Here is a 144,179-nt window from a genome sequence, read left to right on the forward strand (position 1 = left end):
AAGCACTTTTTTTGTCTCCCTCAATAAAGCTTGCTTTTCACTTGAAACTTGTTCAAATATGTCTGAAATGCATGCAATTGTTGTTTAAAACTAAAAAAATCCTACATTTCATTGTTTTAGACAGTTTTCATCGCGTTGTAATTTTTGCCTGGAAAACTCATATTACAGCCTGAAAAGCATGAAAACAGGATCAGAGGTCAAATCTAAGCAATTTTCTGTCTCCCTCAATAAAGCTTGCTTTTACTTGAAACTTGTTCAAATATGTTTAAAATGCATGCAATTGTTGTTTAAAACAAAAAGAATGATGCATTTCTTTGTTTTAGACAGTTTCTATCACTTTGTGATTTTGGCCTGGAAAACTCATATTACAGCCTGAAAAGCATGAAAACAGCATCAGAGTTCAAATCTAAGCACTTTTCTGACTCCCTCAATAAAGCTTGCTTTTTACTTGAAACTTGTTCAAATATGTCTGAAATGCATGCAATTGTTGTTTGAAACAAAAAGAATGATGCGTTTTCTTGTTTTAGACAGTATTCATCACTTTGTGATTTTGGCCTGGAAAACTCATATTACAGCCTGAAAAGCATGAAAACAGCATCAGAGTTCAAATCTAAGCACTTTTCTGACTCCCTCAATAAAGCTTGCTTTTTACTTGAAACTTGTTCAAATATGTCTGAAATGCATGCAATTGTTGTTTGAAACAAAAAGAATGATGCGTTTTCTTGTTTTAGACAGTATTCATCACTTTGTGATTTTGGCCTGGAAAACTCATATTACAGCCTGAAAAGCATGAAAACAGCATCAGAGGTCAAATCTAAGCACTTTTTTGTCTCCCTCAATAAAGCTTGCTTTTCACTTGAAACTGGTTAAAATATGTCTGAAATGCATGCAATTGTTGTTTAAAACAAAAAGAATCATACATTCCATTGTTTTAGACAGTTTTTATCACGTTGTAAATTTGGCCTGGAAAACTCATATTACAGCCTGAGGAGCAAGAATACTGCTTCAGAGGTCAAATCTAAGCACTTTTCTGACTCCCTCAATAAAGCTTGCTTTTCACTTGAAACTTGTTCAAGTATGTTTAAAATGATTGCAATTGTTGTTTAAAACAAAAAAGAATGATGCATTTGATTGTTTTAGACAGTTTTTATTACTTTGTAATTTTGGCCTGGAAAACTCATATTACAGCCTGAGAAGAAAGAAAACAGCATCAGAGGTCAAATCTAAGCACTTTTCTGTCTCCCTCAATAAAGCTTGCTTTTCACTTGAAAATATGTCTGAAATGCATGCAATTGTTGTTTAAAACAAAAAGAATCATACATTTAATTGTTTTAGACTGTTTTTATCACATTGTAAACTTGGCCTGGAAAACTCATATTACAGCCTGAAAAGCATGAAAACAGCATCAGAGGTCAAATCTAAGCACTTTTCTGTCTCCCTCAATAAAGCTTGCTTTTCACTTGAAACTTGTTAAAATATGTCTGAAATGCATGCAATTGTTGTTTAAAACAAAAAGAATCATACATTTCATTGTTTTAGACTGTTTTTATCACATTGTAAACTTGGCCTGGAAAACTCATATTACAGCCTGAAAAGCATGAAAACAGCATCAGAGGTCAAATCTATGCCCTTTTCTGTCTCCCTCAATAAAGCCTGCTTTTTACTTGAAACTTGTTCAAATATGTCTGAAATGCATGCAATTGTTTTTTAAAACAAAAAAGAATGATGCATTTCATTGTTTTAGACAGTTTCTATCACTTTGTGATTTTGGCCTGGAAAACTCATATTATAGCCTGAAAAGCATGAAAACAGCATCAGATGTCAAATCTAAGCACTTTTCTGTCTCCCTCAATAAAGCTTGCTTTTCACTTGAAACTTGTTCAAATAAGTCTGAAATGCATGCAATTGTTGTTTGAAACAAAAAGAATAATGCGTTTCATTGTTTTAGACAGTTTTCATCGCGTTGTAATTTTTGCCTGGAAAACTCATATTACAGCCTGAAAAGCATGAAAACAGGATCAGAGGTCAAATCTAAGCAATTTTCTGTCTCCCTCAATAAAGCTTGCTTTTCACTTGAAACTTGTTCAAATATGTTTAAAATGCATGCAATTGTTGTTTAAAACAAAAAGAATAATGCATTTCTTTGTTTTAGACAGTTTCTATCACTTTGTGATTTTGGCCTGGAAAACTCATATTACAGCCTGAAAAGCATGAAAACAGCATCAGAGTTCAAATCTAAGCATTTTTTTGTCTCCCTCAAAATAGCTTACTTTTCTCTTGAAACTTGTGAAAACATGTTTAAAATGCATGCAATTGTTGTTTAAAACAAAAAGAATGATGCATTTAATTGTTTTAGACAGTTTTTATCACTTTGTAATTTTGGCCTGGAAAACTCATATTACAGCCTGAAAAGCATGAAAACACTATTAGAGATCAAATCTAAGCAATTTTCTGTCTCCCTCAATAAAGCTTGCTTTTCACTTGAAACTTGTTCAAATATGTTTAAAATGCATGCAATTGTTGTTTAAAACAAAAAGAATGATGCATTTCATTGTTTTAGACAGTTTTTACTACTTTGTAATTTTGGCCTGGAAAACTCATATTACAGCCTGAGAAGCAAGAAAACAGCGTCAGAGGTCAAATCTAAGCAATTTTCTGTCTCCCTCAATAAAGCTTGCTTTTCACTTGAAACTTGTTAAAATATGTCTGAAATGCATGCAATTGTTGTTCGAAACAAAAAGAATGATGCATTTCTTTGTTTTAGACAGTTTTTATCACTTTGTAATTATCGCCTGGAAAACTCATATTACAGCCTGAGGAGCAAGAATACTGCTTCAGAGGTCAAATCTAAGCACTTTTCTGACTCCCTCAATAAAGCTTGCTTTTCACTTGAAACTTGTTCAAGTATGTTTAAAATGCATGCAATTGTTGTTTAAAACAAAAAAGAATGATGCATTTCATTGTTTTAGACAGTTTTTATTACTTTGTAATTTTGGCCTGGAAAACTCATATTACAGCCTGAGAAGAAAGAAAACAGCATCAGAGGTCAAATCTAAGCACTTTTCTGTCTCCCTCAATAAAGCTTGCTTTTCACTTGAAACTTGTTAAAATATGTCTGAAATGCATGCAATTGTTGTTTAAAACAAAAAGAATCATACATTTCATTGTTTTAGACTGTTTTTATCACATTGTAAACTTGGCCTGGAAAACTCATATTACAGCCTGAAAAGCATGAAAACAGCATCAGAGGTCAAATCTATGCCCTTTTCTGTCTCCCTCAATAAAGCCTGCTTTTTACTTGAAACTTGTTCAAATATGTCTGAAATGCATGCAATTGTTTTTTAAAACAAAAAAGAATGATGCATTTCATTGTTTTAGACAGTTTCTATCACTTTGTGATTTTGGCCTGGAAAACTCATATTATAGCCTGAAAAGCATGAAAACAGCATCAGATGTCAAATCTAAGCACTTTTCTGTCTCCCTCAATAAAGCTTGCTTTTCACTTGAAACTTGTTCAAATAAGTCTGAAATGCATGCAATTGTTGTTTGAAACAAAAATAATAATGCGTTTCATTGTTTTAGACAGTATTCATTACTTTGTGATTTTGGCCTGGAAAACTCATATTACAGCCTGAAAAGCATGAAAACAGCATCAGAGGTCAAATCTAAGCACTTTTTTTGTCTCCCTCAATAAAGCTTGCTTTTCACTTGAAACTTGTTCAAATATGTCTGAAATGCATGCAATTGTTGTTTAAAACTAAAAAAATCCTACATTTCATTGTTTTAGACAGTTTTCATCGCGTTGTAATTTTTGCCTGGAAAACTCATATTACAGCCTGAAAAGCATGAAAACAGGATCAGAGGTCAAATCTAAGCAATTTTCTGTCTCCCTCAATAAAGCTTGCTTTTCACTTGAAACTTGTTCAAATATGTTTAAAATGCATGCAATTGTTGTTTAAAACAAAAAGAATGATGCATTTCTTTGTTTTAGACAGTTTCTATCACTTTGTGATTTTGGCCTGGAAAACTCATATTACAGCCTGAAAAGCATGAAAACAGCATCAGAGTTCAAATCTAAGCACTTTTCTGACTCCCTCAATAAAGCTTGCTTTTTACTTGAAACTTGTTCAAATATGTCTGAAATGCATGCAATTGTTGTTTGAAACAAAAAGAATGATGCGTTTTCTTGTTTTAGACAGTATTCATCACTTTGTGATTTTGGCCTGGAAAACTCATATTACAGCCTGAAAAGCATGAAAACAGCATCAGAGGTCAAATCAAAGCACTTTTTTGTCTCCCTCAATAAAGCTTGCTTTTCACTTGAAACTGGTTAAAATATGTCTGAAATGCATGCAATTGTTTTTTTAAAACAAAAAGAATCATACATTCCATTGTTTTAGACAGTTTTTATCACGTTGTAAATTTGGCCTGGAAAACTCATATTACAGCCTGAGGAGCAAGAATACTGCTTCAGAGGTCAAATCTAAGCACTTTTCTGACTCCCTCAATAAAGCTTGCTTTTCACTTGAAACTTGTTCAAGTATGTTTAAAATGATTGCAATTGTTGTTTAAAACAAAAAAGAATGATGCATTTGATTGTTTTAGACAGTTTTTATTACTTTGTAATTTTGGCCTGGAAAACTCATATTACAGCCTGAGAAGAAAGAAAACAGCATCAGAGGTCAAATCTAAGCACTTTTCTGTCTCCCTCAATAAAGCTTGCTTTTCACTTGAAAATATGTCTGAAATGCATGCAATTGTTGTTTAAAACAAAAAGAATCATACATTTAATTGTTTTAGACTGTTTTTATCACATTGTAAACTTGGCCTGGAAAACTCATATTACAGCCTGAAAAGCATGAAAACAGCATCAGAGGTCAAATCTATGCCCTTTTCTGTCTCCCTCAATAAAGCCTGCTTTTTACTTGAAACTTGTTCAAATATGTCTGAAATGCATGCAATTGTTTTTTAAAACAAAAAAGAATGATGCATTTCATTGTTTTAGACAGTTTCTATCACTTTGTGATTTTGACCTGGAAAACTCATATTACAGCCTGAAAAGCATGAAAACAGCATCAGAGGTCAAATCTAAGCATTTTTCTGTCTCCCTCAATAAAGCTTGCTTTTCACTTGAAACTTGTTAAAATATGTCTGAAATGCATGCAATTGTTGTTTAAAACAAAAAGAATCATATATTTTTTTTGTTTTAGACTGTTTTTATCACGTTGTAAACTTGGCCTGGAAAACTCATATTACAGCCTGAAAAGCATGAAAACAGCATCAGAGTTCAAATCTAAGCATTTTTCTGTCTCCCTCAATAAAGCTTGCTTTTTACTTGAAACTTGTTTCAAGAGTTCACACTTAGCTGATGATTAATTATAAGCTTGTTTGGCATGCTGTCCCGGGAGAGAGCCCTGAGCTCATAAGATCCTCGAGCCCGGGGCTCCCTCCCGTTGCAAGGCGAGAAGGGAGTTTGAGCTCAGGTAGATCTCGAGAACTCCCCCGCTGTAATAACCAATGAACAGCCAGTGATTGCTCTTGAGAGATAACCATTTACTAGGAGCATGTCTATAGTGCCGGTTTGGATTAGTCAATTAACTTATGTTGCATGTTTTTTGGACGGTGGGAGGAAACCGGGAAACCCGGGGGAAACCCACGTGAGCACGGGGAGAAAATGCAAACTCCGCACAGAAATGTCTGCTGGTTTGGTAAAGCCTAGAACCAGAGACATTCTTGCTGTGAGGCAACAGTGCTAAGCACTGGGCCACCGTGTCACCCATCTAGGAAGGAGGAGGAGTAGGGGTGGATGGGGGGATTCTTCAAAACGAAGATAGCGGTGGTACATAACCCAGGGTATTTGTAGTAGCTTAGGAGTCGTCTGATTGGTGCATTGAGAATTGGATAATGCGGATCCAGCCGCTAGCAATCATAAGCACGTGATCCTCTCGAAACTTGTTTATAACTAAACTTCACTTCAAGAGTTCACACTTAGCTGATGATTAATTATAAGCTTGTTTGGCATGCTGTCCCGGGAGAGAGCCCTGAGCTCATAAGATCCTCGAGCCCGGGGCTCCCTCCCGTTGCAAGGCGAGAAGGGAGTTTGAGCTCAGGTAGATCTCGAGAACTCCCCAAAATGCCATATATAGCTCGGGACAGCAGCCGCGTATTTAAGAACCCCCCAAAATGCAGATGTAACAATGCCATATCCGGCTGCTGGATATATTGATATTTTAGGAAGAGAGGCTCCTGCGGGAGCAGAGGAAAGTAGACTCCTGCGTGAGTCCAAGCGGAGGCGTGGGAAGGGCTGGATTGACTCCTGAGGGAGTCAAGCTTGGATACACTCCTGCGGGAGTGAGAGCTGGGGTGGGCAGGCTCCTGCGGGAGTGGGGAAAGGTATTGGGCGGTGAAGACTCCTGCATGAGATGGTGTGTGGTGGGCCAGGGGGGGCATGAACTCCTGCGGGAGTTGAGGCTCGTTTTAGTCACTCCTGCGGGAGTTAGAGCTGGGGATTGAGGACCTAAGCGGAAGTAAAAAGTAGCGGAATCAATGCTGAAAGAAAACAGTTAGCGGAGAAAATTTGCCGCAGGAAAGGAGGAAATTATTGGGGGAATTGACAGATAAGGAGATAAGGGAGGAGATAAAAGAAGCGGTAGAAAGGTAGCAAAAGCACTCAACGCTGTAAGGAAGTAGAGAAAGGGCAAATAATTGCCAGGCGGAGGATCTCGACGCCGGAAAGAAGAAAAGGAGAGTATAAATGTAAAATATATATACATATATGTGAATATATATATATATAAAATTGATAAGCAAGGGCCAGAGAAGGGCAGTGATTGACTCCTGCGGGAGTCGAAGCTCGGGGCGACCCCTGCGGGGGTCAGAGCTGATGTGGAGGCATTTCTCCTGCTTGTAGTCTAGGGAGGGAGGGGGTGGTGGAGACTACTGTAGGGAGGTGGCCGGGGCGAGACTCCTGCGGGAGTCGAAGCTCGTTTTAGTGACTCCTGCGGGAGTTAGAGCTGAGGATTGAGGGCCTAAGGGAAGAGAAAGAGTAGCGAAGTAATTCGCTGAAAAGAGATGGATAAAAAGAGGGTGGCGGAGGATCTCGACGCCGGAAGGAAGCAAAGGAGAAGGGATGTACCTGCATGCGTGCACATGCACGCACACACATTCGCACACACACATGCCGCGAATGCACACACATATACCTGCTCGTACGTGTGTGCATACCATTCCTAAAGGCTGGGGGGCGGTGATGACTCCTGCGGGAGTCGAAGCTCGGAGCAACCCCTGCGGGGGTTAGAGCCATGGGGGGGTGGGGTTCCAGTAAGAGTGGGGAGAAAGGAGGGGGCAGGGATGCTCCTACTGGAGGTGTGACTGTGAAGGGGTGGCCAGGGATGGGCTTGAAGTGACTCCTGCGGGAGTCGAAGCTCGGGTTAGACCCCTGCGGGGGTCAGAGCTGTTGGGTGGGATGGCAAAGCATAGCAAAGCTTGGAAACAGAAAGGTAGGTATGTACATACAGGTACATATGCACATGCACATCACATGCATGCGTGCACACACGGCACACACAAATGCACATGCGTGCATACCGTGCATACATGACACACACATGCACATACACAAGTATGCGCATGAATACACGCATACATAACACATACATACACATACGCAAACCCATACATGTATACATAAGCACACACACACACGTACACATATACATGTACGCATATATGCATGCATATACATATATACACACACGCGTACATACACATATACACCCACACGCACATACACATAGATCCATGTACACACATACGCACGCATACAGAGGGTCATGCTCGAGCCCTTGTTCTGGAGTATTGTGTTAGCTGGTTAGGGCCAGCTGGGTTTCCTTGAGGTGTGAGCTCAGGCAGAGCGTCACTGCTGCGGCAGTGGAGCAGAGGGAAAAAGAAGCTCAGCGGAGCTTCTCTGCTGTTGCAGAGGTGCAGTGGAAGTCGGTATTGGAAGGCAAGTACTCTTCCGTGGAGGCAATTTAACTGCTGTGGCAGTGCTGGGGAGTGTGTCAGTAGTGGTATGTTAGATGCAGGTGTATGTGAGCTCAGGCAGAGCGTCACTGCTGCGGCAGTGGTGAGGAGGGGAAAGTAAGCTCTGCGGAGCTTCTCTGCTGTTGCAAATGTGTCGTGGAAATCAAAATTGGAAGGCAAGTGCACTTCCGCAGAGGCGTTTTAACTGATGTTGTAGCGCTGGGGAGTGTATTGGTAGTGAATGGCTAAATGGAGATGTGTGTGAGCTCAGGTGGAGCGTCACTGCTGCAACAGTGGTGGAGAGGGAGAATAAGGCTCGGCAGAGCGTCTCCTCTGTTGCGGGGGTGCAGTGGTATTCAATATTGAAGTGTTATGAGTGCTCCTGCAGGAATGTTAAATGCTGTCAATAGTGATGTGTACAGATGAGAGTAAATGGGGCTCAGCTAGAGCGTCACCGCAGTTACTGGTTGCTATGGGTGAGTGTAGCTCAGCGGGGTGCCTCTGCGGTTGCAGAGGTGCAGTGGTGGCCAGTATTGGAGTTATGAGTGTTCCTACTGGAATGTAAATACTGTCCGTAGTGATATGTAGAGATGAAGGAAAATAAGGGCTTAGCTAGAGCTTCACTACAGTTGCGGTGGTGCTATGGGTAAGTGCAGCTCGGCAGAGCATCTATGCTACTGAAGAGGTGCAGTGGGTCAATATGGAGGTCATGTGCGCACCCGTAGAAGCATTGCTGCTGTATGAGTACGTGGGAGTGTCACGATAGTGGTATTGGAAATTAAGGTGTATGTGAGCTTGTTTAGAGCGTCTCTGCTGCAGCAATTGAAACTCTGGGTGCTCCCAAAATGGGTGTGAGCTGTGGTGAATGGGAGTGAATAGGAGTATGGAATAGCTCAAGTTTGGAGGGAAAGTTAAAGGAAGTAAAAAGTGGGAAGGGCAGTGAAGGAGCGCCTATGTTAGTAGGAGGGAATAGGGGGAAAAGGCATAGTCGTGCTTATACCTAGAAATGCGTGTGGGTGGAATTCAGCTGGAGAGGATCAGCTGGGCTTCCCTGAGGGGGTATTGCTCTACTGTTGTGTAAGAATGCTTGGAGGGTTTGGAATGGGTGTGTGGGGGAGGGGATATCGAGGAAGTATCCAGAACGTCCTTTATGAAATTGAGCTATTTGCTTTGCTTAATAAAGAAACATGGAGTTTCTTCATCCAGCAAAGTTAGATCAGATGTGGTGAGGTGGATTTTGGGATTGACGTTTGATGTTAGTTCAGAACATCTTAAAACTAAAAGGGGCAAGTGGGAATATGGCATCGTGGTGTGGGCTGGGTTAGTGAAAATGTATCCTTTGCTTGGAATGTGAATGTATTTGGAATGAATGTGGATTGTAATAGGTTGGATGAGGGTCAGCTTCTAGGGCCGGCAGTCATGATCTCTGAAACGAGAAACCAAAGACAATCAGAAATGAAATCTTTACAACATGATACATGTACGCCAGACATAATAATTTGTTTTAGCTGATATCCATGCGAGGCATCTTAATAAGGGCATGGGTAACTGTGAATTCAAGCGCCTTTGTTAATGCATGGTATGATAGCCTCGTTGACATGAAGTGCAAGGATGGTAGGGGTGGTCATTCGTCCCCCCACGGGATGGCAGATGGATTGAGAGCTGGATTGGGGTGTGGCTTGTCTGGTGGTTCTGGAAGTACTTCTTGAAGACAGATACCTCTTGAAGATCTACTGTCAGAAATATCCTCCTCCTACTTATTAAGCATGGAGTTGTTCCTTTGCCATTTCAGATTCAACTGAATTGTTATTATGACCTTGCATGTCACTTTGTGTATGGACCATAGACTGTAAAATATATGGACGTAGCATCCGTGACGTCACCCATAGGTTTCTGAAGAGCGCAAAAGAAGCTACAAGTGGGTGCGGCCAACCGTCGCCATTTGTTTGTGCGTCATCGCACCCACGGCGGGATACCAAACAAGGGCAAAGAGGCGGAGAGTGAGCGGAGCTACAGACACTTGCTGGCACTTTGCTTAGACCTGGCAGACAGACTTTACTTTGGGAGAAACACTTAATACTTTATTACCTGCAACTCGTTGTGTTCTGACCGCATGTGCTTGGCTGTACACTATATCAGTAAAGTGTTTAGACATTTAAAAACACTGTTGTAATACATTGAGCCACGAAGCATTGTTCTAATGACGTTTTCTACAGGAGGAAAACGCGAATTACTTCCAAACACTTCAGATATAGTGTGTGTTAGTAAATGCCAGACTATTGATGAACTCCAGCATAACACAGTATGATAACGCTTCAGATGACTGATCTAGAGCCTACAGCTAATCCATCTGTCACATTCTGGAGTGCTTTACAGCTCTAAAGAACATTATAAATGATAAATGAACTTAAATAAAACACACACATTTATAGAGATGGTGTATAAGTATGTAACTTTACTCACATGGGAAACGGAGGCCACATTAATGGTTTGTGAGCACAATTAAGTGCACACAGCATCCCATATCTGATAATTGTAAGAATAAGTCCAAAAGGCAGCTGACTGTGTAAAGCCACATAAAACAAAACAAAAATACGATGAATATGCCGAGATCAGTGGCTAATCTGCCGGATTCAGCTGAGGTGAAGTGACAGCGACCAGCGAGACCTAGCTGTCACTCAAGTGGCCATGCCCTTAATTATGCAAACTTAATATAAAGGAAATGGATGAGTTATAAAAGATTCACCCCCCTCGCAGTTGTCATGGAGGGTAATAAAAGCCAAATCGTTCTTTGTACCAGGCTGCAACAATGTTTTTTTTTTTTTTTTGTAAAGTTGGCCATTCTAACAGTGGGCTCAACTGCAATTTGCTCTATTATGGATCCGGGACTAGCGGAATTGATGAATTGCAGTTTTAGTTACTTCCGTATTGGCTTCCCGAGGGAGAGCGGGAGGTTGCCGCTTGGTATGGACATATGAATCACATTACGATTTAACTTCTGTGCTAGATGTGTTGAATTTAAATGATTGGGTAAAAATTTATTAAATTTTTTTTTTTTTTTTTTATATAAATATAATCAACTGCCAACATCAGACTCTGAACTATAAGGTCACCACTTAGAAGAACTGTGAATGGAATGTTGTTATAGGCTTTACTTTAATCCATTAACATTAAGTTTGGAATCTCAATGCTATTAAATCACGAGCCTATAATTCACAAGGTGTTGTAGCCGAGTTCATTCATAAATTGTCAAAGAGGGCGGGACCATCTCGAGTTGGGAGCTCATTGGATGGTGACAAGTCTTCTTTTAGCTATTGGCTCAATGAGGTGTCAATCAAAAGATCGGCGGCCATTTTGTTGACCAGAATACTAGAGTTAATGTGTAGGAGACGCAGCTGCGCTCCGTGACTAGATTGGATGATGACAGCGCATTCTGTCATGTTTCTCTACGCACGAACATGCCGCGGACCAAAGCTTAGGGACTAGATTGTCTGGATCTTTGCAGTCGAATTACTTGGAATGTTATGGATCAGTGGACGGGCAGGAGGCTGGAAAGGTGAGTTATTGGTTGAAATTTCTCTAGTCATGCGAGTCTTGTCTTTCAAAAGCTTTATAGATGTTTAGTCTTTGTTGGGAAGTAGTTATTTTATTTTATTTTATTTTTTTTTGCGAGGCTTCCCCTTAAAGCATGCGATATACGTTACTGCAGGTGCACCGCTAGGAGAGCAGTGAGTTATTATTGCCATGGCGTAATCGCTGGCGTCTTGAGAGTTGAGCAGAGTTCGTGGACGGTGATCAAGTTTGACTGTGATCTTGCTGGAGAATTGGTTTGAAGACACAGCGGATGCGTTGTGTGAGGCACTTGAAGTGGAAGGTTTTGATGTTGTTGTTGGAGTATAGTTGGAGATGTAGTCGTTTTGAAGTAGTTGTTGTTGTAGCCAGTAGCAGTAGCCGTAGCCGTAGCCGTAGCAGTTGAAGTTGAAGTTGAAGTTGAAGTTGATTCGGAGCAGAGCTGTCTTCAAAACAAAGATAGCGGTGGTATGTAAACCAGGGTATTTGTTGTAGCTTAGAAGTCGTCTGATTGGTGCATTGAGAATTGGATAATGCGGATCCAGCCGCTAGCAATCATAAGCACGTGATCCTCTCGAAACTTGTTTATAACTAAACTTCACTTAAAATGCATGCAGTTGTTGTTTAAAACAATAAGAATAATGCATTTCATTGTTTTAGACAGTATTCATCACTTTGTGATTTTGGCATGGAAAACTCATATTACAGCCTGAAAAGCATGAAAACAGCATCAGAGGTCAAATCTAAGCAATTTTCTGTCTCCCTCAATAAAGCTTGATTTTCACTTGAAACTTGTTCAAATATGTCTGAAATGCATGCAATTGTTGTTTAAAACAAAAAGAATGATGCATTTCATTGTTTTATACAGTTTCTATCACTTTGTGATGTTTGCCTAGAAAACTCACTATACAGCCTAAAAAGCATATATCTTATAAGTTTTCCAGGCCAAAATCACAAAGTGATAGAAACTGTCTAAGACAATGAAATGCATCATTCTTTTTGTTTTACACAACAATTGCATGCATTTCAGGCATATTTGAACAAGTTTCAATGAAAAGCAATCTTTATTGAGGGAGACAGAAAAATGCTTAGATTTGACCTCTGATGCTGTTTTCATGCTCTTCAGGCTGTAATATAAGTTTTCCAGGCCAAAATCACAAAGTGATTGAAACTGTCTCTAGTTGTCTAACTGTCTATAGACATATGAATATCATATCATATCACGTTGTAATTTCGGCCTGGAAAACTCATATTACATTTTGCATGCAATTGTTGTTTAAAACAAAAAGAATCACACATTTTATTGTTTTAGACTGTTTTTATCACGTTGTAAATTTGGCCTGGAAAACTCATATTACAGCCTGAAAAGCATGAAAACAGCATCAGAGTTCAAATCTAAGCACTTTTCTGTCTCCCTCAATAAAGCTTGCTTTTCATTTAAAACTTGTTCAAATATGTTTGACATGCATGCAATTGTTGTTTAAAACAAAAAGAATGATGCATTTCATTGTTTTATACAGTTTCTATCACTTTGTGATGTTGGCCTAGAAAACTCACTATACAGCCTAAAAAGCATGAAAACAGCATCAGAGGTCAAATCTAAGCACTTTTCTGTCTCCCTCAATAAAGCTTGATTTTCACTTGAAACTTGTTAAAATATGTTTGACATGCATGCAATTGTTGTGTAAAACAAAATGAATCATACATTTCATTGTTTTAGACTGTTTTCATCACTTTGTGATTTTGGCCTGGAAAACTCATATTACAGACCGAAAAGCATGAAAACAGCATCAGAGGTCAAATCTAAGCACTTTTTTGTCTCCCTCAATAAAGCTTGCTTTTCACTTGAAACTTGTTCAAATACGTCTGAAATGCATGCAATTGTTGTGTAAAACAAAATGAATCATACATTTCATTGTTTTAGACAGTTTTTATCACGTTGTAATTTTGGCCTGCAAAACTCATATTACAGCCTGAAAAGCATAAAAACAGCATCAGAGTTCAAATATAAGCACTTTTCTTTCTCCCTCAATAAACCTTGCTTTTCACTTGAAACTTGTTCAAGTATGTTTAATATGCATGCAATTGTTGTTTAAAACAAAAAATCATACATTTCATAGTTTTAGACTGTTTTTATCACATTGAAATTTTGGCCTGGAAAACTCATATTACAGCCTGAAAAGCATGAAAACAGCATCAGAGGTCAAATCTAAGCACTTTTCTTTCTCCCTCAATAAAGCTTGCTTTTCACTTGAAACTTGTTCAATTACGTTTAATATGCATGCAATTATTGTTTAAAACAAAAAATCATACATTTCATTGTTTTAGACAGTTTTTATCACATTGTAATTTTGGCCTGGAAAACTCATATTACAGCCTGAAGAGCATGAAAACAGCATCAGAGGTCAAATCTAAGCACTTTTCTGTCTCCCTCAATAAAGCTTGCTTTTCACTTGAAACTTGTTCAATTATGTCTGAAATGCATGCAATTGTTGTTTAAAACAAAAAGAATGATGCATTTAATTGTTTTAAACAGTTTTTATCACTTTGTGATTTTGGCCTGGAAAACTGATATTACAGCCTGAAAATCTTGAAAACAGCATCAGAGGTCAAATCTAAGCAATTTTCTGTCTCCCTCAATAAAGCTTGCTTTTCACTTGAAACTTGTTCAAATATGTTTAAAATGCATGCAATTGTTGTTTAAAACAAAAAGAATGATGCATTTCATTGTTTTATACAGTTTCTATCACTTTGTGATTTTGGCCTGGAAAACTCATATTACAGCCTGAAAAGCATGAAAACAGCATCAGAGGTCAAATCTAAGCACTTTTCTGTCTCCCTCAATAAAGCTTGCTTTTCACTTGAAACGTGTTTAAATATGTTTAAAATGCATGCAATTGTTGTTTAAAACAAAAAGAATGATGCATTTCATTGTTTTATACAGTTTCTATCATTTTAGGATTTTGGCCTGGAAAACTCATATTACAGCCTGAAAAGAATGAATACAACATCAGAGTTCAAATCTAAGCACTTTTCTGTCTCCCTCAACAGAGCTTGCTTTTCACTTGAAACTTGTTCAAATATGTCTGAAATGCATGCAATTGTTGTTTGAAACAAAAAGAATGATGCATTTCATTGTTTTAGACAGTATTCATCACTTTGTGATTTTGGCCTGGAAAACTCATATTACAGCCTGAAAAGCATGAAAACAGCATCAGAGGTCAAATCTAAGCAATTTTCTGTCTCCCTCAATAAAGCTTGCTTTTCACTTGAAACTTGTTCAAATATGTTTAAAATGCATGCAATTGTTGTTTATAACAAAAAGAATGATGCATTTCATTGTTTTATACAGTTTCTATCACTTTGTGATGTTGGCCTAGAAAACTCACTATACAGCCTGAAAAGCATGAAAACAGCATCAGAGGTCAAATCTAAGCACTTTTCTGTCTCCCTCAATAAAGCTTGCTTTTCACTTGAAACTTGTTCAAATATGTTTGACATGCATGCAATTGTTGTTTAAAACAAAAAGAATGATGCATTTCATTGTTTTAGACTGTTTTCATCACTGTGATTTTGGCCTGGAAAACTCATATTACAGACTGAAAAGCATGAAAACAGCATCAGAGGTCAAATCTAAGCACTTTTCTGTCTCCCTCAATAAAGCTTGCTTTTCACTTGAAACTTGTTCAAATATGTCTGAAATGCATGCAATTGTTGTTTAAAACAAAAAGAATCATAGCATTTCATTGTTTTAGACAGTTTTTATCACGTTGTGATTTTGGCCTGGAAAACTCATATTACAGCCTGAAAAGCATGAAAACAGCATCAGAGGTCAAAACTAAGCACTTTTCTGTCTCCCTCAACAAAGCTTGCTTTTCACTTGAAACTTGTTCAAATATGTTTAAATGCATGCAATTGTTGTTTAAAACAAAAAGAATCGATGCATTTCATTGTTTTAGACCGTTTTATCACGTTGTAATTTTGGCCTGGAAAACTCATATTACAGCCTGAAAAGCATGAAAACAGCATCAGAGGTCAAATCTAAGCACTTTTCTGTCTCCCTCAATAAAGCTTGCTTTTCATCTGAAACTTGTTCAAATATGTTTAAATGCATGCAATTGTTGTTTAAAACAAAAAGAATGATGCATTTCATTGTTTTATACAGTTTCTATCACTTTGTGATTTTGGCCTGGAAAACTCATATTACAGCCTGAAAAGCACGAAAACAGCATCAGAGGTCAAATCTAAGCAATTTTCTGTCTCCCTCAATAAAGCTTGCTTTTCACTTGAAACTTGTTCAAATATGTCTGAATTGCATGCAATTGTTGTTTAAAACAAAAAGAATCATACATTTCATTGTTTTAGACTGTTTTTATCATGTTGTAAGTTTGGCCTGGAAAACTCATATTACAGCCTGAAAAGCATGAAAACAGCATCAGAGGTCAAATCTAAGCAATTTTCTGTCTCCCTCAATAAAGCTTGCTTTTCACTTGAAACTTGTTCAAATATGTTTAAAATGCATGCAATTGTTGTTTAAAACAAAAAGAATGATGCATTTCATTGTTTTATACAGTTTCTATCACTTTGTGATGTTGGCCTAGAAAACTCACTATACAGCCTGAAAAGCATGAAAACAGCATCAGAGGTGAAATCTAAGCACTTTTCTGTCTCCCTCAATAAAGATTGCTTTTCACTTGAAACTTGTTCAAATATGTTTGACATGCATGCAATTGTTGTCTAAAACAAAAATGAATCATACATTTTATTGTTTTAGACAGTTTTTATCACGTTGTAATTTTGGCCTGGAAAACTCATATTACAGCCTGAAAAGCATGAAAACAGCATCAGAGGTCAAAACTAAGCAATTTTCTGTCTCCCTCAATACAGCTTGCTTTTCATCTGAAAAGTGTTCAAATATGTTTAAAATACATGTAATTGTTGTTTAAAACAAAAAGAATGATGCATTTCATTGTTTTATACAGTTTCTATCACTTTGTGATTTTGGCCTGGAAAACTCATATTACAGCCTGAAAAGCACGAAAACAGCATCAGAGGTCAAATCTAAGCAATTTTCTGTCTCCCTCAATAAAGCTTGCTTTTTACTTGAAACTTGTTCAAATATGTCTGAAATGCCTACAATTGTTGTTTAAAACAAAAAGAATCATACATTCCATTGTTTTAGACTGTTTTTATCATGTTGTAAATTTTGGCCTGGAAAACTCATATTACAGCCTGAAAAGCATGAAAACAGCATCAGAGGTCAAAACTAAGCAATTTTCTGTGTCCCTCAATAAAGCTTGCTTTTCATCTGAAACGTGTTCAAATATGTTTAAAATGCATGTAATTGTTGTTTAAAACAAAAAGAATGATGCATTTCATTGTTTTATACAGTTTCTATCACTTTGTGATTTTGGCCTGGAAAACTCATATTACAGACTGAAAAGCATGAAAACAGCATCAGAGGTCAAATCTAAGCACTTTTTTGTCCCGCTCAATAAAGCTTGCTTTTCACTTGAAACTTGTTCAAATATGTCTGAAATGCATGCAATTGTTGTGTAAAACAAAATGAATCATACATTTTATTGTTTTAGACAGTTTTTATCACGTTGTAATTTTGGCCTGGAAAACTCATATTACATCCTGAAAAGCATGAAAACAGCATCAGAGGTCAAAACTAAGCAATTTTCTGTCTCCCTCAATAAAGCTTGCTTTTCATCTGAAACGTGTTCAAATATGTTTAAAATACATGTAATTGTTGTTTAAAACAAAAAGAACGATGCATTTCATTGTTTTAGACAGTTTTTATCACGTTGTAATTTTGGCCTGGAAAACTCATATTACAGACTGAAAAGCATGAAAACAGCATCAGAGGTCAAAACTAAGCAATTTTCTGCATCACTCAATAAAGCTTGCTTTTCATCTGAAACGTGTTCAAATATGTGTAAAATACATGTAATTGTTGTTTAAAACAAAAAGAATGATGCATTTCATTGTTTTATACAGTTTCTATCACTTTGTGATTTTGGCCTGGAAAACTCATATTACAGCCTGAAAAGCACGAAAACAGCATCAGAGGTCAAATCTAAGCAATTTTCTGTCTCCCTCAATAAAGCTTGCTTTTTACTTGAAACTTGTTCAAATATGTCTGAATTGCATACAATTGTTGTTTAAAACAAAAAGAATCATACATTCCATTGTTTTAGACTGTTTTTATCATGTTGTAAATTTGGCCTGGAAAACTCATATTAAAGCCTGAAAAGCATGAAAACAGCATCAGAGGTCAAATCTAAGCAATTTTCTGTCTCCCTCAATAAAGCTTGCTTTTCACTTGAAACTTGTTCAAATATGTTTAAAATGCATGCAATTGTTGTTTAAAACAAAAAGAATGATGCATTTCATTGTTTTATACAGTTTCTATCACTTTGTGATGTTGGCCTAGAAAACTCACTATACAGCCTGAAAAGCATGAAAACAGCATCAGAGGTCAAATCTAAGCACTTTTCTGTCTCCCTCAATAAAGATTGCTTTTCACTTGAAACTTGTTCAAATATGTTTGACATGCATGCAATTGTTGTGTAAAACAAAATGAATCATACATTTTATTGTTTTAGACAGTTTTTATCACGTTGTAATTTTGGCCTGGAAAACTCATATTACAGCCTGAAAAGCATGAAAACAGCATCAGAGGTCAAAACTAAGCAATTTTCTGTCTCCCTCAATACAGCTTGCTTTTCATCTGAAAAGTGTTCAAATATGTTTAAAATACATGTAATTGTTGTTTAAAACAAAAAGAATGATGCATTTCATTGTTTTATACAGTTTCTATCACTTTGTGATTTTGGCCTGGAAAACTCATATTACAGCCTGAAAAGCACGAAAACAGCATCAGAGGTCAAATCTAAGCAATTTTCTGTCTCCCTCAATAAAGCTTGCTTTTTACTTGAAACTTGTTCAAATATGTCTGAAATGCCTACAATTGTTGTTTAAAACAAAAAGAATCATACATTCCATTGTTTTAGACTGTTTTTTATCATGTTGTAAATTTTGGCCTGGAAAACTCATATTACAGCCTGAAAAGCATGAAAACAGCATCAGAGGTCAAAACTAAGCAATTTTCTGTCTTCCTAAATAAAGCTTGCTTTTTATCTGAAACGTGTTCAAATATGTTTAAAATGCATGTAATTGTTGTTTAAAACAAAAAGAATGATGCATTTCATTGTTTTATACAGTTTCTATCACTTTGTGATTTTGGCCTGGAAAACTCATATTACAGCCTGAAGAGCATGAAAACAGCATCAGAGGTCAAATCTAAGCACTTTTCTGTCTCCCTCAACAAAGCTTGCTTTTCACTTGAAACTTGTTCAATTATGTCTGAAATGCATGCAATTGTTGTTTGAAACAAAAAGAATGATGCATTTAATTGTTTTAAACAGTTTTTATCACTTTGTGATTTTGGCCTGGAAAACTGATATTACAGCCTGAAAATCTTCAAAACAGCATCAGAGGTCAAATCTAAGCACTTTTCTGTCTCCCTCAATAAAGATTGCTTTTCACTTGAAACTTGTTCAAATATGTTTGACATGCATGCAATTGTTGTTTAAAACAAAAAGAATGATGCATTTCATTGTTTTAGACTGTTTTCACCACTGTGATTTTGGCCTGGAAAACTCATATTACAGACTGAAAAGCATGAAAACAGCATCAGAGGTCAAATCTAAGCACTTTTTTGTCCCCCTCAATAAAGCTTGCTTTTCACTTGAAACTTGTTCAAATATGTCTGAAATGCATGCAATTGTTGTGTAAAACAAAATGAATCATACATTTTATTGTTTTAGACAGTTTTTATCACGTTGTAAATTTGGCCTGGAAAACTCATATTACAGCCTGAAAAGCATGAAAACAGCATCAGAGGTCAAAACTAAGCAATTTTCTGTCTCCCTCAATAAAGCTTGCTTTTCATCTGAAACGTGTTCAAATATGTTTAAAATACATGTAATTGTTGTTTAAAAAAAAAGAATGATGCATTTCATTGTTTTATACAGTTTCTATCACTTTGTGATTTTGGCCTGGAAAACTCATATTACAGCCTGAAAAGCACGAAAACAGCATCAGAGGTCAAATCTAAACAATTTTCTGTCTCCCTCAATAAAGCTTGCTTTTTACTTGAAACTTGTTTAAATATGTCTGAATTGCATACAATTGTTGTTTAAAACAAAAAGAATCATACATTCCATTGTTTTAGACTGTTTTTATCATGTTGTAAATTTGGCCTGGAAAACTCATATTACAGCCTGAAAAGCATGAAAACAGCATCAGAGGTCAAATCTAAGCAATTTTCTGTCTCCCTCAATAAAGCTTGCTTTTCACTTGAAACTTGTTCAAATATGTTTAAAATGCATGCAATTGTTGTTTAAAACAAAAAGAATGATGCATTTCATTGTTTTATACAGTTTCTATCACTTTGTGATGTTGGCCTAGAAAACTCACTATAAAGCCTGAAAAGCATGAAAACAGCATCAGAGGTCAAATCTAAGCACTTTTCTGTCTCCCTCAATAAAGATTGCTTTTCACTTGAAACTTGTTCAAACATGTTTGACATGCATGCAATTGTTGTTTAAAACAAAAAGAATGATGCATTTCATTGTTTTAGACTGTTTTCATCACTGTGATTTTGGCCTGGAAAGCTCATATTACAGCCTGAAAAGCACGAAAACAGCATCAGAGGTCAAATCTAAGCAATTTTCTGTCTCCCTCAATAAAGCTTGCTTTTTACTTGAAACTTGTTCAAATATGTCTGAATTGCATACAATTGTTGTTTAAAACAAAAAGAATCATACATTCTATTGTTTTAGACTGTTTTTATCATGTTGTAAATTTGGCCTGGAAAACTCATATTACAGCCTGAAAAGCATGAAAACAGCATCAGAGGTCAAATCTAAGCAATTTTCTGTCTCCCTCAATAAAGCTTGCTTTTCACTTGAAACTTGTTCAAATATGTTTAAAATGCATGCAATTGTTGTTTAAAACAAAAAGAATGATGCATTTCATTGTTTTATACAGTTTCTATCACTTTGTGATGTTGGCCTAGAAAACTCACTATAAAGCCTGAAAAGCATGAAAACAGCATCAGAGGTCAAATCTAAGCACTTTTCTGTCTCCCTCAATAAAGCTTGCTTTTCACTTGAAACTTGTTCAAATATGTTTGACATGCATGCAATTGTTGTTTAAAACAAAAAGAATGATGCATTTCATTGTTTTAGACATGTTTCATCACTTTGTGATTTTGGCCTGGAAAACTCATATTACAGCCTGAAAAGCATGAAAACAGCATCAGAGGTCAAATCTAAGCACTTTTTTGTCTCCCTCAATAAAGCTTGCTTTTCACTTGAAACTTGTTCAAATATGTCTGAAATGCATGCAATTGTTGTGTAAAACAAAATGAATCATACATTTTATTGTTTTAGACAGTTTTTATCACGTTGTAATTTTGGCCTGGAAAACTCATATTACAGCCTGAAAAGCATGAAAACAGCATCAGAGGTCAAATCTAAGCAATTTTCTGTCTCCCTCAATAAAGCTTGCTTTTCATCTGAAACGTGTTCAAATATGTTTAAAATGCATGCAATTGTTGTTTAAAACAAAAAGAATGATGCATTTCATTGTTTTATACAGTTTCTATCACTTTGTGATTTTGGCCTGGAAAACTCATATTACAGCCTGAAAAGCACGAAAACAGCATCAGAGATCAAATCTAAGCAATTTTCTGTCTCCCTCAATAAAGCTTGCTTTTCACTTGAAACTTGTTCAAATATGTCTGAATTGCATATGTAAGGATGGCTATATCTCTCTATAATATTAAACCCTGAAAACGGTTATGTAGCTCCACACGAGACAAGACCACGAGAATGGTCAAGCACTAAAACAATAAACTTTCTAATCTGAGAAGAAGATCAGCTAGGAAACCAGTTGTTCGGGTTGTCTCGATCATGCATCCTGAGCCCTGGAGTTTACTGTCTGAAAACTGCTGTGAAATTCTCTAAAGATCAGACCACGAGAACTAACATGCTGTAAAACAATAAACTTTATAATCTTCAGAGAGGATCTCGAGAAAGCCATCTGGACAGTTGACCCATCACCTATCCTCAGGCCCTCTTACCCTCCCCAGTTATACGGCCTGGGTCATTAAAAAGGTTACTCAGGAATGACCAGATTTCAAGCTTCTATGGTGAAATGATATAAGATGTATATTTGCAGTATTTGTGAATTTTAACTTGTCATGCTTAGTGTCATTTTAAATGTTTCTGTGTGATTGGTAAAGTGGTCTTAATTTCTTTGATAAGATCTTTGCCAGATGCTCCACTCCAGGGAAAATGGTCTTTGTATCAACTCATGACCAGGCAAGAGGCTTGGTGACGCTTTTATTGTCTTGAATTTATGATGATTTGAGTATTTAGGCAAAGGGTGCAGAAGTGTCTGGGGGATTCTGTAGGCAGGATACCCCATTGCAGTTTGTGAGTCTCTGAGCTCTGCATCAGGACTTATATGCTGCAATGTATTTCTACACGGTCAGGTATTAATCTCTAACTTAAATGTATCTTCAAATAATTGATGTTGTACAATCTTGATTGGCTTATTTTGTTTAGTTATGTGAATTGGAATGGAAAATCTTTGCCTGACAAATAAATGTAAAATTCTTGTTTAACTCTAATATCTCCTGAAATCATTTAAATCTAGTAGATTGTTTAGGCTGATGTTTCCGCAGCCTACGACCAGGATTTGTCATACATTCAGGATCAATGGATGGAGCATGGGCACAGCATTAGAGACCTGATGATTTCTGACAATCACTGACTTAGTATAATATAAATTAGGGGGCTAAACCAAACTTCCTTTAAATATGAGCAAGCATGGGGCGGCCAATTATTGCTTAAAGGAAGTAGCTTTCAGTTATATTCTTTGACTAAGCTAAATTAAACTTTTCTTTAAGTATGTGCAAGCATGGGGCAGCCTATTATTACTTAAAGGAAATTAGCTTATCGGCTAAGACTCGGAACTGGCGAGGATGTGTCCGTGAGCAGATGTAACTGGCCAGCATACTGACTCTAAGCGACTTCGGGTAAATGATGAACCATTACTTGAGAATAAGGATTTATTAGGTTAATCAATCTAAATTAGACCGAATCACAACCTATAAGGTGATCAGCATGAATTAGATAAATCTATTATTATAAATTATAAATTGGAGTCAGATTAAAATTCGGAGTTGGAAACAAATTAAAATAAATCTTAATGAATAAAAATATTTCTTTTCACATGTGCTGAAAGGCTTACATGCATTTAACCTTCACCCATGCTGTTAGTTCCGTCATAGGAAAATAGATGGGCCCTTACAAATACAATTGTTGTTTAAAACAAAAAGAATCATACATTCCATTGTTTTAGACTGTTTTTATCATGTTGTAAATTTGGCCTGGAAAACTCATATTACAGCCTGAAAAGCATGAAAACAGCATCAGAGGTCAAATCTAAGCATTTTTCTGTCTCCCTCAATAAAGCTTGCTTTTCACTTGAAACTTGTTCAAATATGTCTGAAATGCATGCAATTGTTGTGTAAAACAAAATGAATCATATATTTTATTGTTTTAGACAGTTTTTATCACGTTGTAATTTTGGCCTGGAAAACTCATATTACAACCTGAAAAGCATGAAAACAGCATCAGAGGTCAAAACTAAGCAATTTTCTGTCTCCCTCAATAAAGCTTGCTTTTCATCTGAAACGTGTTCAAATATGTTTAAAATACATGTAATTGTTGTTTAAAACAAAAAGAATGATGCATTTCATTGTTTTATACAGTTTCTAACACTTTGTGATTTTGGCCTGGAAAACGCATATTACAGCCTGAAAAGCACGAAAACAGCATCAGAGGTGCATGCAATTGTTGTGTAAAACAAAATGAACCATACATTTTATTGTTTTAGACAGTTTTTATCACGTTGTAATTTTGGCCTGGAAAACTCATATTACAGCCTGAAAAGCATGAAAACAGCATCAGAGGTCAAATCTAAGCAATTTTCTGTCTCCCTCAATAAAGCTTGCTTTTCACTTGAAACTTGTTCAAATATGTTTAAAATGCATGCAATTGTTGTTTAAAACAAAAAAGAATGATGCATTTCATTGTTTTATACAGTTTCTATCACTTTGTGATTTTGGCCTGGAAAACTCATATTACAGCCTGAAAAGCATGAAAACAGCATCAGAGGTCAAATCTAAGCACTTTTCTGTCTCCCTCAATAAAGCTTGCTTTTCACTTGAAACGTGTTCAAATATGTCTGAAATGCATGCAATTGTTGTTTAAAACAAAAAGAATGATGCATTTCATTGTTTTATACAGTTTCTATCACTTTGTGATTTTGGCCTGGAAAACTCATATTACAGCCTGAAAAGCATGAAAACAGCATCAGAGGTCAAATCTAAGCAATTTTCTGTCTCCCTCAATAAAGCTTGCTTTTCACTTGAAACTTGTTCAAATATGTCTGAAATGCATGCAATTGTTGTTTAAAACAAAAAGAATCATACATTCCATTGTTTTAGACTGTTTTTATCACTGTTGTAAGTTTGGCCTGGAAAACTCATATTACAGCCTGAAAAGCATGAAAACAGCATCAGAGGTCAAATCTAAGCAATTTTCTGTCTCCCTCAATAAAGCTTGCTTTTCACTTGAAACTTGTTCAAATATGTTTAAAATGCATGCAATTGTTGTTTAAAACAAAAAGAATGATGCATTTCATTGTTTTATACAGTTTCTATCACTTTGTGATGTTGGCCTAGAAAACTCACTATACAGCCTGAAAAGCATGAAAACAGCATCAGAGGTCAAATCTAAGCACTTTTCTGTCTCCCTCAATAAAGCTTGCTTTTCACTTGAAACTTGTTCAAATATGTTTGACATGCATGCAATTGTTGTTTAAAACAAAAAGAATGATGCATTTCATTGTTTTAGACTGTTTTCATCACTTTGTGATTTTGGCCTGGAAAACTCATATTACAGCCTGAAAAGCATGAAAACAGCATCAGAGGTCAAATCTAAGCAATTTTCTGTCTCCCTCAATAAAGCTTGCTTTTCACTTGAAACTTGTTCAAATATGTTTAAAATGCATGCAGTTGTTGTTTAAAACAACAAGAATGTTGCACTTCATTGTTTTATACAGTTTCTATCACTTTGTGATTTTGGCCTGGAAAACTCATATTACAGCCTGAAAAGCATGAAAACAGCATCAGAGGTCAAATCTAAGCACTTTTCTGTCTCCCTCAACAAAGCTTGCTTTTCACTTGAAACTTGTTCAATTATGTCTGAAATGCATGCAATTGTTGTTTGAAACAAAAAGAATGATGCATTTCATTGTTTTAGACAGTTTCTATCACTTTGTGATTTTGGCCTGGAAAACTCATATTACAGCCTGAAAAGCACGAAAACAGCATCAGAGGTCAAATCTAAGCAATTTTCTGTCTCCCTCAATAAAGCTTGCTTTTCACTTGAAACTTGTTCAAATATGTCTGAAATGCATGCAATTGTTGTTTAAAACAAAAAGAATCATACATTCCATTGTTTTAGACTGTTTTTATCACGTTGTAATTTTGGCCTGGAAAACTCATATTACAGCCTGAAAAGCATGAAAACAGCATCAGAGGTCAAATCTAAGCACTTTTCTGTCTCCCTCAATAAAGCTTGCTTTTCACTTGAAACGTGTTCAAATATGTTTAAAATGCATGCAATTGTTGTTTAAAACAAAAAGAATGATGCATTTCATTGTTTTATACAGTTTCTATCACTTTGTGATTTTGGCCTGGAAAACTCATATTACAGCCTGAAAAGCATGAAAACAGCATCAGAGGTCAAATCTAAGCAATTTTCTGTCTCCCTCAATAAAGCTTGCTTTTCACTTGAAACTTGTTCAAATATGTTTAAAATGCATGCAATTGTTGTTTAAAACAAAAAGAATGATGCATTTCATTGTTTTATACAGTTTCTATCACTTTGTGATTTTGGCCTGGAAAACTCATATTACAGCCTGAAAAGCATGAAAACAGCATCAGAGGTCAAATCTAAGCACTTTTCTGTTTCCCTCAATAAAGATTGCTTTTCACTTGAAACTTGTTCAAATATGTTTGACATGCATGCAATTGTTGTTTAAAACAAAAAGAATGATGCATTTAATTGTTTTAGACTGTTTTCATCACTGTGATTTTGGCCTGGAAAACTCATATTACAGACTGAAAAGCATGAAAACAGCATCAGAGGTCAAATCTAAGCACTTTTTTGTCTCCCTCAATAAAGCTTGCTTTTCACTTGAAACTTGTTCAAATATGTCTGAAATGCATGCAATTGTTGTGTAAAACAAAATGAATCATACATTTTATTGTTTTAGACAGTTTTATCACGTTGTAATTTTGGCCTGGAAAACTCCTATTACAGCCTGAAAAGCATGAAAACAGCATCAGAGGTCAAAACTAAGCAATTTTCTGTCTCCCTCAATAAAGCTTGCTTTTCATCTGAAACGTGTTCAAATATGTTTAAAATGTATGTAATTGTTGTTTAAAACAAAAAAGAATGATGCATTTCATTGTTTTATACAGTTTCTATCACTTTGTGATTTTGGCCTGGAAAACTCATATTACAGCCTGAAGAGCATGAAAACAGCATCAGAGGTCAAATCTAAGCACTTTTCTGTCTCCCTCGACAAAGCTTGCTTTTCACTTGAAACTTGTTCAAATATGTTTAAAATGCATGCAATTGTTGTTTAAAACAAAAAGAATGATGCATTTCACTGTTTTATACAGTTTCTATCACTTTGTGATGTTGGCCTAGAAAACTCACTATACAGCCTGAAAAGCATGAAAACAGCATCAGAGGTCAAATCTAAGCAATTTTCTGTCTCCCTCAATAAAGCTTGCTTTTCACTTGAAACGTGTTCAAATATGTTTAATTGTTGTTTAAAACAAAAAGAATGATGCATTTCATTGTTTTATACAGTTTCTATCACTTTGTGATTTTGGCCTGGAAAACTCATATTACAGCCTGAAAAGCACGAAAACAGCATCAGAGGTCAAATCTAAGCAATTTTCTGTCTCCTTCAATAAAGCTTGCTCTTCACTTGAAACTTGTTCAAATATGTCTGAAATGCATGCAATTGTTGTTTAAAACAAAAAGAATCATACATTCCATTGTTTTAGACTGTTTTTATCATGTTGTAAATTTGGCCTGGAAAACTCATATTACAGCCTGAAAAGCATGAAAACAGCATCAGAGGTCAAATCTAAGCACTTTTCTGTCTCCCTTAATAAAGCTTGCTTTTCACTTGAAACTTGTTCAAATATGTTTGACATGCATGCAATTGTTGTTTAAAACAAAAAGAATGATGCATTTCATTGTTTTAGACTGTTTTCATCACTTTGTGATTTTGGCCTGGAAAACTCATATTACAGCCTGAAAAGCATGAAAACAGCATCAGAGGTCAAATCTAAGCAATTTTCTGTCTCCCTCAATAAAGCTTGCTTTTCACTTGAAACTTGTTCAAATATGTTTAAAATGCATGCAGTTGTTGTTTAAAACAATAAGAATGTTGCATTTCATTGTTTTATACAGTTTCTATCACTTTGTGATTTTGGCCTGGAAAACTCATATTACAGCCTGAAGAGCATGAAAACAGCATCAGAGGTCAAATCTAAGCACTTTTCTGTCTCCCTCAACAAAGCTTGCTTTTCACTTGAAACTTGTTCAATTATGTCTGAAATGCATGCAATTGTTGTTTGAAACAAAAAGAATGATGCATTTAATTGTTTTAAACAGTTTTTATCACTTTGTGATTTTGGCCTGGAAAACTGATATTACAGCCTGAAAAGCATGAAAACAGCATCAGAGGTCAAATCTAAGCAATTTTCTGTCTCCCTCAATAAAGCTTGCTTTTCACTTGAAACTTGTTCAAATATGTCTGAAATGCATGCAATTGTTGTTTAAAACAAAAAGAATCATACATTCCATTGTTTTAGACTGTTTTATCACTGTTGTAATTTGGCCTGGAAAACTCATATTACAGCCTGAAAAGCATGAAAACAGCATCAGAGGTCAAATCTAAGCAATTTTCTGTCTCCCTCAATAAAGCTTGCTTTTCACTTGAAACTTGTTCAAATATGTTTAAAATGCATGCAATTGTTGTTTAAAACAAAAAGAATGATGCATTTCATTGTTTTATACAGTTTCTATCACTTTGTGATGTTGGCCTAGAAAACTCACTATACAGCCTGAAAAGCATGAAAACAGCATCAGAGGTCAAATCTAAGCACTTTTCTGTCTCCCTCAATAAAGCTTGCTTTTCACTTGAAACTTGTTCAAATATGTTTGACATGCATGCAATTGTTGTTTAAAACAAAAAGAATGATGCATTTCATTGTTTTAGACTGTTTTCATCACTTTGTGATTTTGGCCTGGAAAACTCATATTACAGCCTGAAAGGCATGAAAACAGCATCAGAGGTCAAATCTAAGCAATTTTCTGTCTCCCTCAATAAAGCTTGCTTTTCACTTGAAACTTGTTCAAATATGTTTAAAATGCATGCAGTTGTTGTTTAAAACAAAAAGAATGATGCATTTCATTGTTTTATACAGTTTCTATCACTTTGTGATTTTGGCCTGGAAAACTCATATTACAGCCTGAAGAGCATGAAAACAGCATCAGAGGTCAAATCTAAGCACTTTTCTGTCTCCCTCAACAAAGCTTGCTTTTCACTTGAAACTTGTTCAATTATGTCTGAAATGCATGCAATTGTTGTTTGAAACAAAAAGAATGATGCATTTAATTGTATTAAACAGTTTTTATTACTTTGTGATTTTGGCCTGGAAAACTGATATTACAGCCTAAAAAGCACGAAAACAGCATCAGAGGTCAAATCTAAGCAATTTTCTGTCTCCCTCAATAAAGCTTGCTTTTCACTTGAAACTTGTTCAAATATGTCTGAAATGCATGCAATTGTTGTTTAAAACAAAAAGAATCATACATTCCATTGTTTTAGACTGTTTTTATCATGTTGTAAATTTGGCCTGGAAAACTCATATTACATGCTTTTCAAAGCATGAAATGCATTTCATTGTTTTATACAGTTTCTATCACTTTGTGATGTTGGCCTAGAAAACTCACTATACAGCCTGAAAAGCATGAAAACAGCATCAGAGGTCAAATCTAAGCACTTTTCTGTCTCCCTCAATAAAGCTTGCTTTTCACTTGAAACTTTTTCAAATATGTTTGACATGCATGCAATTGTTGTTTAAAACAAAAAGAATGATGCATTTCATTGTTTTAGACTGTTTTCATCACTTTGTGATTTTGGCCTGGAAAACTCATATTACAGCCTGAAAAGCATGAAAACAGCATCAGAGGTCAAATCTAAGCAATTTTCTGTCTCCCTCAATAAAGCTTGCTTTTCACTTGAAACTTGTTCAAATATGTTTAAAATGCATGCAATTGTTGTTTAAAACAAAAAGAATGATGCATTTCATTGTTTTATACAGTTTCTATCACTTTGTGATTTTGGCCTGGAAAACTCATATTACAGCCTGAAAAGCATGAAAACAGCATCAGAGGTCAAATCTAAGCACTTTTCTGTCTCCCTCAATAAAGCTTGCTTTTCACTTGAAACTTGTTCAAATATGTTTGACATGCATGCAATTGTTGTTTAAAACAAAAAGAATGATGCATTTCATTGTTTTAGACTGTTTCTATCACTTTGTGATTTTGGTCTGGAAAACTCATATTACAGCCTGAAAAGCACGAAAACAGCATCAGAGGTCAAATCTAAGCAATTTCTCTGTCTCCCTCAATAAAGCTTGCTTTTCACTTGAAAACGTGTTCAAATATGTTTAAAATGCATGCAAGTTGTTGTTTAAACAAAAGAATGATTGCATTTCATTGTTTATACAGTTTCTATCACTTTGTGATTTTGGCCTGGAAAACTCATATTACAGCCTGAAAGAGCATGAAAACAGCATCAGAGGTCAATCTAAGCACTTTTCTGTCTCCCTCAATAAGCTTGCTTTTACTTGAAACTTGTTCAATATGTCTGAAATGCATGCAATTGTTGTTTGAAACAAAAGTGATGAAAACAGTCTAAAACAATGAAATGCATCATTCTTTTTGTTTTAAACAACAATTGCATGCATGTCAAACATATTTAAACAAGTTTCAAGTGAAAAGCAAGCTTTATTGAGGGAGACAGAAAAAGCTTGCTTTTCACTTGAAACTTGTTCAAATATGTCTGAAATGCATGCAATTGTTGTTTAAAACAAAAAGAATCATACATTCCATTGTTTTAGACTGTTTTTATCATGTTGTAAATTTGGCCTGGAAAACTCATATTACAGCCTGAAAAGCATGAAAACAGCATCAGAGGTCAAATCTAAGCACTTTTCTGTCTCCCTCAATAAAGATTGCTTTTCACTTAAAACTTGTTCAAATATGTCTGAAATGCATGCAATTGTTGTGTAAAACAAAATGAATCATACATTTTATTGTTTTAGACAGTTTTTATCACGTTGTAATTTTGGCCTGGAAAACTCCTATTACAGCCTGAAAAGCATGAAAACAGCATCAGAGGTCAAATCTAAGCACTTTTCTGTCTCCCTCAATAAAGCTTGCTTTTCACTTGAAACTTGTTCAAATATGTTTGAAATGCATGCAATTGTTGTTTAAAACAAAAAGAATGATGCATTTCATTGTTTTAGACAGTTTCTATCACTTTGTGATTTTGGCCTGGAAAACTCATATTACAGCCTGAAAAGCATGAAAACAGCATCAGAGGTCAAATCTAAGCACTTTTCTGTCTCCCTCAATAAAGCTTGCTTTTCACTTGAAACTTGTTCAAATATGTCTGAAATGCATGCAATTGTTGTTTAAAACAAAAAGAATGATGCATTTCATTGTTTTAGACAGTTTTTATCACTTTGTGATTTTGGCCTGGAAAACTCATATTACAGCCTGAAAAGCATGAAAACAGCATCAGAGGTCAAATCTAAGCACTTTTCTGTCTCCCTCAATAAAGCTTGCTTTTCACTTGAAACTTGTTCAAATATGTCTGAAATGCATGCAATTGTTGTTAAAACAAAAAGAATGATGCATTTCATTGTTTTAGACAGTTTTATCACTTTGTGATTTTGGCCTGGAAAACTCATATTACAGCCTGAAAAGCATGAAAACAGCATCAGAGGTCAAATCTAAGCACTTTTCTGTCTCCCTCAATAAAGCTTGCTTTTCACTTGAAACTTGTTCAAATATGTCTGAAATGCATGCAATTGTTGTTTAAAACAAAAAGAATCATACATTTCATTGTTTTAGACAGTTTTTATCACGTTGTGAATTTGGCCTGGAAAACTCATATTACAGCCTGAAAGCATGAAAACAGCATCAGAGGTCAAATCTAAGCACTTTTCTGTCTCCCTCAATAAAGCTTGCTTTTCACTTGAAACTTGTTCAATTATGTCTGAAATGCATGCAATTGTTGTTTAAAACAAAAAGAATGATGCATTTAATTGTTTTAGACAGTTTTTATCACTTTGTGATTTTGGCCTGGAAAACTGATATTACAGCCTGAAAAGCACGAAAACAGCATCAGAGGTCAAATCTAAGCAATTTTCTGTCTCCCTCAATAAAGCTTGCTTTTCACTTGAAACTTGTTCAAATATGTCTGAAATGCATGCAATTGTTGTTTAAAACAAAAAGAATCATACATTCCATTGTTTTAGACTGTTTTTATCATGTTGTAAATTTGGCCTGGAAAACTCATATTACATGCTTTTCAAAGCATGAAATGCATTTCATTGTTTTATACAGTTTCTATCACTTTGTGATGTTGGCCTAGAAAACTCACTATACAGCCTGAAAAGCATGAAAACAGCATCAGAGGTCAAATCTAAGCACTTTTCTGTCTCCCTCAATAAAGCTTGCTTTTCACTTGAAACTTTTTCAAATATGTTTGACATGCATGCAATTGTTGTTTAAAACAAAAAGAATGATGCATTTCATTGTTTTAGACTGTTTTCATCACTTTGTGATTTTGGCCTGGAAAACTCATATTACAGCCTGAAAAGCATGAAAACAGCATCAGAGGTCAAATCTAAGCACTTTTCTGTCTCCCTCAATAAAGCTTGCTTTTCACTTGAAACTTGTTCAAATATGTTTAAAATGCATGCAATTGTTGTTTAAAACAAAAAGAATGATGCATTTCATTGTTTTATACAGTTTCTATCACTTTGTGATTTTGGCCTGGAAAACTCATATTACAGCCTGAAAAGCATGAAAACAGCATCAGAGGTCAAATCTAAGCACTTTTCTGTCTCCCTCAATAAAGCTTGCTTTTCACTTGAAACTTGTTCAAATATGTTTGAAATGCATGCAATTGTTGTTTAAAACAAAAAGAATGATGCATTTCATTGTTTTAGACAGTTTTCATCACTTTGTGATTTTGGCCTGGAAAACTCATATTACAGCCTGAAAAGCATGAAAACAGCATCAGAGGTCAAATCTAAGCACTTTTCTGTCTCCCTCAATAAAGCTTGCTTTTCACTTGAAACTTGTTCAAATATGTTTAAAATGCATGCAATTGTTGTTTAAAACAAAAAGAATGATGCATTTCATTGTTTTATACAGTTTCTATCACTTTGTGATTTTGGCCTGGAAAACTCATATTACAGCCTGAAAAGCATGAAAACAGCATCAGAGGTCAAATCTAAGCAATTTTCTGTCTCCCTCAATAAAGCTTGCTTTTCACTTGAAACGTGTTCAAATATGTTTAAATGCATGCAATTGTTGTTTAAAACAAAAAGAATGATGCATTTCATTGTTTTATACAGTTTCTATCACTTTGTGATTTTGGCCTGGAAAACTCATATTACAGCCTGAAAAGCACGAAAACAGCATCAGAGGTCAAATCTAAGCACTTTTCTGTCTCCCTCAATAAAGCTTGCTTTTCACTTGAAACTTGTTCAAATATGTTTGACATGCATGCAATTGTTGTTTAAAACAAAAAGAATGATGCATTTCATTGTTTTAGACTGTTTTCATCACTTTGTGATTTTGGCCTGGAAAACTCATATTACAGCCTGAAAAGCATGAAAACAGCATCAGAGGTCAAATCTAAGCACTTTTCTGTCTCCCTCAATAAAGCTTGCTTTTCACTTGAAACTTGTTCAAATATGTTTAAATGCATGCAATTGTTGTTTAAAACAAAAAGAATGATGCATTTCATTGTTTTATACAGTTTCTATCACTTTGTGATTTTGGCCTGGAAAACTCATATTACAGCCTGAAAAGCATGAAAACAGCATCAGAGGTCAAATCTAAGCAATTTTCTGTCTCCCTCAATAAAGCTTGCTTTTCACTTGAAACTTGTTCAAATATGTCTGAAATGCATGCAATTGTTGTTTAAAACAAAAAGAATCATACATTCCATTGTTTTAGACTGTTTTTATCATGTTGTAATTTTGGCCTGGAAAACTCATATTACAGCCTGAAAAGCATGAAAACAGCATCAGAGGTCAAATCTAAGCAATTTTCTGTCTCCCTCAATAAAGCTTGCTTTTCACTTGAAACTTGTTCAAATATGTTTAAAATGCATGCAATTGTTGTTTAAAACAAAAAGAATGATGCATTTCATTGTTTTATACAGTTTCTATCACTTTGTGATGTTGGCCTGGAAAACTCACTATTACAGCCTGAAAAGCATGAAAACAGCATCAGAGGTCAAATCTAAGCACTTTTCTGTCTCCCTCAATAAAGCTTGCTTTTCACTTGAAACTTGTTCAAATATGTTTGACATGCATGCAATTGTTGTTTAAAACAAAAAGAATGATGCATTTCATTGTTTTAGACAGTTTTCATCACTTTGTGATTTTGGCCTGGAAAACTCATATTACAGCCTGAAAAGCATGAAAACAGCATCAGAGGTCAAATCTAAGCACTTTTCTGTCTCCCTCAATAAAGCTTGCTTTTCACTTGAAACTTGTTCAAATATGTTGAAATGCATGCAATTGTTGTTTAAAACAAAAAGAATGATGCATTTCATTGTTTTAGACATGTTTTCATCACTTTGTGATTTTGGCCTGGAAAACTCATATTACAGCCTGAAAAGCATGAAAACAGCATCAGAGGTCAAATCTAAGCACTTTTCTGTCTCCCTCAATAAAGCTTGCTTTTCACTTGAAACTTGTTCAAATATGTTTGAAATGCATGCAATTGTTGTTTAAAACAAAAAGAATGATGCATTTCATTGTTTTATACAGTTTCTATCACTTTGTGATTTTGGCCTGGAAAACTCATATTACAGCCTGAAAAGCATGAAAACAGCATCAGAGGTCAAATCTAAGCACTTTTCTGTCTCCCTCAATAAAGCTTGCTTTTCACTTGAAACTTGTTCAAATATGTCTGAAATGCATGCAATTGTTGTTTAAAACAAAAAGAATCATACATTTCATTGTTTTAGACAGTTTTTATCACTTTGAAATTTGGCCTGGAAAACTCATATTACAGCCTGAAAAGCATGAAAACAGCATCAGAGGTCAAATCTAAGCACTTTTCTGTCTCCCTCAATAAAGCTTGCTTTTCACTTGAAACTTGTTCAAATATGTTTGACATGCATGCAATTGTTGTTTAAAACAAAAAGAATGATGCATTTCATTGTTTTAGACATGTTTTCATCACTTTGTGATTTTGGCCTGGAAAACTCATATTACAGCCTGAAAAGCATGAAAACAGCATCAGAGGTCAAATCTAAGCACTTTTCTGTCTCCCTCAATAAAGCTTGCTTTTCACTTGAAACTTGTTCAAATATGTCTGAAATGCATGCAATTGTTGTTTAAAACAAAAAGAATCATACATTCCATTGTTTTAGACTGTTTTTATCATGTTGTAATTTGGCCTGGAAAACTCATATTACAGCCTGAAAAGCATGAAAACAGCATCAGAGGTCAAATCTAAGCACTTTTCTGTCTCCCTCAATAAAGCTTGCTTTTCACTTGAAACTTGTTCAAATATGTTTAAAATGCATGCAATTGTTGTTTAAAACAAAAAGAATGATGCATTTCATTGTTTTATACAGTTTCTATCACTTTGTGATTTTGGCCTGGAAAACTCATATTACAGCCTGAAAAGCATGAAAACAGCATCAGAGGTCAAATCTAAGCACTTTTCTGTCTCCCTCAATAAAGCTTGCTTTTCACTTGAAACTTGTTCAAATATGTTTGAAATGCATGCAATTGTTGTTTAAAACAAAAAGAATGATGCATTTCATTGTTTTAGACAGTTTTCATCACTTTGTGATTTTGGCCTGGAAAACTCATATTACAGCCTGAAAAGCATGAAAACAGCATCAGAGGTCAAATCTAAGCACTTTTCTGTCTCCCTCAATAAAGCTTGCTTTTCACTTGAAACTTGTTCAAATATGTTGAAAATGCATGCAATTGTTGTTTAAAACAAAAAGAATGATGCATTTCATTGTTTTATACAGTTTCTATCACTTTGTGATTTTGGCCTGGAAAACTCATATTACAGCCTGAAAAGCATGAAAACAGCATCAGAGGTCAAATCTAAGCACTTTTCTGTCTCCCTCAATAAAGCTTGCTTTTCACTTGAAACTTGTTCAAATATGTCTGAAATGCATGCAATTGTTGTTTAAAACAAAAAGAATCATACATTCATTGTTTTAGACTGTTTCTATCACTTTGTGAATTTGGCCTGGAAAACTCATATTACAGCCTGAAAAGCATGAAAACAGCATCAGAGGTCAAATCTAAGCACTTTTCTGTCTCCCTCAATAAAGCTTGCTTTTCACTTGAAACTTGTTCAAATATGTTTGAAATGCATGCAATTGTTGTTTAAAACAAAAGAATGATGCATTTCATTGTTTTAGACAGTTTCTATCACTTTGTGATTTTGGCCTGGAAAACTCATATTACAGCCTGAAAAGCATGAAAACAGCATCAGAGGTCAAATCTAAGCACTTTTCTGTCTCCCTCAACAAAGCTTGCTTTTCACTTGAAACTTGTTCAATTATGTCTGAAATGCATGCAATTGTTGTTTGAAACAAAAAGAATGATGCATTTAATTGTTTTAAACAGTTTTTATCACTTTGTGATTTTGGCCTGGAAAACTGATATTACAGCCTGAAAAGCATGAAAACAGCATCAAAGGGCAAATCTAAGCACTTTTCTGTCTCCCTCAATAAAGCTTGCTTTTCACCTGAAACGTGTTCAAATATGTTTAAAATGCATGCAATTGTTGTTTAAAACAAAAAGAATGATGCATTTCATTGTTTTATACAGTTTCTATCACTTTGTGATTTTGGCCTGGAAAACTCATATTACAGCCTGAAAAGCACGAAAACAGCATCAGAGGTCAAATCTAAGCAATTTTCTGTCTCCCTCAATAAAGCTTGCTTTTCACTTGAAACTTGTTCAAATATGTCTGAAATGCATGCAATTGTTGTTTAAAACAAAAAGAATCATACATTCCATTGTTTTAGACTGTTTTTATCATGTTGTAAATTTGGCCTGGAAAACTCATATTACAGCCTGAAAAGCATGAAAACAGCATCAGAGGTCAAATCTAAGCAATTTTCTGTCTCCCTCAATAAAGCTTGCTTTTCACTTGAAACTTGTTCAAATATGTTTAAATGCATGCAATTGTTGTTTAAAACAAAAAGAATGATGCATTTCATTGTTTTATACAGTTTCTATCACTTTGTGATTTTGGCCTGGAAAACTCATATTACAGCCTGAAAAGCATGAAAACAGCATCAGAGGTCAAATCTAAGCACTTTTCTGTCTCCCTCAATAAAGCTTGCTTTTCACTTGAAACTTGTTCAAATATGTTTGAAATGCATGCAATTGTTGTTTAAAACAAAAGAATGATGCATTTCATTGTTTTAGACAGTTTCTATCACTTTGTGATTTTGGCCTGGAAAACTCATATTACAGCCTGAAAAGCATGAAAACAGCATCAGAGGTCAAATCTAAGCACTTTTCTGTCTCCCTCAATAAAGCTTGCTTTTCACTTGAAACTTGTTCAAATATGTCTGAAATGCATGCAATTGTTGTTTAAAACAAAAAGAATGATGCATTTCATTGTTTTATACAGTTTCTATCACTTTGTGATTTTGGCCTGGAAAACTCACTATACAGCCTGAAAAGCATGAAAACAGCATCAGAGGTCAAATCTAAGCACTTTTCTGTCTCCCTCAATAAAGCTTGCTTTTCACTTGAAACTTGTTCAAATATGTCTGAAATGCATGCAATTGTTGTTTAAAACAAAAAGAATCATACATTCCATTGTTTTAGACTGTTTTTATCACGTTGTAAATTTGGCCTGGAAAACTCATATTACAGCCTGAAAAGCATGAAAACAGCATCAGAGGTCAAATCTAAGCACTTTTCTGTCTCCCTCAATAAAGCTTGCTTTTCACTTAAAACTTGTTCAAATATGTTTGAAATGCATGCAATTGTTGTTTAAAACAAAAGAATGATGCATTTCATTGTTTTATACAGTTTTCTATCACTTTGTGATTTTGGCCTGGAAAACTCATATTACAGCCTGAAAAGCATGAAAACAGCATCAGAGGTCAAATCTAAGCACTTTTCTGTCTCCCTCAATAAAGCTTGCTTTTCACTTGAAACTTGTTCAAATATGTCTGAAATGCATGCAATTGTTGTTTAAAACAAAAAGAATCATACATTCATTGTTTTAGACTGTTTTTATCACGTTGTAATTTTGGCCTGGAAAACTCATATTACAGCCTGAAAAGCATGAAAACAGCATCAGAGGTCAAATCTAAGCAATTTTCTGTCTCCCTCAATAAAGCTTGCTTTTCACTTGAAACTTGTTCAAATATGTTTAAATGCATGCAATTGTTGTTTAAAACAAAAGAATGATGCATTTCATTGTTTTATACAGTTTCTATCACTTTGTGATTTTGGCCTGGAAAACTCATATTACAGCCTGAAAAGCATGAAAACAGCATCAGAGGTCAAATCTAAGCACTTTTCTGTCTCCCTCAATAAAGCTTGCTTTTCACTTGAAACTTGTTCAATTATGTCTGAAATGCATGCAATTGTTGTTTAAAACAAAAAGAATGATGCATTTCAGTGTTTTATACAGTTTCTATCACTTTGTGATTTTGGCCTGGAAAACTCATATTACAGCCTGAAAAGCACGAAAACAGCATCAGAGGTCAAATCTAAGCACTTTTCTGTCTCCCTCAATAAAGCTTGCTTTTGACTTGAAACTTGTTCAAATACAGATGTTACTACTTCAATGTGTTCCTTATGGCGCCATTCATACCGCGGCGACAGCGGTACTTGGTGCGCCAGCAGCTTTTGACCGCTGGGTGGCAGTTTAACCACAGATATTCAGCTTTGCCTTTCCACATCACTAAACAGACTTTTCTGTGCGTACCTTATGTGATCAGATGTGTTCAATTAAAATATAATTTTGATTTAGTTTTCTTAGTAATAAACATGATCTTACCAGGGCTTAAAGTATTCCGGCACCATGCCGGATCTCCGGCGTGCGGCCGTGAGAGAAAAAAAAAATAGAGCTTGCACATGCGGTTTAGTTGGGGATGCTCAAAATAACCGATTAAGCAATAACCGAAAGGGCACGTTTGTAACCGATGAATGGTATCAGTTAAACGATTAAAATATGCTTTATACATTTTTAAAGTTTGGCTGCAGACGGGGCATCTGTTAAATTGTTTACTGACTGCAGCCAGTGTTTTACGCTCTGCTTATGCTCGCTCAGCGCCAATCTGGAAACATTTTGGATTCGTGGCGAACGAGAAAGGCGAATCAATAATTAGGATGAAGCTATTTGTTGGGCTTGTTTAGAAAAATAAGTGTTAAATGGACAAACACGTCGAACCTCCAGAGCTGCGGTCATGTCACCCAGCCCATGGAATGCGGAGCCAGCTCCGGTGTCATCTACTGAACGCAAATGCCCAGCTAGTCCAGCCAGGTATGGCAGAGAGGCCTTTTCAAAAATGGCCAAATACAAAAGAGAAACTGATAAATAGTAGACGTTGATGAGAAATGGAGCAGCATATTTGGTAGTTGAGAACACGCCGCTCCGCGATGTAGAGCTGGTTTCCGAGAAATGCAGGCGGCGGAGCAAGATACCCTCTTTGCCACAGTATCTGCATGCGCTACAGGCACACGTCTCAGTGCTGCTGGAAACATTGTAATCTCAAATAAGTCTCCGCTTAAACCGAACAAAGTCAACATGTTAGTTTTTCTGGCAAAGAATTTAAAATATGAATAGAAAACAAAAGGCGGAGAGACGCAGTTTTTTTTTAACATCTGACTTATGTTGTTACAAGCCTAGGCTAATATTTTTGTTCTTCGTTACTATTTATATTATTATTGATTAGTATTTGTGAAGTTTCTAAAATGTAACGTTTACTGTTTCAAGCAGTTAAAGTTATTTCTATTTAACTAGCCTACATTATTATAGGCTGTATTGTGTTGTTTTATCAACGAAAGTTAAACAACAAACATGTTCGTTTGTACGGATATTTAGCATAATACTTTGGTCTTTTTTGATTTCTTATTTTTTACATGAAATGTAAATTAACTTAGGTAGGCTACTTGGGTACAGGGGCGTAATTTGTTGGTAGTATACCGAGGAATGCTTAGACAGTGAATATTGTCATCATTATTTAAAAAATTATAAATAAATAAATAAATAAATAAATAAATAAATAAATAAATAAAACACCTTACGGAAAGGATGAAATAAAGGAAAAGCATGCTCTTAATCATTCTTCATAATCTGATTCGTAGCTATACATGCAATAAACTTATATTGCGCCGACAAGAACAAGCTCTAAAAGGTAAAGTCTAAAGCCAGAGGAGTTATTGATATTAATGTTAGTTGTTAATATGATCGTAAACACTGCGTTGTATAATTAACGCCGTCATTGTGTCGTGTCTGCGATTTTATTTTCTCGTTGAAGAACAGAAAATTCATGTTATCGCCGTCTTCCCAGCCAGGTTTTCATGCACAGTTTCCGTTTTTGTTTCTTCTCAAACAATAAAGTTTCGCTATAGCAGGCCCGGCGGCAGGATATCATAAATGAGGGCGCAAGGGCGATGTTTTTATATGACGTGCTAAAATTGAAAAATGAAATTTACATGAAGAGCTTTATTAGTGAAAAGCTGCCGAGCGCAACGAAATGGGCTATAAGCTATATTTGCTCTTATGTGCTGAAATACTTAACACTTTTCTTAAGACCACAGAATAATATGCAACATCTAAATGTCATATAGCCAATAAGGAAAAATTAACATGTTTCAGGTCTCTCCAGTGCATTTGGACTGAATATTTGACTGTGTCTTACTGGATGTCTCCAGTAACTCTATAAACATAGAGGCTCAAGCAGACTGTAGAATTTATTCATTAATTCTTTCTTTTATTTATTTATTGTCAACCAAATATATATATAAATTAATGTGTGTGTGTGTGTGTGTGTGTGTGTGTGTGTGTGTGTGTGTGTGTGTATGTGTGATTGCAGCAGACTGAAGAAGTTGTGCATTGGGTGGGTGGCATCTGCTGTTATGCAGAGGGCTCTACGGGTAAGACGTGTGCTGTAAATGTCCTGAAGGGAGGGGAGAGAGACACCAACGATCTTCTCAGCTGTTCTCACTATGCATTGAAGTGTTTTCCTGCAGAAAATCCAAGGTTCCATACCACACAGTGATGCAGCTGGTCAGGATGCTCTCAATAGTGCCTCTGTAGAAGGTGTACATGATTGGGGCTGGTGCTCTTGCTCTTGAGTGGCAGCCTGTTTGAACATATCCCAGTCTGTGGTATTGAAGCAGTCTTGTAAAGCCTCTGAAGAACCTTCTGGCCACACTTGTATCTACTTGCAAACCGGTTTGGTGACTTTAACTATCGGTCTGTAAGCAGGCATTAGCATGACAGTTAAGTGGTCCACCAAGGTGGGGGAGGGGGAAGGCTTTGTAAGCTCCTCTCTGTGTGGTGTAAACAAAGTCCATTGTGTTATTGCCCCGTGTTGGAAAGTCTATGTGTTGTTGTATTTTTGGAAACACACTCTTTAGGTCTGCATGGTTAAAGTCCCCTGCCAGGATGAGAAAAGCATTGGGGTGGGCTGTCTGCTGCTCACTAATGTGCAGTTTCCGTAAACACAAAAGCACAACAGTCCTTTACAGTCCTATGTGATGAACGAAGTAGACGGATGTAGTCCAGTTTGTTGTCTGGCGTACGTTCGCTAGAATGATGGAGGGGATTGCGGGTTTGTGGGGGTTAGCCGCTATCCTTGTTCGGATACCCCCGCGCTTACCCCTCTTCTGCTTCCTCTCGCGCCGCTTGAAGCGCCTCCATTGTGGGCGAGGTGGTTAGGTGGGGGTCGGAGGATGGGTACGCATCCGGAGCAAGCCGAAATCTTGCAGCTCATCAGTGTCCGCGGAGTTTAACTTGTGAAGTTTGTTTCTACCGATGTCGAGCAGAAATGTTCGACTAAATGCGCGCTTAAGGACAGATAAACGTGAGGTTGACGCACAATAACACGGCGACGTACAAGACGAGGAACACAAAAACACATTAATAACATATTAATAAATAATACCAAGTTTTAACACATCTGCTACATTCCAGTGGAGCCTCCGTTGCGCTCTACCACAGCTGGCAAAACTTTCTGAAGGTGGTTTAAGCACCAAATAAGTGTTTTAAATTATGTTAGTCTCCTTATTTCTTTCCGTTTTATTTTAAATATTATAAATGTTTAAAGTTTTAGGTAAAGACGTCAAAATATGCCCACACATGCAAGCTAAACTAGATCATATCTGAGTCATCATGCTTTATTACCCAACCAAAATCAGCGAGGAAAAAATAAATGTTTTAAATTAAATTATATTTAAATGTTAAATTAAATAAAAAAATGAATTTAAAATTTAAATGCCATTTAAAAATAGTTGCTAAAATTAATGTGTTACTTACTTACATTTTTAGGCATTAGCCAAACAGAAAGCCTGTCTACGGTAAATCCACACGCACTAAATAGCCTACCTTTTTCTTTTATAACACTGTAAACATAACTTCGCAGGTCGATCATCTTCAAACGCAAAAGGCATTTTTAAGTGTCCTAACTTGACTGCTGCTGTAGAATGGGATGTTTTTTTACATAACTTTAAACGTGTGCTTAAGCTATGTCAAAATGAAAGCAAATTTTTTAAGGGCTCTGCGTTTTGTCAATTGTATAGCTTTAATAATAATAATAATAATAATAATAATAATAATGGATATAACAAATTATAATATTATAGTATAGACATTTTTACTAGGCTACTTTAATATTAATCCCTAACTGAAAAACGAATGTGAAAATGACTGGCAGCTGTGCTAAAATTAATATAATGGCAAATTTCTTCTGCGTTTTTTCCCTTTATAGCTCAATAGTTTTATTCTAGGAATATAGTTCTCTCTTCAACTTTCAGGTTTGAGGTGGGGGAAGAAATGGCAGAGGCAATTCAAATGTACCATCTCTAAATTAAAAAAGGCCACTTACGCGGCATCTGTGTGTAAAGATTATTACCTTATTTTTATTTTATTATTATTATTTATTTATTCATTCATTCATTCGTCATTCATTTTCTTTTTGGCTTAGTCCCTTTATTAGTCTGTAATTGCCACAGCGGAATGAACCGTCAACTTATCCAGCATATGTTTTACGCAGAGGATGCCAGGAGGGCCAGCTGGGGCTTCGGGACGGAGTGAAAGGAGAGGCAGGACTTTGCCCCGAGTCTGGGAAAGATGGCTTGCCGTCATTACACTAGTTTTCCGATGGCACACGAGTTACATGCGCCAAACACATGAACAAATAAATTAATAAATAAGGGAAAGAAAACATCTAGCCTTATAGGCTGAGTTCTTTTTGATTATAATCGCCGATAAGTTTCCATTTTAAATGTAAGGCTGTTGCAAAAAATAATAAAATTGCTTAAAATAATACAATTTTAATTTATAAGTGACTTTGCTGCGTCCCCCTTGATGTTTCAATAACGCATAATAATCTATACACCATATTAAAGACACTTAAATAGACATGATTTCGGCCTCACTGATGCCCATTAACTCCTGACAGACAAGCTTTTGGTTATGAGAAGGGGGAAGGGGTCTCCACTATTAAGTGTTTTTCACAAACATGAATACACAAAATCCAAAACTCCTATAGGACGGATGGCGTAACAAAACCTATGCGTTTAAAAACGAAACCGCATTAAATATGGGGCCTTATGAAAATGAATGTTTCTATCTTTTGAACGGTGACGGCATAATATCATGGAATTACTTTCAATAGCAAAATAAAAAACATCTCAAGGAAGAACGGACAAAAGAAAGTTTCACTTCTATCACTCTTTAAAAGTTTTGGTTTGGTTCATTGTAAATGCTCAGTCTCGTTATGAACTGATCTTCATTTCTCTGTGTTGGTGGAATAAAGCAGGCGAGTCAGCCGCACCAATTTATGAGCAGACAGAGCAGGATTCTCATGATGACCACCGGCGCAATTCCGCTCTTTGTTATGAGCCGTAGTTTCAGTGTAAACTTAGTAAAGGTGAGTTTCTTTGGCGATGATCTGTACAGTGTTAGATTTTATATTTAGCGGACATTTGCGCTGAACACGCGGTGAATGCAACGCATCAAGATTCGGGCACTTTCTCCGAAAACACTCGATTGATCTCAGCTGGCAGATCAACATTTACCTCATGTTATGATCGCTGTCATCTGCGCCATTATTATTATTATAACTTTAGGGGAGGTTTGCAAACCTGTGCACTTTTCACTCTTCAGCCGTTTGTATTTCCTGCAGTAACAAAAGCTCCCTGTTCATTATATTCAGACACACAAATGCTCCCAAATATATTATGAGGGCGCATAGATTAAATTTCGGGCGCTCATGCGACCAAAATTGTTGCAATTTCGAGCCCTGTAGTATAAGGACATGTATTCAGACCACAACTGAACGTTTGAAGAAAATTGAATGCCTTATTATTTAGAATTAGCTATTATTGATGTAAATGCAGCCGTTCAAGGCGCATAATTGATTTATTACGGTACTGACGGTATTAGAAAATCCATGTCGTGGCGCAATGTCACACCGGTGATGACTATGACACCGGTGTACCGCCCACCCCTACTACCTGTTATTTAAAATATCTATATTACGCTCCAAGCATTCGCCAAAAAGAAAATATTTCTAAGTAAAAACACAAAACATAGCTGAATAGAGTGTTGCCTGCTTTAGAGGATGGGTTAGTAATTATATTATAACTGGTTATGTTCAGGTCAATGAAATAATACCTTTAATAAATAAAATATGTTTGTAAGAACGTGGTGGGCCAGTGATTCCGTCGCTGTCATCAGTGGTTTAATGAGCTCAGGAGAATTCTGCTTTGCATTTTTCTATGCATTACTAACATCACTAAACCAGACATTTGTTTTATAAGTTAACCAAATATTCGCAGAGATTCAGCAGTTTTTTTTTCTGACGCGTTTGCCAGTCATGCCAGTCAGTGAAAAAAAAGTAACCGTGGCCCTGTTTGCAGGTATTAATATTCGTTTTTTCGTCAATCTGATGCGATTTTTATTATTTATACAGGACGTTAAAATGCAATTAAAAGTTTCAAATCAATTAAACTCAATTTATAAAAAGGCTAGCCTATTTTATACATTAAATATAACTAATTTCCTTTATTTCTGATTAGACCATGCATTTTAGACTATTTTACAATTGTAATATGTGCATATGCTTTTTTTTTTAAAATAACATTCGTTTAACAAATATTTTAGCACATCGAAAGTAATTAAGTGACCTGTTTTTTTTTTTTATTAAAACCTTTATGCAAAAGGATCAGAGGATAAATTATCGTAGGATAAACGTATCTTATGGAAAAACACCAATTGACGGGCTCTGCTTTCGGTTTTAAAAGAATCAAGCAGCTTTAAAAAATATAATTTGCTGAAGAGAAATGACAGGAAAAAAAGAAAGAAAAAGATAAAATATATAGGGACTGTTAAAAGAACATTTTTCTTTAATATATTCTTTCGACTCCGAAACATCAGCTAAGAAAGATTATGATGAATGACGGAGTTTCTCTATTGCCTGCTTCAGCAGTTGTCCCGGTCCCGCTGGTTATGAACGAGGAGGCGGAGAGAATGCGCTGCTTAGTTTCGGCTTGATATATTTAAATAAAAACTAACACCGAACTGCTTTTAACGCTCAAAAAGTTAAACTAAAATTCACAACTCTTGTTGGTTGCACCCGCGGGATGCACAATGAACCAAACGCAGCATTATTTTAATTCTATATTCGTGAAGAATGAGCCATGAGATTGAGATTTTTGAAGGTGCTCTCTAGCGGCGAAGTTCCTGGTAGAGTAGCGAGTGAAAAAATGTGCATAAAGAAATTGGACAAGAGGAATAACATTTTAAATTATATAACAAGCATCGTATTCTTTCTAATCCTCGCCCAGTTTTAATACAAGTTGTGTTTTTTTAATATTTGTGGCTGGGAAGTTTATTAAGAATATATTTATAATTATATTTAATTAAATAAATACATAATTATATATATATATATATATATATATATATATATATATATATATATATATATATATATATATATATATATATATATATATATATAGAGAGAGAGAGAGAGAGAGAGAGAGAGAGAGAGAGAGAGAGAGAGAGAGAGAGAGAGAGAGAGAGAGAGAGAGAGAGAGAGCAAAAAATTATTTTTATTATACTTTTAGTGATCTGCTTAAGGTAGGTCAATTTATTTTTTTTGCTTTTGATGAAGCAGCATTCAACTTAAGCTCTTTAGACCATGCCCCTGACCGTTTCTCAGTGTTTCGCCGCAATATCTTTAAATAAATTATTTATTTAGGCATATTTTCATTATTAATTTATTTTCATTATTCGTTTATTATTATGTACAATAATTCAGACATAAAATAAGATAGTAAAATATAATCAACAACGAAAATGTAAATAAAAACATAAATAAAAACATAAATGAAAAAGACTTGTCTTAGTCCTATCAAAACGGCAAACACTAAAAGCAGGCTAAAAGACTGCTTTATTTATTTATTTAAGACTACTTATTGTACTGAATGTTTGTGCTTTCATGTTAGTTGTCTTTTATTTCTTCAATTCCAAAACGAGTCCTCTTTGCACTTAAAAAGTTTACAATAAAGTGTGTTAACAAATTTTAAATGATTAATGAAGGACTTATAATGCTTTGACCTATTGTTTAATATAACTTACAAGCACAGTAGCATATTTAAAGCTGCTGTAAAGGCTATTTCTTTCCGTTCGCATCCCGTCCCTTTGCGCCCCCTGGCGGCTTTTTCACAAACTGCGGTCTTACACTAAAAACAGAGCAGCATTTATTTCAAACGGCGGCGGTATAAGCCACGGCGGTAATAGCCACTTTGAACTCTCACCTACTGTATGTCTGAAATGCATGCAATTGTTGTTTAAAACAAAAAGAATGATGCATTTCATTGTTTTATACAGTTTCTATCACTTTGTGATGTTGGCCTAGAAAACTCACTATAAAGCCTGAAAAGCATGAAAACAGCATCAGAGGTCAAATCTAAGCACTTTTCTGTCTCCCTCAATAAAGATTGCTTTTCACTTGAAACTTGTTCAAATATGTTTGACATGCATGCAATTGTTGTTTAAAACAAAAAGAATGATGCATTTCATTTTTTTCAGACTGTTTTCATCACTGTGATTTTGGCCTGGAAAACTCATATTACAGACTGAAAAGCATGAAAACAGCATCAGAGGTCAAATCTAAGCACTTTTTTGTCTCCCTCAATAAAGCTTGCTTTTCACTTGAAACTTGTTCAAATATGTCTGAAATGCATGCAATTGTTGTGTAAAACAAAATGAATCATACATTTTATTGTTTTAGACAGTTTTTATCACGTTGTAATTTTGGCCTGGAAAACTCCTATTACAGCCTGAAAAGCATGAAAACAGCATCAGAGGTCAAATCTAAGCACTTTTCTGTCTCCCTCAATAAAGATTGCTTTTCACTTGAAACTTGTTCAAATATGTTTGACATGCATGCAATTGTTGTTTAAAACAAAAAGAATGATGCATTTCATTGTTTTAGACTGTTTTCATCCCTGTGATTTTGGCCTGGAAAACTCATATTACAGACTGAAAAGCATGAAAACAGCATCAGAGGTCAAATCTAAGCACTTTTTTGTCTCCCTCAATAAAGCTTGCTTTTCACTTGAAACTTGTTCAAATATGTCTGAAATGCATGCAATTGTTGTTTAAAACAAAAATAATCATACATTCCATTGTTTTAGACTGTTTTTATCACGTTGTAAATTTGGCCTGGAAAACTCCTATTACAGCCTGAAAAGCATGAAAACAGCATCAGAGGTCAAATCTAAGCAATTTTCTGTCTCCCTCAACAAAGCTTGCTTTTCACTTAAAACTTGTTCAAATATGTTTAAAATGCATGCAGTTGTTGTTTAAAACAATAAGAATGTTGCATTTCATTGTTTTATACAGTTTCTATCGCTTTGTGATTTTGGCCTGGAAAACTCATATTACAGCCTGAAGAGCATGAAAACAGCATCAGAGGTCAAATCTAAGCACTTTTCTGTCTCCCTCAACAAAGCTTGCTTTTCACTTGAAACTTGTTCAATTATGTCTGAAATGCATGCAATTGTTGTTTAAAACAAAAAGAATGATGCATTTCATTGTTTTATACAGTTTCTATCACTTTGTGATTTTGGCCTGGAAAACTCATATTAAAGCCTGAAAAGCATGAAAACAGCATCAGAGGTCAAATCTAAGCAATTTTCTGTCTCCCTCAACAAAGCTTGCTTTTCACTTGAAACTTGTTCAAATATGTCTGAAATGCATGCAATTGTTGTTTAAAACAAAAAGAATGATGCATTTCATTGTTTTATACAGTTTCTATCACTTTGTGATGTTGGCCTAGAAAACTCACTTTAAAGCCTGAAAAGCATGAAAACAGCATCAGAGGTCAAATCTAAGCACTTTTCTGTCTCCCTCAACAAAGCTTGCTTTTCACTTGAAACTTGTTCAATTATGTCTGAAATGCATGCAATTGTTGTTCGAAACAAAAAGAATAGTGCATTTAATTGTTTTAAACAGTTTTTATCACTTTGTGATTGTGGCCTGGAAAACTGATATTACAGCCTGAAAATCTTCAAAACAGCATCAGAGGTCAAATCTAAGCAATTTTTCTATCCCTTAATAAAGCTTCATTTTCACTTGAAACTTGTTCAAATATGTCTGAAATGCATGCAATTGTTGGTTGAAACAAAAAGAATGATGCGTTTCATTGTTTTAGACAGTTTCTATCACTTTGTGATTTTGGCCTGGAAAACTCATATTACAATCTGAAGAGCATGAAAACAGCATCAGAGGTCAAATCTAAGCACTTTTCTGTCTCCCTCAATAGAGCTTGCTTTTCACTTGAAACTTGTTCAAGTATGTCTGAAATGCATGCAATTGTTGTTTAAAACAAAAAGAATCATACATTTCATTGTTTTAGACAGTTTTCATCACTTTGTGATTTTGGCCTGGAAAACTCATATTACAGCCTGAAAAGCATAAAAACAGCATCAGAGGTCAAATCTAAGCACTTTTCTGTCTCCCTCAATAAAGCTTGCTTTTCACTTGAAACTTGTTCAAATATGTCTGAAATGCATGCAATTGTTGTTTAAAACAAAAAGAATCATACATTCCATTGTTTTAGACTGTTTTTATCATGTTGTAAATTTGGCCTGGAAAACTCATATTACAGCCTGAAAAGCATGAAAACAGCATCAGAGGTCAAATCTAAGCAATTTTCTGTCTCCCTCAATAAAGCTTGCTTTTCACTTGAAACTTGTTCAAATATGTTTAAAATGCATGCAATTGTTGTTTAAAACAAAAAGAATGATGCATTTCATTGTTTTATACAGTTTCTATCACTTTGTGATGTTGGCCTAGAAAACTCACTATACAGCCTGAAAAGCATGAAAACAGCATCAGAGGTCAAATCTAAGCACTTTTCTGTCTCCCTCAATAAAGCTTGCTTTTCACTTGAAACTTGTTCAAATATGTTTGACATGCATGCAATTGTTGTTTAAAACAAAAAGAATGATGCATTTCATTGTTTTAGACTGTTTTCATCACTTTGTGATTTTGGCCTGGAAAACTCATATTACAGCCTGAAAAGCATGAAAACAGCATCAGAGGTGAAATCTAAGCAATTTTCTGTCTCCCTCAATAAAGCTTGCTTTTCACTTGAAACTTGTTCAAATATGTTTAAAATGCATGCAATTGTTGTTTAAAACAAAAAGAATGATGCATTTCATTGTTTTATACAGTTTCTATCACTTTGTGATGTTGGCCTAGAAAACTCACTATAAAGCCTGAAAAGCATGAAAACAGCATCAGAGGTCAAATCTAAGCACTTTTCTGTCTCCCTCAATAAAGATTGCTTTTCACTTGAAACTTGTTCAAATATGTTTAAAATGCATGCAGTTGTTGTTTAAAACAAAAAGAATGATGCATTTCATTGTTTTATACAGTTTCTATCACTTTGTGATGTTGGCCTAGAAAACTCTTTATACAGCCTGGAAAGCATGAAAACAGCATCAGAGGTCAAATCTAAGCACTTTTCTGTCTCCCTCAATAAAGCTTGCTTTTCACTTGAAACTTGTTCAAATATGTTTGACATGCATGCAATTGTTGTTTAAAACAAAAAGAATGATGCATTTCATTGTTTTAGACTGTTTTCATCACTTTGTGATTTTGGCCTGGAAAACTCATATTACAGCCTGAAAAGCATGAAAACAGCATCAGAGGTCAAATCTAAGCAATTTTCTGTGTCCCTCAATAAAGCTTGCTTTTCACTTGAAACTTGTTCAAATATGTTTAAAATGCATGCAATTGTTGTTTAGAACAAAAAGAATGATGCATTTCATTGTTTTATACAGTTTCTATCACTTTGTGATGTTGGCCTAGAAAACTCACTATAAAGCCTGAAAAGCATGAAAACAGCATCAGAGGTCAAATCTAAGCAATTTTCTGTCTCCCTCAATAAAGCTTGCTTTTCACTTGAAACGTGTTCAAATATGTTTAAAATGCATGCAATTGTTGTTTAAAACAAAAAGAATGATGCATTTCATTGTTTTATACAGTTTCTATCACTTTGTGATTTTGGCCTGGAAAACTCATATTACAGCCTGAAAAGCACGAAAACAGCATCAGAGGTCAAATCTAAGCACTTTTCTGTCTCCCTCAATAAAGCTTGCTTTTCACTTGAAACTTGTTCAAATATGTTTGACATGCATGCAATTGTTGTTTAAAACAAAAAGAATGATGCATTTCATTGTTTTAGACTGTTTTCATCACTTTGTGATTTTGGCCTGGAAAACTCATATTACAGCCTGAAAAGCATGAAAACAGCATCAGAGGTCAAATCTAAGCAATTTTCTGTCTCCCTCAACAAAGCTTGCTTTTCACTTGAAACTTGTTCAAATATGTCTGAAATGCATGCAATTGTTGTTTAAAACAAAAAGAATGATGCATTTCATTGTTTTATACAGTTTCTATCACTTTGTGATGTTGGCCTAGAAAACTCACTTTAAAGCCTGAAAAGCATGAAAACAGCATCAGAGGTCAAATCTAAGCACTTTTCTGTCTCCCTCAACAAAGCTTGCTTTTCACTTGAAACTTGTTCAATTATGTCTGAAATGCATGCAATTGTTGTTCGAAACAAAAAGAATAGTGCATTTAATTGTTTTAAACAGTTTTTATCACTTTGTGATTGTGGCCTGGAAAACTGATATTACAGCCTGAAAATCTTCAAAACAGCATCAGAGGTCAAATCTAAGCAATTTTTCTATCCCTTAATAAAGCTTCATTTTCACTTGAAACTTGTTCAAATATGTCTGAAATGCATGCAATTGTTGGTTGAAACAAAAAGAATGATGCGTTTCATTGTTTTAGACAGTTTCTATCACTTTGTGATTTTGGCCTGGAAAACTCATATTACAATCTGAAGAGCATGAAAACAGCATCAGAGGTCAAATCTAAGCACTTTTCTGTCTCCCTCAATAGAGCTTGCTTTTCACTTGAAACTTGTTCAAGTATGTCTGAAATGCATGCAATTGTTGTTTAAAACAAAAAGAATCATACATTTCATTGTTTTAGACAGTTTTCATCACTTTGTGATTTTGGCCTGGAAAACTCATATTACAGCCTGAAAAGCATAAAAACAGCATCAGAGGTCAAATCTAAGCACTTTTCTGTCTCCCTCAATAAAGCTTGCTTTTCACTTGAAACTTGTTCAAATATGTCTGAAATGCATGCAATTGTTGTTTAAAACAAAAAGAATCATACATTCCATTGTTTTAGACTGTTTTTATCATGTTGTAAATTTGGCCTGGAAAACTCATATTACAGCCTGAAAAGCATGAAAACAGCATCAGAGGTCAAATCTAAGCAATTTTCTGTCTCCCTCAATAAAGCTTGCTTTTCACTTGAAACTTGTTCAAATATGTTTAAAATGCATGCAATTGTTGTTTAAAACAAAAAGAATGATGCATTTCATTGTTTTATACAGTTTCTATCACTTTGTGATGTTGGCCTAGAAAACTCACTATACAGCCTGAAAAGCATGAAAACAGCATCAGAGGTCAAATCTAAGCACTTTTCTGTCTCCCTCAATAAAGCTTGCTTTTCACTTGAAACTTGTTTCAAATATGTTTGACATGCATGCAATTGTTGTTTAAAACAAAAAGAATGATGCATTTCATTGTTTTAGACTGTTTTCATCACTTTGTGATTTTGGCCTGGAAAACTCATATTACAGCCTGAAAAGCATGAAAACAGCATCAGAGGTGAAATCTAAGCAATTTTCTGTCTCCCTCAATAAAGCTTGCTTTTCACTTGAAACTTGTTCAAATATGTTTAAAATGCATGCAATTGTTGTTTAAAACAAAAAGAATGATGCATTTCATTGTTTTATACAGTTTCTATCACTTTGTGATGTTGGCCTAGAAAACTCACTATAAAGCCTGAAAAGCATGAAAACAGCATCAGAGGTCAAATCTAAGCACTTTTCTGTCTCCCTCAATAAAGATTGCTTTTCACTTGAAACTTGTTCAAATATGTTTAAAATGCATGCAGTTGTTGTTTAAAACAAAAAGAATGATGCATTTCATTGTTTTATACAGTTTCTATCACTTTGTGATGTTGGCCTAGAAAACTCTTTATACAGCCTGGAAAGCATGAAAACAGCATCAGAGGTCAAATCTAAGCACTTTTCTGTCTCCCTCAATAAAGCTTGCTTTTCACTTGAAACTTGTTCAAATATGTTTGACATGCATGCAATTGTTGTTTAAAACAAAAAGAATGATGCATTTCATTGTTTTAGACTGTTTTCATCACTTTGTGATTTTGGCCTGGAAAACTCATATTACAGCCTGAAAAGCATGAAAACAGCATCAGAGGTCAAATCTAAGCAATTTTCTGTGTCCCTCAATAAAGCTTGCTTTTCACTTGAAACTTGTTCAAATATGTTTAAAATGCATGCAATTGTTGTTTAGAACAAAAAGAATGATGCATTTCATTGTTTTATACAGTTTCTATCACTTTGTGATGTTGGCCTAGAAAACTCACTATAAAGCCTGAAAAGCATGAAAACAGCATCAGAGGTCAAATCTAAGCAATTTTCTGTCTCCCTCAATAAAGCTTGCTTTTCACTTGAAACGTGTTCAAATATGTTTAAAATGCATGCAATTGTTGTTTAAAACAAAAAGAATGATGCATTTCATTGTTTTATACAGTTTCTATCACTTTGTGATGTTGGCCTAGAAAACTCACTATAAAGCCTGAAAAGCATGAAAACAGCATCAGAGGTCAAATCTAAGCAATTTTCTGTCTCCCTCAATAAAGCTTGCTTTTCACTTGAAACTTGTTCAAATATGTCTGAAATGCATGCAATTGTTGTTTCACGAGTTCACACTTGCAACAGTTTCAGAATAAAGCGTATTTGGCGTGCTGTCCGGGGAGAGGGCTCTGAGCTCGGGGAAGACACCTAAACTCGAGTCATTCCTCTTATCAGGAAACAAAGAGGAATAGGGATTCGAGCGAAGTATCTAGCCCGGCCCCAGAACGGTCCCCCCGGGATAGTAATGCTTAAGAGGTGAGGTGACGGGGTGGTGGAGGGATGCTAAAGTCGTAAGATGCTGCAGGTAAGACAGCTTTGGTATATATAGGGGTTTGGTCAAGAACTGATTGGATAATAGAATAATTGTCAATGACGTATTTGATACTGAAACTTCTGCGCGTGCTCCTCCCGAAATTTGTTTATCAAACATCACTTTACGAGTTCACACTTGCAACAGTTTCAGAATAAAGCGTATTTGGCGTGCTGTCCGGGGAGAGGGCTCTGAGCTCGGGGAAGACACCTAAACTCGAGTCATTCCTCTTATCAGGAAACAAAGAGGAATAGGGATTCGAGCGAAGTATCTAGCCCGGCCCCAGAACGCTCCCCAAAAATTGCTTATTTGGTTACAGGACAGCAGCCAGACAAGTGGGTGAGCCCCCCAAAATTTGCTGATCTTTAAAATTTGGAGGGGTGCTGTTAAGTTGATGGTTGTGCTTTGCAAGGTGTGTGTCTCGGGAGGAGGCAGTTACTGTATTGATGGTGATGCGTTAAGTGTCTCCAGCAGGAGTCGTCGCTCCCACTGGAGACGGGCGTCTCCCATAGGAGCGGTCACTGCGCTAGCAGTGGTGGTAAGGTGTACTTCTCCCATGGGAGCTGTCACTGCACTTGCAGTGGTGCGTAATTAAGGTGTACGTCTCCCGTGGGAGCTGTCACTGCGCTTGCAGTGGTGCATGATAAGGTGTACATCTCCCATGGGAGCTGTCACTGCGCTTGCAGTGGTGCATAATTATAAGGTGTACGTCTCCCGTAGGATCGGTCACTGCGCTTGCAGTGGTGCATAATAAGGTGTACGTCTCCCATGGGAGCGGTCACTGCACTTGCAGTGGTGCAAAATTTTGTAAAGGTGTACGTCTCCCGTAGGAGCAGTCACTGCACTAGCAGTGGTGCATGATAATGAGGTGTACGTCTCCCGTGGGAGCTGTCACTGCCCTTGCAGTGATGCGTAATTATAAAGTGTACGTCTCCCGTAGGAGCGGTCACTGCGCTTGCAGTGGTGCATAATGAGGTGTACGTCTCCCATGGGAGCGGTCACTGCACTTGCAGTGGTGCATAATTTATAAAGGTGTACGTCTCCTGTAGGAGCGGTCACTGCGCTTGCAGTGGTGCATAATGAGGTGTACATCTCCCATAGGAGCGGTCACTGCACTTGCAGTGGTGCATAATTTATAAAGGTGTACGTCTCCCGTAGGAGCGGTCACTGCGCTTGCAGTGGTGCATAATGAGGTGTACGTCTCCCATGGGAGCGGTCACTGCACTTGCAGTGGTGCATAATTTATAAAGGTGTACGTCTCCTGTAGGAGCGGTCACTGGGCTTGCAGTGGTGCATAATGAGGTGTACGTCTCCCATGGGAGCGGTCACTGCACTTGCAGTGGTGCATAATATATAAAGGTGTACGTCTCCCGTAGGAGCGGTCACTGTACTAGCAGTGGTGCATAATAATGAGGTGTATGTCTCCCGAGGGAGCGGTCACTGCACTTGCAGTGGTGCATAAGATGTACGTCTCCCGTGGGAGCTGTCACCGCACTTGCGGTGGTGCATAATTATAAAGGTGTACGTCTCCCGTAGGAGCGGTCACCGCGCTAGCGGTGGTGCATAATAAAAAGGTGTACGTCTCCCGTGGGAGCAGTCTCTGTGCTTGCAGTGGTGCATAATAATGAGGTGTGCATCTCCTGTTGGAACGGTTATGCAGATGCTGTATTAGCGTTATTAAAATATATTATGCAAAGTGTATTTCGAAGGAAGTGTCGTGTCAATGAAGGAATGTGTTTTGAATAAGGGTTTGATGGGCTTTTCTAATGTGAGAGCGGTCGGCTCGAATGTAGCACTTAAAGGCCTGTGAGGACCAGCGTCCGAGTGTTTGGATCTGCTGCTCTGATAGACCATTTTGTGCTGCAGTGGTGGCTGCGCCTATTCTGAAGGAATGGCTGGAGAAATTGTCAGCTGGAAAGCCCGACTTAATTAGGACGCATTTAAGATGCTTCTGGAACCAGAAACGAGTGACTGGGCGATTGCTATTGTCTGTAAAAAGGGGGTCTGAAAGGGAAGTGGCTTGTGATCTCCTGATATGTGAAAATGCTAGCAGTGTTTGGTATGGATAGATAGGTGATTGAAGGTTGAAAATGTAAATGTAATGGCCTCTTTTTGCTTTATCAGTTTTGCTTTGTTTAATGAGGAAAGAAATGGTTTCGTTATCCAGTGTTACTAGATCGGAGATGGTGGGATGAATGTTTGGGTTGAACCCTGATGTAATGGTGAGTTCTGAACACCTTAAAAATCCGAAGAAGGCTAAAATAAACATGGCGTCGAGAGTACGTGCTGTGTGGATTGATTCGTATCCTTTGCGAAGAGTGGATATGCATTTAGTGAGTGTTTTCAGTGTTATGGGTTGTCGGGTGTCTTGACGTGTGGGGTGGGTTCTCTGTATGCCTTTCAAGAGAAGAGTTGTTTGCGAATTAGCTATGTGAGGTGCAGGGGAGCCGTAAATTAGTTTGTGGAAAAATTGAATTCCACTCAAATAGCCTTTAATGGAACTGATCTGGAGTTTTTTGATAATTGTGAGGTAGGATATGTAAGATGAAATGGAAAGTAGAGAAAAATCAGGAAACAGTATGTTATAACATGCATGGAATGTTTTAAAGCTTTTCCATGCTGTTAAATATGACTGCAGGGTTCTAGGAGCCACTGCCTGAAGGATAAAGTCGAGAGAGGCTCCAAGCAGGTTTTTTAAAGGATGATCTATGGGAATATCAGCTCTGAATAAGGAGGGACTTGGATTGGAAACTGATCCGCCTCTGGTGCCAAATGTCTGAATTTCTGGAAGGCAAAACGAGAGAGAGAGTCAGCAATTTGATTTTTGGACCCAGAAATGTGATTTGCAGTTAAAATAAACTGGTCACATGCTGAGATCCAAGTTAGGCGTCTTAGTAGGGGAATTAGTGCTAGCGAATTTGAACGGCCTTTATTTATACAGTGAACGATTGCTTCATTGTCACAGTGAATTATGATGCGGGAAGAGGACCATTCTTTACCCCATAGGGATGCAGCGACGACTAGTGGGTAGAGCTCGAATAGCGCCGATGATTTTAGTGGTTGCGGCAGGTCTAATAGCTGGGGCGGCCAAGTGGACGCGAACCAGCGTCCTTGATAGTAGCCTCCGAATCCGATTGACGGGGCGGCGTGGGTGAATAAATTAATGTCTGCTGGGGAGGATATTAGGTCGCTGTAAAAGAAGGAGAGACCGTTCCATTGTTTGAGGAATAATATCCATAAACGGAGTTCGTTTAGGCTATTGTCATCGATGGATATAATATCCTCTAGACCGTGAGCTGAGGACGCGAGAAATAAGAGATGAGAAATAAACGAGCGGCCTTGGGGAATTATGCGCATTGCGAAATTCAAATGGCCGAGAATTGATAATAGCTCGCGCTTAGAACAGGTGGGACTGTCTAATAGGGAGGAAGCTACCAGGATCGTTCGATCAATTTTTTCCTTTGGTAGGGACGCTTGGAATTTATTGGAGTCTAATTTGATGCCCAAGAATTCGATTGAAGTGCTTGGACCGGCGGTTTTTTCCTCGGCGAGGGGAATCCCGAGTTCAGCGAAAACCTTCTGAACTGTCAAAAGGTGCGCGGCTGGTATAGCGTCTGGTGGTGAGATGATTAGGAAATCATCTAGTAGATGTATTAGATGCGGGATTTCGTAGTTGTTGGAAAGGATCCAGCAGATTGCTTTCGACAGCGTATCGAAAATCTTTGGACTACTTCTGCAACCGAAGGTTAGGCGGACGGAAAAATAATAATTTTTTCGCCAAAGAATGCCGAAAAGGTGCCAAAAGTCAGGGTGGATGGGCATGACTTTAAAGGCGGACGTTATGTCGACTTTAGCCATCCATGCGCCGCGACCCGCAATTTTAATTAATGAAATAGCTTGGTCGATGTCATGATAGATCATTGAGTACTCTTCGAGAGGGATGAGACTGTTGATACTAGGAAACGGAGAGTTATGCGGGGAGGAAAGGTCGATTATTAAGCGTTTTTTATCGGAGAATTTCCTAGTGGCGACGCCAATAGGACTGACGCGATAAACTCTCAAAGGAGGTGCGGAGAAAGGACCCATCATGAAATTTTCGTCTACTTCTTTTTTGATTAGACAGTCGACGACAACGGGTTCGGCGAGAGCGGACTGAAGATTTGGACAAATAAAACTACAGGTGGGTAGGCTAATGACACCTGGATGAAAACCTGAAGACAGACCCGTTAATAGAAATTCGGTGAATTTGGGATCGGGATGTTTGAGCAGTTCCGATTTTAGGCGAGAAACATTCACAGGAGTCGATAGGTACTTTCTGGCATTTTTATTTACAGATTTTCTCACTGGACATACTGTGCGGGCGTGAGCGCCGCCGCAGAAATTGCAAACATGCAAAAAACGACATTTCTGTCTCCAGCACCTGCCGCTATTGAAGCCGGTGCACGGGCTGGCGGAGGCTGGGACAGAAGAGCTGTGATCAGAAAAAAGGGGCGGAATATTTGGGTTTGAAGGGACGTAACTGGTAGATCTGGGCTGGACTGGGCCGGGGAGGGGAGGAGGGATGGGATTTATGAATGGACATGATTCTGTGTGGTGGGTGGTGGATCGACAGACCGCGCAAGATATACTGCGGCAACCGAGAAAGACTTTATTATGGAGATCTGTGTCTATGGCTCCCCAGAATGGGGTCTGGTTCCATTGTGAAATGCGAATGGCGCATTTAGCGGAGAAAAGGCGGTGGTATGTATAGAAATGAGAGCCTCCGTATGAGAGCGCGAGCTCAGCGACTATCGCGAGATAATCATTGAGCTCACGCCTCCTGTGGGGATAGACAGAACAAATGACGTCTGTATATCTTGAAAATGCTATTGTGAATTCTGCGAATGATAAGATGCGTGACTGAATGTTAGCTGTGTTTTTTAAGGTTACTGAAAATTGGCCGCAATCTATCTGGCGGTCTGCCGATGTGGGTGAAATGGGTGAGAGGAGAGAAAAAAGATCAACATCCGAACCTGACAGGATTTGGCTCCTGATGGTGTTGGAGACGGGTGGAGGATCCAGGGCGAGGGCGTTGGGTGGAACGGGTAGAGGCGTGGCTGTGGACAGAGAAAAAGACTTAGTGTGAAGAAGTGGCTGTGGGATGTTGGAGGCTAGAGCCGCTTGCGGAGGCATGCTCGCGCTACTGCTGGCCCTAGGATCACCGGTGGGAGGGAAAGAGAAAAGGGGAGGGGCTTCCGACGTTAGTGACGTCAGCGGAGGCGGCCTCACGCTGGAACTTGCGTCGGGGCCTGGAGGAAAGTTGTAAGCTAGGGCCGCTTGCGGAGGCATGCTCGCGCTGCTGACCCTAGGATCACCGGTGGGAGGAAAAGAGAAGAGAGAAGGGGCTGCCGACGTTAGTGACATCAGCGGAGGCGGCCTCACGCTGGAACTTGCGTCGGGGCCTGAAGGAAAGTTGTAAGCTAGGGCCGCTTGTGGAGGCATGCTCGCGCTGCTGCTGGCCCTAGGATCACCAGTGGGAGGAAAAGAGAAGAGAGGAGCGGCTGCCGACGTTAGTGACATCAGCGGAGGCGGCCTCGCGCTGGAACTTGCGTCGGGGCCTGAAAAAACCTGGGGAAGAAGAGGAGGAATTAAGAGGAGCTGGGTTTTGAGCTGGGAGCTGAGGCGGCCTCGCGCTCGCACTGCTCGCGGGAGCTTGGGAGGGATGGGGAGGCAGGATGTGAATTTGGGCCTGTGCTTCCTGTAGCGACCCTGCGCTTGAGTTGGAGGGGGGGCTGCGGGCCAAGGATATATTTGAGGATGAGCTTCTGGTGCCGCTAGCGGAGGCAAGCTCACGCTATACTGGCGGCTCGAAGGAACGAGTCCAGAGCCGGCGTGGAGTCCAACTTCCGGGGATTGAGATCCTACGTCCTCTGGACCTTGGGCTCTCCCCAGACTCGCTGACGGCCTGCTGCTGCGTCCGGGTCTGGAAGACTGGTTTCGATCCGGACGCTGGTATGGAGACTTTTGGACCTGGCTGGATTTTTTCGTGGCTTTGGAAGTTGGAGTGATGGAAGGAAGTGGTGCTCCGGATTGCAAGGCGTTATACATAGCCAGGAGGTCCGCCTTGGTGGTTCGGCGCGGAACGGTGACGCCTGCGCTGGCCAATGCTTGGCGGAGGTCGGAGACGGTGTTTATCCCTGTGGCTGGGACGGAGGACATGGCTGAGGCAAATGATGAGGCTGGAGAGGATTGCCTTCTGGGAGATGGAGATGGTGAGCCCCGTCGTGATCGGACAGCCGTGATTCTGGCTGAACGGCGGCCTCGAGGTGGAGCCGCGGGCTGAGCTGATGCGCTCTGCGGGGCTACGGAGCTTTGGGTACCGGCGGGAGATCTCAGAGGAGCCTCGGCAAGGAAGGCGTCGTCCTCTGCGAAGAGATTAATCTCAGACATTCCTATCTTTTGAAATCCTGATTCAAATTGGGTCCATTTTCAGTTATTATGCTACAATGAATTAAATGACACCATTGTACTCCATGTACCTTCAGCTTTCCAACAATGTATGGCATGAAGCTGTATCTTGTTCCTATCTTTTGAAATTAATATTCAAATTGGGTCCAAATTTGATTATTAAGACTGCATTTTTTGGATGGTAGTAATTTAATCATAACTTTAAGAGTTTTAATGGTACAATGACAATGTACATCATTTTATTCCAATTTCCCTCAGCTTTCCAAAGATGTAAACCATTAAGCTGTATCTTGTTCCTATCTTTTGAAATTAATATTCAAATTGGGTCCATTTTCAGTGATTTACAAGAAGCACATAATTGTACAGTAGTAAAATAATCATAACTCTGGCAGTTTTTGTGCCAAAATGAATTAAAGGACACCACTGTAAACCCCAGAATCCCCTCTTTCCAGGAATGTACCTGTATCTTGTTTTACACTCGTAAAATAGTTTGTCAAATTGATCCGTTTTTTTGGTAATTCACAGAGAGTCCCAATTTGACCTATAGCATTTTGGGAGATGGAGATGGTGAGCCCCGTCGTGATCGGACAGCCGTGATTCTGGCTGAACGGCGGCCTCGAGGTGGAGCCGCGGGCTGAGCTGATGCGCTCTGCGGGGCTACGGAGCTTTGGGTACCGGCGGGAGATCTCAGAGGAGCCTCGGCAAGGAAGGCGTCGTCCTCTGCGAAGAGATTAATCTCAGACATTCTGCGTCAAGGTTTGGATGCTAAAGTCGTAAGATGCTGCAGGTAAGACAGCTTTGGTATATATAGGGGTTTGGTCAAGAACTGATTGGATAATAGAATAATTGTCAATGACGTATTTGATACTGAAACTTCTGCGCGTGCTCCTCCCGAAATTTGTTTATCAAACATCACTTAAAACAAAAAGAATCATACATTCCATTGTTTTAGACTGTTTTTATCATGTTGTAAATTTGGCCTGGAAAACTCATATTACAGCCTGAAAAGCATGAAAACAGCATCAGAGGTCAAATCTAAGCAATTTTCTGTCTCCCTCAATAAAGCTTGCTTTTCACTTGAAACTTGTTCAAATATGTTTAAAATGCATGCAATTGTTGTTTAAAACAAAAAGAATGATGCATTTCATTGTTTTATACAGTTTCTATCACTTTGTGATGTTGGCCTAGAAAACTCACTATACAGCCTGAAAAGCATTAAAACAGCATCAGAGGTCAAATCTAAGCAATTTTCTGTCTCCCTCAATAAAGCTTGCTCTTCACTTGAAACTTGTTCAAATATGTCTGAAATGCATGCAATTGTTGTTTAAAACAAAAAGAATCATACATTCCATTGTTTTAGACTGTTTTTATCATGTTGTAAATTTGGCCTGGAAAACTCATATTACAGCCTGAAAAGCATGAAAACAGCATCAGAGGTCAAATCTAAGCAATTTTCTGTCTCCCTCAATAAAGCTTGCTTTTCACTTGAAACTTGTTCAAATATGTTTAAAATGCATGCAATTGTTGTTTAAAACAAAAAGAATGATGCATTTCATTGTTTTATACAGTTTCTATCACTTTGTGATGTTGGCCTAGAAAACTCACTATACAGCCTGAAAAGCATGAAAACAGCATCAGAGGTCAAATCTAAGCACTTTTCTGTCTCCCTCAATAAAGCTTGCTTTTCACTTGAAACTTGTTTAAATATGTTTGACATGCATGCAATTGTTGTTTAAAACAAAAAGAATGATGCATTTCATTGTTTTAGACTGTTTTCATCACTTTGTGATTTTGGCCTGGAAAACTCATATTACAGCCTGAAAAGCATGAAAACAGCATCAGAGGTCAAATCTAAGCACTTTTCTGTCTCCCTCAATAAAGCTTGCTTTTCACTTGAAACTTGTTCAAATATGTTTAAAATGCATGCAATTGTTGTTTAAAACAAAAAGAATGATGCATTTCATTGTTTTATACAGTTTCTATCACTTTGTGATGTTGGCCTAGAAAACTCACTATAAAGCCTGAAAAGCATAAAAACAGCATCAGAGGTCAAATCTAAGCAATTTTCTGTCTCCCTCAATAAAGCTTGCTTTTCACTTGAAACTTGTTCAAATATGTCTGAAATGCATGTAATTGTTGTTTAAAACAAAAAGAATCATACATTCCATTGTTTTAGACTGTTTTCATCACTGTGATTTTGGCCTGGAAAACTGATATTACAGACTGAAAAGCATGAAAACAGCATCAGAGGTCAAATCTAAGCACTTTTCTGTCTCCCTCAATAAAGATTGCTTTTCACTTGAAACTTGTTCAAATATGTTTGACATGCATGCAATTGTTGTTTAAAACAAAAAGAATGATGCATTTAATTGTTTTAGACTGTTTTCATCACTGTGATTTTGGCCTGGAAAACTGATATTACAGACTGAAAAGCATGAAAACAGCATCAGAGGTCAAATCTAAGCACTTTTTTGTCTCCCTCAATAAAGCTTGCTTTTCACTTGAAACTTGTTCAAATATGTCTGAAATGCATGCAATTGTTGTGTAAAACAAAATGAATCATACATTTTATTGTTTTAGACAGTTTTTATCACGTTGTAATTTTGGCCTGGAAAACTCCTATTACAGCCTGAAAAGCATGAAAACAGCATCAGAGGTCAAAACTAAGCAATTTTCTGTCTCCCTTAATAAAGCTTGCTTTTCATCTGAAACGTTTTCAAATATGTTTAAAATGCATGTAATTGTTGTTTAAAACAAAAAGAATGATGCATTTCATTGTTTTATACAGTTTCTATCACTTTGTGATTTTGGCCTGGAAAACTCATATTACAGCCTGAAGAGTATGAAAACAGCATCAGAGGTCAAATCTAAGCACTTTTCTGTCTCCCTCAACAAAGCTTGCTTTTCACTTGAAACTTGTTCAAATATGTCTGAAATGCATGCAATTGTTGTTTGAAACAAAAAGAATGATGCATTTTATTGTTTTAAACAGTTTTTATCACTTTGTGATTGTGGCCTGGAAAACTCATATTACAGACTGAAAATCTTCAAAACAGCATCAGAGGTCAAATCTAAGCAATTTTTCTATCCCTTAATAAAGCTTCATTTTCACTTAAAACTTGTTCAAATATGTCTGAAATGCATGCAATTGTTGGTTGAAACAAAAAGAATGATGCGTTTCATTGTTTTAGACAGTTTTTATCACTTTGTGATTTTGACCTGGAAAACTCATATTACAGACTGAAAAGCATGAAAACAGCATCAGAGGTCAAATCTAAGCACTTTTTTGTCTCCCTCAATAAAGCTTGCTTTTCACTTGAAACTTGTTCAAATATGTCTGAAATGCATGCAATTGTTGTTTAAAACAAAAAGAATCATACATTCCATTGTTTTAGACTGTTTTCATCACTTTGTGATTTTGGCCTGGAAAACTCATATTACAGCCTGAAAAGCATGAAAACAGTATCAGAGGTCAAATCTAAGCACTTTTCTGTCTCCCTCAATAGAGCTTGCTTTTCACTTGAAACTTGTTCAAATATGTCTGAAATGCATGCAATTGTTGTGTAAAACAAAATGAATCATACATTTTATTGTTTTAGACAGTTTTTATCACGTTGTAATTTTGGCCTGGAAAACTCCTATTACAGCCTGAAAAGCATGAAAACAGCATCAGAGGTCAAAACTAAGCAATTTTCTGTCTCCCTTAATAAAGCTTGCTTTTCATCTGAAACGTTTTCAAATATGTTTAAAATGCATGTAATTGTTGTTTAAAACAAAAAGAATGATGCATTTCATTGTTTTATACAGTTTCTATCACTTTGTGATTTTGGCCTGGAAAACTCATATTACAGCCTGAAGAGTATGAAAACAGCATCAGAGGTCAAATCTAAGCACTTTTCTGTCTCCCTCAACAAAGCTTGCTTTTCACTTGAAACTTGTTCAAATATGTCTGAAATGCATGCAATTGTTGTTTGAAACAAAAAGAATGATGCATTTTATTGTTTTAAACAGTTTTTATCACTTTGTGATTGTGGCCTGGAAAACTCATATTACAATCTGAAAAGCATGAAAACAGCATCAGAGGTCAAATCTAAGCAATTTTTCTATCCCTTAATAAAGCTTCATTTTCACTTAAAACTTGTTCAAATATGTCTGAAATGCATGCAATTGTTGGTTGAAACAAAAAGAATGATGCGTTTCATTGTTTTAGACAGTTTTTATCACTTTGTGATTTTGACCTGGAAAACTCATATTACAATCTGAAAAGCATGAAAACAGCATCAGAGGTCAAATCTAAGCACTTTGTTGTCTCCCTCAATAAAGCTTGCTTTTCACTTGAAACTTGTTCAAATATGTCTGAAATGCATGCAATTGTTGTTTAAAACAAAAAGAATCATACATTCCATTGTTTTAGACTGTTTTTATCACGTTGTAACTTTGGCCTGGAAAACTCATATTACAGCCTGAAAAGCATGAAAACAGCATCAGAGGTCAAATCTAAGCAATTTTCTGTCTCCCTCAATAAAGCTTGCTTTTCACTTAAAACTTGTTCAAATATGTTTAAAATGCATGCAGTTGTTGTTTAAAACAATAAGAATGTTGCATTTCATTGTTTTATACAGTTTCTATCGCTTTGTGATTTTGGCCTGGAAAACTCATATTACAGCCTGAAAAGCACGAAAAAAGCATCAGAGGTCAAATCTAAGCACTTTTCTGTCTCCCTCAATAAAGCTTGCTTTTCACTTGAAACTTGTTCAAATATGTCTGAAATGCATGCAATTGTTGTTTAAAACAAAAAGAATCATACATTCCATTGTTTTAGACTGTTTTTATCATGTTGTAAATTTGGCCTGGAAAACTCATATTACAGCCTGAAAAGCATGAAAACAGCATCAGAGGTCAAATCTAAACACTTTTCTGTCTCCCTCAACAAAGCTTGCTTTTCACTTGAAACTTGTTCAATTATGTCTGAAATGCATGCAATTGTTGTTTGAAACAAAAAGAATGATGCATTTAATTGTTTTAAACAGTTTTTATCACTTTATGATTGTGGCCTGGAAAACTGATATTACAGACTGAAAATCTTCAAAACAGCATCAGAGGTCAAATCTAAGCAATTGTTCTATCCCTTAATAAAGCTTCATTTTCACTTAAAACTTGTTCAAATATGTCTGAAATGCATGCAATTGTTGGTTGAAACAAAAAGAATGATGCGTTTCATTGTTTTAGACAGTTTTTATCACTTTGTGATTTTGACCTGGAAAACTCATATTACAGACTGAAAAGCATGAAAACAGCATCAGAGGTCAAATCTAAGCACTTTTTTGTCTCCCTCAATAAAGCTTGCTTTTCACTTGAAACTTGTTCAAATATGTTTGACATGCATGCAATTGTTGTTTAAAACAAAAAGAATGATGCATTTCATTGTTTTAGACTGTTTCTATCACTTTGTGATTTTGGCCTGGAAAACTCATATTACAGCCTGAAAAGCATGAAAACAGCATCAGAGGTCAAATCTAAGCAATTTTCTGTCTCCCTCAATAAAGCTTGCTTTTCACTTGAAACTTGTTCAAATATGTTTAAAATGCATGCAATTGTTGTTTAAAACAAAAAGAATGATGCATTTCATTGTTTTATACAGTTTCTATCACTTTGTGATTTTGGCCTAGGAAAACTCATATTACAGCCTGAAAAGCATGAAAACAGCATCAGAGGTCAAAATCTAAGCAATTTTCTGTCTCCCTCAATAAAGCTTGCTTTTCATCTGAAACGTGTTCAAATGTGTTTAAAATGCATGTAATTGTTGTTTAAAACAAAAAGAATGATGCATTTCATTGTTTTATACAGTTTCTATCACTTTGTGATTTTGGCCTGGAAAACTCATATTACAGCCTGAAGAGTATGAAAACAGCATCAGAGGTCAAATCTAAGCACTTTTCTGTCTCCCTCAACAAAGCTTGCTTTTCACTTGAAACTTGTTCAAATATGTCTGAAATGCATGCAATTGTTGTTTGAAACAAAAAGAATGATGCATTTTATTGTTTTAAACAGTTTTTATCACTTTGTGATTGTGGCCTGGAAAACTCATATTACAGACTGAAAATCTTCAAAACAGCATCAGAGGTCAAATCTAAGCAATTTTTCTATCCCTTAATAAAGCTTCATTTTCACTTAAAACTTGTTCAAATATGTCTGAAATGCATGCAATTGTTGGTTGAAACAAAAAGAATGATGCGTTTCATTGTTTTAGACAGTTTTTATCACTTTGTGATTTTGACCTGGAAAACTCATATTACAGACTGAAAAGCATGAAAACAGCATCAGAGGTCAAATCTAAGCACTTTTGTGTCTCCCTCAATAAAGCTTGCTTTTCACTTGAAACTTGTTCAAATATGTCTGAAATGCATGCAATTGTTGTTTAAAACAAAAAGAATCATACATTCCATTGTTTTAGACTGTTTTTATCACGTTGTAACTTTGGCCTGGAAAACTCATATTACAGCCTGAAAAGCATGAAAACAGCATCAGAGGTCAAATCTAAGCAATTTTCTGTCTCCCTCAATAAAGCTTGCTTTTCACTTAAACTTGTTCAAATATGTTTAAAATGCATGCAGTTGTTGTTTAAAACAATAAGAATGTTGCATTTCATTGTTTTATACAGTTTCTATCACTTTGTGATTTTGGCCTGGAAAACTCATATTACAGCCTGAAAAGCACGAAAACAGCATCAGAGGTCAAATCTAAGCACTTTTCTGTCTCCCTCAATAAAGCTTGCTTTTCACTTGAAACTTGTTCAAATATGTCTGAAATGCATGCAATTGTTGTGTAAAACAAAAAGAATCATACATTCCATTGTTTTAGACTGTTTTTATCATGTTGTAAATTTGGCCTGGAAAACTCATATTACAGCCTGAAAAGCATGAAAACAGCATCAGAGGTCAAATCTAAGCAATTTTCTGTCTCCCTCAATAAAGCTTGCTTTTTACTTAAACTTGTTCAAATATGTTTAAATGCATGCAATTGTTGTTTAAAACAATAAGAATGATAGCATTTGATTGTTTTATACAGTTTCTATCACTTTGTGATTTTGGCCTGGAAAACTCATATTACAGCCTGAAAAGCATGAAAACAGCATCAGAGGTCAAATCTAAGCACTTTTCTGTCTCCCTCAATAAAGCTTGCTTTTCACTTGAAACTTGTTCAAATATGTCTGAAATGCATGCAATTGTTGTTTAAAACAAAAAGAATCATACATTTCCATTGTTTTAGACATGTTTTATCATGTTGTAAATTTGGCCTGGAAAACTCATATTACAGCCTGAAAAGCATGAAAACAGCATCAGAGGTCAAATCTAAGCAATTTTCTGTCTCCCTCAATAAAGCTTGCTTTTTACTTAAAACTTGTTCAAATATGTCTGAAATGCATGCAATTGTTGTTTAAAACAAAAAGAATGATGCATTTCATTGTTTTATACAGTTTCTATCACTTTGTGATGTTGGCCTAGAAAACTCACTATAAAGCCTGAAAAGCATGAAAACAGCATCAGAGGTCAAATCTAAGCACTTTTCTGTCTCCCTCAATAAAGATTGCTTTTCACTTGAAACTTGTTCAATTATGTCTGAAATGCATGCAATTGTTGTTTGAAACAAAAAGAATGATGCATTTAATTGTTTTAAACAGTTTTTATCACTTTATGATTGTGGCCTGGAAAACTGATATTACAGCCTGAAAATCTTCAAAACAGCATCAGAGGTCAAATCTAAGCAATTTTTCTATCCCTTAATAAAGCTTCATTTTCACTTAAAACTTGTTCAAATATGTCTGAAATGCATGCAATTGTTGTTTAAAACAAAAAGAATGATGCATTTCATTGTTTTAGACAGTTTTTATCACTTTGTGATTTTGGCCTGGAAAACTCATATTACAGCCTGAAAAGCATGAAAACAGCATCAGAGGTCAAATCTAAGCACTTTTCTGTCTCCCTCAATAAAGCTTGCTTTTCACTTGAAACTTGTTCAAATATGTCTGAAATGCATGCAATTGTTGTTTAAAACAAAAAGAATGATGCATTTCATTGTTTTAGACAGTTTTCTATCACTTTGTGATTTTGGCCTGGAAAACTCATATTACAGCCTGAAAAGCATGAAAACAGCATCAGAGGTCAAATCTAAGCACTTTTCTGTCTCCCTCAATAAAGCTTGCTTTTCATCTGAAACTTGTTCAAATATGTCTGAAATGCATGCAATTGTTGTTTAAAACAAAAAGAATGATGCATTTCATTGTTTTAGACAGTTTTCCTCACTTTGTGATTTTGGCCTGGAAAACTCATATTACAGCCTGAAAAGCATGAAAAAAGCATCAGAGGTCAAATCTAAGCACTTTTCTGTCTCCCTCAATAAAGCTTGCTTTTCACTTGAAACTTGTTCAAATATGTCTGAAATGCATGCAATTGTTGTTTAAAACAAAAAGAATCATACATTTCATTGTTTTAGACATATGAATATCATATCATATCACTTTGTAAATTTGGCCTGGAAAACTCATATTACAGCCTGAAAAGCATGAAAACAGCATCAGAGGTCAAATCTAAGCACTTTTCTGTCTCCCTCAATAAAGCTTGCTTTTCACTTGAAACTTGTTCAAATATGTCTGAAATGCATGCAATTGTTGTTTGAAACAAAAAGAATGATGCATTTAATTGTTTTAAACAGTTTTTATCACTTTGTGATTTTGGCCTGGAAAACTGATATTACAGCCTGAAAATTTTGAAAACAGCATCAGAGGTCAAATCTAAGCAATTTTCTGTCTCCCTTAATAAAGCTTCATTTTCACTTAAAACTTGTTCAAATATGTCTGAAATGCATGCAATTGTTGGTTGAAACAAAAAGAATGATGCGTTTCATTGTTTTAGACAGTTTTTATCACTTTGTGATTTTGACCTGGAAAACTCATATTACAGACTGAAAAGCATGAAAACAGCATCAGAGGTCAAATCTAAGCACTTTTTGTCTCCCTCAATAAAGCTTGCTTTTCACTTGAAACTTGTTCAAATATGTCTGAAATGCATGCAATTGTTGTTTAAAACAAAAAGAATCATACATTCCATTGTTTTAGACTGTTTTTATCACGTTGTAAATTTGGCCTGGAAAACTCATATTACAGCCTGAAAAGCATGAAAACAGCATCAGAGGTCAAATCTAAGCAATTTTCTGTCTCCCTCAATAAAGCTTGCTTTTCACTTAAAACTTGTTCAAATATGTTTAAAATGCATGCAGTTGTTGTTTAAAACAATAAGAATGTTGCATTTCATTGTTTTATACAGTTTCTATCACTTTGTGATTTTGGCCTGGAAAACTCATATTACAGCCTGAAGAGCATGAAAACAGCATCAGAGGTCAAATCTAAGCACTTTTCTGTCTCCCTCAATAAAGCTTGCTTTTCACTTGAAACTTGTTCAAATATGTCTGAAATGCATGCAATTGTTGTTTAAAACAAAAAGAATGATGCATTTCATTGTTTTAGACAGTTTTCTATCACTTTGTGATTTTGGCCTGGAAAACTCATATTACAGCCTGAAAAGCATGAAAACAGCATCAGAGGTCAAATCTAAGCACTTTTCTGTCTCCCTCAATAAAGCTTGCTTTTCACTTGAAACTTGTTCAAATATGTCTGAAATGCATGCAATTGTTGTTTAAAACAAAAAGAATCATACATTTCATTGTTTTAGACAGTTTCTATCACTTTGTGATTTTGGCCTGGAAAACTCATATTACAGCCTGAAAAGCATGAAAACAGCATCAGAGGTCAAATCTAAGCAATTTTCTGTCTCCCTCAATAAAGCTTGCTTTTCACTTGAAACTTGTTCAAATATGTCTGAAATGCATGCAATTGTTGTTTAAAACAAAAAGAATCATGCATTTCATTGTTTTAGACAGTTTCTATCACTTTGTAATTTTGGCCTGGAAAACTCATATTACAGCCTGAAAAGCATGAAAACAGCATCAGAGGTCAAATCTAAGCACTTTTCTGTCTCCCTCAATAAAGCTTGCTTTTCACTTGAAACTTGTTCAATATGTCTGAAATGCATGCAATTGTTGTTTAAAACAAAAATGAATCATACATTTCATTGTTTTAGACAGTTTTTATCACGTTGTAATTTGGCCTGGAAAACTCCTATTACAGCTGAAAAGCATGAAAACAGCATCAGAGGTCAAATCTAAGCAATTTTCTGTCTCCCTCAATAAAGCTTGCTTTTCATCTGAAACATGTTCAAATATGTTTAAAATGCATGTAATTGTTGTTTAAAACAAAAAGAATGATGCATTTCATTGTTTTATACAGTTTCTATCACTTTTGTGATTTTGTCCAGGAAAACTCATATTACAGCCTGAAAAGCACTGAAAACAGCATCAGAGGTCAAATCTAAGCACTTTTCTGTCTCCCTCAATAAAGCTTGCTTTTCACTTGAAACTTGTTCAAATATGTCTGAAATGCATGCAATTGTTGTTTAAAACAAAAAGAATCATACATTTCATTGTTTTAGACAGTTTTTATCTCTGTTGTAATTTTGGCCTGGAAAACTCATATTACAGCCTGAAAAGCATGAAAACAGCATCAGAGGTCAAATCTAAGCACTTTTCTGTCTCCCTCAATAAAGCTTGCTTTTCACTTGAAACTTGTTCAAATATGTCTGAAATGCATGCAATTGTTGTTTAAAACAAAAAGAATGATGCATTTCATTGTTTTATACAGTTTCTATCACTTTGTGATTTTGGCCTGGAAAACTCATATTACAGCCTGAAAAGCACGAAAACAGCATCAGAGGTCAAATCTAAGCACTTTTCTGTCTCCCTCAATAAAGCTTGCTTTTCACTTGAAACTTGTTCAAATATGTTGAAATGCATGCAATTGTTGTTTAAAACAAAAAGAATGATGCATTTCATTGTTTTAGACAGTTTTATCACTTTGTGATTTTGGCCTGGAAAACTCATATTACAGCCTGAAAAGCATGAAAACAGCATCAGAGGTCAAATCTAAGCACTTTTCTGTCTCCCTCAATAAAGCTTGCTTTTCACTTGAAACTTGTTCAAATATGTCTGAAATGCATGCAATTGTTGTTTAAAACAAAAAGAATGATGCATTTCATTGTTTTAGACTGTTTTCATCACTTTGTGATTTTGGCCTGGAAAACTCATATTACAGCCTGAAAAGCATGAAAACAGCATCAGAGGTCAAATCTAAGCACTTTTCTGTCTCCCTCAATAAAGCTTGCTTTTCACTTGAAACTTGTTCAAATATGTTTGAAATGCATGCAATTGTTGTTTAAAACAAAAAGAATGATGCATTTCATTGTTTTAGACATGTTTTATCACTTTGTGATTTTGGCCTGGAAAACTCATATTACAGCCTGAAGAGCATGAAAACAGCATCAGAGGTCAAATCTAAGCACTTTTCTGTCTCCCTCAACAAAGCTTGCTTTTCACTTGAAACTTGTTCAATTATGTCTGAAATGCATGCAATTGTTGTTTGAAACAAAAAGAATGATGCATTTAATTGTTTTAAACAGTTTTTATCACTTTGTGATTTTGGCCTGGAAAACTGATATTACAGCCTGAAAAGCATGAAAACAGCATCAAAGGGCAAATCTAAGCACTTTTCTGTCTCCCTCAATAAAGCTTGCTTTTCACCTGAAACGTGTTCAAATATGTTTAAAATGCATGCAATTGTTGTTTAAAACAAAAAGAATGATGCATTTCATTGTTTTATACAGTTTCTATCACTTTGTGATTTTGGCCTGGAAAACTCATATTACAGCCTGAAAAGCACGAAAACAGCATCAGAGGTCAAATCTAAGCAATTTTCTGTCTCCCTCAATAAAGCTTGCTTTTCACTTGAAACTTGTTCAAATATGTCTGAAATGCATGCAATTGTTGTTTAAAACAAAAGAATCATACATTCCATTGTTTTAGACTGTTTTTATCATGTTGTAAATTTGGCCTGGAAAACTCATATTACAGCCTGAAAAGCATGAAAACAGCATCAGAGGTCAAATCTAAGCACTTTTCTGTCTCCCTCAATAAAGCTTGCTTTTCACTTGAAACTTGTTCAAATATGTTTGACATGCATGCAATTGTTGTTTAAAACAAAAAGAATGATGCATTTCATTGTTTTAGACTGTTTTCATCACTTTGTGATTTTGGCCTGGAAAACTCATATTACAGCCTGAAGAGCATGAAAACAGCATCAGAGGTCAAATCTAAGCACTTTTCTGTCTCCCTCAACAAAGCTTGCTTTTCACTTGAAACTTGTTCAATTATGTCTGAAATGCATGCAATTGTTGTTTGAAACAAAAAGAATGATGCATTTAATTGTTTTAAACAGTTTTTATCACTTTGTGATTTTGGCCTGGAAAACATTACAGCCTGAAAAGCATGAAAACAGCATCAGAGGTCAAATCTAAGCCCCTTTCTGTCTCCCTCAATAAAGCTTGCTTTTCACCTGAAACGTGTTGAAATATGTTTAAAATGCATGCAATTGTTGTTTAAAACAAAAATAATGTTGCATTTCATTGTTGTATACAGTTTCTATCACTTTGTGATTTTGACCTGGAAAACTCATATTACAGACTGAAAAGCATGAAAACAGCATCAGAGGTCAAATCTAAGCACTTTTTTGTCTCCCTCAATAAAGCTTGCTTTTCACTTGAAACTTGTTCAAATATGTCTGAAATGCATGCAATTGTTGTGTAAAACAAAATGAATCATACATTTTATTTTTTAGACAGTTTTTATCACGTTGTAATTTTGCCCTGGAAAACTCATATTACAGCCTGAAAAGCATGAAAACAGCATCAGAGGTCAAAACTAAGCAATTTTCTGTCTCCCTCAACAAAGCTTGCTTTTCACTTAAAACTTGTTCAATTATGTCTGAAATGCATGCAATTTTTGTTTGAAACAAAAAGAATGATGCATTTAATTGTTTTAAACAGTTTTTATCACTTTGTGATTTTGGCCTGGAAAACTGATATTACAGCCTGAAAATCTTGAGAACAGCATCAGAGGTCAAATCTAAGCAATTTTCTCTCTCTTAATAAAGCTTCATTTTCACTTAAAACTTGTTCAAATATGTCAGAAATGCATGCAACTGTTGGTTGAAACAAAAAGAATGATGCGTTTCATTGTTTTAGACAGTTTTTTATCACTTTGTGATTTTGACCTGGAAAACTCATATTACAGACTGAAAAGCATGAAAACAGCATCAGAGGTCAAATCTAAGCACTTTTCTGTCTCCCTCAATAAAGCTTGCTTTTCACTTGAAACTTGTTCAAATATGTCTGAAAAGCATGCAATTGTTGTGTAAAACAAAATGAATCATACATTTTATTTTTTAGACAGTTTTTTATCACGTTGTAATTTTGGCCTGGAAAACTCATATTACAGCCTGAAAAGCATGAAAACAGCATCAGAGGTCAAAACTAAGCAATTTTCTGTCTCCCTCAATAAAGCTTGCTTTTCACCTGAAACGTGTTCAAATAGGTTTAAAATGCATGCAATTGTTGTTTAAAACAAAAAGAATGATGCATTTCATTGTTTTATACAGTTTCTATCACTTTGTGATTTTGGCCTGGAAAACTCATATTACAGCCTGAAAAGCACGAAAACAGCATCAGAGGTCAAATCTAAGCAATTTTCTGTCTCCCTCAATAAAGCTTGCTTTTCACTTGAAACTTGTTCAAATATGTCTGAAATGCATGCAATTGTTGTTTAAAACAAAAAGAATGATGCATTTCATTGTTTTATACAGTTTCTATCACTTTGTGATGTTGGCCTAGGAAAACTCACTATTACAGCCTGAAAAGCATGAAAACAGCATCAGAGGTCAAATCTAAGCACTTTTCTGTCTCCCTCAATAAAGCTTGCTTTTCACTTGAAACTTGTTCAAATATGTTTGACATGCATGCAATTGTTGTTTAAAACAAAAAGAATGATGCATTTCATTGTTTTAGACTGTTTTCATCACTTTGTGATTTTGGCCTGGAAAACTCATATTACAGACTGAAAAGCATGAAAACAGCATCAGAGGTCAAATCTAAGCACTTTTTTGTCTCCCTCAATAAAGCTTGCTTTTCACTTGAAACTTGTTCAAATATGTTTGACATGCATGCAATTGTTGTTTAAAACAAAAAGAATGATGCATTTCATTGTTTTAGACTGTTTTCATCATGTTGTAATTTTGGCCTGGAAAACTCCTATTACAGCCTGAAAAGCATGAAAACAGCATCAGAGGTCAAAACCAAGCAATTTTCTGTCTCCCTCAATAAAGCTTGCTTTTCATCTGAAACTTGTTGAAATATGTTTAAAATGCATGCAATTGTTGTTTAAAACAAAAATAATGTTGCATTTCATTGTTTTATACAGTTTCTATCACTTTGTGATTTTGACCTGGAAAACTCATATTACAGACTGAAAAGCATGAAAACAGCATCAGAGGTCAAATCTAAGCACTTTTTTGTCTCCCTCAATAAAGCTTGCTTTTCACTTTAAACTTGTTCAAATATGTCTGAAATGCATGCAATTGTTGTGTAAAACAAAATGAATCATACATTTTATTTTTTAGACAGTTTTTATCACGTTGTAATTTTGGCCTGGAAAACTCCTATTACAGCCTGAAAAGCATGAAAACAGCATCAGAGGTCAAATCTAAGCACTTTTTTGTCTCCCTCAATAAAGCTTGCTTTTCACTTGTGTTACGCCCCGTCTAGGGGTAAGGACGCAACATGAAAGGGAAGACTACACACACACACACACAATGCTGCTTAAGAAAATATATAAAGATTTTATTTTCACAATTATTTTCTCAAACAAAATTTGTCTCTTTTCCAACTTCAGGAGCTGACCAGGCCAAAACAATCTAAATTTAAATCCCCTCTTTTCAGCTAAAAGAAAGAAAATAAAATACACTTTCTTACCTTACTCCCAATGTCCACAAAAACAATCAATTAAGAAAAGTACAAAAGAAAATGGCGTCAAGCTCCCTACTTACTATGTACAAATATTTACAATCAGCAAACAAATCCAAAGGGGCAAAACATCAGAGTAGTCACTTAACAGGCAGAGGTCAGATTTTCAATGGCAACAAAGCAAGGGTAATGCACTAAATACTTGCACAAACTCCAATTCAACTAATCTAACTAACAAAAGACACAACTTCTTTCTTTAAGCATAGAAACACCACTACCAACCACGAGTGAGCTCAAACAACTAAACAGGAAGTGACAGAGGAAGTATTTATAGGGAGCCAGGAGAGTCAGCTGACTAATCAGGGTGTGGCATCAATTGGAGCAGGGGAGGAACCAAACAAAGGAACAAGCAGCTGCTTCCTGCAGAGAGACACAGAACACTTCCCAAAAATAAAAAGAGCAGTATTAATACATAAAGGGACATAACACCCCCACAGACAAAAATAAACATGTTCATGTTTACAAACAAGATCTTGACAGAGTATCAGCAATGATGTTGTCTTTGCCTTTTTTGTACTGGATGTCTAGATTAAAGTCTTGACAAATTGAAGCCCAACGCATAAGCCTTTGATTTTTGTTACAGAATTTCTGTAGAAACACAAGAGGATTATGGTCAGTAAAAACTACAACAGGCTGTGAACTTGAACCAACATAAACTTCAAATTGTTGCAAGGCGAGCAGGAGGGCGAGGGCTTCTTTCTCAATGGTACTGTAGTTACACTGACAAGCTTTATAGGCTTGTGGAACAACAACCTGAAATACAGAATTCCAATCCTGTCTTACTTTTTCAGGGCTCCACTTTCGCATAAGCACACAATCACTTAAAAAATATGCAATGGCATGTTTAGGCAAATCAGACTTGTCAATCAGAGAGGATTTACATGTTGACAGTGTTTCATCAGCTTGTTGAGCGCTGATTAATTGCTCCCTACTAAATGGAAAAATCAAGGCTAGGCTGAACAATCACACTAGAGAAACAATCATTTTTAATTTCGGTCTCATCTGTCACTTTTGTGGCTAAAAATGAATCAGAAAGATCAATCTCATCTGCAAACTTCCGAGCTTGTGCTTGAGTGACAACACAGGACTGGAATACATTCGGAAATTCCTGTGCTAATTCATCCCCACCAGACACACACGGCACATCCATAACTTCAGGTAAAGAATTAACTTTACTTCCAGCTAAATCATTTCCCAGAATAAGAGAAATCCCATTTACTGGCAACTGGGAACGTACAGCAACTTTTACAACACCAGTTACAATATTGGAACGCAAGTAAATGGTGTGTAAAGGAACTCACAATTCCTAACTCAATTCCTTGCACTAACACATCAGAGCCACAACTAGACTGGGGAGAGAAGGGTAGAACATTCGCTAAAATAAATGTCTGCGCAGCTCCTGTATCACGTAAAATACGCACAGGTTTAAAATCTGACTCAGAATCATACAAAGCAACTGCCCCATCACAGACAAATGGTTCAAAGGTTGGGTCTATAAAATTAATGGCCTCAGAAGAGGGAACCTGAACAAAAGCAACACCTTTAGAGGTGTTCTGAAGTTTCCGCTGATTCTTACGCTGTAATACTGGACAGCCAGCAATCAAATGCCCTTTGTCATGGCAATAATAACATTCCCGAACTGCTAAAGGACTATCTAGTGGTTGGTCATCTTTTGCTGCAACTGACGAACGTTTAGCATTAGGAGTCCGTTCTACTGCAGTGCGTGGGAAAGAGCAGGGGGACGAAAAAACAACTTTGTGTGCGAGTACAAACTCATCTGCAAAAACAGCAGCATCAGCAAGAGAAGCAACTTTCTGCTCATTCAAATAAATTACAATCTTTTCAGAAATGCAATTTTTAAACTCCTCAATCAAGATTAACTCCTTTAACTGTTCAAAAGTTGTGATTTTACTTGCAGCACACCATTTATCAAACAGATTAGTTCTCACGAGCGAATTCAACAAATGTTTGGCTGGGGATTTTAACATGTCTTCTGAATTTCTGACGGTAAGCCTCTGGTACCAACTCATACGCACGTAATACGGCCACTTTAACTACGCCATAATCCAAACTTTGTTCTAATGTCAAAGCAGAGCACACTTCCTGTGCTTTTCCTACTAATTTGCACTGTAGAAGCAAAGGCCAGATATTCTTAGGCCACTGTAATGTGGTCGCGATGCGTTCAAAAACATTGAAGTAGGTATCAACTTCACTCTCTCTGAACAATGGAACTAACGAAATTTGCTTACTAATATCAAAATCAGGCGGACTTACCGATGTGGTTTGCCTGGTGGAAGGAAGAGGAGATGATGCAGCCACTGGCTCTGGAGTAGCATTCCCATTAGCCTCCAAAGGGGAACGCTGAACTTGGGCAGATTTTAGTTCGAGTTCGAGCTCTTTCAGTCGAACATCACGCTTGGTTTCAAGCTCAAGAGCTCGTACCTGTAGCAGTTGACTTTGATATTGCTGTCGACTGAGTTCCAGCTCTAACTCCTTTAACCGAACTGCCAACAATTTTTCCTCCGCGGAAGACAGGGGAATGGGATCTATGCATACAGCACCATCAGATTTGGGTTCCATCTCCACAGCTCCCAAACCTTCCGGTAGCTCAAAACTAGGTGCAACACCCGTAAACACACCCGCTTCCGGTAATATCTCTTGCTTCAAGAGCTCAGTGCGCAACACCTCCTTAATCTCACTTTTCAGTGCATTACGAGGAATACTAATGCTAAAGAAATCTGCGATCAACAACAGATCATCTTTACAAAACTTATCAAACTGTTCATGTGTGGGTGCAATCGTAAATCGATCTAATTCCAATTTTGATGTCATTGCACAAACACTTATTTTCCCTCCTACACAAAGTAAAAGCCCCAGGCAAACAAGTAATTGAAGAATGCTTGAACGTTTCTGATTTATCTGTGAAAAATTTTGGGAGTCTTAATAGAGGAGTAAAAAAAAGAACATAGGACGAGCCCCCAATTTCATGTTACGCCCCGTCTAGGGGTAAGGACGCAACATGAAAGGGAAGACTACACACACAATGCTGCTTAAGAAAATATATAAAGATTTTATTTTCACAATTATTTTCTCAAACAAAATTTGTCTCTTTTCCAACTTCAGGAGCTGACCAGGCCAAAACAATCTAAATTTAAATCCCCTCTAAATTCCCTATTTTCAGCAAAAAGAAAAAATAAAATACACTTTCTTACCTTACTCCCTTGTCCACAAAAACAATCAATTAAGAAAAGTACAAAAGAAAATGGCGTCAAGCTCCCTACTTACTATGTACAAATATTTACAATCAGCAAACAAATCCAAAGGGGCAAAACATCAGAGTAGTCACTTAACAGGCAGAGGTCAGATTTTCAATGGCAACAAAGCAAGGGTAATGCACTAAATACTTGCACAAACTCCAATTCAACTAATCTAACTAACAAAAGACACAACTTCTTTCTGTAAGCATAGAAACACCACTACCAACCACGAGTGAGCTCAAACAGCTAAACAGGAAGTGACAGAGGAAGTATTTATAGGCAGCCAGGAGAGTCAGCTGACTAATCAGGGTGTGGCATCAATTGGAGCAGGGGAGGAACCAAACAAAGGAACAAGCAGCTGCTTCCTGCAGAGAGACACAGAACACTTCCCAAAAATAAAAAGAGCAGTATTAATACTTAAAGGGACATAACACCTAAAACTTGTTCAAGTATGTCTGAAATGCATGCAATTGTTGTGTAAAACAAAATGAATCATACATATTATTGTTTTAGACAGTTTTTATCACGTTGTAATTTTGGCCTGGAAAACTCATATTACAGCCTGAAAAGCATGAAAACAGCATCAGAGGTCAAAACTAAGCAATTTTCTGTCTCCCTCAATAAAGCTTGCTTTTCATCTGAAACGTGTTCAAATATGTTTAAAATGCATGCAATTGTTGTTTAAAACAAAAATAATTATGCATTTCATTGTTTTTAACAGTTTCTATCACTTTGTGATTTTGGCCTGGAAAACTCATATTACAGCCTGAAGAGCATGAAAACAGCATCAGAGGTCAAATCTAAGCACTTTTCTGTCTCCCTCAACAAAGCTTGCTTTTCACTTGAAACTTGTTCAAATATGTCTGAAATGCATGCAATTGTTGTGTAAAACAAAATGAATCATACATTTTATTGTTTTAGACAGTTTTTATCACGTTGTAATTTGGGCCTGGAAAACTCCTATTACAGCCTGAAAAGCATGAAAACAGCATCAGAGGTCAAATCTAAGCACTTTTTTGTCTCCCTCAATAAAGCTTGCTTTTCACTTGAAACTTGTTCAAGTATGTCTGAAATGCATGCAATTGTTGTGTAAAACAAAATGAATCTTACATTTTATTGTTTTAGACAGTTTCTATCACGTTGTAATTTTGGCCTGGAAAACTCATATTACAGCCTGAAAAGCATGAAAACAGCATCAGAGGTCAAAACTAAGCAATTTTCTGTCTCCCTCAATAAAGCTTGCTTTTCATCTGAAACGTGTTCAAATATGTTTAAAATGCATGCAATTGTTGTTTAAAACAAAAATAATTATGCATTTCATTGTTTTTAACAGTTTCTATCACTTTGTGATTTTGGCCTGGAAAACTCATATTACAGCCTGAAGAGCATGAAAACAGCATCAGAGGTCAAATCTAAGCACTTTTCTGTCTCCCTCAACAAAGCTTGCTTTTCACTTGAAACTTGTTCAATTATGTCTGAAATGCATGCAATTGTTGTTTGAAACAAAAAGAATGATGCATTTAATTGTTTTAAACAGTTTTTATCACTTTGTGATTTTGGCCTGGAAAACTGATATTACAGCCTGAAAATCTAGAAAACAGCATCAGAGGTCAAATCTAAGCAATTTTTCTCTCCCTTAGTACAGCTTCATTTTCACTTAAAACTTGTTCAAATATGTCTGAAATGCATGCAATTGTTGGTTGAAACAAAAAGAATGATGCGTTTCATTGTTTTAGACAGTTTTTATCACGTTGTAATTTTGGCCTGGAAAACTCATATTACAGCCTGAAAAGCATGAAAACAGCATCAGAGGTCAAATCTAAGCACTTTTCTGTCTCCCTCAACAAAGCTTGCTTTTCACTTGAAACTTGTTCAATTATGTCTGAAATGCATGCAATTGTTGTTTGAAACAAAAAGAATGATGCATTTAATTGTTTTAAACAGTTTTTATCACTTTGTGATTTTGGCCTGGAAAACTGATATTACAGCCTGAAAATCTTGAGAACAGCATCAGAGGTCAAATCTAAGCAATTTTTCTCTCTCTTAATAAAGCTTCATTTTCACTTAAAACTTGTTCAAATATGTCTGAAATGCATGCAACTGTTGGTTGAAACAAAAAGAATGATGCGTTTCATTGTTTTAGACAGTTTTTATCACTTTGTGATTTTGACCTGGAAAACTCATATTACAGACTGAAAAGCATGAAAACAGCATCAGAGGTCAAATCTAAGCACTTTTTTGTCTCCCTCAATAAAGCTTGCTTTTCACTTGAAACTTGTTTAAATATGTCTGAAATGCATGCAATTGTTGTGTAAAACAAAATAAATCATACATTTTATTGTTTTAGACAGTTTTTATCACGTTGTAATTTTGGCCTGGAAAACTCCTATTACAGCCTGAAAAGAATGAAAACAGCATCAGAGGTCAAATCTAAGCACTTTTTTGTCTCCCTCAATAAAGCTTGCTTTTCACTTGAAACTTGTTCAAGTATGTCTGAAGTGCATGCAATTGTTGTGTAAAACAAAATGAATCTTACATTTTATTGTTTTAGACAGTTTCTATCAAGTTGTAATTTTGGCCTGGAAAACTCATATTACAGCCTGAAAAGCATGAAAACAGCATCAGAGGTCAAAACTAAGCAATTTTCTGTCTCCCTCAATAAAGCTTGCTTTTCATCTGAAACGTGTTCAAATATGTTTAAAATGCATGCAATTGTTGTTTAAAACAAAAATAATGATGCATTTCATTGTTTTTAACAGTTTCTATCACTTTGTGATTTTGGCCTGGAAAACTCATATTACAGCCTGAAGAGCATGAAAACAGCATCAGAGGTCAAATCTAAGCACTTTTCTGTCTCCCTCAACAAAGCTTGCGTTTCACTTGAAACTTGTTCAATTATGTCTGAAATGCATGCAATTGTTGTTTGAAACAAAAAGAATGATGCATTTAATTGTTTTAAACAGTTTTTATCACTTTGTGATTTTGGCCTGGAAAACTGATATTAAGCCTGAAAATCTTGAAAACAGCATCAGAGGTCAAATCTAAGCAATTTTTCTCTCCCTTAGTACAGCTTCATTTTCACTTAAAACTTGTTCAAATATGTCTGAATTGCATGCAATTGTTGCTTAAAACAAAAAGAATGATGCATTTAATTGTTTTAAACAGTTTTTATCTCTTTGTGATTGTGGCCTGGAAAACTGATATTACAGCCTGAAAATCTTCAAAACAGCATCAGAGGTCAAATCTAAGCAATTTTTTAACCCTTAATAAAGCTTCATTTTCACTTGAAACTTGTTCAAATATGTCTGAAATGCATGCAATTGTTGGTTGAAACAAAAAGAATGATGCGTTTCATTGTTTTAGACAGTTTTTATCACGTTGTAATTTTGGCCTGGATAACTCATATTACAGCCTGAAAAGCATGAAAACAGCATCAGAGGTCAAATCTAAGAATTTTTTTCTCCCTCAATAAAGCTTGCTTTTCACTTGAAACTTGTTCAAATATGTCTGAAATGCATGCAATTGTTGTGTAAAACAAAATAAATCATACATTTTATTGTTTTAGACAGTTTTTATCACGTTGTAATTTTGGCCTGGAAAACTCATATTACAGCCTGAAAAGCATGAAAACAGCATCAGAGGTCAAAACTAAGCAATTTTCTGTCTCCCTCAATAAAGCTTGCTTTTCATCTGAAACGTGTTCAAATATGTTTAAAATGCATGCAATTGTTGTTTAAAACAAAAATAATGATGCATTTCATTGTTTTTAACAGTTTCTATCACTTTGTGATTTTGGCCTGGAAAACTCATATTACAGCCTGAAGAGCATGAAAACAGCATCAGAGGTCAAATCTAAGCACTTTTCTGTCTCTCTCAACAAAGCTTGCTTTTCACTTGAAACTTGTTCAATTATGTCTGAAATGCATGCAATTGTTGTTTGAAACAAAAAGAATGATGCATTTAATTGTTTTAAACAGTTTTTATCACTTTATGATTTTGGCCTGGAAAACTGATATTACAGCCTGAAAATCTTGAAAACAGCATCAGAGGTCAAATCTAAGCAATTTTTCTCTCCCTTAGTACAGCTTCATTTTCACTTAAAACTTGTTCAAATATGTCTGAAATGCATGCAATTGTTGGTTGAAACAAAAAGAATGATGAGTTTCATTGTTTTAGACAGTTTTTATCACGTTGTAATTTTGGCCTGGAAAACTCATATTACAGCCTGAAAAGCATGAAAACAGCATCAGAGGTCAAATCTAAGCACTTTTCTGTCTCCCTCAACAAAGCTTGCTTTTCACTTGAAACTTGTTCAATTATGTCTGAAATGCATGCAATTGTTGTTTGAAACAAAAAGAATGATGCATTTAATTGTTTTAAACAGTTTTTATCACTTTGTGATTTTGGCCTGGAAAACTGATATTACAGCCTGAAAATCATGAGAACAGCATCAGAGGTCAAATCTAAGCAATTTTTCTCTCCCTTAATAAAGCTTCATTTTCACTTAAAACTTGTTCAAATATGTCTGAAATGCATGCAACTGTTGGTTGAAACAAAAAGAATGATGCGTTTCATTGTTTTAGACAGTTTTTTATCACTTTGTGATTTTGACCTAGGAAAACTCATATTACAGACTGAAAAGCATGAAAACAGCATCAGAGGTCAAATCTAAGCACTTTTTTGTCTACCCTCAATAAAGCTTGCTTTTCACTTGAAACTTGTTCAAATATGTCTGAAATGCATGCAATTGTTGTGTAAAACAAAATAAATCATACATTTTATTGTTTTAGACAGTTTTTATCACGTTGTAATTTTGGCCTGGAAAACTCCTATTACAGCCTGAAAAGAATGAAAACAGCATCAGAGGTCAAATCTAAGCACTTTTTTGTCTCCCTCAATAAAGCTTGCTTTTCACTTGAAACTTGTTCAAGTATGTCTGAAATGCATGCAATTGTTGTGTAAAACAAAATGAATCTTACATTTTATTGTTTTAGACAGTTTCTATCACGTTGTAATTTTGGCCTGGAAAACTCATATTACAGCCTGAAAAGCATGAAAACAGCATCAGAGGTCAAAACTAAGCAATTTTCTGTCTCCCTCAATAAAGCTTGCTTTTCATCTGAAACGTGTTCAAATATGTTTAAAATGCATGCAATTGTTGTTTAAAACAAAAATAATGATGCATTTCATTGTTTTTAACAGTTTCTATCACTTTGTGATTTTGGCCTGGAAAACTCATATTACAGCCTGAAGAGCATGAAAACAGCATCAGAGGTCAAATCTAAGCACTTTTCTGTCTCCCTCAACAAAGCTTGCGTTTCACTTGAAACTTGTTCAATTATGTCTGAAATGCATGCAATTGTTGTTTGAAGCAAAAAGAATGATGCATTTAATTGTTTTAAACAGTTTTTATCACTTTGTGATTTTGGCCTGGAAAACTGATATTACAGCCTGAAAATCTTGAAAACAGCATCAGACGTCAAATCTAAGCAATTTTTCTCTCCCTTAGTACAGCTTCATTTTCACTTAAAACGTGTTCAAATATGTCTGAAATGCATGCAATTGTTGCTTGAAACAAAAAGAATGATGCATTTAATTGTTTTAAACAGTTTTTATCTCTTTGTGATTGTGGCCTGGAAAACTGATATTACAGCCTGAAAATCTTCAAAACAGCATCAGAGGTCAAATCTAAGCAATTTTTTTATCCCTTAATAAAGCTTCATTTTCACTTGAAACTTGTTCAAATATGTCTGAAATGCATGCAATTGTTGGTTGAAACAAAAAGAATGATGCGTTTCATTGTTTTAGACAGTTTTTATCACGTTGTAATTTTGGCCTGGAAAACTCATATTACAGCCTGAAAAGCATGAAAACAGCATCAGAGGTCAAATCTAAGAATTTTTTTTCTCCCTCAATAAAGCTTGCTTTTCACTTGAAACTTGTTCAAATATGTCTGAAATGCATGCAATTGTTGTGTAAAACAAAATGAATCATACATTTTATTGTTTTAGACAGTTTTTATCACGTTGTAATTTTGGCCTGGAAAACTCATATTACAGCCTGAAAAGCATGAAAACAGCATCAGAGGTCAAAACTAAGCAATTTTCTGTCTCCCTCAATAAAGCTTCATTTTCACTTAAAACTTGTTCAAATATGTCTGAAATGCATGCAATTGTTGTGTAAAACAAAATGAATCATACATTTTATTGTTTTAGACAGTTTTTATCACGTTGTAATTTTGGCCTGGAAAACTCATATTACAGCCTGAAAAGCATGAAAACAGCATCAAAGGGCAAATCTAAGCACTTTTCTGTCTCCCTCAATAAAGCTTGCTTTTCACCTGAAACGTGTTGAAATATGTTTAAAATGCATGCAATTGTTGTTTAAAACGATAAGAATGTTGCATTTCATTGTTTTATACAGTTTCTATCACTTTGTGATTTTGACCTGGAAAACTTATATTACAGACTGAAAAGCATGAAAACAGCATCAGAGGTCAAATCTAAGAATTTTTTTCCTCCCTCAATAAAGCTTGCTTTTCACTTGAAACTTGTTCAAATATGTCTGAAATGCATGCATATGTTGTTTGAAACAAAAAGAATGATGCATTTAATTGTTTTAAACAGTTTTTATCACTTTGTGATTTTGGCCTGGAAAACTGATATTACAGCCTGAAAAGCATGAAAACAGCATCAGAGGTCAAATCTAAGCACTTTTTTGTCTCCCTCAATAAAGCTTGCTTTTCACTTGAAACTTGTTCAAATATGTCTGAAATGCATGCAATTGTTGTGTAAAACAAAATAAATCATACATTTTATTGTTTTAGACAGTTTTTATCACGTTGTAATTTTGGCCTGAAAAACTCATATTACAGCCTGAAAAGCATGAAAACAGCATCAGAGGTCAAAACTAAGCAATTTTCTGTGTCCCTCAATAAAGCTTGCTTTTCACTTGAAACTTGTTCAATAATGTCTGAAATGCATGAAATTGTTGTTTGAAACAAAAAGAATGATGCATTTAATTGTTTTAAACAGTTTTTATCACTTTGTGATTTTGACCTGGAAAACTCATATTACAGCCTGAAAATCTTGAAAACAGCATCAGAGGTCAAATCTAAGCAATTTTTCTCTCCCTTAATAAAGCTTCATTTTCACTTGAAACTTGTTCAAATATGTCTGAAATGCATGCAATTGTTGTGTAAAACAAAATGAATCATACATTTTATTGTTTTAGACAGTTTTTATCACGTTGTAATTTTGGCCTGGAAAACTCCTATTACAGCCTGAAAAGCATGAAAACAGCATCAGAGGTCAAATCTAAGCACTTATTTGTCTCCCTCAATAAAGCTTGCTTTTTGCTTGAAACTTGTTCAAGTATGTCTGAAATGCATGCAATTGTTGTGTAAAACAAAATGAATCATACATTTTATTGTTTTAGACAGTTTTTATCACGTTGTAATTTTGGCCTGGAAAACTCATATTACAGCCTGAAAAGCATGAAAACAGCATCAGAGGTCAAATCTAAGCACTTTTCTGTCTCCCTCAACAAAGCTTGCTTTTCACTTGAAACTTGTTCAATTATGTCTGAAATGCATGCAATTGTTGTTTAAAACTAAAAAGAATAATGCATTTAATTGTTTTAAACAGTTTTTATCACTTTGTGATTTTGGCCTGGAAAACTGATATTACAGCCTGAAAATCTTGAGAACAGCATCAGAGGTCAAATCTAAGCAATTTTTCTCTCCCTTAATAAAGCTTCATTTTCACTTAAAACTTGTTCAAATATGTCTGAAAATCATGCAACTGTTGGTTGAAACAAAAAGAATGATGCGTTTCATTGTTTTAGACAGTTTTTTATCACTTTATGATTTTGACCTGGAAAACTCATATTACAGACTGAAAAGCATGAAAACAGCATCAGAGGTCAAATCTAAGCACTTTTTTGTCTCCCTCAATAAAGCTTGCTTTTCACTTGAAACTTGTTCAAATATGTCTGAAATGCATGCAATTGCTGTGTAAAACAAAATGAATCATACATTTTATTGTTTTAGACAGTTTTTATCACGTTGTAATTTTGGCCTGGAAAACTCCTATTACAGCCTGAAAAGCATGAAAACAGCATCAGAGGTCAAATCTAAGCACTTTTTTGTCTCCCTCAATAAAGCTTGCTTTTCACTTGAAACTTGTTCAAGTATGTCTGAAATGCATGCAATTGTTGTGTAAAACAAAATGAATCATACATTTTATTGTTTTAGACAGTTTTTATCACGTTGTAATTTTGGCCTGGAAAACTCATATTACAGCCTGAAAAGGATGAAAACAGCATCAAAGGGCAAATCTAAGCACTTTTCTGTCTCCCTCAATAAAGCTTGCTTTTCACCTGAAACGTGTTTAAATATGTTTAAAATGCATGCAATTGTTGTTTAAAACAATAAGAATGTTGCATTTCATTGTTTTATACAGTTTCTATCACTTTGTGATTTTGACCTGGAAAACTTATATTACAGACTGAAAAGCATGAAAACAGCATCAGAGGTCAAATCTAAGAATTTTTTGTCTCCCTCAATAAAGCTTGCTTTTCACTTGAAACTTGTTCAAATATGTCTGAAATGCATGCAATTGTTGTGTAAAACAAAATGAATCATACATTTTATTGTTTTAGACAGTTTTTATCACGTTGTAATTTTGGCCTGGAAAACTGATATTACAGCCTGAAAATCTTGAAAACAGCATCAGAGGTCAAATCTAAGCAATTTTTCTCTCCCTTAATAAAGCTTTATTTTCACTTAAAACTTGTTCAAATATGTCTGAAATGCATGCAACTGTTGGTTGAAACAAAAAGAATGATGCGTTTCATTGTTTTAGACAGTTTTTTATCACGTTGTAATTTTGGCCTGGAAAACTCTTATTACAGCCTGAAAAGCATGAAAACAGCATCAGAGGTCAAATCTAAGCCCTTTTCTGTCTCCCTCAATAAAGCTTGCTTTTCACTTGAAACTTGTTTAAATATGTTTGAAATGCATGCAATTGCTGTTTAAAACAAAAAGAAAGATGCTATTCATTGTTTTTCACAGTTTCTATCACTTTGTGATTTTGGCTTGGAAAACTCATATTACAGCCTGAAAAGCATGAAAACAGCATCAGAGGTCAAATCTAAGCACTTTTCTGTCTCCCTCAATAAAGCTTGCTTTTCACTTGAAACGTGTTCAAATATGTCTGAAAGCCATGCAATTGTTGTTTAAAACAAAAAGATTGATGCATTTCATTGTTTTAGACAGTTTTCATCACGTTGTCATTTTGGCCTGGAAAACTCATATTACAGCCTGAAAAGCATGAAAACAGCATCAGAGGTCAAATCTAAGCACTTTTCTGTCTCCCTCAATAAAGCTTGCTTTTGACTTGAAACGTGTTCAAATATGTCTGAAATGCATGCAATTGTTGTTTAAAACAAAAAGAACGATGCATTTCATTGTTTTAGACAGTTTCCATCACTTTGATTTTGGCCTGGAAAACTCATATTACAGCCTGAAAAGCATGAAAACAGCATCAGAGGTCAAATCTAAGCACTTTTCTGTCTCCCTCAATAAAGCTTGCTTTTCATCCGAAACTTGTTAAAATATGTCTGAAATGCATGCAATTGTGGTTTAAAACAAAAAGAATCATACATTTCATTGTTTTAGACAGTTTCTATCACATTGTAAATTTGGCCTGGAAAAGTCTTATTACAGCCTGAAAAGCATAAAAACAGCATCAGAGGTCAAATCTAAGCACTTTTCTGTCTCCCTCAATAAAGCTTGCTTTTCACTTGAAACTTTTTCAAACATGTTTGACATGCATGCAATTGTTGTTTAAAACAAAAAGAATGATGCATTTCATTGTTTTAGACAGTTTTCCTCACTTTGTGATTTTGGCCTGGAAAACTCATAATACAGCCTGAAAAGCATAAAAACAGCATCAGAGGTCAAATCTAAGCACTTTTCTGTCTCCCTCAATAAAGCTTGCTTTTGACTTGAAACGTATTTAAATATGTCTGAAATGCATGCAATTGTTGTTTAAAACAAAAAGAACGTCTCAGGTTACGTATGTAACCATAGTTCCCCGAGAGGGAACGAGACACTGCGTCTAACCAGAACGCTAGGGGAACACCTCTTTTATACGCGTCTTGAAGCACATGTAAAATCAATCTAATGTAATTAAGCGGTGTCGTCAGACCAGAGAGTATAAAAGCCTGCACTGAGCCTTCAGTGTTAACTTCAAATTTGCTTGAAAGAAGTAACAGGCAGAAGAGAGTATGGCGGAAGACGCAGTGTCTCGTTCCCTCTCGGGGAACTATGGTTACATACGTAACCTGAGACGTTCCCCTTCTAGGGAACTTCAACACTGCGTCTAACCAGAACGCTAAGGGAACGTAATACCCACTAGGCCAGATTCACTGCTGACTGTGAACGCACACTACGCAGTGAGAACAGAGGACCCTGGTGAGGGGTCTACATCGAGCTGATAATGACGCACAAATGTATGTGGCGTCGACCATCCTGCCGCCAAACAAATGTCAGAAAGGGCAGAGCCCGAAATAGAAGCTTTGGAGGCCCCTACAGCCCTTGTGGAGTGGGCCTTAAATTTAGGTGCGGGACGTCCAGCAACCTGATAGGTAACCGAAATAGTCTCAACTATCCAATTACTTATAGTCTGCTTGTTCGCCGGACTCCCCCTCTTTGAGGGTCCGAAGCAGACCAGTAACTGCTCACTCTTTCTCCAGTTGCTAACCCGGTTAACATACGTATCCAGAGCCCTAACTGGGCAGAGTAAATTCAATTTCTCTTGGTCCGACGACTGAAATGGGGGCGGATTAAAGGCCTGCAGCACAGCAGGTCTCGCCACATGAGTGGGCACCTTCGGCACATACCCAGGTCTGGGATAAAGAAAGGCTTTGGACATGCCCGGAGCAAACTCCAGAAATGAAGGTGCAACCGACAGAGCCTGGAGGTCACCAACCCTTTTTAGAGAAGAAATAGCTAATAAAAAAGCTGTTTTTAATGTCAGAAACTTATCTGAAGCCTCCTGCAGTGGCTCAAATGGGGGAACAGAGATGCCCTCGAGCACCAATGTTAAATCCCATGTCGGTACTCTGTGTGTGCTGACAGGCCTTAGCCTTATGGCTCCACGTAGGAAGCGACGAATAAGCGGGTCCTGCCCTAGTGACTCATCATCTAGGGGGGAACGGTAGGCCGCTATAGCTGAAACATACACTCTCAGAGTGGATGCAGCTAACCCAGCAGACAGGCGATCTTGGAGAAATTCCAGCACTGAGGCTACCTGACAGCTGACTGGGTTCAGCTGGTGTTCTCTACACCAAGCTGAAAAGAGAGCCCATTTTAGGGCATAAAGCTTCCTTGTGGAGGGAGCCCTGGAGCTTAGAATGGTCTGAGCAACCTCGGTTGACAGTCCATACTCTATGAGGTGGGCCCCCTCAGAGGCCACACCCACAGTTTCCACAGGTCGGGTTGGGGATGAAGTATCATTCCTCCCGCCTGGGACAGAAGGTACCTCCTGATGGGGATCTCCCACGGGAGACCCGCCAGCAGGGCTATGAGGTCTGAAAACCAAATTCTCGTAGGCCAAAACGGGGCTACCAGCAGTAACTGAATCCCGTCTTGACGGACCCTCTCCAGGACTCCTGGGAGCAGAGCGACCGGGGGAAAAGCATACAGACGAAGCCTCGGCCACGTCTGCACCATGGCATCCAATCCCAGAGGGGCTGGATGCGAGAGAGAAAACCACAGTATGCAATGCGTGGTCTCTTGGGAAGCAAACAGGTCTACCTGCGCTCTCCCGAATTTTTCCCAAATGGTCTCCACCACCTCGGGGTGAAGTTTCCATTCCCCGGATCTCACCCCCTGCCTCGACAGGAGATCTGCTCCCTTGTTCAGATGGCCCGGGACATACATTGCCCTGATGGACAGAATTTTGTTCTGGGCCCACAGGAGGATCCGATGTGCCAGCTTGCATAGCATTCGAGACCTCAGACCCCCCTGATGGTTGATGTAAGCGACCACCGATGTGTTGTCCGTGCGGACTAGAATATGATGGCCCCTTAAATCGGGGAGAAAGTGTTTTAAGGCCAGAAACACGGCCATCATCTCCAGGCAGTTTATGTGCCAAGAACGATGATGTTCTCCCCATTGTCCCGCTGCAGGAAGCCCCCTCAGGGTTGCTCCCCAGCCCGTTAAAGAAGCATCTGTCATAAGCATGACGCGATGACAGACAGCCCCCAACACTGGGCCCTGGGACAGGAACCAGGGCATTTTCCACATACTTAAGGCTCGAAGGCAGCGCCGCGAGACCTTGATCATGCGGAAAGGATTCCCCTTGAGGGAAAACCCCCTGGATTTGAGCCACCACTGCAGGGGTCTCATGTACAGCAGACCAAACGGAATCATGCTGGCTGCTGCTGCCATGAGACCCAACACTCTCTGAAAGTGTTTCACAGTGATGAACTGGCCTAGTTTGACTCTGTGTACGGCTGACTGAATCGAAGCGATTCGTGGCGGGGACAGACGTGCTCGCATCGTCATGGAGTCCCATAGCACACCTAAAAAAATGGTCGTCCTGGCTGGAACAAGCACACTTTTTGCGGTGTTCAACCGAAACCCCAACCTTCTGATATGGGTAAGAACGACATCTCGATGTCGTACTGCCATATCGTGAGTCTGAGCTAGAATTAGCCAATCGTCTATGTAGTTTAGAATACGTATACCCTGCATACGAAGTGGTGCTAGTGCCGCTTCGACTACTTTGGTGAAGGTTCGAGGTGACAGAGCTAGACCGAATAGAAGAACCCGATACTGGAACGCTTCGCCCCCGAAAGCGAACCTCAGGTACTTCCTGTGTTGGGGAAGGATGGATATATGGAAGTATGCGTCTTTCAGGTCTGTTGTCACAAACCAGTCCTCGGACTGAATTTGTGACACCACGTTTTTGATGGTTAACATCCTGAACCTGAGGGCCCCGACGGACCGATTTAGATTTCTCAGATCTAATATGGGACGCAGTCCCCCATCCTTTTTGGGAACTATAAAATACCGGCTGTAAAACCCTGATTCTCTGTTGAGTGGGAGAACACGCTCTATCGCGCCTTTTTTTAATAGAGCCAGTACTTCCTGTTCCATAACCAGAGCCTGTTCTGGCTTCACTATGGTGGGTGTAACACCGTTGAAGTGAGGTGGCCGTGCACAAAACTGTATTTTGTAGCCGTGTTCCACCGTGAACAGGACCCACTGAGACACCATCGGCAGGTGTTTCCACGCTGCCAAAAAATGTGCTAGGGGTACCAGCCTCTCGAGACTGGCCTCTGGTTGCTCTTGGACCCTCCGAAGAGGGGGTGGGGTCCCCAATGCCCTCAGACACTGAGGAATGCCCACCCCGGGAGACAAAAATCCCTTTCTCCGCGGACCCTGGTTCAATGAGGGCGCCGAATGGCGCTCTCGATGTCCAGGGGGGGCCCTGGGAAGCCTGACTCCCAACACGTCAGGACTTCCTTTTATCCTTCGCCTTCCTGGAAATTACTATTTTCCTTGTGAGATTTTTTGAGGAAGGCTCAGGCTGAGAGCGTGCTCTCCAGGCCCTCTTTTCCTGAGGGGGAGCCCGAGACGCCACACTCTCCTTTTGTACCGCCCGATATGAGGAGCTGGTTGACGGCTGGGGCTGTCTTTTAGCAGCCCCCTGACTTTTAGATCTTGGGGGGAGAAAGTCACCGAGGGAGCTAGAGCATTTTTTCACTCGGTCAAAGGATTCGGCGACGCGATTGACGGCGTCACCAAAAAGCCCTGAGCTTGATATTGGAGCGTCCATAAAAATAGCTCTATCACTTTCTGACACCTCTGCTTGTGTCAGCCAGAGGTGCCGCTCTGTAGCCACCAGGGTTGCCATAGACCGCCCCAAACTAGAGGCCGCCTCTTTAGTAGCTCTTAAAGCTAAATCCGACGCCCGAAGAGCTTCTCGAAGCTGTTCGGGTGTTGCTCCCCCACCATCTAAGCACTCTTTTATTAGGTCAGCCTGATATGCCTGCAACACTGACATAGTGTGCAGGCATCCGACAGACTGACCAGCCGTCATGTATGCTTTGCCAACTAGACCAGATGTGACTCTTAATGGTCTAGATGACAAAGGAGGGACCCTTGCAGATTTTAAATCTGGACGAAGATGACGTGCTAGATCCTCTTCTATTTTTGGCATTTCTGTACATGCTTTTTCCCCCAGCCCACGAACTGCTGAATAAACAACCGTTTTTGGTGTCATTAAACGAGCTGAATACGGATTATTCCATGATTTAGAAACCGCATGATGTAATTCGGGACAAAAGGGGAGGTCCCTCAGTGGAGGATCAACTCTGCTGGGTAATTCTCTCTCATCCAGCATTCCTGTCAGACGCAGCTGCTGCTGCTCACGTGCTGGCTGCCAGTCTATTACATCAAACCTGTCAGCAGCACGTGAAATCACCTCCACTAACTCCTCATATTCTACTGACCGGGGTGGCAGATCCCCCGACCCTCTTTGGCTTTGCTGCAGCGGCGCATTGGTTTCCTCGGAAACGGATGACGCCGCCCTCCCACGAGGCGCAGAAGAAACCGCAGAGCGTGCTTCTGACACTCCCGAGGGAGGATTAGATCTCGCGGATAGAGGAAGAGAAAGGACAGAGTCCGTCTCCATCTCGTCCGCTAAATCTAATTGAGAACCCCATGAACGGAGCCTACGCTCAGCCTCAGCACGAGCGGGACCCGAACCGCGAGGAGCGCGAGCCGCGGGAGTTTTATTAAAGAACTCCCTCCGACTACGCAGCACTTTGCGGGAGAGAGCATCACAGTGCACACAGTCAGCATTCTCAAATGCTGCCAGGGCATGCTCCTCTCCCAAACACTCTAAACACAAATCATGTGAGTCACCAGCCGTGATAAAACGGGGACATGGAGGCACACAGCGTTTAAAGTTTTTTTCTGCCATATCAAAAACAAAAAAGCTAGTTTGTCAGTTTTTTTGTATTTTGTGTATGCAAAGTCAGTAATGAATGGTCACAGAGAGGGTGTTTTTTCACGTGCGTGCTTCTTGAAAGCAAAGAAGTTAACACTGAAGGCTCAGTGCAGGCTTTTATACTCTCTGGTCTGACGACACCGCTTAATTACATTAGATTGATTTTACATGTGCTTCAAGACGCGTATAAAAGAGGTGTTCCCCTAGCGTTCTGGTTAGACGCAGTGTTGAAGTTCCCTAGAAGGGGAATCATACATTCCATTGTTTCGGAAGTTTTTATCACGTTGTAATTTTGGCCTGGAAAACTCTTATTACAGCCTGAAAAGCATGAAAACAGCATCAGAGGTCAAAACTAAGCAATTTTCGGTCTCCCTCAATAAAGCTTGCTTTTCACTTGAAACTTGTTCAATAATGTCTAAAAATGCATGCAATTGTTGTTTGAAACAAAAAGAATGATGCATTTAATTGTTTTAAACAGTTTTTATCACTTTGTGATTTTGACCTGGAAAACTCATATTACAGACTGAAAAGCATGAAAACAGCATCAGAGGTCAAATCTAAGCACTTTTTTGTCTCCCTCAATAAAGCTTGCTTTTCACTTGAAACTTGTTCAAATATGTCTGAAATGCATGCAATTGTTGTGTAAAACAAAATGAATCATACATTTTATTGTTTCAGACAGTTTTTATCACGTTGTAATTTTGGCCTGGAAAACTCATATTACAGCCTGAAAAGCATGAAAACAGCATCAGAGGTCAAATCTAAGCACTTTTTTGTCTCTCTCAATAAAGCTTGCTTTTCACTTGAAACTTGTTCAAATATGTCTGAAATGCATGCAATTGTTGTGTAAAACAAAATGAATCATACATTTTATTGTTTTAGACAGTTTTTATCACGTTGTAATTTTGGCCTGGAAAACTCATATTACAGCCTGAAAAGCATGAAAACAGCATCAAAGGGCAAATCTAAGCACTTTTCTGTCTCCCTCAATAAAGCTTGCTTTTCACCTGAAACGTGTTCAAATATGTTTAAAATGCATGCAATTGTTGTTTAAAACGATAAGAATGTTGCATTTCATTGTTTTATACAGTTTCTATCACTTTGTGATTTTGACCTGGAAAACTTATATTACAGACTGAAAAGCATGAAAACAGCATCAGAGGTCAAATCTAAGAATTTTTTTTCTCCCTCAATAAAGCTTGCTTTTCACTTGAAACTTGTTCAAATATGTCTGAAATGCATGCATATGTTGTGTAAAACAAAATGAATCATACATTTTATTGTTTTAGACAGTTTTTATCACGTTGTAATTTTGGCCTGGAAAACTCATATTACAGCCTGAAAAGCATGAAAACAGCATCAAAGGGCAAATCTAAGCACTTTTTTGTCTCCCTCAATAAAGCTTGCTTTTCACTTGAAAGTTATTAATACATGTTTAAAATGCATGCAATTGTTGTTTAAAACAAAAAGAATGATGTATTTCATCGTTTTAGGCCGTTTTGATCACTTTGTGATTTTGGCCTGAAAAACTCATATTACAGCCTGAGAAGCAAGAATACAGCTTCAGAGGTAAATCCAAGCAATTTTCTGTCTCCCTTAATAAAGCTTGCTTTTCACTTGAAACTTGTTAAAACATGTTTAAACTGAATGCATTTGTTATTTAAAACAAAAAGCATGATGCATTTCATCGTTTTAGGCCGTTTTTATCACTTTGTGATTTTGACCTGGAAAACTCATATTACAGCCTGACCAGCAAGAATACAGCTTCAGAGGTCAAATCTAAGCAATTTTCTGTCTCCCTCAATAAAGCTTGCTCTTCACTTGAAACATGTTAAAACATGTTAAAAATGAATGCAATTGTTGTTTAAAACAAAAAGAATGATGTATTTCATCATTTTAGACAGTTTTTTATCACTTTGTGATTTTGAACCGGAAAACTCATATTACAGACTGAAAAGCATGAAAACAGCATCAGAGGTCAAATCTAAGCACTTTTTTGTCTCTCTCAATAAAGCTTGCTTTTCACTTGAAACTTGTTCAAATATGTCTGAAATGCATGCAATTGTTGTTTAAAACAAAATGAATCATACATTTTATTGTTTTAGACAGTTTTTATCACGTTGTAATTTTGGCCTGGAAAACTCCTATTACAGCCTGAAAAGCATGAAAACAGCATCAGAGGTCAAATCTAAGCACTTTTTTGTCTCCCTCAATAAAGCTTGCTTTTTGCTTGAAACTTGTTCAAGTATGTCTGAAATGCATGCAATTGTTGTGTAAAACAAAATGAATCATACATTTTATTGTTTTAGACAGTTTTTATCACGTTGTAATTTTGGCCTGGAAAACTCATATTACAGCCTGAAAAGCATGAAAACAGCATCAGAGGTCAAATCTAAGCACTTTTCTGTCTCCCTCAACAAAGCTTGCTTTTCACTTGAAACTTGTTCAATTATGTCTGAAATGCATGCAATTGTTGTTTGAAACTAAAAAGAATAATGCATTTAATTGTTTTAAACAGTTTTTATCACTTTGTGATTTTGGCCTGGAAAACTGATATTACAGCCTGAAAATCTTGAGAACAGCATCAGAGGTCAAATCTAAGCAATTTTTCTCTCCCTTAATAAAGCTTCATTTTCACTTAAAACTTGTTCAAATATGTCTGAAAAGCATGCAACTGTTGGTTGAAACAAAATAAATCATACATTTTATTGTTTTAGACAGTTTTTATCACGTTGTAATTTTGGCCTGGAAAACTCATATTACAGCCTGAAAAGCATGAAAACAGCATCAGAGGTCAAATCTAAGCACTTTTCTGTCTCCCTCAACAAAGCTTGCTTTTCACTTGAAACTTGTTCAATTATGTCTGAAATGCATGCAATTGTTGTTTGAAACAAAAAGAATAATGCATTTAATTGTTTTAAACAGTTTTTATCACTTTGTGATTTTGGCCTGGAAAACTGATATTACAGCCTGAAAATCTTGAAAACAGCATCAGAGGTCAAATCTAAGCAATTTTTCTCTCCCTTAATAAAGCTTCATTTTCACTTAAAACTTGTTCAAATATGTCTGAAATGCATGCAACTGTTGGTTGAAACAAAAAGAATGATGCGTTTCATTGTTTTAGACAGTTTTTTATCACTTTGTGATTTTGAACCGGAAAACTCATATTACAGACTGAAAAGCATGAAAACAGCATCAGAGGTCAAATCTAAGCACTTTTTTGTCTCTCTCAATAAAGCTTGCTTTTCACTTGAAACTTGTTCAAATATGTCTGAAATGCATGCAATTGTTGTTTAAAACAAAATGAATCATACATTTTATTGTTTTAGACAGTTTTTATCACGTTGTAATTTTGGCCTGGAAAACTCCTATTACAGCCTGAAAAGCAAGAATACAGCTTCAGAGGTCAAATCTAAGCAATTTTCTGTCTCCCTCAATAAAGCTTGCTTTTCACTTGAAAGTTATTAAAACATGTTTAAAATGCATGCAATTGTTGTTTAAAACAAAAAGAATGATGTATTTCATCGTTTTAGGCCGTTTTTATCACTTTGTGATTTTGGCCTGAAAAACTCATATTACAGCCTGAGAAGCAAGAATACAGCTTCAGAGGTCAAATCTAAGCAATTTTCTGTCTCCCTCAATAAAGCTTGCTTTTCACTTGAAACATGTTAAAACATGTTTAAACTGCATGCATTTGTTGTTTAAAACAAAAAGTATGATGCATTTCATCGTTTTAGGCTGTTTTTATCACTTTGTGATTTTGGCCTGGAAAACTCATATTACAGCCTGACCAGCAAGAATACAGCTTCAGAGGTCAAATCTAAGCAATTTTCTGTCTCCCTCAATAAAGCTTGCTTTTCACTTGACAGTAGTTAAAACATGTTTAAAATGCATGCACTGTTGGTTGAAACAAAATAAAACATACATTTTATTGTTTTAGACAGTTTTTATCACGTTGTAATTTTGGCCTGGAAAACTCATATTACAGCCTGAAAAGCATGAAAACAGCATCAGAGGTCAAATCTAAGCACTTTTCTGTCTCCCTCAACAAAGCTTGCTTTTCACTTGAAACTTGTTCAATTATGTCTGAAATGCATGCAATTGTTGTTTGAAACAAAAAGAATAATGCATTTAATTGTTTTAAACAGTTTTTATCACTTTGTGATTTTGGCCTGGAAAACAGATATTACAGCCTGAAAATCTTGAAAACAGCATCAGAGGTCAAATCTAAGCAATTTTTCTCTCCCTTAATAAAGCTTCATTTTCACTTAAAACTTGTTCAAATATGTCTGAAATGCATGCAACTGTTGGTTGAAACAAAAAGAATGATGCGTTTCATTGTTTTAGACAGTTTTTTATCACTTTGTGATTTTGAACCGGAAAACTCATATTACAGACTGAAAAGCATGAAAACAGCATCAGAGGTCAAATCTAAGCACTTTTTGTCTCTCTCAATAAAGCTTGCTTTTCACTTGAAACTTGTTCAAATATGTCTGAAATGCATGCAATTGTTGTTTAAAACAAAATGAATCATACATTTTATTGTTTTAGACAGTTTTTATCACGTTGTAATTTTGGCCTGGAAAACTCCTATTACAGCCTGAAAAGCATGAAAACAGCATCAGAGGTCAAATCTAAGCACTTTTTGTCTCCCTCAATAAAGCTTGCTTTTCACTTGAAACTTGTTCAAGTATGTCTGAAATGCATGCAATTGTTGTGTAAAACAAAATGAATCATACATTTTATTGTTTTAGACAGTTTTTATCACGTTGTAATTTTGGCCTGGAAAACTCATATTACAGCCTGAAAAGCATGAAAACAGCATCAGAGGTCAAATCTAAGCACTTTTCTGTCTCCCTCAACAAAGCTTGCTTTTCACTTGAAACTTGTTCAATTATGTCTGAAATGCATGCAATTGTTGTTTGAAACTAAAAAGAATAATGCATTTAATTGTTTTAAACAGTTTTTATCACTTTGTGATTTTGGCCTGGAAAACTGATATTACAGCCTGAAAATCTTGAGAACAGCATCAGAGGTCAAATCTAAGCAATTTTTCTCTCCCTTAATAAAGCTTCATTTTCACTTAAAACTTGTTCAAATATGTCTGAAAAGCATGCAACTGTTGGTTGAAACAAAAAGAATGATGCGTTTCATTGTTTTAGACAGTTTTTTATCACTTTGTGATTTTGACCTGGAAAACTCATATTACAGACTGAAAAGCATGAAAACAGCATCAGAGGTCAAATCTAAGCACTTTTTTGTCTCCCTCAATAAAGCTTGCTTTTCACTTGAAACTTGTTCAAATATGTCTGAAATGCATGCAATTGCTGTGTAAAACAAAATGAATCATACATTTTATTGTTTTAGACAGTTTTTATCACTTTGTAATTTTGGCCTGGAAAACTCATATTACAGCCTGAAAAGCATGAAAACAGCATCAGAGGTCAAATCTAAGCACTTTTCTGTCTCCCTCAATAAAGCTTGCTTTTCACTTGAAACTTGTTTAAATATGTTCTGAAATGCATGCAATTGTTGTTTAAAACAAAAGAATATGCATTTCATTGTTTTAGACAGTTTTCTATCACGTTGTAATTTTGGCCTGGAAAACTCATATTACAGCCTGAAAAGCATGAAAACAGCATCAGAGGTCAAATCTAAGCACTTTTCTGTCTCCCTCAATAAAGCTTGCTTTTCACTTGAAACGTGTTCAAATATGTTTGAAATGCATGCAATTGTTGTTTAAAACAAAAAGAATGATGCATTTCATTGTTTTAGACAGTTTCTATCACTTTGTGATTTTGGCCTGGAAAACTCATATTACAGCCTGAAAAGCATGAAAACAGCATCAGAGGTCAAATCTAAGCACTTTTCTGTCTCCCTCAATAAAGCTTGCTTTTCACTTGAAACTTGTTCAAATATGTCTGAAATGCATGCAATTGTTGTGTAAAACAAAATGAATCATACATTTTCATTGTTTTAGACAGTTTTTATCACGTTGTAATTTTGGCCTGGAAAACTCATATTACAGCCTGAAAAGCATGAAAACAGCATCAAGGTCAAATCTAAGCACTTTTCTGTCTCCCTCAATAAAGCTTGCTTTTCACTTGAAACGTGTTCAAATATGTTTAAATGCATGCAATTGTTGTTTAAAACAAATAAGAATGCATATTTCATTGTTTTAGACAGTTTCTATCACTTTGTGATTTTGGACCTGGAAAACTTATATTACAGCCTGAAAAGCATGAAAACAGCATCAGAGGTCAAATCTAAGCACTTTTCTGTCTCCCTCAATAAAGCTTGCTTTTCACTTGAAACTTGTTCAAATATGTCTTGAAATGCATGCAATTGCTGTTTAAAACAAAAAGAATGATGCATTTCATTGTTTTAGACAGTTTTTATCACTTTGTAATTTTGGCCTGGAAAACTCATATTACAGCCTGAAAAGCATAAAAACAGCATCAGAGGTCAAATCTAAGCACTTTTTGTCTCCCTCAATAAAGCTTGCTTTTCACTTGAAACTTGTTCAAATATGTCTGAAATGCATGCAATTGTTGTTTAAAACAAAAAGAATGATGCATTTCATTGTTTTAGACAGTTACCCTCACTTTGTGATTTTGGCCTGGAAAACTCATATTACAGACTGAAAAGCATAAAAACAGCATCAGAGGTCAAATCTAAGCACTTTTCTGTCTCCCTCAATAAAGCTTGCTTTTGACTTGAAACGTGTTCAAATATGTCTGAAATGCATGCAATTGTCGTTTAAAACAAAAAGAACGATGCATTTCATTGTTTTAGACAGTTTTCATCACTTTGTGATTTTGGCCTGGAAATCTCATATTACAGCCTGAAATGCATGAAAACAGCATCCGAGGTCAAATCTAAGCACTTTTCTGTCTCCCTCAATAAAGCTTGCTTTTCACTTGAAACTTGTTCAAATATGTTTAAAATGCATGCAATTGTGGTTTAAAACAAAAAGAATCATACATTTCATTGTTTTAGACAGTTTCTATCACGTTGTAAATTTGGCCTGGAAAACTCATATTACAGCCTGAAAAGCATGAAAACAGCATCAGAGGTCAAATCTAAGCACTTTTCTGTCTCCCTCAATAAAGCTTGCTTTTACTTGAAACTTGTTCAAGTACGTTGAAATGCATGCAATTGTTGTTTAAAACAAAAATAATCATACATTCCATTGTTTCAGACAGTTTTTATCACGTTGTAATTTTGGCCTGGAAAACTCATATTACAGCCTGAAAAGCATGAAAACAGCATCAGAGGTCAAATCTAAGCACTTTTCTGTCTCCCTCAATAAAGCTTGCTTTTCACTTGAAACTTGTTCAAATATGTCTGAAATGCATGCAATTGTTGTTTAAAACAAAATGAATCATACATTTCATTGTTTTAGACAGTTTTTATCACGTTGTAATTTTGGCCTGGAAAACTCATATTACAGCCTGAAAAGCATGAAAACAGCATCAGAGGTCAAATCTAAGCACTTTTCTGTCTCCCTCAATAAAGCTTGCTTTTCACTTGAAACGTGTTCAAATATGTTTGAAATGCATGCAATTGTTGTTTAAAACAAAAATAATGATGCATTTCATTGTTTTAGACAGTTTCTATCACTTTGTGATTTTGGCCTGGAAAACTCATATTACAGCCTGAAAAGCATGAAAACAGCATCAGAGGTCAAATCTAAGCACTTTTCTGTCTCCCTCAATAAAGCTTGCTTTTCACTTGAAACTTGTTCAAACATGTTTGACATGCATGCAATTGTTGTTTAAAACAAAAAGAATGATGCATTTCATTGTTTTAGACAGTTATCCTCACTTTGTGATTTTGGCCTGGAAAACTCATATTACAGACTGAAAAGCATGAAAACAGCATCAGAGGTCAAATCTAAGCACTTTTCTGTCTCCCTCAATAAAGCTTGCTTTTGACTTGAAACGTGTTCAAATATGTCTGAAATGCATGCAATTGTCGTTTAAAACAAAAAGAACGATGCATTTCATTGTTTTAGACAGTTTTCATCACTTTGTGATTTTGGCCTGGAAATCTCATATTACAGCCTGAAATGCATGAAAACAGCATCAGAGGTCAAATCTAAGCACTTTTCTGTCTCCCTCAATAAAGCTTGCTTTTCACTTGAAACTTGTTCAAATATGTTTGAAATGCATGCAATTGTGGTTTAAAACAAAAAGAATCATACATTTCATTGTTTTAGACAGTTTCTATCACGTTGTAAATTTGGCCTGGAAAACTCATATTACAGCCTGACAAGCATGAAAACAGCATCAGAGGTCAAATCTAAGCACTTTTCTGTCTCCCTCAATAAAGCTTGCTTTTTACTTGAAACTTGTTCAAGTACGTTAAATATGCATGCAATTGTTGTTTAAAACAAAAAGAATGATGCATTTCATTGTTTTAGACAGTTTCTATCACTTTGTGATTTTGGCCTGGAAAACTCATATTACAGCCTGAAAAGCATGAAAAACAGCATCAGAGGTCAAATCTAAGCACTTTTCTGTCTCCCTCAATAAAGCTTGCTTTTCACTTGAAACTTGTTCAAATATGTCTGAAATGCATGCAATTGTTGTTTAAAACAAAAAGAATGATGCATTTCATTGTTTTAGACAGTTTTCATCACTTTGTGATTTTGGCCTGGAAAACTCATATTACAGCCTGAAAAGCATGAAAACAGCATCAGAGGTCAAATCTAAGCACTTTTCTTCCCTCAATAAAGCTTGCTTTTCACTTGAAACGTGTTCAAATATGTTTGACATGCATGCAATTGTTGTTTAAAACAAAAAGAACTGATGCATTTCATTGTTTTAGACAGTTTTCATCACTTTGTAAATTTGGCCTGGAAAACTCATATTACAGCCTGACAAGCATGAAAACAGCATCAGAGGTCAAATCTAAGCACTTTTCTGTCTCCCTCAATAAAGCTTGCTTTTGACTTGAAACTTGTTCAATATGTCTGAAATGCATGCAATTGTTGTTTAAAACAAAAAGAATCATACATTCATTGTTTTAGACAGTTTCTATCACATTGTAATTTTGGCCTGGAAAACTCTTATTACAGCCTGAAAAGCATGAAAACAGCATCAGAGGTCAAATCTAAGCACTTTTCTGTCTCCCTCAATAAAGCTTGCTTTTCACTTGAAACGTGTTCAAATATGTCTGAAATGCATGCAATTGTTGTTTAAAACAAAAAGATGATGCATTTCATTGTTTTAGACAGTTTTCATCACGTTGTGATTTTGGCCTGGAAAACTCATATTACAGCCTGAAAAGCATGAAAACAGCATCAGAGGTCAAATCTAAGCACTTTTCTGTCTCCCTCAATAAAGCTTGCTTTTGACTTGAAACGTGTTCAAATATGTCTGAAATGCATGCAATTGTTGTTTAAAACAAAAAGAACGATGCATTTCATTGTTTTAGACAGTTTCCATCACTTTGATTTTGGCCTGGAAAACTCATATTACAGCCTGAAAAGCATGAAAACAGCATCAGAGGTCAAATCTAAGCACTTTTCTGTCTCCCTCAATAAAGCTTGCTTTTCATCTGAAACTTGTTCAAATATGTCTGAAATGCATGCAATTGTTGTTTAAAACAAAAAAAAATGATACATTTCATTGTTTTAGACAGTTTTCATCACTTTGTGATTTTGGCTTGAAAACTCATATTACAGCCTGAAAAGCATAAAATCAGCATCAGAGGTCAAATCTAAGCACTTTTCTGTCTCCCTCAATAAAGCTTGCTTTTGACTTGAAACGTGTTCAAATATGTCTGAAATGCATGCAATTGTTGTTTAAAACAAAAAGAACGATGCATTTCATTGTTTTAGACAGTTTTTATCACGTTGTAATTTTGGCCTGGAAAACTCTTATTACAGCCTGAAAAGCATGAAAACAGCATCAGAGGTCAAATCTAAGCCCTTTTCTGTCTCCCTCAATAAAGCTTGCTTTTCACTTGAAACTTGTTTAAATATGTTTGAAATGCATGCAATTGCTGTTTAAAACAAAAGAAAGATGCATTTCATTGTTTTTCACAGTTTCTATCACTTTGTGATTTTGGCTTGGAAAACTCATATTACAGCCTGAAAAGCATGAAAACAGCATCAGAGGTCAAATCTAAGCACTTTTCTGTCTCCCTCAATAAAGCTTGCTTTTCACTTGAAACGTGTTCAAATATGTCTGAAAGCCATGCAATTGTTGTTTAAAACAAAAAGATTGATGCATTTCATTGTTTTAGACAGTTTTCATCACGTTGTGATTTTGGCCTGGAAAACTCATATTACAGCCTGAAAAGCATGAAAACAGCATCAGAGCTCAAATCTAAGCACTTTTCTGTCTCCCTCAATAAAGCTTGCTTTTGACTTGAAACGTGTTCAAATATGTCTGAAATGCATGCAATTGTTATTTAAAACAAAAAGAACGATGCATTTCATTGTTTTAGACAGTTTCCATCACTTTGATTTTGGCCTGGAAAACTCATATTACAGCCTGAAAAGCATGAAAACAGCATCAGAGGTCAAATCTAAGCACTTTTCTGTCTCCCTCAATAAAGCTTCCTTTTCATCTGAAACTTGTTCAAATATGTCTGAAATGCATGCAATTGTTGTTTAAAACAAAAAAAAATGATACATTTCATTGTTTTAGACAGTTTTCATCACTTTGTGATTTTGGCTTGAAAACTCATATTACAGCCTGAAAAGCATAAAATCAGCATCAGAGGTCAAATCTAAGCACTTTTCTGTCTCCCTCAATAAAGCTTGCTTTTGACTTGAAACGTGTTCAAATATGTCTGAAATGCATGCAATTGTTGTTTAAAACAAAAAGAACGATGCATTTCATTGTTTTAGACAGTTTCCATCACTTTGTGATTTTGGCCTGGAAAACTCATATTACAGCCTGAAAAGCATAAAAACAGCATCAGAGGTCAAATCTAAGCACTTTTCTGTCTCCCTCAATAAAGCTTGCTTTTGACTTGAAACGTATTCAAATATGTCTGAAATGCATGCAATTGTTGTTTAAAACAAAAAGAATCATACATTCTATTGTTTCGGAAGTTTTTATCACGTTGTAATTTTGGCCTGGAAAACTCTTATTACAGCCTGAAAAGCATGAAAACAGCATCAGAGGTCAAATCTAAGCCCTTTTCTGTCTCCCTCAATAAAGCTTGCTTTTCACTTGAAACTCGTTTACATATGTTTGAAATGCATGCAATTGCTGTTTAAAACAAAAAGAAAGATGCATTTCATTGTTTTTCACAGTTTCTATCACTTTGTGATTTTGGCTTGGAAAACTCATTTTACAGCCTGAAAAGCATGAAAACAGCATCAGAGGTCAAATCTAAGCACTTTTCTGTCTCCCTCAATAAAGCTTGCTTTTCACTTGAAACGTGTTCAAATATGTCTGAAAGCCATGCAATTGTTGTTTAAAACAAAAAGATTGATGCATTTCATTGTTTTAGACAGTTTTCATCACGTTGTGATTTTGGCCTGGAAAACTCATATTACAGCCTGAAAAGCATGAAAACAGCATCAAAGGTCAAATCTAAGCACTTTTCTGTCTCCCTCAATAAAGCTTGCTTTTCACTTGAAACTTGTTTAAATATGTCTGAAATGCATGCAATTGTTGTTTAAAACAAAAAGATTGATGCATTTCATTGTTTTAGACAGTTTTCATCACGTTGTGATTTTGGCCTGGAAAACTCATATTACAGCCTGAAAAGCATGAAAACAGCATCAGAGGTCAAATCTAAGCACTTTTCTGTCTCCCTCAATAAAGCTTGCTTTTCACTTGAAACTTGTTCAAATATGTCTGAAATGCATGCAATTGTTGTTTAAAACAAAAAGAATTATGCATTTCATTGTTTTAGACAGTTTTCATCACTTTGTGATTTTGGCTGGAAAACTCATATTACAGCCTGAAAAGCAAAAAAATCAGCATCAGAGGTCAAATCTAAGCACTTTTCTGTCTCCCTCAATAAAGCTTGCTTTTGACTTGAAACGTGTTCAAATATGTCTGAAATGCATGCAATTGTTGTTTAAAACAAAAAGAACGATGCATTTCATTGTTTTAGACAGTTTCCATCACTTTGTGATTTTGGCCTGGAAAACTCATATTACAGCCTGAAAAGCATGAAAACAGCATCAGAGGTCAAATCTAAGCACTTTTCTGTCTCCCTCAATAAAGCTTGCTTTTGACTTGAAACTTGTTCAAGTACGTTAAATATGCATGCAATTGTTGTTTAAAACAAAAAGAATCATACATTCCATTGTTTCAGACAGTTTTTATCACGTTGTAATTTTGGCCTGGAAAACTCTTATTACAGCCTGAAAAGCATGAAAACAGCATCAGAGGTCAAATCTAAGCCCTTTTCTGTCTCCCTCAATAAAGCTTGCTTTTCACTTATTACTTGTTTAAATATGTTTGAAATGCATGCAATTGCTGTTTAAAACAAAAAGAATGATGCATTTCATTGTTTTTCACAGTTTCTATCACTTTGTGATTTTGGCTTGGAAAACTCATATTACAGCCTGAAAAGCATGAAAACAGCATCAGAGGTCAAATCTAAGCACTTTTCTGTCTCCCTCAATAAAGCTTGCTTTTCACTTGAAACGTGTTCAAATATGTCTGAAAGGCATGCAATTGTTGTTTAAAACAAAAAGAATGGTGCATTTCATTGTTTTAGACAGTTTTCATCACTTTGTGATTTTGGCCTGGAAAACTCATATTACAGCCTGAAAAGCATGAAAACAGCATCAGAGGTCAAATCTAAGCACTTTTCTGTCTCCCTCAATAAAGCTTGCTTTTGACTTGAAACTTGTTCAAGTACGTTTAATATGCATGCAATTGTTGTTTAAAAACAAAGAATCATACATTCCATTGTTTCAGACAGTTTTTATCACGTTGTAATTTTGGCCTGGAAAACTCATATTACAGCCTGAAAAGCATGAAAACAGCATCAGAGGTCAAATCTAAGCCCCTTTCTGTCTCCCTCAATAAAGCTTGCTTTTCACTTGAAACTTGTTCAAATATGTTTAAAATGCATGCAATTGTTGTTTAAAACAAAAAGAATGATGCATTTCATTGTTTTAAACAGTTTCTATCACTTTGTGATTTTGGCCTGGAAAACTCATATTACAGCCTGAAAAGCATGAAAACAGCATCAGAGGTCAAATCTAAGCACTTTTTTGTCTCTCTCAATAAAGCTTGCTTTTCACTTGAAACTTGTTCAAATATGTTTAAAATGCATGCAATTGTTGTTTAAAACTAAAAGAATGACGCATTTCATTGTTTTATACAGTTTCTATCACTTTGTGATTTTGGCCTGGAAATCTCATATTACAGTCAGAAAAGCATGAAAGCAGCATCAGAGATCAAATCTAAGCACTTTTCTGTCTCCCTCAATAAAGCTTGCTTTTCACTTAAAACTTGTTCAAATATGTCCGAAAAGCATGCAATTGTTGTTTAAAATAAAAAGAATGATGTGTTTCATTGTTTTAGACAGTTTTTATCACTTTGAGATTTTGGCCTGGAAAACTGATATTGCAGCCTGAAAAGCATGAAAACAGCATCAGAGTTCAAATCTAAGCACTTTTCTGTCTCCCTCAATAAAGCTTGCTTTTTACTTGAAACTTGTTCAAGTACGTTTAATATGCATGCAATTGTTGTTTAAAACAACAAGAATCATACATTCCATTGTTTCAGACAGTTTTTATCACGTTGTAATTTTGGCCTGGAAAACTCATATCACAGCCTGAAAAGCATGAAAACAGCATCAGAGGTCAAATCTAAGCCCCTTTCTGTCTCCCTCAATAATGCTTGCTTTTCACTTGAAACTTGTTCAAATATTTTTAAAATGCATGCAATTGTTGTTTAAATCAAAAAGAATGATGCATTTCATTGTTTTATACAGTTTCTATCACTTTGTGTTTTTATCCTGGAAAACTCATATTACAGCCTGAAAAGCATGAAAACAGCATCAGAGATCAAATCTAAGCACTTTTCTGTCTCCCTCAATAAAGCTTGCTTTTCACTTGAAACTTGTTCAAATATGTTTGAAATGCATGCAATTGTTGTTTAAAACAAAAAAGAATGATGCATTTCATTGTTTTAGACAGTATTCATCACTTTGTGATTTTGGCCTGGAAAACATATAGTACAGCCTGAAAAGCATGAAAACAGCATCAGAGGTCAAATCTAAGCACTTTTCTGTCTCCCTCAATAAAGCTTGCTTTTCACTTGAAACTTGTTCAAATATGTTTAAAATGCATGCAATTGTTGTTTAAAACAAAAAGAATGATGCAATTCATTGTTTTATACAGTTTCTATCACTTTGTGATTTTGGCCTGGAAAACTCATATTACAGCCAGAAAAAGCATGAAAACAGCATCAGAGATCAATTCTAAGCCCCTTTCTGTCTCCCTCAATAAAGCTTGCTTTTCACTTGAAACATGTTCAAATATGTCTGAAATGCATGCAATTGTTGTTTAAAACAAAAAGAATGATGCATTTCATTGTTTTAGACAGTATTCATCACTTTGTGATTTTGGCCTGGAAAACTCATATTACAGCCTGAAAAGCATGAAAACAGCATCAGAGGTCAAATCTAAGCACTTTTCTGTCTCCCTCAATAAAGCTTGCTTTTCACTTGAAACTTGTTCAAATATGTCTGAAAGGCATGCAATTGTTGTTTAAAACAAAAAGAATGGTGCATTTCATTGTTTTAGACAGTTTTCATCACTTTGTGATTTTGGCCTGGAAAACTCATATTACAGCCTGAAAAGCATGAAAACAGCATCAGAGGTCAAATCTAAGCACTTTTCTGTCTCCCTCAATAAAGCTTGCTTTTGACTTGAAACTTGTTCAAGTACGTTAAATATGCATGCAATTGTTGTTTAAAACAAAAAAGAATCATACATTCCATTGTTTCAGACAGTTTTTATCACGTTGTAATTTTGGCCTGGAAAACTCATATTACAGCCTGAAAAGCATGAAAACAGCATCAGAGGTCAAATCTAAGCCCTTTTCTGTCTCCCTCAATAAAGCTTGCTTTTCACTTGAAACTTGTTCAAATATGTCTGAAATGCATGCAATTGTTGTTTAAAACAAAAAGAATGATGCATTTCATTGTTTTAGACAGTATTCATCACTTTGTGATTTTGGCCTGGAAAACTCATATTACAGCCTGAAAAGCATGAAAACAGCATCAGAGGTCAAATCTAAGCACTTTTTTGTCTCCCTCAATAAAGCTTGCTTTTCACTTGAAACATGTTCAAATATGTCTGAAAGGCATGCAATTGTTGTTTAAAACAAAAAGAATGTCTCAGGTTACGTATGTAACAATAGTTCCCCGAGAGGGAACGAGACACTGCGTCAAACCAGAACGCTAGGGGAACGCAATACCCACTAGGCCAGATTCACTGCTGACTGTGAACGCACACTACGCAGTGAGAACAGAGGACCCTGGTGAGGCGTCTACATCAGGTTGATAATGACGCACAAATGTATGTGGCGTCGACCATCCTGCCGCCAAACAAATGTCAGAAAGGGCAGAGCCCGAAATAGAAGCTTTGGAGGCCCCTACAGCCCTTGTGGAGTGGGCCTTAAATTTAGGTGCGGGACGTCCAGCAACCTGATAGGTAACCGAAATAGTCTCAACTATCCAATTACTTATAGTCTGCTTGTTCGCCAGACTCCCCCTCTTTGAGGGTCCGAAGCAAACCAGTAACTGCTCACTCTTTCTCCAGTTGCTAACCCGGTTAACATACGTATCCAGAGCCCTAACTGGGCAGAGTAAATTCAATTTCTCTTGGTCCGACGACTGAAATGGGGGCGGATTAAAGGCCTGCAGCACAGCAGGTCTCGCCACATGAGTGGGCACCTTCGGCACATACCCAGGTCTGGGATAAAGAAAGGCTTTGGACATGCCCGGAGCAAACTCCAGAAATGAAGGTGCAACCGACAGAGCCTGGAGGTCACCAACCCTTCTTAGAGAAGAAATAGCTAATAAAAAAGCTGTTTTTAATGTCAGAAACTTATCTGAAGCCTCCTGCAGTGGCTCAAATGGGGGAACAGAGATGCCCTCGAGCACCAATGTTAAATCCCATGTCGGTACTCTGTGTGTGCTGACAGGCCTTAGCCTTATGGCTCCACGTAGGAAGCGACGAATAAGCGGGTCCTGCCCTAGTGACTTATCATCTAGGGGGAACGGTAGGCCGCTGTAGCTGAAACATACACTCTCAGAGTGGATGCAGCTAACCCAGCAGACAGGCGATCTTGGAGAAATTCCAGCACTGAGGCTACCTGACAGCTGACTGGGTTCAGCTGGTGTTCTCTACACCAAGCTGAAAAGAGAGCCCATTTTAGGGCATAAAGCTTCCTTGTGGAGGGAGCCCTGGAGCTTAGAATGGTCTGAGCAACCTCGGTTGACAGTCCATACTCTATGAGGTGGGCCCCCTCAGAGGCCACACCCACAGTTTCCACAGGTCGGGTTGGGGATGAAGTATCATTCCTCCCGCCTGGGACAGAAGGCCCCTCCTGATGGGGATCTCCCACGGGAGACCCGCCAGCAGGGCTATGAGGTCTGAAAACCAAATTCTCGTAGGCCAAAACGGGGCTACCAGCAGTAACTGAATCCCGTCTTGACGGACCCTCTCCAGGACTCCTGGGAGCAGAGCGACCGGGGGAAAAGCATACAGACGAAGCCTCGGCCACGTCTGCACCATGGCATCCAATCCCAGAGGGGCTGGATGCGAGAGAGAAAACCACAGTATGCAATGCGTGGTCTCTTGGGAAGCAAACAGGTCTACCTGTGCTCTCCCGAATTTTTCCCAAATGGTCTCCACCACCTCGGGGTGAAGTTTCCATTCCCCGGATCTCACCCCCTGCCTCGACAGGAGATCTGCTCCCTTGTTCAGATGGCCCGGGACATACATTGCCCTGATGGACAGAATTTTGTTCTGGGCCCACAGGAGGATCCGATGTGCCAGCTTGCATAGCATTCGAGACCTCAGACCCCCCTAATGGTTGATGTAAGCGACCACCGATGTGTTGTCCGTGCGGACTAGAATATGATGGCCCCTTAAATCGGGGAGAAAGTGTTTTAAGGCCAGAAACACGGCCATCATCTCCAGGCAGTTTATGTGCCAAGAACGATGATGTTCTCCCCATTGTCCCGCTGCAGGAAGCCCCCTCAGGGTTGCTCCCCAGCCCGTTAAAGAAGCATCTGTCATAAGCATGACGCGATGACAGACAGCCCCCAACACTGGGCCCTGGGACAGGAACCAGGGCATTTTCCACATACTTAAGGCTCGAAGGCAGCGCCGCGAGACCTTGATCATGCGGAAAGGATTCCCCTTGAGGGAAAACCCCCTGGATTTGAGCCACCACTGCAGGGGTCTCATGTACAGCAGACCAAACGGAATCATGCTGGCTGCTGCTGCCATGAGACCCAACACTCTCTGAAAGTGTTTCACAGTGATGAACTGGCCTAGTTTGACTCTGTGTACGGCTGACTGAATCGAAGCGATTCGTGGCGGGGACAGACGTGCTCGCATCGTCATGGAGTCCCATAGCACACCTAAAAAAATGGTCGTCCTGGCTGGAACAAGCACACTTTTTGCGGTGTTCAACCGAAACCCCAACCTTCTGATATGGGTAAGAACGACATCTCGATGTCGAACTGCCATATCGTGAGTCTGAGCTAGAATTAGCCAATCGTCTATGTAGTTTAGGATACGTATACCCTGCATACGAAGTGGTGCTAGTGCCGCTTCGACTACTTTGGTGAAGGTTCGAGGTGACAGAGCTAGACCGAATGGAAGAACCCGATACTGGAACGCTTCGCCCCCGAAAGCGAACCTCAGGTACTTCCTGTGTTGGGGAAGGATGGATATATGGAAGTATGCGTCTTTCAGGTCTATTGTCACAAACCAGTCCTCGGACTGAATTTGTGACACCACGTTTTTGATGGTTAACATCCTGAACCTGAGGGCCCCGACGGACCGATTTAGATTTCTCAGATCTAATATGGGACGCAGTCCCCCATCCTTTTTGGGAACTATAAAATACCGGCTGTAAAACCCTGATTCTCTGTTGAGTGGGAGAACACGCTCTATCGTGCCTTTTTTTTTTAATAGAGCCAGTACTTCCTGTTCCATAACCAGAGCCTGTTCTGGCTTCACTATGGTGGGTGTAACACCGTTGAAGTGAGGTGGCCGTGCACAAAACTGTATTTTGTAGCCGTGTTCCACCGTGAACAGGACCCACTGAGACACCATCGGCAGGTGTTTCCACGCTGCCAAAAAATTTGCTAGGGGTACCAGCCTCTCCAGACTGGCCTCTGGTTGCTCTTGGACCCTCCGAAGAGGGGGTGGGGTCCCCAATGCCCTCAGACACTGAGGAATGCCCACCCCGGGAGACAATAATCCCTTTCTCCGCGGACCCTGGTTCAATGAGGGCGCCGAATGGCGCTCTCGATGTCCAGGGGGGGCCCTGGGAAGCCTGACTCCCAACACGTCAGGACTTCCTTTTATCCTTCGCCTTCCTGGAAATTACTATTTTCCTTGTGAGATTTTTTGAGGAAGGCTCAGGCTGAGAGCGTGCTCTCCAGGCCCTCTTTTCCTGAGGGGGAGCCCGAGACGCCACACTCTCCTTTTGTACCGCCCGATATGAGGAGCTGGTTGACGGCTGGGGCTGTCTTTTAGCAGCCCCCTGACTTTTAAATCTTGGGGGGAGAAAGTCACCGAGGGAGCTAGAGCGTTTTTTCACTCGGTCAAAGGATTCGGCGATGCGATTGACGGCGTCACCAAAAAGCCCTGAGCTTGATATTGGAGCGTCCATAAAAATAGCTCTATCACTTTCTGACACCTCTGCTAGTGTCAGCCAGAGGTGCCGCTCTGTAGCCACCAGGGTTGCCATAGACCGCCCCAAACTAGAGGCCGCCTCTTTAGTAGCTCTTAAAGCTAAATCCGACGCCCGAAGAGCTTCTCGAAGCTGTTCGGGTGTTGCTCCCCCACCATCTAAGCACTCTTTTATTAGGTCAGCCTGATATGCCTGCAACACTGACATAGTGTGCAGGCATCCGACAGACTGACCAGCCGTCATGTATGCTTTGCCAACTAGACCAGATGTGACTCTTAATGGTCTAGATGACAAAGGAGGGACCCTTGCAGATTTTAAATCTGGACGAAGATGACGTGCTAGATCCTCTTCTATTTTTGGCATTTCTGTACATGCTTTTTCCCCCAGCCCACGAACTGCTGAATAAATAGCCGTTTTTGGTGTCATTAAACGAGCTGAATACGGATTATTCCATGATTTAGAAACCGCATGATGTAATTCGGGACAGAAGGGGAGGTCCCTCAGTGGAGGATCAACTCTGCTGGGTAATTCTCTCTCATCCAGCATTCCTGTCAGACGCAGCTGCTGCTGCTCACGTGCTGGCTGCCAGTCTATTACATCAAACCTGTCAGCAGCACGTGAAATCACCTCCACTAACTCCTCATATTCTACTGACCGGGGTGGCAGATCCCCCGACCCTCTTTGGCTTTGCTGTAGCGGAGCATCGGTTTCCTCGGAAACGGATGACGCCGCCCTCCCACGAGGCGCAGAAGAAACCGCAGAGCTTGACTCTATAGCTGATCGGCGAGTCGAGTCGCCGATCAGCTAGTGGCCTGTCACCGATTGGTAAACCGCCCCCTAGGCTCGCCGGTGGTGGTTTTTTTGCACCCTTTTCACTTGTGCCCTGCTATGCTCCTCGTAAGGCTCGACATTGCATGATGTTTTCGGCATTTTTGTCATTTTTTCCGTTTCGTCAACCCATGGGACGCCCGGAATCTTCTCTCGCTGCCTGGCGGACGACCCCGGCTTTGCACGCGTGCCGCGATGTTCCGTTTCGTTTCCTTTACGTCTCAGATGCGCGCCCGCGCCGCCTTTGTTACGAATTTATGTTTTTTCACCTTTTTGACCTTTTGTCATGAGGCTGGGCCGCGACCCGTGGGAGGGGCTTAGCGCAGAAGGCCCAAAATTTCCAAATGTTTGTTTTTGGTCAAGAGGCTTTGTTTCTCATAGCTTTCTTGGTCTTCTGCATGCTTTTCACGTTTTCTTCATCTTGGGTGGCCCATCGATCACTTGGCCCGCGGCCGAGAACAAGGAAAATGCCGAATTTTATGAATGTCACGGTTATGACGGCCTTATGATCTCAGGCTCACGCCGCATGCCGCGTTCAGCCCCGCCGCGCCCCCGTCACTGATTCCTAATGGCCTCCTTAGCCCATGGGATAACCTGGCTGGGGTGCAATGTGGTGAAGGCCGTGCAAAATTTTTTATTTTTTTCATATGCGCGAGACTGAGCTCCTCAGATGCGCGACTGTACCGTTTTGGCACTGCGCGTTGCGCATCTCACTGCTTCGCGTCTTCTGGGTAAACCCATGGGTTGACAGGGCCTCCAGAGGAGCAGAAAAGAGTGAGAAAAGCACACAATTTGTAAAATTTTACAAATGTGCATGCTTGAATTTCTCATTACTAAGGGAATTCTCAAGCTACAATCAATAGCAGCTCGTATCAGCTGAAAGCACACATGGTCTGCTTTCCAATATGTCAATAAGAGTTATCTATGTATTCTTCCTGTACAAGTATTTAGGCAAATGTGCAAAATAATCATCATTAATATTATTTTATTTTTTATTTTTTGCTTTTAAACTTTAATAAGGCCGTATCCATGGGTGTATCATGTCGAGCAGCACATTTTTGAACATAGTTAAGGGAAAGTTTTTGTATGTGTTTATTTTCATATTCTAAAGATGCCATAGTACTCAGTGAGATGCACAGAACCCACAACTTTTAGCACTTTGTTCAATATTTCTTCTCCTGATGATGACAAATAAAAGTTGGATTCTGATTAAAGGCAGCAATGGTGCTGTGCTGACTTTTGGTCACTTTAACCTTGTGACCTTAATATTTCTGAACAAGATACAGCAGCCCATGTGGGCTCATTGGAAAGCTAAAGATGTGTGTTTTTTAATGATGCTGGTTATTCAAAAATAGCTTAAAGCTTCCCAGAGTTATTAATAAAATGCTACCATTAAACAGGCAGTTAGCACATGCACACAAAAAAAATTACTCAACTTTTAATACATATGCCCAACATGTGTGTGTTTGTTTCCATTTTCATATTTTAAAGGTGCCATAGTACTCAGTGAGATGCACAGAACCCACATCTTTTAGCACTTTATCCAATATTTCTTCTCCTGGTGATGACAAATGGAGGTTGGATTTGGGTTATTTGCCAAGTTGGATTCTGATTAAAGGCAGCCATGGTGCTGTACTGACTTTTGGTCACTTTAACCTTGTGACCTTAATAGTTCTGAACAAGATACAGTAACATATGTGGACTCATTGGAAAGCTGGAAATTTGTACTTTTAAATGATATGATATATTTGATTGTATCTTACAAATTTACTTAATTATTACATTAAATACAATACCTTTTACTTTTCAAAAGTTAGTCAGACTGCAAACCTATGATATTCCACTGGGTGGCGCAGTGACACACAAGTTAAACAGGTAGAGGGGGATGGGGTGTGAGGAGACAATCAATATCAGCTCATATCAGCTGAAAGCACATGTGTTCTGCTTTCCAATAAGTCAATGAGATTTATCCATGTTATTTTCCTATATGAATTTAGGCAAATGTGTGAAATAATCATTATTATTATTATTATTATTATTTTGCTTTCAAACTTTAATAAGGCCGTATCCATGGGTGTATCATGTATCAAGATTTACAGTCGAGCTGCACATTTTAGAACATAGTTAAGTTATTAACTTAAAGTCATTTCAAAGTTGGTTTCTGTTTTAATGCTACAATACTGGTGAACAGACCTTTTTTTTTTAATTCTGAACAAAATACAGTTACACGTGGGCTCATTGGAAAGCTAAGAATAAGGGTTTTTTTTTTTTTTTTATTGATTTTAGTCATTTAAAAATAGCAAAAAAAAATTACCAGAGCTACATCAGACATGCACTCTCAGCACATGCACAAATAAACTGAATTAGGCAAATTTTAATTCATATGCAGAACATGTGTGTATTTTTTTCATTTTCAGAATCTATGATGCCAGTGAGCCAGTGATGCCAGTGATGCCACTCAGTGAGATGCACAGAACCCACAACTTTTATCACTTTATCCAGTATTTCCACTCCTGATGATGACAAATGGAGGTTGGATTTGGGATATTTGTCAAGTTGGATTCTGATTAAAGGCATATTATATATATTTCTGAACAAGTAACCTACGTGGGTTCATTGGAAAGCTAAGAATGTGTTTTTTTTTTTAATTATGTTAGTTATTTAAAAAAGCTTTAAAATTAAATTATAAATAATTACCATCAAATATTCATTCTCAGCACATGCACCAGAAAAAAACTCAATTTGCCAAATTTGTATACAGTAAGGTACAGTAACATATGTGGGCTCATTGGAAAGCTGGAAATTTGTACTTTTAAATGACATGATATATTTGATTGTATCTTACTAATTCACATAGTTATTACATTAAATACAATACCTTTTACTTTTCAAATGTTAGTCAGACTGCAAACCTATGAACTTCCATTAGATGGCGCACTGAGACACAGGTTAAACAGGTAAAGGGGGATGGGGTGTGAGGAGATTATGTTAATAGCTCACACACACACTCAAACACACACACACAGACTTTGTGTCTGGGGGGATGAGGAAGTCACTCTTATCTGCCTGTGTGAGCAGACTTTTCAGTCAGACTAAACTTGAACACAAACAATGTTTCTGACTTTTAATAAATGCTGTTTTAACTATAGTAAAAACCATACAGAAAAATACAGTTCTAGAACATTTACACAAGGGTTCTCTTTCTTTTCAAATCTCAAAAAGTGTGTCTCTTTACTGAAATCATTTATTTTTCCATTCAAATGTTGTCTTTTTACATGACATTTAATTGTCAAACACACACTCACACTAACATTTAGAACAGGGTTGGGAGACAAAACTGACAGTCTCCCACTGTGCTGTTATTTCATGTTCTCAATAAACATTATCAAAAAATAGCCTGTGTCATCAAGTTCTGTTCCAGTATGTTCATGTTATGCCTTTTAAACTAAACAATAAAATTAAACACCATCCATCCATCAGCTCCATCTGTGACCTTTGACCTGTACAGTAAATGCTTAATACAGACCCAATGTTTGAGATATATTGAACAATCCTTCAAATTATTTATGTGATTTAAAAATGTGCCATCCTTTAAAAGAATAAATACACTTCATGGTTTAAAACATATGCAACCTCTTTGGATAAGTGGCTCTTCAGTGCTTTGCAGGGAACAAGCCTTTTTCAGGGACTTCCATGACCACAAATGCTGCCGGACGCACTGGCATCTTTTAAAAGACTTAACTGTGTTCAGATGCAGACCTCTGTCCAAACAACAGCATATATTTTTCACATTATATGTTATTGCAGTGTACAGGTAAACTGTTTCTGACCTTCTAATCTTTGGTAAAAGATTGAGTGTAGATGGCACTCCACTTACATACACACACACACACACACACCCGCATCTTGTCTGCTTCAAACAAAAGAACAAAGGGGCCCCTGCTGGATCCAGGTCACCTTCAAACAAAAGGACCCCTGCTGGATCCAGGTCATGTGACACTGAGGTCTGTGCTTATCTGCAGCAGAAATGTGACACACTTGGGAGTGGGTTTATATTTTCTTCACTTTTGCCAAGTGGTGTTTTTTTTTTTATTTTTTCTCGCCGCTGTCACCACTAGCTTGCAAGGTTTTTGATCGGTAGAGCTGTGCATCGATGAATTTGTTCTTCAGTATTTGGACTCTCAGTAGTGATTATTAAACCACACTGAACTGAGCTCAACTGAACTGAACTTAAACACTACAAACTGAACTACACTGTTCCAATTTACTTTATAAAATTCATGTGAAGCTGCTTTGACACAATCTACATAGTAAAAGCACTATACAAATAAAGGTGAATTGAATTGAATTTAGGTTGGGGAAATATATTTAGTTTAAATACATTAATATCCAAAATGACAGGAGAAAGCATCTGGATCATTTAAAAAAATGTCATCATGTGATCAAGCTTGAACATAAACAATGTTTCTAACTTTTAATAAAAGCTGTTTTTAATTAGTCCAAATATCTAAAAATTCTTAAATCAAGGAGAATTTTATAGACGAGCAAAGCATATTGCCGTTTTCAGAAATAATATGCCAAAATTAAGTGAGCTTTTTCCTTAAATCAAGCAAAATAATCTGCCAATGGGGTAAGCAAATTAATCTTATGTTAAAAAGAAAAACAAGATTGTTTTGCTTACCTCATTGGCAGATTATTTAGCTTTTTTTAAGGAAAAACTCACTAAATTTTGGCCTATTATTTCTTAAAACAAGATATTTCTTCTTTATTTAAGAATATTCGGTAACACTTTATAATAACTACACACTATGAATCATTTACTAAGCATTAGCATCTAGTGAATTCATTATCTGTTAACTCTACATTAATAAATGTTAGTAAGTAGTTTATAACTGCAGCTACAAATTCTGTATTCTTGACCTATAAGCACCTATATAATATGCTTAACAACTGTATTTTCATTCTTAGTTAATGATTTATTTTTCATTACTAAATTAAGTATCGCATTATTTACAAACCAGTTGCATTTAAGAGTAGTTGAGGGTTTTTAGGATCATTCAGAATGAGTAAGTAAATGATTAATAAACGATTGAAATCAACGTTTATATGTCTTATTATTCAGGCATATATTAATAGTTAACTAATATGTTAATAAATGCTTTATTAACTCAACTTCATGCAATTTTGTGACCTAATCTAAAGTGAGGACTATTAAAGGCTCAGAATCAAATGAACAATAATATTTGCAATCTTTTCTAAAAAATAAAATTACTGTACAGTAAACATTGCTGAATAACAGGAGTGTCAAAATAAGACATAAAACTGGATAAAACAACAATATAATAATTTAACAATATAATAAGATGCAATGTTTAAACTCTACAGTTATTTTATTTTAGAGAAGTTTGCAAAGATTTATTTTTCATTTGAAGGACAGTTTTATTTGTGTAGCTTTAAATGAAAAGGAATGAATAATTTCGCTTTTCCTGTTTAGAATTTAACTGAGCCTTTATTTGTCATTTATAAGGGGTTTATAAAGCATAATTAGTCCTCACTTTACATCGGATCACAAAACTCGATGAAGTTGAGTTAATAAAGCATTTATTAACATACATAGTAACCCTTAATATATGCCTGAATAATAAGACATATAAACGTTGATTTCAATAGTTTATTAATCATTTACTAACTCATTCTGAATGATCCTAAAAACCCTCAACTACTCTTAAATACAACTGGTTTGTAAATGATGCGATACTTAATTTAGTAATGAAAAATAAATCACTAACAAAGTATGAAAGTACAATTATTAAGCACATTATAAATATGTTTGTAAGTCAAGAATACAGTATTTGTAGCTGCAGTTATAAACTGCTTACTAATGCTTATTATTGTAGAGTTAATGCTTAACAGATAATGAATTAACTATTTACTGATGCTTAATAAATGATTTATAGTGTGTAGTTATTATAAAGTGTTACCGAATTTTTAAATGTTTGGACTATATACACTGCAAAAAAAATGCTTTTCTTTCTTAGATTTTTTTTGCAGTGTATATAGTTAAAACCATGTAAAAAAATACAGTTAACATTAATACAATAGTCCCCTTTCCCTTCAAACCTCAAAAAGTGTGTCTCTTTAATGAAATCATTTATTTTTCCATTCAAATGTTGTCTTTTTACTTGAAATAACAGCACAGTGGGAGACTGTCAGTTTTGTCTCCAAACCCTGTTCTAAATGTCAGTGTGTGTGTTTGACTATTACATTTCATGTTCTCAATAAACATTATCAAAAAATAGCCTGTGTCATCAAGTTCTGTTCCAGTATATTCATGTTATGCCTTTTAAACTAAACAATAAAATTAAATTAAATGATATGTTATTGCAGTGTACAGGCAAACTGTTTCTGACCTTCTAATCTTTGGTAAAAGATTGAGTGTAAAATGCACTCCGCTTACACACACACACACACCCCCGCATCTTGTCACCTTCAAACAAAAGAACAAAAGGACCTCTGCTGGATCCAGGTCATGTGACACTGAGATGTGAACTCATCTGCAGCCACACTAAAAAACAGCCAAATGTCATTATGTGATGAAGCTCAAACACAAACAATGTTTCTGACTTTTAATAAATGCTGTTTTAACTATAGTAAAAACCATACAGAAAAATACAGTTCTAGAACATTTACACAAGGGTTCTTTTTCTTTTTAAATCTCAAAAAGTGTGTCTCTTTACTGAAATCATTTATTTTTCCATTCAAATGTTGTCTTTTTACATGACATTTAATTGTCAAACACACACTCACACTAACATTTAGAACAGGGCTTGGAGATAAAACTGACAGTCTCCCACTGTGCTGTTGTTTCATGTTCTCAATAAACATTATCAAAAAATAGCCTGTGTCATCAAGTTCTGTTCCAGTATGTTCATGTTATGCCTTTTAAACTAAACAATAAAATTAAACACCATCCATCCATCAGCTCCATCTGTGACCTTTGACCTGTACAGTAAATGCTTAATACAGACCCAATGTTTGAGATATATTGAACAATCCTTCAAATTATTTATGTGCAACCTCTTTGGATAAGTGGCTCTTCAGTGCTTTGCAGGGAACAAGCCTTTTTCAGGGACTTCCATGACCACAAATGCTGCCGGACGCACTGGCATCTTTTACAAGACTAAACTGTGTTCAGATGCAGACCTCTGTCCAAACAACAGCATATATTTTTCACATTATATGTTATTGCAGTGTACAGGTAAACTGCTGAGAAAGCTAAGAATAAGTGTTTAAAAAAAAATAATAATAAAATTATATTTGAGTCATTTAAAATAGCTAAAACATTGCCAGAACTATGAATACATTGCTACACCAAACATGCACTCTCAGCACATGCATTGAAAAAAACCTCAATTTGCCAAATTTTAATTCATATGCCCAACATGTGTGTATTTATTCTCATTTTCATATTTTAAAGGTGCCATAGTACTCAGTGAGATGCACAGAACCCACAACTTTTAGCACTTTATCCAGTATTTCCATTCCTGATGATGACAATGGAGGTTGGATTTGGAATATTTGTCAAGTTGGATTCTGATTAAAGGCATATTATATATATTTCTGAACAAGTAACCTACGTGGGTTCATTGGAAAGCTAAGAATGTGTTTTTTTTTTAATTATGTTAGTTATTTAAAAAAGCTTTAAAATTAAATTATAAATAATTACCATCAAATATTCATTCTCAGCACATGCACCAGAAAAAAACTTAATTTGCCAAATTTGTATACAGTAAGGTACAGTAACATATGTGGGCTCATTGGAAAGCTGGAAATTTGTACTTTTAAATGACATGATATATTTGATTGTATCTTACTAATTCACATAGTTATTACATTAAATGCAATACCTTTTACTTTTCAAATGTTAGTCAGACTGCAAACCTATGAACTTCCATTAGATGGCGCACTGAGACACAGGTTAAACAGGTAAAGGGGGATGGGGTGTGAGGAGATTATGTTAATAGCTCACACACACACACTCAAACACACACACACAGACTTTGTGTCTGGGGGGATGGGGGTCACTCTTATCTGCCTGTGTGAGCAGACTTTTCAGTCAGACTAAACTTGAACACAAACAATGTTTCTGACTTTTAATAAATGCTGTTTTAACTATAGTAAAAACCATACAGAAAAATACAGTTCTAGAACATTTACACAAGGGTTCTCTTTCTTTTCAAATCTCAAAAAGTGTGTCTCTTTACTGAAATCATTTATTTTTCCATTCAAATGTTGTCTTTTTACATGACATTTAATTGTCAAACACACACTCACACTAACATTTAGAACAGGGCTTGGAGACAAAACTGACAGTCTCCCACTGTGCTGTTATTTCATGTTCTCAATAAACATTATCAAAAAATAGCCTGTGTCATCAAGTTCTGTTCCAGTATGTTCATGTTATGCCTTTTAAACTAAACAATAAAATTAAACACCATCCATCCATCAGCTCCATCTGTGACCTTTGACCTGTACAGTAAATGCTTAATACAGACCCAATGTTTGAGATATATTGAACAATCCTTCAAATTATTTATGTGCAACCTCTTTGGATAAGTGGCTCTTCAGTGCTTTGCAGGGAACAAGCCTTTTTCAGGGACTTCCATGACCACAAATGCTGCCGGACGCACTGGCATCTTTTACAAGACTAAACTGTGTTCAGATGCAGACCTCTGTCCAAACAACAGCATATATTTTTCACATTATATGTTATTGCAGTGTACAGGTAAACTGCTGAGAAAGCTAAGAATAAGTGTTTAAAAAAATAAAATAAAATAAAATTATATTTGAGTCATTTAAAATAGCTAAAACATTGCCAGAACTATGAATACATTGCTACACCAAACATGCACTCTCAGCACATGCATTGAAAAAACCTCAATTTGCCAAACTTTAATTCATATGCCCAACATGTGTGTATTTATTCTCATTTTCATATTTTAAAGGTGCCATAGTACTCAGTGAGATGCACAGAACCCACAACTTTTAGCACTTTATTCAGTATTTCCATTCCTGATGATGACAAATGGAGGTTGGATTTGGGTTATTTGTCAAGTTGGATTCTGATTAAAGGCAGCCATGGTGCTGTACTGACTTGTGGTCACTTTAACCTTGTGACCTTAATATTTCTGAACAAGATACAGCAGCCCATGTGGGCTCATTGGAAAGCTAAGAATGTGTGTTTTTTAATGATGCTAGGTTAATTCAAAAATAGCTTAAAGCTTCCCATAGTTATTAATAAAATGCTACCATCAAACAGGCAGTTAGCACATGCACACAAAAAAAATACTCAAATTTTAATTCATATGCCCAACATGTGTGTGTTTGTTTCCATTTTCATATTTTAAAGGTGCCATAGTACTCAGTGAGATGCACAGAACCCACAACTTATATCCCTATCCAGTATTTTTTCTCCTGATGATGACAAATGGAGGTTGGATTTGGGTTATTTGCCAAGTTGGATTCTGATTAAAGGCAGCCATGGTGCTGTACTGACTTGTGGTCACTTTAACCTTGTGACCTTAATATTTCTGAACAAGATACAGCAGCCCATGTGGGCTCATTGGAAAGCTAAGAATGTGTGTTTTTTAATAATGCTGGTTATTCAAAAATAGCTTAAAGCTTCCCAGAGTTATTAATAAAATGCTACCATCAAACAGGCAGTTGGCACATGCACACAAAAAAATACTCAAATTTTAATTCATATGCCCAACATGTGTGTGTTTGTTTCCATTTTCATATTTTAAAGGTGCCATAGTACTCAGTGAGATGCACAGAACCCACAACTTTTAGCACTTTATCCAGTATTTCCATTCCTGATGATGACAATGGAGGTTGGATTTGGGTTATTTGCCAAGTTGGATTCTGATTAAAGGCAGCCATGGTGCTGTACTGACTTGTGGTCACTTTAACCTTGTGACCTTAATAGTTCTGAACAAGATACAGCAGCCCATGTGGGCTCATTGGAAAGCTAAGAATGTGTGTTTTTTAATAATGCTGGTTATTCAAAAATAGCTTAAAGCTTCCCAGAGTTATTAATAAAATGCTACCATCAAACAGGCAGTTGGCACATGCACACAAAAAAATACTCAAATTTTAATTCATATGCCCAACATGTGTGTGTTTGTTTCCATTTTCATATTTTAAAGGTGCCATAGTACTCAGTGAGATGCACAGAACCCACAACTTTTAGCACTTTATCCAGTATTTCCATTCCTGATGATGACAAATGGAGGTTGGATTTGGGTTATTTGCCAAGTTGGATTCTGATTAAAGGCAGCCATGGTGCTGTACTGACTTGTGGTCACTTTAACCTTGTGACCTTAATATTTCTGAACAAGATACAGCAGCCCATGTGGGCTCATTGGAAAGCTAAGAATGTGTGTTTTTTAATGATGCTGGTTATTCAAAAATAGCTTAAAGCTTCCCATAGTTATTAATAAAATGCTACCATTAAACAGGCAGTTAGCACATGCACACAAAAAAATACTCAAATTTTAATTCATATGCCCAACATGTGTGTGTTTGTTTCCATTTTCATATTTTAAAGGTGCCATAGTACTCAGTGAGATGCACAGAACCCACAACTTATATCACTTATCCAGTATTTTTCATTCCTGATGATGACAAATGGAGGTTGGATTTGGGTTATTTGTCAAGTTGGATTCTGATTAAAGGCAGCCATGGTGCTGTACTGACTTGTGGTCACTTTAACCTTGTGACCTTAATATTTCTGAACAAGATACAGCAGCCCATGTGGGCTCATTTGAAAGCTAAGAATGTGTGTTTTTTAATGATGCTGGTTAATCAAAAATAGCTTAAAGCTTCCCATAGTTATTAATAAAATGCTACCATTAAACAGGCAGTTAGCACATGCACACAAAAAAAATACTCAAACACACACATGTTGGGCATATGAATTAAAATTTGTTTCCATTTTCATATTTTAAAGGTGCCATAGTACTCAGTGAGATGCACAGAACCCACAACTTATATCCCTATCCAGTATTTTTTCTCCTGATGATGACAAATGGAGGTTGGATTTGGGTTATTTGCCAAGTTGGATTCTGATTAAAGGCAGCCATGGTGCTGTACTGACTTGTGGTCACTTTAACCTTGTGACCTTAATATTTCTGAACAAGATACAGCAGCCCATGTGGGCTCATTGGAAAGCTAAGAATGTGTGTTTTTTAATGATGCTGGTTATTCAAAAATAGCTTAAAGCTTCCCAGAGTTATTAATAAAATGCGACCATCAAACAGGCAGTTAGCACATGCACACAAAAAAAATACTCAAATTTTAATTCATATGCCCAACATGTGTGTGTTTGTTTCCATTTTCATATTTTAAAGGTGCCATAGTACTCAGTGAGATGCACAGAACCCACAACTTTTAGCACTTTATCCAGTATTTCCATTCCTGATGATGACAAATGGAGGTTGGATTTGGGTTATTTGTCAAGTTGGATTCTGATTAAAGGCAGCCATGGTGCTGTACTGACTTGTGGTCACTTTAACCTTGTGACCTTAATATTTCTGAACAAGATACAGCAGCCCATGTGGGCTCATTGGAAAGCTAAGAATGTGTGTTTTTTAATGATGCTAATAATTCAAAAATAGCTTAAAGCTTCCCAGAGTTATTAATAAAATGCTACCATCAAACAGGCAGTTGGCACATGCACACAAAAAAAATACTCAAATTTTAATTCATATGCCCAACATGTGTGTGTTTGTTTCCATTTTCATATTTTAAAGGTGCCATAGTACTCAGTGAGATGCACAGAATCCACAACTTTTAGCACTTTATCCAGTATTTCCATTCCTGATGATGACAAATGGAGGTTGGATTTGGGTTATTTGCCAAGTTGGATTCTGATTAAAGCAGCCATGGTGCTGTACTGACTTTTGGTCACTTTAACCTTGTGACTTTAACATTTCTGAACAAGATACAGCAGCACATGTGGGCTCATTTTATTCCAATTTCCCTCAGCTTTCCAAAGATGTAAATCATGTATCTTGTTCCTGTCTTTTGAAATTAATAATCAAATTGGGTCCAAATTTGGTTATTAAGACTGCGATTTTTGGATGGTAGTAATTTAATCATAACTTTAAGAGTTTTAATGGTACAATGACATATTGAACATCGTACATTTTCAGTGATTTACATAAAGCACATAATTGTACAGTAGTAAAATATTCATAACTCTGGCAGTTATTATGCTACAATGAATTAAATGACACCATTGTACTCCATGTACCTTCAGCTTTCCAACAATGTATGGCATGAAGCTGTATCTTGTTCCTATCTTTTGAAATTAATATTCAAATTGGGTCCAAATTTGGGTATTAAGACTGCATTTTTTTGGATGGTAGTAATTTATTCATAACTTTAAGAGTTTTAATGGTATAATGACATAATGTACATCATTTTATTCCTATTTCCCTCAGCTTTCCAAAGATGTAAACCATTAAGCTGTATCTTGTTCCTATCTTTTAAAATCCTGATTCAAATTGGGTCCATTTTCAGTGATTTACATGAAGCACATAATTGTACAGTAGTAAAATATTCATAACTCTGGCAGTTATTATGCTACAATGAATTAAATGACACCATTGTACTCCATGTACCCTCAGCTGTCCAACAATGTAAACCATTAAGCTGTATCTTGTTCCTATCTTTTAAAATCCTGATTCAAATTGGGTCCATTTTCAGTGATTTACATGAAGCACATAATTGTACAGTAGTAAAATAATCATAACTCTGGCAGTTATTATGCTACAATGAATTAAATGACACCATTGTACTCCATGTACCCTCAGCTGTCCAACAATGTATGGCATGAAGCTGTATCTTGTTCCTATCTTTTGAAATTAATATTCAAATTGGGTCCAAATTTGGGTATTAAGACTGCATTTTTTGGATGGTAGTAATTTATTCATAACTTTAAGAGTTTTAATGGTATAATGACATAATGTACATCATTTTATTCCAATTTCCCTCAGCTTTCCAAAGATGTAAACCATTAAGCTGTATCTTGTTCCTATCTTTTAAAATCCTGATTCAAATTGGGTCCATTTTCAGTGATTTACATGAAGCACATAATTGTACAGTAGTAAAATATTCATAACTCTGGCAGTTATTATGCTACAATGAATTAAATGACACCATTGTACTCCATGTACCCTCAGCTTTCCAAAGATGTATGGCATGAAGCTGTATCTTGTTCCTATCTTTTGAAATTAATATTCAAATTGGGTCCAAATTTGGGTATTAAGACTGCATTTTTTTGGATGGTAGTAATTTATTCATAACTTTAAGAGTTTTAATGGTATAATGACATAATGTACATCATTTTATTCCAATTTCCCTCAGCTTTCCAAAGATGTAAACCATTAAGCTGTATCTTGTTCCTATCTTTTAAAATCCTGATTCAAATTGGGTCCATTTTCAGTGATTTACATGAAGCACATAATTGTACAGTAGTAAAATATTCATAACTCTGGCAGTTATTATGCTACAATGAATTAAATGACACCATTGTACTCCATGTACCCTCAGCTTTCCAAAGATGTAAACCATTAAGCTGTATCTTGTTCCTATCTTTTGAAATTAATATTCAAATTGGGTCCAAATTTGGGTATTAAGACTGCATTTTTTTGGATGGTAGTAATTTATTCATAACTTTAAGACTTTTAATGGTATAATGACATAATGTACATCATTTTATTCCAATTTCCCTCAGCTTTCCAAAGATGTAAACCATTAAGCTGTATCTTGTTCCTATCTTTTAAAATCCTGATTCAAATTGGGTCCATTTTCAGTGATTTACATGAAGCACATAATTGTACAGTAGTAAAATATTCATAACTCTGGCAGTTATTATGCTACAACGAATTAAATGACACCATTGTACTCCATGTACCTTCAGCTTTCCAAAGATGTAAACCATTAAGCTGTATCTTGTTCCTATCTTTTGAAATTAATATTCAAATTGGGTCCAATTTGGGTATTAACACTGCATTTTTTGGATGGTAGTAATTTATTCATAACTTTAAGAGTTTTAATGATATAATGACATAATGTACATCATTTTATTCCAATTTCCCTCAGCTTTCCAAAGATGTAAACCATTAAGCTGTATCTTGTTCCTATCTTTTGAAATTAATATTCAAATTGGGTCCAAATTTGGGTATTAAGACTGCATTTTTTTGGATGGTAGTAATTTATTCATAACTTTAAGAGTTTTAATGGTATAATGACATAATGTACATCATTTTATTCCAATTTCGCTCAGCTTTCCAAAGATGTAAACCATTAAGCTGTATCTTGTTCCTATCTTTTAAAATCCTGATTCAAATTGGGTCCATTTTCAGTGATTTACATGAAGCACATAATTGTACAGTAGTAAAATATTCATAACTCTGGCAGTTATTATGCTACAATGAATTAAATGACACCATTGTACTCCATGTACCCTCAGCTTTCCAAAGATGTAAACCATTAAGCTGTATCTTGTTCCTATCTTTTGAAATTAATATTCAAATTGGGTCCAAATTTGGGTATTAAGACTGCATTTTTTGGATGGTAGTAATTTATTCATAACTTTAAGAGTTTTAATGATATAATGACATAATGTACATCATTTTATTCCAATTTCCCTCAGCTTTCCAAAGATGTAAACCATTAAGCTGTATCTTGTTCCTATCTTTTGAAATCCTGATTCAAATTGGGTCCATTTTCAGTGATTTACATGAAGCACATAATTGTACAGTAGTAAAATATTCATAACTCTGGCAGTTATTATGCTACAACGAATTAAATGACACCATTGTACTCCATGTACCCTCAGCTGTCCAACAATGTATGTTATGAAGCTGTATCTTGTTCCTATCTTTTGAAATTAATATTCAAATTGGGTCCAAATTTGGGTATTAAGACTGCATTTTTTTGGATGGTAGTAATTTATTCATAACTTTAAGAGTTTTAATGGTATAATGACATAATGTACATCATTTTATTCCAATTTCGCTCAGCTTTCCAAAGATGTAAACCATTAAGCTGTATCTTGTTCCTATCTTTTAAAATCCTGATTCAAATTGGGTCCATTTTCAGTGATTTACATGAAGCACATAATTGTACAGTAGTAAAATATTCATAACTCTGGCAGTTATTATGCTACAATGAATTAAATGACACCATTGTACTCCATGTACCCTCAGCTTTCCAAAGATGTAAACCATTAAGCTGTATCTTGTTCCTATCTTTTGAAATTAATATTCAAATTGGGTCCAAATTTGGGTATTAAGACTGCATTTTTTGGATGGTAGTAATTTATTCATAACTTTAAGAGTTTTAATGATATAATGACATAATGTACATCATTTTATTCCAATTTCCCTCAGCTTTCCAAAGATGTAAACCATTAAGCTGTATCTTGTTCCTATCTTTTGAAATCCTGATTCAAATTGGGTCCATTTTCAGTGATTTACATGAAGCACATAATTGTACAGTAGTAAAATATTCATAACTCTGGCAGTTATTATGCTACAACGAATTAAATGACACCATTGTACTCCATGTACCCTCAGCTGTCCAACAATGTATGTTATGAAGCTGTATCTTGTTCCTATCTTTTGAAATTAATATTCAAATTGGGTCCAAATTTGGGTATTAAGACTGCATTTTTTGGATGGTAGTAATTTATTCATAACTTTAAGAGTTTTAATGGTATAATGACATAATGTACATCATTTTATTCCAATTTCGCTCAGCTTTCCAAAGATGTAAACCATTAAGCTGTATCTTGTTCCTATCTTTTAAAATCCTGATTCAAATTGGGTCCATTTTCAGTGATTTACATGAAGCACATAATTGTACAGTAGTAAAATATTCATAACTCTGGCAGTTATTATGCTACAATGAATTAAATGACACCATTGTACTCCATGTACCCTCAGCTTTCCAAAGATGTAAACCATTAAGCTGTATCTTGTTCCTATCTTTTGAAATTAATATTCAAATTGGGTCCAAATTTGGGTATTAAGACTGCATTTTTTGGATGGTAGTAATTTATTCATAACTTTAAGAGTTTTAATGATATAATGACATAATGTACATCATTTTATTCCAATTTCCCTCAGCTTTCCAAAGATGTAAACCATTAAGCTGTATCTTGTTCCTATCTTTTGAAATCCTGATTCAAATTGGGTCCATTTTCAGTGATTTACATGAAGCACATAATTGTACAGTAGTAAAATATTCATAACTCTGGCAGTTATTATGCTACAACGAATTAAATGACACCATTGTACTCCATGTACCCTCAGCTGTCCAACAATGTATGTTATGAAGCTGTATCTTGTTCCTATCTTTTGAAATTAATATTCAAATTGGGTCCAAATTTGGGTATTAAGACTGCATTTTTTTGGATGGTAGTAATTTATTCATAACTTTAAGAGTTTTAATGGTATAATGACATAATGTACATCATTTTATTCCAATTTCCCTCAGCTTTCCAAAGATGTAAACCATTAAGCTGTATCTTGTTCCTATCTTTTGAAATTAATATTCAAATTGGGTCCAAATTTGGGTATTAAGACTGCATTTTTTGGATGGTAGTAATTTATTTATAACTTTAAGAGTTTTAATGATATAATGACATAATGTACATCATTTTATTCCAATTTCCCTCAGCTTTCCAAAGATGTAAACCATTAAGCTGTATCTTGTTCCTATCTTTTGAAATTAATATTCAAATTGGGTCCAAATTTGGGTATTAAGACTGCATTTTTTTGGATGGTAGTAATTTATTCATAACTTTAAGAGTTTTAATGGTATAATGACATAATGTACATCATTTTATTCCAATTTCCCTCAGCTTTCCAAAGATGTAAACCATTAAGCTGTATCTTGTTCCTATCTTTTAAAATCCTGATTCAAATTGGGTCCATTTTCAGTGATTTACATGAAGCACATAATTGTACAGTAGTAAAATATTCATAACTCTGGAAGTTATTATGCTACAATGAATTAAATGACACCATTGTACTCCATGTACCCTCAGCTTTCCAAAGATGTATGGCATGAAGCTGTATCTTGTTCCTATCTTTTGAAATTAATATTCAAATTGGGTCCAAATTTGGGTATTAAGACTGCATTTTTTGGATGGTAGTAATTTATTCATAACTTTAAGAGTTTTAATGATATAATGACATAATGTACATCATTTTATTCCAATTTCCCTCAGCTTTCCAAAGATGTAAACCATTAAGCTGTATCTTGTTCCTATCTTTTAAAATCCTGATTCAAATTGGGTCCATTTTCAGTGATTTACATGAAGCACATAATTGTACAGTAGTAAAATAATCATAACTCTGGCAGTTATTATGCTACAATGAATTAAATGACACCATTGTACTCCATGTACCCTCAGCTGTCCAACAATGTATGGCATGAAGCTGTATCTTGTTCCTATCTTTTGAAATCCTGATTCAAATTGGGTCCAAATTTGGGTATTAAGACTGCATTTTTTGGATGGTAGTAATTTATTCATAACTTTAAGAGTTTTGATGGTACAATGACATAATGTACATCATTTTATTCCAATTTCCCGCAGCTTTCCAAAGATGTAAACCATTAAGCTGTATCTTGTTCCTATCTTTTAAAATCCTGATTCAAATTGGGTCCATTTTCAGTGATTTACATGAAGCACATAATTGTACAGTAGTAAAATATTCATAACTCTGGCAGTTATTATGCTACAATGAATTAAATGACACCATTGTACTCCATGTACCCTCAGCTTTCCAACAATGTATGGCATGAAGCTGTATCTTGTTCCTATCTTTTGAAATTAAAATTCAAATTGGGTCCAAATTTGGGTATTAAGACTGCATTTTTTGGATGGTAGTAATTTATTCATAACTTTAAGAGTTTTAATGGTATAATGACATAATGTACATCATTTTATTCCAATTTCCCTCAGCTTTCCAAAGATGTAAACCATTAAGCTGTATCTTGTTCCTATCTTTTGAAATCCTGATTCAAATTGGGTCCATTTTCAGTGATTTACATGAAGCACATAATTGTACAGTAGTAAAATATTCATAACTCTGGCAGTTATTATGCTACAATGAATTAAATGACACCATTGTACTCCATGTACCCTCAGCTGTCCAACAATGTATGGCATGAAGCTGTATCTTGTTCCTATCTTTTGAAATCCTGATTCAAATTGGGTCCAAATTTGGGTATTAAGACTGCATTTTTTCTCAGCTGTCCAACAATGTATGGCATGAAGCTGTATCTTGTTCCTATCTTTTGAAATTAAAATTCAAATTGGGTCCAAATTTGGGTATTAAGACTGCATTTTTTGGATGGTAGTAATTTATTCATAACTTTAAGAGTTTTAATGGTATAATGACATAATGTACATCATTTTATTCCAATTTCCCTCAGCTTTCCAAAGATGTAAACCATTAAGCTGTATCTTGTTCCTATCTTTTGAAATCCTGATTCAAATTGGGTCCATTTTCAGTGATTTACATGAAGCACATAATTGTACAGTAGTAAAATATTCATAACTCTGGCAGTTATTATGCTACAATGAATTAAATGACACCATTGTACTCCATGTACCCTCAGCTGTCCAACAATGTATGGCATGAAGCTGTATCTTGTTCCTATCTTTTGAAATCCTGATTCAAATTGGGTCCAAATTTGGGTATTAAGACTGCATTTTTTGGATGGTAGTAATTTATTCATAACTTTAAGAGTTTTAATGGTATAATGACATAATGTACATCATTTTATTCCAATTTCCCTCAGCTTTCCAAAGATGTAAACCATTAAGCTGTATCTTGTTCCTATCTTTTAAAATCCTGATTCAAATTGGGTCCATTTTCAGTGATTTACATGAAGCACATAATTGTACAGTAGTAAAATATTCATAACTCTGGCAGTTATTATGCTACAATGAATTAAATGACACCATTGTACTCCATGTACCTTCAGCTTTCCAAAGATGTAAACCATTAAGCTGTATCTTGTTCCTATCTTTTGAAATCCTGATTCAAATTGGGTCCATTTTCAGTGATTTACATGAAGCACATAATTGTACAGTAGTAAAATAATCATAACTCTGGCAGTTATTATGCTACAATGAATTAAATGACACCATTGTACTCCATGTACCCTCAGCTTTCCAAAGATGTAAACCATTAAGCTGTATCTTGTTCCTATCTTTTGAAATCCTGATTCAAATTGGGTCCAAATTTGGGTATTAAGACTGCATTTTTTGGATGGTAGTAATTTATTCATAACTTTAAGAGTTTTAATGGTATAATGACATAATGTACATCATTTTATTCCAATTTCCCTCAGCTTTCCAAAGATGTAAACCATTAAGCTGTATCTTGTTCCTATCTTTTAAAATCCTGATTCAAATTGGGTCCATTTTCAGTGATTTACATGAAGCACATAATTGTACAGTAGTAAAATATTCATAACTCTGGCAGTTATTATGCTACAATGAATTAAATGACACCATTGTACTCCATGTACCCTCAGCTTTCCAAAGATGTAAACCATTAAGCTGTATCTTGTTCCTATCTTTTGAAATCCTGATTCAAATTGGGTCCATTTTCAGTGATTTACATGAAGCACATAATTGTACAGTAGTAAAATATTCATAACTCTGGCAGTTATTATGCTACAATGAATTAAATGACACCATTGTACTCCATGTACCCTCAGCTGTCCAACAATGTATGGCATGAAGCTGTATCTTGTTCCTATCTTTTGAAATTAAAATTCAAATTGGGTCCAAATTTGGGTATTAAGACTGCATTTTTTGGATGGTAGTAATTTATTCATAACTTTAAGAGTTTTAATGGTATAATGACATAATGTACATCATTTTATTCCAATTTCCCTCAGCTTTCCAAAGATGTAAACCATTAAGCTGTATCTTGTTCCTATCTTTTAAAATCCTGATTCAAATTGGGTCCATTTTCAGTGATTTACATGAAGCACATAATTGTACAGTAGTAAAATATTCATAACTCTGGCAGTTATTATGCTACAATGAATTAAATGACACCATTGTACTCCATGTACCCTCAGCTTTCCAAAGATGTAACCATTAAGCTGTATCTTGTTCCTATCTTTTGAAATCCTGATTCAAATTGGGTCCATTTTCAGTGATTTACATGAAGCACATAATTGTACAGTAGTAAAATATTCATAACTCTGGCAGTTATTATGCTACAATGAATTAAATGACACCATTGTACTCCATGTAACCTCAGCTGTCCAAAGATGTAAACCATTAAGCTGTATCTTGTTCCTATCTTTTGAAATCCTGATTCAAATTGGGTCCATTTTCAGTGATTTACATGAAGCACATAATTGTACAGTAGTAAAATATTCATAACTCTGGCAGTTATTATGCTACAACGAATTAAATGACACCATTGTACTCCATGTACCCTCAGCTGTCCAACAATGTATGTTATGAAGCTGTATCTTGTTCCTATCTTTTGAAATTAATATTCAAATTGGGTCCAAATTTGGGTATTAAGACTGCATTTTTTTGGATGGTAGTAATTTATTCATAACTTTAAGAGTTTTAATGGTATAATGACATAATGTACATCATTTTATTCCAATTTCCCTCAGCTTTCCAAAGATGTAAACCATTAAGCTGTATCTTGTTCCTATCTTTTAAAATCCTGATTCAAATTGGGTCCATTTTCAGTGATTTACATGAAGCACATAATTGTACAGTAGTAAAATATTCATAACTCTGGCAGTTATTATGCTACAACGAATTAAATGACACCATTGTACTCCATGTACCTTCAGCTTTCCAAAGATGTAAACCATTAAGCTGTATCTTGTTCCTATCTTTTGAAATTAATATTCAAATTGGGTCCAAATTTGGGTATTAAGACTGCATTTTTTGGATGGTAGTAATTTATTCATAACTTTAAGAGTTTTAATGATATAATGACATAATATACATCATTTTATTCCAATTTCCCTCAGCTTTCCAAAGATGTAAACCATTAAGCTGTATCTTGTTCCTATCTTTTAAAATCCTGATTCAAATTGGGTCCATTTTCAGTGATTTACATGAAGCACATAATTGTACAGTAGTAAAATATTCATAACTCTGGCAGTTATTATGTTACAACGAATTAAATGACACCATTGTACTCCATGTACCTTCAGCTTTCCAAAGATGTAAACCATTAAGCTGTATCTTGTTCCTATCTTTTGAAATTAATATTCAAATTGGGTCCAAATTTGGGTATTAAGACTGCATTTTTTGGATGGTAGTAATTTATTCATAACTTTAAGAGTTTTGATGGTACAATGACATAATGTACATCATTGTATTCCAATTTCCCGCAGCTTTCCAAAGATGTAAACCATTAAGCTGTATCTTGTTCCTATCTTTTAAAATCCTGATTCAAATTGGGTCCATTTTCAGTGATTTACATGAAGCACATAATTGTACAGTAGTAAAATATTCATAACTCTGGCAGTTATTATGCTACAATGAATTAAATGACACCATTGTACTCCATGTACCCTCAGCTTTCCAAAGATGTAAACCATTAAGCTGTATCTTGTTCCTATCTTTTGAAATCCTGATTCAAATTGGGTCCATTTTCAGTGATTTACATGAAGCACATAATTGTACAGTAGTAAAATATTCATAACTCTGGCAGTTATTATGCTACAACGAATTAAATGACACCATTGTACTCCATGTACCTTCAGCTTTCCAAAGATGTAAACCATTAAGCTGTATCTTGTTCCTATCTTTTGAAATTAATATTCAAATTGGGTCCAAATTTGGGTATTAAGACTGCATTTTTTGGATGGTAGTAATTTATTCATAACTTTAAGAGTTTTGATGGTACAATGACATAATGTACATCATTTTATTCCAATTTCCCGCAGCTTTCCAAAGATGTAAACCATTAAGCTGTATCTTGTTCCTATCTTTTAAAATCCTGATTCAAATTGGGTCCATTTTCAGTGATTTACATGAAGCACATAATTGTACAGTAGTAAAATATTCATAACTCTGGCAGTTATTATGCTACAATGAATTAAATGACACCATTGTACTCCATGTACCCTCAGCTTTCCAAAGATGTAAACCATTAAGCTGTATCTTGTTCCTATCTTTTAAAATCCTGATTCAAATTGGGTCCATTTTCAGTGATTTACATGAAGCACATAATTGTACAGTAGTAAAATAATCATAACTCTGGCAGTTATTATGCTACAATGAATTAAATGACACCATTGTACTCCATGTACCCTCAGCTTTCCAAAGATGTAAACCATTAAGCTGTATCTTGTTCCTATCTTTTGAAATCCTGATTCAAATTGGGTCCATTTTCAGTGATTTACATGAAGCACATAATTGTACAGTAGTAAAATATTCATAACTCTGGCAGTTATTATGCTACAATGAATTAAATGACACCATTGTACTCCATGTACCCTCAGCTGTCCAACAATGTATGGCATGAAGCTGTATCTTGTTCCTATCTTTTGAAATTAAAATTCAAATTGGGTCCAAATTTGGGTATTAACACTGCATTTTTTGGATGGTAGTAATTTATTCATAACTTTAAGAGTTTTAATGGTATAATGACATAATGTACATCATTTTATTCCAATTTCCCTTAGCTTTCCAAAGATGTAAACCATTAAGCTGTATCTTGTTCCTATCTTTTAAAATCCTGATTCAAATTGGGTCCATTTTCAGTGATTTACATGAAGCACATAATTGTACAGTAGTAAAATATTCATAACTCTGGCAGTTATTATGCTACAATGAATTAAATGACACCATTGTACTCCATGTACCCTCAGCTTTCCAAAGATGTAAACCATTAAGCTGTATCTTGTTCCTATCTTTTGAAATCCTGATTCAAATTGGGTCCATTTTCAGTGATTTACATGAAGCACATAATTGTACAGTAGTAAAATATTCATAACTCTGGCAGTTATTATGCTACAATGAATTAAATGACACCATTGTACTCCATGTACCCTCAGCTGTCCAACAATGTATGGCATGAAGCTGTATCTTGTTCCTATCTTTTGAAATTAAATTCAAATTGGGTCCAAATTTGGGTATTAAGACTGCATTTTTTGGATGGTAGTAATTTATTCATAACTTTAAGAGTTTTAATGGTATAATGACATAATGTACATCATTTTATTCCAATTTCCCTCAGCTTTCCAAAGATGTAAACCATTAAGCTGTATCTTGTTCCTATCTTTTAAAATCCTGATTCAAATTGGGTCCATTTTCAGTGATTTACATGAAGCACATAATTGTACAGTAGTAAAATATTCATAACTCTGGCAGTTATTATGCTACAATGAATTAAATGACACCATTGTACTCCATGTACCCTCAGCTTTCCAAAGATGTAAACCATTAAGCTGTATCTTGTTCCTATCTTTTGAAATCCTGATTCAAATTGGGTCCATTTTCAGTGATTTACATGAAGCACATAATTGTACAGTAGTAAAATATTCATAACTCTGGCAGTTATTATGCTACAATGAATTAAATGACACCATTGTACTCCATGTAACCTCAGCTGTCCAAAGATGTAAACCATTAAGCTGTATCTTGTTCCTATCTTTTGAAATCCTGATTCAAATTGGGTCCATTTTCAGTGATTTACATGAAGCACATAATTGTACAGTAGTAAAATATTCATAACTCTGGCAGTTATTATGCTACAACGAATTAAATGACACCATTGTACTCCATGTACCCTCAGCTGTCCAACAATGTATGTTATGAAGCTGTATCTTGTTCCTATCTTTTGAAATTAATATTCAAATTGGGTCCAAATTTGGGTATTAAGACTGCATTTTTTTGGATGGTAGTAATTTATTCATAACTTTAAGAGTTTTAATGGTATAATGACATAATGTACATCATTTTATTCCAATTTCCCTCAGCTTTCCAAAGATGTAAACCATTAAGCTGTATCTTGTTCCTATCTTTTAAAATCCTGATTCAAATTGGGTCCATTTTCAGTGATTTACATGAAGCACATAATTGTACAGTAGTAAAATATTCATAACTCTGGCAGTTATTATGCTACAACGAATTAAATGACACCATTGTACTCCATGTACATTCAGCTTTCCAAAGATGTAAACCATTAAGCTGTATCTTGTTCCTATCTTTTGAAATTAATATTCAAATTGGGTCCAAATTTGGGTATTAAGACTGCATTTTTTGGATGGTAGTAATTTATTCATAACTTTAAGAGTTTTAATGATATAATGACATAATATACATCATTTTATTCCAATTTCCCTCAGCTTTCCAAAGATGTAAACCATTAAGCTGTATCTTGTTCCTATCTTTTAAAATCCTGATTCAAATTGGGTCCATTTTCAGTGATTTACATGAAGCACATAATTGTACAGTAGTAAAATATTCATAACTCTGGCAGTTATTATGTTACAACGAATTAAATGACACCATTGTACTCCATGTACCTTCAGCTTTCCAAAGATGTAAACCATTAAGCTGTATCTTGTTCCTATCTTTTGAAATTAATATTCAAATTGGGTCCAAATTTGGGTATTAAGACTGCATTTTTTGGATGGTAGTAATTTATTCATAACTTTAAGAGTTTTGATGGTACAATGACATAATGTACATCATTTTATTCCAATTTCCCGCAGCTTTCCAAAGATGTAAACCATTAAGCTGTATCTTGTTCCTATCTTTTAAAATCCTGATTCAAATTGGGTCCATTTTCAGTGATTTACATGAAGCACATAATTGTACAGTAGTAAAATATTCATAACTCTGGCAGTTATTATGCTACAATGAATTAAATGACACCATTGTACTCCATGTACCCTCAGCTTTCCAAAGATGTAAACCATTAAGCTGTATCTTGTTCCTATCTTTTGAAATCCTGATTCAAATTGGGTCCATTTTCAGTGATTTACATGAAGCACATAATTGTACAGTAGTAAAATATTCATAACTCTGGCAGTTATTATGCTACAATGAATTAAATGACACCATTGTACTCCATGTACCCTCAGCTGTCCAACAATGTATGGCATGAAGCTGTATCTTGTTCCTGTCTTTTGAAATTAATATTCAAATTGGGTCCAAATTTGGGTATTAAGACTGCATTTTTTGGATGGTAGTAATTTATTCATAACTTTAAGAGTTTTAATGGTACAATGACATAATGTACATCATTTTATTCCAATTTCCCTCAGCTTTCCAAAGATGTAAACCATTAAGCTGTATCTTGTTCCTATCTTTTGAAATCCTGATTCAAATTGGGTCCATTTTCAGTGATTTACATGAAGCACATAATTGTACAGTAGTAAAATATTCATAACTCTGGCAGTTATTATGCTACAACGAATTAAATGACACCATTGTACTCCATGTACCTTCAGCTTTCCAAAGATGTAAACCATTAAGCTGTATCTTGTTCCTATCTTTTGAAATTAATATTCAAATTGGGTCCAAATTTGGGTATTAAGACTGCATTTTTTGGATGGTAGTAATTTATTCATAACTTTAAGAGTTTTAATGGTACAATGACATAATGTACATCATTTTATTCCAATTTCCCTCAGCTTTCCAAAGATGTAAACCATTAAGCTGTATCTTGTTTGGAACTTGTAAAATCGTGTGTCAAATTGATCCGTTTTTTTGGTAATTCACAGAGAGTCCCAATTTGACCTGTAGCATTTTATTCATAACTCTGGCAATTCGAAAGCTATAATCCAAAAACTGACATTACCAGAAAGCACATGTTCCCAGTTTTCCAATGAGATAAAATTGCTACCTGTATCCTGTTCAGAAGTTGTGGAAAAGCCGTTTCAACCGAGCTGTTTTTTTCAGACGTTCGTCGAAAGTCCAAATTTGGCGATAGCGTTTTACTCATAATTCTGCCGGTTCGAAAGCTAAACTCAAATAATTGGTATCATTGGATAGCTCAGATTGTGTGCTTTCCACAGAGTCCCAGTACGTTGTTCCAGCGTTTCGGGAAAAGTGGGAATTGGAAGAAGAATTTTGGTCGAATTCCGGAACCTGACCAGTAGCCAATTGGCGACTGCTCGGCTTGAGGGAGGTCAAATTCATATTTTTGGTCATAAAGTCAAAACGATAAGTCGCACGTGGACAAGTGGGACGCCGACGTTCTCAGGGGAGCGGCCCGGACGCGGCGATGCCCTGCTCACTCTGATTGGACGCTCCTTCGGCTCGTTTCAATTTACAGTGAGAGCCCGATTCACTCACTGAGCGACAGTGAGAACGTTAAGGAACTACTTCGGAACGTTGAGATGGCGCGCGCGCGCAGTCCCGGAGCTCAGGCTTCGCCCCCCGAAGGTCTTTTTCCGGTCCCGCGCTCCGTTACCCTTTTACGCCATATATGGTCGACGGCGTCGATCGCCAATTGGCGACTTTTGAGGCTTGACTCTCAAAATTAATTTCATATAAAAAAATTATGATCATCTGAATCGGGCCGCGGAGACGATCGCGGGAATGTACAACTCACTCCAGAGAGGATCGGACGACTCAAGCTGTTGAGCGTGCTTCTGACACTCCCGAGGGAGGATTAGATCTCGCGGATAGAGGAAGAGAAAGGACAGAGTCCGTCTCCATCTCGTCCGCTAAATCTAATTGGGAACCCCATGAACGGAGCCTACGCTCAGCCTCAGCACGAGCGGGACCCGAACCGCGAGGAGCGCGAGCCGCGGGAGTTTTATTAAAGAACTCCCTCCGACTACGCAGCACTTTGCGGGAGAGAGCATCACAGTGCACACAGTCAGCATTCTCAAATGCTGCCAGGGCATGATCCTCTCCCAAACACTCTAAACACAAATCATGTGAGTCACCAGCCGTGATAAAACGGGGACATGGAGGCACACAGCGTTTAAAGTTTTTTTCTGCCATATCAAAAACAAAAAAGCTAGTTTGTCAGTTTTTTTGTATTTTGTGTATGCAAAGTCAGTAATGAATGGTCACAGAGAGGGTGTTTTTTCACGTGCGTGCTTCTTGAAAGCAAAGAAGTTGACACTGAAGGCTCAGTGCAGGCTTTTATACTCTCTGGCTTAATTACATTAGATTGATTTCACATGTGCTTCAAGACGCGTATAAAAGAGGTGTTCCCCTAGCGTTCTGGTTAGACGCAGTGTTGAAGTTCCCTAGAAGGGGAATGGTGCATTTCATTGTTTTAGACAGTTTTCATCACTTTGTGATTTTGGCCTGGAAAACTCATATTACAGCCTGAAAAGCATGAAAACAGCATCAGAGGTCAAATCTAACCACTTTTCTGTCTCCCTCAATAAAGCTTGCTTTTGACTTGAAACTTGTTCAAGTACGTTTAATATGCATGCAATTGTTGTTTAAAAACAAAGAATCATACATTCCATTGTTTCAGACAGTTTTTATCACGTTGTAATTTTGGCCTGGAAAACTCATATTACAGCCTGAAAAGCATGAAAACAGCATCAGAGGTCAAATCTAAGCCCCTTTCTGTCTCCCTCAATAAAGCTTGATTTTCACTTAAAACTTGTTCAAATATGTTTAAAATGCATGCAATTGTTGTTTAAAACAAAAAGAATGATGCATTTCATTGTTTTATACAGTTTCTATCACTTTGTGATTTTGGCCTGGAAAACTCATATTACAGCCTGAAAAGCATGAAAACAGCATCAGAGGTCAAATCTAAGCCGTTTTCTGTCACCCTCAATAAAGCTTGCTTTTCACTTGAAACATGTTCAAATATGTTTGAAATGCATGCAATTGTTGTTTAAAACAAAAAGAATGATGCATTTCATTGTTTTATAAAGTTTCTATAACTTTGTGATTTTGGCCTGGAAAACTCATATTACAGCCTGAAAAGCATGAAAACAGCATCAGAGGTCAAATCTAAGCACTGTTCTGTCTCCCTCAATAAAGCTTGCTTTTTTTAACTTGAAACTTGTTCAAATATGTTTGAAATACATGCAATTGTTGTTTAAAACAAAAAGAATGATGCATTTCATTGTTTTAGACATTTTTCATTACTTTGTGATTTTGGCTTGGAAAACTCATATTACAGCCTGAAAAGCATAAATTCAGCATCAGAGGTCAAATCTAAGCACTTTTCCGTCTCCCTCAATAAAGCTTGCTTTTCACTTGAAACTTGTTCAAATATGTCTGAAATGCATGCAATTGTTGTTTAAAACAAAAAGAATGATGCATTTCATTGTTTTAGACAGTTTTCATCACTTTGTGATTTTGGCTTGGAAAACTCATATTACAGCCTGAAAAGCATAAAATCAGCATCAGAGGTCAAATCTAAGCAATTTTCTGTCTCCCTCAATAAAGTTTGCATTTCACTTGAAACTTGTTCAAGTACGTTTAATATGAATGCAATTGTTGTTTAAAACAAAAAGAATCATACTTTCCATTGCTTTAGACAGTTTTCATCACTTTGTGATTTTGGCTTGGAAAACTTATATTACAGCCTGAAAAGCATAAAATCAGCATCAGAGGTCAAATCTAAGCAATTTTCTGTCTCCCTCAATAAAGCTTGCTTTTCACTTGAAACTTGTTCAAGTACGTTTAATATGAATGCAATTGTTGTTTAAAACAAAAAGAATCATACTTTCCATTGCTTTAGACAGTTTTTATCACATTGTAATTTTGGCCTGGAAAACTCATATTACAGCCTGAAGAGCATGAAAACAGCATCAGAGGTCAAATCTAAGCACTTTTCTGTCTCCCTCAATAAAGCTTGCTTTTTACTTGAAACTTGTTCAAGTATGTTTAATATGCATGCAATTGTTGTTTAAAACAAAAAGAATCATACATTCCATTGTTTTAGACAGTTTTTATCACGTTGTAATTTTGGCCTGGAAAACTGATATTACAGCCTGAAAAGCATGAAAACAGCATCAGAGGTCAAATCTAAGCCCCTTTCTGTCTCCCACAATAAAGCTTGCTTTTCACTTGAAACATGTTCAAATATGTCTGAAATGCATGCAATTGTTGTTTAAAACAAAAAGAATGATGCATTTCATTGTTTTAGACAGTATTCATCACTTTGTGATTTTGGCCTGGAAAACTCATATTACAGCCTGAAAAGCATGAAAACAGCATCAGAGGTCAAATCTAAGCACTTTTCTGTCTCCCTCAAAAAAGCTTGCTTTTCACTTGAAACGTGTTCAAATATGTCAGAAAGGTATGCAATTGTTGTTTAAAACAAAAAGAATGGTGCATTTCATTGTTTTAGACAGTTTTCATCACTTTGTGATTTTGGCCTGGAAAACTCATATTACAGCCTGAAAAGCATGAAAACAACATCAGAGGTCAAATCTAAGCACTTTTCTGTCTCCCTCAATAAAGCTTGCTTTTCACTTGAAACGTGTTCAAATATGTTTGAAATGCATGCAATTGTTGTTTAAAACAAAAAGAATGATGCATTTCATTGTTTTAGACAGTATTTATCACTTTGTGATTTTGGCCTGGAGAACTCATATTACAGCCTGAAAAGCATGAAAACAGCATCAGAGGTCAAATCTAAGCACTTTTCTGTCTCCCTCAATAAAGCTTGCTTTTCACTTGAAACTTGTTCAAGTACGTTAAATATGCATGCAATTGTTGTTTAAAACAAAAAGAATCATACATTCCATTGTTTCAGACAGTTTTTATCACGTTGTAATTTTGGCCTGGAAAACGCTACGGTTACTAAAGTAACCCTTCGTTCCCCGAGGGGGGGAACGGAAATGCTATGTGGAAACTTCCACTATAGGGATTTCGTCAGAATCCAATCATCTGAAAGAGTATAAAAACGGGCCAATGAAATGCCAGTGAGTTGGCAGCGTCAGTGTGCACAGCTGGCGTCAATGACAATCAGTCATGCTATAAAGACGCAGCCAGTGCCATGCTCGACATCCTTTTCTAGCTGAAGAGACTTTCACGCTCAACAGCTAAGGGACAATCGTTGTGGCGAAGGAACATAGCATTTCCGTTTTCCCCCCCTCGGGGAACGAAGGGTTACTTTAGTAACCGTAGCGTTCCCCTTCGGATGGGGAACTCCAATGCTATGTGGAAACTTCCACTATGGGGACATCTATGGAAAACGCCACAACGAAAGAACCTTACTGCGTCCCTGGCGAAGGGTGTGCCACGCAGTAGAGCGAGCGCACCTACAAAGCCCCGAGACACAGTCTTCCAACGTGTGCCCTGGCCCTCACTTACCTGTTCAGAAACAGTTATGTCTTTCGGGGAGTCGCAATAACCCAGTAAAATAGGTTTTGATACGACAGTACGTTGGGAAAGCGTTCAGTCCCGATAGGGAGGACGCTGCAGAGCTCACCTGTTACCCAGAGGGGAGACCTGGTGACAACCTATGGACTAGCCCAGAGATGGGGAGTCCTTGCATAAGGATGGTTAGCGGGGAGGGAAGACACGAGCCTGCCCTGGAAGGGGGGACTATACTGTGGCTGAGTGAACGTATGGGATCGCCAGCGGGGATCACACATAGCAGGCACCTATACCCAGAACGCGGGCTGACCAGCGGGCATGCCGACAACGTAACGGGCCAACACCTGACTCCTCCGCTGAGTCAGGTGCTGGGGGCCTCGGAGGAACTCTGCAGGGTTCGCCAAAGAAATGGGGAACTAAACTGACAAAGCTGAAAAAGCGCACGTATCTCCGGGTTAGGGAGAGTGGCGCAGCAAGCGTGTTTCGACACCTCAACCGAATCGTTTCCTCAATCACCAAGGGTTGCCTAATACCCTTGAGGAAACCGGCTCCACTCACAGATTTGTAACCTTGCAAATGTATTGGGTGTCACCCAACCCGTAGCTCTACAAATGTCTGTCAGAGAGGCGCCGCGTGCTAACGCCCAGGAGGATGCGATGCTCCGTAGTGGAGTGCGCTCTCACCCCCGGGGGACACGGCTCACCCTGGCCCAAAGGCGAGGGAGATGGCATCCACTATCCAGTGGGCCAACCTCTGTTTAGATACGGCACTTCCCATCTGCCGACCACTGTAATGGACAAAGAGCTGGTCAGAGGATCTAAGGCTCTGAGTGTGGTCCACATATATTCGCAAAGCGCGAACAGGACACAACAATGAAAGGGCTGGGTCTGCCTCCTCCGCGGGCAGCGCTTGCAGGCTCACTACCTGATTCTTAAACGGCGTGGTAGGAACCTTGGGCACATAGCCGGGCCGGGGTCTCAGGACAACGTGAGAGTAGGCCGGCCCGAATTCTAGGCACGAGTCACTGACCGAAAATGCCTCCAGGTACCTAACCCTCTTAACCGATGCCAACACGACCAGCAGAGCTGTCTTCAAGGACAGAAATCTCGAGTGGTTCGAAGGGATCCCCACGTAGGCTCGTAGCACTACCGCAAGATCTCGAGGGTATGAGAGGGGGGCGGGGTGGAAACATCCGCCTCGCACCTCTGAGGAACTGGATGATGAGGTTATGCCTCCCCACGGTGCAGCCATCCACGCATCATGATGAGCGGAGATGGTGGCCACGTAAACCCTCAGTGTGGAGCGCGACAGCCTTCGCTCCACCTGTCCTGAAGGAAAGAAAGCACAACACTGATCTGGCAAGATCGGGGGTCTTCTCTGCGAGAAGCGCACCACTCAGTGAATAGACTCCACTCCAGGG

The sequence above is a fragment of the Danio aesculapii genome, chromosome 11, assembly GCF_903798145.1.
Source record: "Danio aesculapii chromosome 11, fDanAes4.1, whole genome shotgun sequence".
Classification (NCBI taxonomy): Eukaryota; Metazoa; Chordata; class Actinopteri; order Cypriniformes; family Danionidae; genus Danio; species Danio aesculapii.